This window comes from Salmo salar, chromosome 01, assembly GCF_965601325.2.
Source record: "Salmo salar chromosome 01, fSalSal1, whole genome shotgun sequence".
In the NCBI taxonomy this organism is placed as follows: domain Eukaryota; kingdom Metazoa; phylum Chordata; class Actinopteri; order Salmoniformes; family Salmonidae; genus Salmo; species Salmo salar.
In genome coordinates, this window is record NC_138291.1 from 122,177,971 (window position 1) to 122,322,149 (window position 144,179).

Sequence of the window (144,179 nt, forward strand, 5' to 3'; positions counted from 1 at the left end):
TCCTAATGACCATATTATAACAGGACACGTCACTATGTAAACAGTATTCCTAATGACCTTATTATTACAGGACACATCACTATGTCAACAGTATTCCTTATGACCATATTATTACAGTACACGTCACTATGTCAACAGTATTACTAATGACCATATTATTACAGATACATGACACGTCTCTATGTCAACAGTATTCCTAATGACCATATTATAACAGGACATGTCACTATGTCAACAGTATTCCTATTGCCCATATTATTACAGGACACGTCACTATGTCAACAGTATTCCTATTGACCATATTATTACAGGACACGTCACTATGTCAACAGTATTCCTAATGACCATTTTATTACAGTTACAGGACACATCAATATGTCAACAGTATTCCTAATGACCATATTATTACAGATAAAGGACACGTCTCTATGTCAACAGTATTCCTAATGACCATATTATTACAGATAAAGGACACATCTCTATGTCAACAGTATTCCTAATGACCATATTATTACAGATACAGGACTCGTCGCTATGTCAACAGTATTCCTAATGACCATATTATAACAGATACAGGACACGTCACTATGTCAACAGTATTCCTATTGACCATATTATTACAGATACAGGACACGTCACTATGTCAACAGTATTCCTAATGACCATATTATAACAGGACACGTCAGTATGTCAACAGTATTCCTAAGGACCATATTATAACAGGACACGTCACTATGTCAACAGTATTCCTAATGACCTTATTATTACAGGACACATCACTATGTCAACAGTATTCCTTATGACCATATTATTACAGTACACGTCACTATGTCAACAGTATTACTAATGACCATATTATTACAGATACATGACACGTCTCTATGTCAACAGTATTCCTAATGACCATATTATAACAGGACATGTCACTATGTCAACAGTATTGCTATTGACCATATTATTACAGGACACGTCTCTATGTCAACAGTATTCCTATTGACCATATTATTACAGGACATGTCACTATGTCAACAGTATTCCTAATGACCATTTTATTACAGGACACGTCACAATGTCAACAGTATTCCTAATGACCATATTATTACAGATACAGGACACGTCTCTATGTCAACAGTATTCCTAATTACCATATTATAACAGATACTGGACACGTCACTATGTCAGCAGTATTCCTATTGACCATATTATTACAGATACAGGACACGTCACTATGTCAACAGTATTCCCAATGACCATATTTTACAGGAGACGTCACTATGTCAACAGTATTCCTAATGACCATATTATTACAGGACACATCACTATGTCATCAGTAATCCTTATGACCATATTATTACAGGACACGTCACTATGTCAACAGTATTACTAATGACCATATTATTACAGATATAGGACACGTCACTATGTCAACAGTATTCCTAATGACCATATTATTACAGGACACATCACTATGTCAACAGTATTCCTAATGACCATATTATTACAGATACAGTTCACGTCTCTATGTCAACAGTATTTCTAATGACCATATTATAACAGATATAGGACAAGTCACTATGTCTACAGTATTCCTAATGAGCATATTATAACAGATACAGGACACGTCACTATGTCAACAGTATTCCTAATGACCATCTTATAACAGATACAGGACACGTCACTATGTCAACAGTATTCCTAATGAACATATTATTATAAATACAGGACACGTCACTATGTCAACAGTATTCCCAATGACCATATAATTACAGGACACATCACTATGTCAACAGTATTCCTAATTACCATATTATTACAGATACAGGACACGTCACTATGTCAACAGTATTCCTAATGACCATATTATTACAGATAACGGACACGTCTCTATGTCAACAGTATTCCTAATGACCATATTATTACAGATACAGGACACGTCACTATGTCAACAGTATTCCTAATGACCATATTATTACAGATACAGGACACGTCACTATGTCAACAGTATTCCTAATGACCATATTTTTACAGGACACGTCACTATGTCAACAGTATTCCTAATGACCATATTATTACAGGACACGTCAGTATGTCAACAGTATTCCTAATGACCATATTATTACAGGACACGTCACTATGTCAACAGTATTCCTAATGACCATATTATTACAGATACAGGACACGTCACTATGTCAACAGTATTCCTAATGACCATATTATTACAGATACAGGACACGTCACTATGTCAACAGTATTCCTAATGACCATATTATAACAGGACACGTAACTATGTCAACAGTATTCCTAATGACCATATTATTACAGGACACGTCACTATGTCAACAGTATTCCTAACGACCATATTATTACAGATACAGGACACGTCTCTATGTCAACAGTATTCCTAATGACCATATTATAACAGGACACGTCTCTATGTCAACAGTATTCCTAATGACCATATTATAACAGGACACGTCACTATGTAAACAGTATTCCTAATGACCTTATTATTACAGGACACATCACTATGTCAACATTATTCCTTATGACCATATTATTACAGTACACGTCACTATGTCAACAGTATTTCTAATGACCATATTATTACAGATACATGACACGTCTCTATGTCAACAGTATTCCTAATGACCATATTATAACAGGACATGTCACTATGTCAACAGTATTCCTATTGCCCATATTATTACAGGACACGTCACTATGTCAACAGTATTCCTATTGACCATATTATTACAGGACACGTCACTATGTCAACAGTATTCCTAATGACCATTTTATTACAGTTACAGGACACATCAATATGTCAACAGTATTCCTAATGACCATATTATTACAGATAAAGGACACGTCTCTATGTCAACAGTATTCCTAATGACCATATTATTACAGATACAGGACACGTCTCTATGTCAACAGTATTCCTAATTACCATATTATTACAGGACATGTCACTATGTCAACAGTATTCCTAATGACCATATTATAACAGATACAGGACACGTCTCTATGTCAACAGTATTCCTAATTACCATATTATTACAGGACATGTCACTATGTCAACAGTATTCCTAATGACCATATTATAACAGATACAGGACACGTCTCTATGTCAACAGTATTCCTAATGACCATATTATAACAGATACAGGACACGTCTCTATGTCAACAGTATTCCTAATTACCATATTATAACAGATACTGGACACGTCACTATGTCAGCAGTATTCCAATTGACCATATTATTACAGATACAGGACACGTCACTATGTCAACAGTATTCCCAATGACCATATATTACAGGACACATCACTATGTCAACAGTATTCCTAATTACCATATTATTACAGATACAGGACACGTCACTATGTCAACAGTATTCCTAATGACCATATTATTACAGATAACGGACACGTCTCTATGTCAACAGTATTCCTAATGACCATATTATTACAGATACAGGACACGTCACTATGTCAACAGTATTCCTAATGACCATATTATTACAGGACATGTCACTATGTCAACAGTATTTCTAATGACCATACTATTACAGATACAGGACACGTCACTATGTCAACAGTATTCCTAATGACCATATTATTACAGATAACGGACACATCACTATGTCAACAGTATTTCTAATGACCATATTATTACAGATACAGGACACGTCTCTATGTCAACAGTATTTCTAATGACCATATTATTACAGATACAGGACACGTCACTAACTCAACAGTATTCCTAATGACCATATTATTACAGGACACGTCACTATGTCAACAGTATTCCTAATGACCATATTATTACAGATACAGGACACGTCACTATGTCAACTGTATTCCTAATTACCATATTATAACAGGACACGTCACTATGTCAACAGTATTCCTAATGACTTTATTATTACAGGACACATCACTATGTCAACAGTATTCCTTATGACCATATTATTACAGGACACGTCACTATGTCAACAGTATTACTAATGACCATATTATTACAGATACAGGACACGTCTCTATGTCAACAGTATTCCTAATGACCATATTATTACAGGACAAGTCACTATGTCAACAGTATTCCTAATGACCTTATTATAACAGATACAGGACACGTCACTATGTCAACAGTAATCCTAATGACCATATTATTACAGGACACGTCACTATGTCAACAGTATTCCTAATGACCATATTATTACAGGACACGTCACAATGTCAACAGTATTCCTAATGACCATATTATTACAGATACAGGACACGTCACTATGTCAACAGTATTCCTAATGACCATATTATAATAGATATCGGACACGTCACTATGTCAACAGTATTCCTTTTGACGATATTATTACAGGACACGTCACTATGTCAACAGTATTCCTAATGACCATATTATTACAGATACAGTACACGTCACTAAGTCAACAGTATTCCTAATGACCATATTATTACAGGACATGTCACTATGTCAACAGTATTCCTAATGACCATATTATAACAGATACAGGACACGTCTCTATGTCAACAGTATTCCTAATGACCATATTATAACAGATACAGTACACGTCACTAAGTCAACAGTATTCCTAATGACCATATTATTACAGGACATGTCACTATGTCAACAGTATTCCTAATGACCATATTATAACAGATACAGGACACGTCTCTATGTCAACAGTATTCCTAATGACCATATTATAACAGATACAGGACACGTCTCTATGTCAACAGTATTCCTAATTACCATATTATAACAGAAACTGGACACGTCACTATGTCAGCAGTATTCCTATTGACCATATTATTACAGATACAGGACACATCACTATGTCAACAGTATTCCTATTGACCATATTATTTCAGATACAGGACACGTCACTATGTCAACAGTATTCCCAATGACCATATTTTACAGGAGACGTCACTATGTCAACAGTATTCCTAATGACCATATTATTACAGGACACATCACTATGTCATCAGTATTCCTTATGACCATATTATTACAGGACACGTCACTATGTCAACAGTATTACTAATGACCATATTATTACAGATATAGGACACGTCACTATGTCAACAGTATTCCTAATGACCATATTTTTACAGGACACATCACTATGTCAACAGTATTGCTAATGACCATATTATTACAGATACAGTTCACGTCTCTATGTCAACAGTATTTCTAATGACCATATTATAACAGATATAGGACAAGTCACTATGTCTACAGTATTCCTAATGAGCATATTATTACAGATACAGGACACGTCACTATGTCAACAGTATTCCTAATGAACATATTATAACAGGACACGTCAGTATGTAAACAGTATTCCTAAGGACCATATTATTACAGATACAGGACACGTCACTATGTCAACAGTATTCCTAATGACCATATTATTACAGATAACGGACACGTCTCTATGTCAACAGTATTCCTAATGACCATCTTATAACAGATACAGGACACGTCACTATGTCAACAGTATTCCTAATGAACATATTATTATAAATACAGGACACGTCACTATGTCAACAGTATTCCCAATGACCATATAATTACAGGACACATCACTATGTGAACAGTATTCCTAATTACCATATTATTACAGATACAGGACACGTCACTATGTCAACAGTATTCCTAATGACCATATTATTACAGATAACGGACACGTCTCTATGTCAACAGTATTCCTAATGACCATATTATTACAGATACAGGACACGTCACTATGTCAACAGTATTCCTAATGACCATATTATTACAGGAGACGTCTCTATGTCAACAGTATTCCTAATGACCATATAAATACAGGACACGTCACTATGTCAACAGTATTCCTAATGACCATATTATTACAGGACACGTCACTAACTCAACAGTATTCCTAATGACCATATTATTACAGGACACGTCACTATGTCAACAGTATTCCTAGTGACCATATTATTACAGGACACATAACTATGTCAACAATATTCCTAATTACCATTTTATTACAGGACACGGCACTATGTCAACAGTATTCCTATTGACCATACTATTACAGATACAGGACACGTCTCTATGTAAACAGTATTTCTCATGACCATATTATAACAGATACAGGACACGTCACTATGTCAACAGTATTCCTAATGACCATATTATTACAGATACAGGACACGTCACTATGTCAACTCTATTCCTAATTACCATATTATAACAGGACACGTCACTATGTCAACAGTATTCCTAATGGCCATATTATAACAGGACACGTCACTATGTCAACAGTATTCCTAATGACCATATTATTACAGGACACGTCACTATGTCAACATTATTCCTAATGACCATATTATTACAGATACAGGACACGTCTCTATGTCAACAGTATTCCTAATGACCATATTATAACAGGACACGTCACTTTGTCAACAGTATTCGTAATGACCATATTATAACAGGACACGTCACTATGTAAACAGTATTCCTAATGACTTTATTATTACAGGACACATCACTATGTCAACAGTATTCCTTATGACCATATTATTACAGGACACGTCACTATGTCAACAGTATTACTAATGACCATATTATTACAGATACAGGACACGTCTCTATGTCAACAGTATTCCTAATGACAATATTATTACAGGACACGTCACTATGTCAACAGTATTCCTAATGACCATATTATTACAGATACATGACACGTCTCTATGTCAACAGTATTCCTAATGACCATATTATTACAGATACAGGACACGTCACTATGTCAACAGTATTCCTAATGACCATATTATAACAGGACACGTCACTATGTCAACAGTATTCCTATTGACCATATTATTACAGGACACGTCACTATGTCAACAGAATTCCTAATGACCATTTTATTACAGTTACAGGACACATCAATATGTCAACAGTATTCCTAATGACCATATTATTACAGATATAGGACACGTCACTATGTCAACAGTATTCCTAATGACCATATTTTTACAGATACAGGACACGTCACTATGTCAACAGTATTCCTAATGACCATATTATTACAGATACAGTACACGTCACTAAGTCAACAGTATTCCTAATGACCATATTATTACAGGACATGTCACTATGTCAACAGTATTCCTAATGACCATATTATAACAGATACAGGACACGTCTCTATGTCAACAGTATTCCTAATGACCATATTATAACAGATACAGTACACGTCACTAAGTCAACAGTATTCCTAATGACCATATTATTACAGGACATGTCACTATGTCAACAGTATTCCTAATGACCATATTATAACAGATACAGGACACGTCTCTATGTCAACAGTATTCCTAATGACCATATTATAACAGATACAGGACACGTCTCTATGTCAACAGTATTCCTAATTACCATATTATAACAGAAACTGGACACGTCACTATGTCAGCAGTATTCCTATTGACCATATTATTACAGATACAGGACACATCACTATGTCAACAGTATTCCTATTGACCATATTATTTCAGATACAGGACACGTCACTATGTCAACAGTATTCCCAATGACCATATTTTACAGGAGACGTCACTATGTCAACAGTATTCCTAATGACCATATTATTACAGGACACATCACTATGTCATCAGTATTCCTTATGACCATATTATTACAGGACACGTCACTATGTCAACAGTATTACTAATGACCATATTATTACAGATATAGGACACGTCACTATGTCAACAGTATTCCTAATGACCATATTTTTACAGGACACATCACTATGTCAACAGTATTCCTAATGACCATATTATTACAGATACAGTTCACGTCTCTATGTCAACAGTATTTCTAATGACCATATTATAACAGATATAGGACAAGTCACTATGTCTACAGTATTCCTAATGAGCATATTATTACAGATACAGGACACGTCACTATGTCAACAGTATTCCTAATGAACATATTATAACAGGACACGTCAGTATGTAAACAGTATTCCTAAGGACCATATTATTACAGATACAGGACACGTCACTATGTCAACAGTATTCCTAATGACCATATTATTACAGATAACGGACACGTCTCTATGTCAACAGTATTCCTAATGACCATCTTATAACAGATACAGGACACGTCACTATGTCAACAGTATTCCTAATGAACATATTATTATAAATACAGGACACGTCACTATGTCAACAGTATTCCCAATGACCATATAATTACAGGACACATCACTATGTGAACAGTATTCCTAATTACCATATTATTACAGATACAGGACACGTCACTATGTCAACAGTATTCCTAATGACCATATTATTACAGATAACGGACACGTCTCTATGTCAACAGTATTCCTAATGACCATATTATTACAGATACAGGACACGTCACTATGTCAACAGTATTCCTAATGACCATATTATTACAGGAGACGTCTCTATGTCAACAGTATTCCTAATGACCATATAAATACAGGACACGTCACTATGTCAACAGTATTCCTAATGACCATATTATTACAGGACACGTCACTAACTCAACAGTATTCCTAATGACCATATTATTACAGGACACGTCACTATGTCAACAGTATTCCTAGTGACCATATTATTACAGGACACATAACTATGTCAACAATATTCCTAATTACCATTTTATTACAGGACACGTCACTATGTCAACAGTATTCCTATTGACCATACTATTACAGATACAGGACACGTCTCTATGTAAACAGTATTTCTCATGACCATATTATAACAGATACAGGACACGTCACTATGTCAACAGTATTCCTAATGACCATATTATTACAGATACAGGACACGTCACTATGTCAACTCTATTCCTAATTACCATATTATAACAGGACACGTCACTATGTCAACAGTATTCCTAATGGCCATATTATAACAGGACACGTCACTATGTCAACAGTATTCCTAATGACCATATTATTACAGGACACGTCACTATGTCAACATTATTCCTAATGACCATATTATTACAGATACAGGACACGTCTCTATGTCAACAGTATTCCTAATGACCATATTATAACAGGACACGTCACTTTGTCAACAGTATTCGTAATGACCATATTATAACAGGACACGTCACTATGTAAACAGTATTCCTAATGACTTTATTATTACAGGACACATCACTATGTCAACAGTATTCCTTATGACCATATTATTACAGGACACGTCACTATGTCAACAGTATTACTAATGACCATATTATTACAGATACAGGACACGTCTCTATGTCAACAGTATTCCTAATGACAATATTATTACAGGACACGTCACTATGTCAACAGTATTCCTAATGACCATATTATTACAGATACATGACACGTCTCTATGTCAACAGTATTCCTAATGACCATATTATTACAGATACAGGACACGTCACTATGTCAACAGTATTCCTAATGACCATATTATAACAGGACACGTCACTATGTCAACAGTATTCCTATTGACCATATTATTACAGGACACGTCACTATGTCAACAGAATTCCTAATGACCATTTTATTACAGTTACAGGACACATCAATATGTCAACAGTATTCCTAATGACCATATTATTACAGATATAGGACACGTCACTATGTCAACAGTATTCCTAATGACCATATTTTTACAGATACAGGACACGTCACTATGTCAACAGTATTCCTAATGACCATATTATTACAGATACAGTACACGTCACTAAGTCAACAGTATTCCTAATGACCATATTATTACAGGACATGTCACTATGTCAACAGTATTCCTAATGACCATATTATAACAGATACAGGACACGTCTCTATGTCAACAGTATTCCTAATGACCATATTATAACAGATACAGTACACGTCACTAAGTCAACAGTATTCCTAATGACCATATTATTACAGGACATGTCACTATGTCAACAGTATTCCTAATGACCATATTATAACAGATACAGGACACGTCTCTATGTCAACAGTATTCCTAATGACCATATTATAACAGATACAGGACACGTCTCTATGTCAACAGTATTCCTAATTACCATATTATAACAGAAACTGGACACGTCACTATGTCAGCAGTATTCCTATTGACCATATTATTACAGATACAGGACACGTCACTATGTCAACAGTATTTCCAATGACCATATTATTACAGATACAGGACACGTCACTATGTTAACAGTATTCCTAATGACCATATAATTACAGATACAGGACACATCACTATGTCAACAGTATTCCTATTGACCATATTATTTCAGATACAGGACACGTCACTATGTCAACAGTATTCCTAATGACCATATTTTTACAGGACACATCACTATGTCAACAGTATTCCTAATGACCATATTATTACAGATACAGTTCACGTCTCTATGTCAACAGTATTTCTAATGACCATATTATAACAGATATAGGACAAGTCACTATGTCTACAGTATTCCTAATGAGCATATTATTACAGATACAGTTCACGTCTCTATGTCAACAGTATTTCTAATGACCATATTATTACAGATACATGACACGTCTCTATGTCAACAGTATTCCTAATGACCATATTATAACAGGACATGTCACTATGTCAACAGTATTCCTATTGCCCATATTATTACAGGACACGTCACTATGTCAACAGTATTCCTATTGACCATATTATTACAGGACACGTCACTATGTCAACAGTATTCCTAATGACCATTTTATTACAGTTACAGGACACATCAATATGTCAACAGTATTCCTAATGACCATATTATTACAGATAAAGGACACGTCTCTATGTCAACAGTATTCCTAATGACCATATTATTACAGATACAGGACACGTCTCTATGTCAACAGTATTCCTAATTACCATATTATTACAGGACATGTCACTATGTCAACAGTATTCCTAATGACCATATTATAACAGATACAGGACACGTCTCTATGTCAACAGTATTCCTAATTACCATATTATTACAGGACATGTCACTATGTCAACAGTATTCCTAATGACCATATTATAACAGATACAGGACACGTCTCTATGTCAACAGTATTCCTAATGACCATATTATAACAGATACAGGACACGTCTCTATGTCAACAGTATTCCTAATTACCATATTATAACAGATACTGGACACGTCACTATGTCAGCAGTATTCCAATTGACCATATTATTACAGATACAGGACACGTCACTATGTCAACAGTATTCCCAATGACCATGTATTACAGGACACATCACTATGTCAACAGTATTCCTAATTACCATATTATTACAGATACAGGACACGTCACTATGTCAACAGTATTCCTAATGACCATATTATTACAGATAACGGACACGTCTCTATGTCAACAGTATTCCTAATGACCATATTATTACAGATACAGGACACGTCACTATGTCAACAGTATTCCTAATGACCATATTATTACAGGACATGTCACTATGTCAACAGTATTTCTAATGACCATACTATTACAGATACAGGACACGTCACTATGTCAACAGTATTCCTAATGACCATATTATTACAGATAACGGACACATCACTATGTCAACAGTATTTCTAATGACCATATTATTACAGATACAGGACACGTCTCTATGTCAACAGTATTTCTAATGACCATATTATTACAGATACAGGACACGTCACTAACTCAACAGTATTCCTAATGACCATATTATTACAGGACACGTCACTATGTCAACAGTATTCCTAATGACCATATTATTACAGATACAGGACACGTCACTATGTCAACTGTATTCCTAATTACCATATTATAACAGGACACGTCACTATGTCAACAGTATTCCTAATGACTTTATTATTACAGGACACATCACTATGTCAACAGTATTCCTTATGACCATATTATTACAGGACACGTCACTATGTCAACAGTATTACTAATGACCATATTATTACAGATACAGGACACGTCTCTATGTCAACAGTATTCCTAATGACCATATTATTACAGGACAAGTCACTATGTCAACAGTATTCCTAATGACCTTATTATAACAGATACAGGACACGTCACTATGTCAACAGTAATCCTAATGACCATATTATTACAGGACACGTCACTATGTCAACAGTATTCCTAATGACCATATTATTACAGGACACGTCACAATGTCAACAGTATTCCTAATGACCATATTATTACAGATACAGGACACGTCACTATGTCAACAGTATTCCTAATGACCATATTATAATAGATATCGGACACGTCACTATGTCAACAGTATTCCTTTTGACGATATTATTACAGGACACGTCACTATGTCAACAGTATTCCTAATGACCATATTATTACAGATACAGTACACGTCACTAAGTCAACAGTATTCCTAATGACCATATTATTACAGGACATGTCACTATGTCAACAGTATTCCTAATGACCATATTATAACAGATACAGGACACGTCTCTATGTCAACAGTATTCCTAATGACCATATTATAACAGATACAGTACACGTCACTAAGTCAACAGTATTCCTAATGACCATATTATTACAGGACATGTCACTATGTCAACAGTATTCCTAATGACCATATTATAACAGATACAGGACACGTCTCTATGTCAACAGTATTCCTAATGACCATATTATAACAGATACAGGACACGTCTCTATGTCAACAGTATTCCTAATTACCATATTATAACAGAAACTGGACACGTCACTATGTCAGCAGTATTCCTATTGACCATATTATTACAGATACAGGACACATCACTATGTCAACAGTATTCCTATTGACCATATTATTTCAGATACAGGACACGTCACTATGTCAACAGTATTCCCAATGACCATATTTTACAGGAGACGTCACTATGTCAACAGTATTCCTAATGACCATATTATTACAGGACACATCACTATGTCATCAGTATTCCTTATGACCATATTATTACAGGACACGTCACTATGTCAACAGTATTACTAATGACCATATTATTACAGATATAGGACACGTCACTATGTCAACAGTATTCCTAATGACCATATTTTTACAGGACACATCACTATGTCAACAGTATTCCTAATGACCATATTATTACAGATACAGTTCACGTCTCTATGTCAACAGTATTTCTAATGACCATATTATAACAGATATAGGACAAGTCACTATGTCTACAGTATTCCTAATGAGCATATTATTACAGATACAGGACACGTCACTATGTCAACAGTATTCCTAATGAACATATTATAACAGGACACGTCAGTATGTAAACAGTATTCCTAAGGACCATATTATTACAGATACAGGACACGTCACTATGTCAACAGTATTCCTAATGACCATATTATTACAGATAACGGACACGTCTCTATGTCAACAGTATTCCTAATGACCATCTTATAACAGATACAGGACACGTCACTATGTCAACAGTATTCCTAATGAACATATTATTATAAATACAGGACACGTCACTATGTCAACAGTATTCCCAATGACCATATAATTACAGGACACATCACTATGTGAACAGTATTCCTAATTACCATATTATTACAGATACAGGACACGTCACTATGTCAACAGTATTCCTAATGACCATATTATTACAGATAACGGACACGTCTCTATGTCAACAGTATTCCTAATGACCATATTATTACAGATACAGGACACGTCACTATGTCAACAGTATTCCTAATGACCATATTATTACAGGAGACGTCTCTATGTCAACAGTATTCCTAATGACCATATAAATACAGGACACGTCACTATGTCAACAGTATTCCTAATGACCATATTATTACAGGACACGTCACTAACTCAACAGTATTCCTAATGACCATATTATTACAGGACACGTCACTATGTCAACAGTATTCCTAGTGACCATATTATTACAGGACACATAACTATGTCAACAATATTCCTAATTACCATTTTATTACAGGACACGTCACTATGTCAACAGTATTCCTATTGACCATACTATTACAGATACAGGACACGTCTCTATGTAAACAGTATTTCTCATGACCATATTATAACAGATACAGGACACGTCACTATGTCAACAGTATTCCTAATGACCATATTATTACAGATACAGGACACGTCACTATGTCAACTCTATTCCTAATTACCATATTATAACAGGACACGTCACTATGTCAACAGTATTCCTAATGGCCATATTATAACAGGACACGTCACTATGTCAACAGTATTCCTAATGACCATATTATTACAGGACACGTCACTATGTCAACATTATTCCTAATGACCATATTATTACAGATACAGGACACGTCTCTATGTCAACAGTATTCCTAATGACCATATTATAACAGGACACGTCACTTTGTCAACAGTATTCGTAATGACCATATTATAACAGGACACGTCACTATGTAAACAGTATTCCTAATGACTTTATTATTACAGGACACATCACTATGTCAACAGTATTCCTTATGACCATATTATTACAGGACACGTCACTATGTCAACAGTATTACTAATGACCATATTATTACAGATACAGGACACGTCTCTATGTCAACAGTATTCCTAATGACAATATTATTACAGGACACGTCACTATGTCAACAGTATTCCTAATGACCATATTATTACAGATACATGACACGTCTCTATGTCAACAGTATTCCTAATGACCATATTATTACAGATACAGGACACGTCACTATGTCAACAGTATTCCTAATGACCATATTATAACAGGACACGTCACTATGTCAACAGTATTCCTATTGACCATATTATTACAGGACACGTCACTATGTCAACAGAATTCCTAATGACCATTTTATTACAGTTACAGGACACATCAATATGTCAACAGTATTCCTAATGACCATATTATTACAGATATAGGACACGTCACTATGTCAACAGTATTCCTAATGACCATATTTTTACAGATACAGGACACGTCACTATGTCAACAGTATTCCTAATGACCATATTATAATAGATATCGGACACGTCACTATGTCAACAGTATTCCTTTTGACGATATTATTACAGGACACGTCACTATGTCAACAGTATTCCTAATGACCATATTATTACAGATACAGTACACGTCACTAAGTCAACAGTATTCCTAATGACCATATTATTACAGGACATGTCACTATGTCAACAGTATTCCTAATGACCATATTATAACAGATACAGGACACGTCTCTATGTCAACAGTATTCCTAATGACCATATTATAACAGATACAGTACACGTCACTAAGTCAACAGTATTCCTAATGACCATATTATTACAGGACATGTCACTATGTCAACAGTATTCCTAATGACCATATTATAACAGATACAGGACACGTCTCTATGTCAACAGTATTCCTAATGACCATATTATAACAGATACAGGACACGTCTCTATGTCAACAGTATTCCTAATTACCATATTATAACAGAAACTGGACACGTCACTATGTCAGCAGTATTCCTATTGACCATATTATTACAGATACAGGACACGTCACTATGTCAACAGTATTTCCAATGACCATATTATTACAGATACAGGACACGTCACTATGTTAACAGTATTCCTAATGACCATATAATTACAGATACAGGACACATCACTATGTCAACAGTATTCCTATTGACCATATTATTTCAGATACAGGACACGTCACTATGTCAACAGTATTCCTAATGACCATATTTTTACAGGACACATCACTATGTCAACAGTATTCCTAATGACCATATTATTACAGATACAGTTCACGTCTCTATGTCAACAGTATTTCTAATGACCATATTATAACAGATATAGGACAAGTCACTATGTCTACAGTATTCCTAATGAGCATATTATTACAGATACAGGACACGTCACTATGTCAACAGTATTCCTAATGAACATATTATAACAGGACACGTCAGTATGTAAACAGTATTCCTAAGGACCATATTATTACAGATACAGGACACGTCACTATGTCAACAGTATTCCTAATGACCATATTATTACAGATAACGGACACGTCTCTATGTCAACAGTATTCCTAATGACCATCTTATAACAGATACAGGACACGTCACTATGTCAACAGTATTCCTAATGAACATATTATTATAAATACAGGACACGTCACTATGTCAACAGTATTCCCAATGACCATATAATTACAGGACACATCACTATGTGAACAGTATTCCTAATTACCATATTATTACAGATACAGGACACGTCACTATGTCAACAGTATTCCTAATGACCATATTATTACAGATAACGGACACGTCTCTATGTCAACAGTATTCCTAATGACCATATTATTACAGATACAGGACACGTCACTATGTCAACAGTATTCCTAATGACCATATTATTACAGGAGACGTCTCTATGTCAACAGTATTCCTAATGACCATATAAATACAGGACACGTCACTATGTCAACAGTATTCCTAATGACCATATTATTACAGGACACGTCACTAACTCAACAGTATTCCTAATGACCATATTATTACAGGACACGTCACTATGTCAACAGTATTCCTAGTGACCATATTATTACAGGACACATAACTATGTCAACAATATTCCTAATTACCATTTTATTACAGGACACGTCACTATGTCAACAGTATTCCTATTGACCATACTATTACAGATACAGGACACGTCTCTATGTAAACAGTATTTCTCATGACCATATTATAACAGATACAGGACACGTCACTATGTCAACAGTATTCCTAATGACCATATTATTACAGATACAGGACACGTCACTATGTCAACTCTATTCCTAATTACCATATTATAACAGGACACGTCACTATGTCAACAGTATTCCTAATGGCCATATTATAACAGGACACGTCACTATGTCAACAGTATTCCTAATGACCATATTATTACAGGACACGTCACTATGTCAACATTATTCCTAATGACCATATTATTACAGATACAGGACACGTCTCTATGTCAACAGTATTCCTAATGACCATATTATAACAGGACACGTCACTTTGTCAACAGTATTCGTAATGACCATATTATAACAGGACACGTCACTATGTAAACAGTATTCCTAATGACTTTATTATTACAGGACACATCACTATGTCAACAGTATTCCTTATGACCATATTATTACAGGACACGTCACTATGTCAACAGTATTACTAATGACCATATTATTACAGATACAGGACACGTCTCTATGTCAACAGTATTCCTAATGACAATATTATTACAGGACACGTCACTATGTCAACAGTATTCCTAATGACCATATTATTACAGATACATGACACGTCTCTATGTCAACAGTATTCCTAATGACCATATTATTACAGATACAGGACACGTCACTATGTCAACAGTATTCCTAATGACCATATTATAACAGGACACGTCACTATGTCAACAGTATTCCTATTGACCATATTATTACAGGACACGTCACTATGTCAACAGAATTCCTAATGACCATTTTATTACAGTTACAGGACACATCAATATGTCAACAGTATTCCTAATGACCATATTATTACAGATATAGGACACGTCACTATGTCAACAGTATTCCTAATGACCATATTTTTACAGATACAGGACACGTCACTATGTCAACAGTATTCCTAATGACCATATTATAATAGATATCGGACACGTCACTATGTCAACAGTATTCCTTTTGACGATATTATTACAGGACACGTCACTATGTCAACAGTATTCCTAATGACCATATTATTACAGATACAGTACACGTCACTAAGTCAACAGTATTCCTAATGACCATATTATTACAGGACATGTCACTATGTCAACAGTATTCCTAATGACCATATTATAACAGATACAGGACACGTCTCTATGTCAACAGTATTCCTAATGACCATATTATAACAGATACAGTACACGTCACTAAGTCAACAGTATTCCTAATGACCATATTATTACAGGACATGTCACTATGTCAACAGTATTCCTAATGACCATATTATAACAGATACAGGACACGTCTCTATGTCAACAGTATTCCTAATGACCATATTATAACAGATACAGGACACGTCTCTATGTCAACAGTATTCCTAATTACCATATTATAACAGAAACTGGACACGTCACTATGTCAGCAGTATTCCTATTGACCATATTATTACAGATACAGGACACGTCACTATGTCAACAGTATTTCCAATGACCATATTATTACAGATACAGGACACGTCACTATGTTAACAGTATTCCTAATGACCATATAATTACAGATACAGGACACATCACTATGTCAACAGTATTCCTATTGACCATATTATTTCAGATACAGGACACGTCACTATGTCAACAGTATTCCTAATGACCATATTTTTACAGGACACATCACTATGTCAACAGTATTCCTAATGACCATATTATTACAGATACAGTTCACGTCTCTATGTCAACAGTATTTCTAATGACCATATTATAACAGATATAGGACAAGTCACTATGTCTACAGTATTCCTAATGAGCATATTATTACAGATACAGGACACGTCACTATGTCAACAGTATTCCTAATGAACATATTATAACAGGACACGTCAGTATGTAAACAGTATTCCTAAGGACCATATTATTACAGATACAGGACACGTCACTATGTCAACAGTATTCCTAATGACCATATTATTACAGATAACGGACACGTCTCTATGTCAACAGTATTCCTAATGACCATCTTATAACAGATACAGGACACGTCACTATGTCAACAGTATTCCTAATGAACATATTATTATAAATACAGGACACGTCACTATGTCAACAGTATTCCCAATGACCATATAATTACAGGACACATCACTATGTGAACAGTATTCCTAATTACCATATTATTACAGATACAGGACACGTCACTATGTCAACAGTATTCCTAATGACCATATTATTACAGATAACGGACACGTCTCTATGTCAACAGTATTCCTAATGACCATATTATTACAGATACAGGACACGTCACTATGTCAACAGTATTCCTAATGACCATATTATTACAGGAGACGTCTCTATGTCAACAGTATTCCTAATGACCATATAAATACAGGACACGTCACTATGTCAACAGTATTCCTAATGACCATATTATTACAGGACACGTCACTAACTCAACAGTATTCCTAATGACCATATTATTACAGGACACGTCACTATGTCAACAGTATTCCTAGTGACCATATTATTACAGGACACATAACTATGTCAACAATATTCCTAATTACCATTTTATTACAGGACACGTCACTATGTCAACAGTATTCCTATTGACCATACTATTACAGATACAGGACACGTCTCTATGTAAACAGTATTTCTCATGACCATATTATAACAGATACAGGACACGTCACTATGTCAACAGTATTCCTAATGACCATATTATTACAGATACAGGACACGTCACTATGTCAACTCTATTCCTAATTACCATATTATAACAGGACACGTCACTATGTCAACAGTATTCCTAATGGCCATATTATAACAGGACACGTCACTATGTCAACAGTATTCCTAATGACCATATTATTACAGGACACGTCACTATGTCAACATTATTCCTAATGACCATATTATTACAGATACAGGACACGTCTCTATGTCAACAGTATTCCTAATGACCATATTATAACAGGACACGTCACTTTGTCAACAGTATTCGTAATGACCATATTATAACAGGACACGTCACTATGTAAACAGTATTCCTAATGACTTTATTATTACAGGACACATCACTATGTCAACAGTATTCCTTATGACCATATTATTACAGGACACGTCACTATGTCAACAGTATTACTAATGACCATATTATTACAGATACAGGACACGTCTCTATGTCAACAGTATTCCTAATGACAATATTATTACAGGACACGTCACTATGTCAACAGTATTCCTAATGACCATATTATTACAGATACATGACACGTCTCTATGTCAACAGTATTCCTAATGACCATATTATTACAGATACAGGACACGTCACTATGTCAACAGTATTCCTAATGACCATATTATAACAGGACACGTCACTATGTCAACAGTATTCCTATTGACCATATTATTACAGGACACGTCACTATGTCAACAGAATTCCTAATGACCATTTTATTACAGTTACAGGACACATCAATATGTCAACAGTATTCCTAATGACCATATTATTACAGATATAGGACACGTCACTATGTCAACAGTATTCCTAATGACCATATTTTTACAGGACACGTCACTATGTCAACAGTATTCCTAATGACCATATTATTACAGGACACGTCACTATGTCAACAGTATTCCTAATGACCATATTATTACAGGACACGTCACTATGTCAACAGTATTCCTAATGACCATATTATTACAGATACAGGACACGTCACTATGTCAACAGTATTCCTAATGACCATATTATTACAGATACAGGACACGTCACTATGTCAACAGTATTCCTAATGACCATATTATAACAGGACACGTCACTATGTCAACAGTATTCCTAATGACCATATTATTACAGGACACGTCACTATGTCAACAGTATTCCTAACGACCATATTATTACAGATACAGGACACGTCTCTATGTCAACAGTATTCCTAATGACCATATTATAACAGGACACGTCACTATGTCAACAGTATTCCTAATGACCATATTATAACAGGACACGTCACTATGTAAACAGTATTCCTAATGACCTTATTATTACAGGACACATCACTATGTCAACAGTATTACTTATGACCATATTATTACAGTACACGTCACTATGTCAACAGTATTACTAATGACCATATTATTACAGATACATGACACGTCTCTATGTCAACAGTATTCCTAATGACCATATTATAACAGGACATGTCACTATGTCAACAGTATTCCTATTGACCATATTATTACAGGACACGTCACTATGTCAACAGTATTCCTATTGACCATATTATAACAGATACAGGACACGTCACTATGTCAACAGTATTCCTAATGAACATATTATTATAAATACAGGACACGTCACTATGTCAACAGTATTCCCAATGACCATATAATTACAGGACACATCACTATGTCAACAGTATTCCTAATTACCATATTATTACAGATACAGGACACGTCACTATGTCAACAGTATTCCTAATGACCATATTATTACAGATAACGGACATGTCTCTATGTCAACAGTATTCCTAATGACCATATTATTACAGATACAGGACACGTCACTATGTCAACAGTATTCCTAATGACCATATTATTACAGGACATGTCACTATGTCAACAGTATTTCTAATGACTATACTATTACAGATACAGGACACGTCACTATGTCAACAGTATTCCTAATGACCATATTATTACAGATAACGGACACGTCACTATGTCAACAGTATTTCTAATGACCATATTATTACAGATACAGGACTCGTCACTATATTAACAGTATTCCTAATGACCATATTATTACAGGAGACGTCTCTATGTCAACAGTATTCCTAATGACCATATAATTACAGGACACGTCACTATGTCAACAGTATTCCTAATGACCATATTATTACAGGACACGTCACTAACTCAACAGTATTCCAAATGACAATATTATTACAGGAAACTTCGCTATGTCAACATGACTCCTAGTGACCATATTATTACAGAACACATAACTATGTCTAAAAATATTCCTAATTACCATTTTATTACAGGACACGTCACTATGTCAACAGTATTCCTATTGACCATACTATTACAGATACAGGACACGTCTCTATGTAAACAGTATTCCTCATGACCATATTATAACAGATACAGGACACGTCACTATGTCAACAGTATTCCTAATGACCATATTATTACAGATACAGGACACGTCCCTATGTCAACTGTATTCCTAATTACCATATTATAACAGCACACATCACTATGTCAACAGTATTCCTAATGACCATATTATTACAGATACAGGACACGTCACTATGTCAACTGTATTCCTAATTACCATATTACAACAGGACACGTCACTATGTCAACAGTATTCCTAATGGCCATATTATAACAGGATACGTCACTAAGTCAACAGTATTCCTAATGACCATATTATTACAGGACACGTCACTATGTCAACAGTATTCCTAATGACCATATTATTACAGATACAGGACACGTCACTATGTCAACAGTATTCCTAATGACCATATTATTACAGATACAGGACACGTCACTATGTCAACAGTATTCCTAATGACCATATTATAACAGGACACGTCACTATGTCAACAGTATTCCTAATGACCATATTATTACAGGACACGTCACTATGTCAACAGTATTCCTAACGACCATATTATTACAGATACAGGACACGTCTCTATGTCAACAGTATTCCTAATGACCATATTATAACAGGACACGTCACTATGTCAACAGTATTCCTAATGACCATATTATAACAGGACACGTCACTATGTAAACAGTATTCCTAATGACTTTATTATTACAGGACACATCACTATGTCAACAGTATTACTTATGACCATATTATTACAGTACACGTCACTATGTCAACAGTATTACTAATGACCATATTATTACAGATACATGACACGTCTCTATGTCAACAGTATTCCTAATGACCATATTATAACAGGACATGTCACTATGTCAACAGTATTCCTAATGACCATATTATAACAGATACAGGACACGTCTCTATGTCAACAGTATTCCTAATTACCATATTATAACAGAAACTGGACACGTCACTATGTCAGCAGTATTCCTATTGACCATATTATTACAGATACAGGACACGTCACTATGTCAACAGTATTTCCAATGGCCATATTATTACAGATACAGGACACGTCACTATGTTAACAGTATTCCTAATGACCATATAATTACAGATACAGGACACATCACTATGTCAACAGTATTCCTATTGACCATATTATTTCAGATACAGGACACGTCACTATGTCAACAGTATTCCCAATGACCATATTTTACAGGAGACGTCACTATGTCAACAGTATTCCTAATGACCATATTATTACAGGACACATCACTATGTCATCAGTATTCCTTATGACCATATTATTACAGGACACGTCACTATGTCAACAGTATTACTAATGACCATATTATTACAGATATAGGACACGTCACTATGTCAACAGTATTCCTAATGACCATATTTTTACAGGACACATCACTATGTCAACAGTATTCCTAATGACCATATTATTACAGATACAGTTCACATCTCTATGTCAACAGTATTTCTAATGACTCTATTATAACAGATATAGGACAAGTCACTATGTCTACAGTATTCCTAATGAGCATATTATTACAGATACAGGACACGTCACTATGTCAACAGTATTCCTAATGAACATATTATAACAGGACACGTCAGTATGTAAACAGTATTCCTAAGGACCATATTATTACAGATACAGGACACGTCACTATGTCAACAGTATTCCTAATGACCATATTATTACAGATAACGGACACGTCTCTATGTCAACAGTATTCCTAATGACCATCTTATAACAGATACAGGACACGTCACTATGTCAACAGTATTCCTAATGAACATATTATTATAAATACAGGACACGTCACTATGTCAACAGTATTCCCAATGACCATATAATTACAGGACACATCACTATGTGAACAGTATTCCTAATTACCATATTATTACAGATACAGGACACGTCACTATGTCAACAGTATTCCTAATGACCATATTATTACAGATAAAGGACACGTCTCTATGTCAACAGTATTCCTAATGACCATATTATTACAGATACAGGACACGTCACTATGTCAACAGTATTCCTAATGACCATATTATTACAGGAGACGTCTCTATGTCAACAGTATTCCTAATGACCATATAAATACAGGACACGTCACTATGTCAACAGTATTCCTAATGACCATATTATTACAGGACACGTCACTAACTCAACAGTATTCCTAATGACCATATTATTACAGGACACGTCACTATGTCAACAGTATTCCTAGTGACCATATTATTACAGGACACATAACTATGTCAACAATATTCCTAATTACCATTTTATTACAGGACACGTCACTATGTCAACAGTATTCCTATTGACCATACTATTACAGATACAGGACACGTCTCTATGTAAACAGTATTTCTCATGACCATATTATAACAGATACAGGACACGTCACTATGTCAACAGTATTCCTAATGACCATATTATTACAGATACAGGACACGTCACTATGTCAACTCTATTCCTAATTACCATATTATAACAGGACACGTCACTATGTCAACAGTATTCCTAATGGCCATATTATAACAGGACACGTCACTATGTCAACAGTATTCCTAATGACCATATTATTACAGGACACGTCACTATGTCAACATTATTCCTAATGACCATATTATTACAGATACAGGACACGTCTCTATGTCAACAGTATTCCTAATGACCATATTATAACAGGACACGTCACTTTGTCAACAGTATTCGTAATGACCATATTATAACAGGACACGTCACTATGTAAACAGTATTCCTAATGACTTTATTATTACAGGACACATCACTATGTCAACAGTATTCCTTATGACCATATTATTACAGGACACGTCACTATGTCAACAGTATTACTAATGACCATATTATTACAGATACAGGACACGTCTCTATGTCAACAGTATTCCTAATGACAATATTATTACAGGACACGTCACTATGTCAACAGTATTCCTAATGACCATATTATTACAGATACATGACACGTCTCTATGTCAACAGTATTCCTAATGACCATATTATTACAGATACAGGACACGTCACTATGTCAACAGTATTCCTAATACCATATTATAACAGGACACGTCACTATGTCAACAGTATTCCTATTGACCATATTATTACAGGACACGTCACTATGTCAACAGAATTCCTAATGACCATTTTATTACAGTTACAGGACACATCAATATGTCAACAGTATTCCTAATGACCATATTATTACAGATATAGGACACGTCACTATGTCAACAGTATTCCTAATGACCATATTTTTACAGGACACGTCACTATGTCAACAGTATTCCTAATGACCATATTATTACAGGACACGTCACTATGTCAACAGTATTCCTAATGACCATATTATTACAGGACACGTCACTATGTCAACAGTATTCCTAATGACCATATTATTACAGATACAGGACACGTCACTATGTAAACAGTATTCCTAATGACCTTATTATTACAGGACACATCACTATGTCAACAGTATTACTTATGACCATATTATTACAGTACACGTCACAATGTCAACAGTATTACTAATGACCATATTATTACAGATACATGACACGTCTCTATGTCAACAGTATTCCTAATGACCATATTATAACAGGACATGTCACTATGTCAACAGTATTCCTATTGACCATATTATTACAGGACACGTCACTATGTCAACAGTATTCCTATTGACCATATTATAACAGATACAGGACACGTCACTATGTCAACAGTATTCCTAATGAACATATTATTACAGATACAGGACACGTCACTATGTCAACAGTTTTCCTAATGACCATATTATAACAGGACACGTCACTATGTAAACAGTATTCCTAATGACTTTATTATTACAGGACACATCACTATGTCAACAGTATTCCTTATGACCATATTATTACAGGACACGTCACTATGTCAACAGTATTACTAATGACCAAATTATTTCAGATACAGGACACGTCTCTATGTCAACAGTATTCCTAATGACCATATTATTACAGGACACGTCACTATGTCAACAGTATTCCTAATGACCATATTATTACAGATACATGACACGTCTCTATGTCAACAGTATTCCTAATGACCATATTATTACAGATACAGGACACGTCACTATGTTAACAGTATTCCTAATGACCATATTATAACAGGACACGTCACTATGTCAACAGTATTCCTATTGACCATATTATTACAGGACACGTCACTATGTCAACAGTATTCCTAATGACCATATTATAACAGGACACGTCACTTTGTCAACAGTATTCCTAATGACCATATTATTACAGGACACGTCACTATGTCAACAGTATTCCTAATGACCATATTATTACAGGACACGTCACTATGTCAACAGTATTCCTAATGACCATATTATTACAGATACAGGACACGTCACTATGTCAACAGTATTCCTAATGACCATATTATTACAGATACAGGACACGTCACTATGTCAACAGTATTCCTAATGACCATATTATAACAGGACAGGTCACTATGTCAACAGTATTCCTAATGACCATATTATTACAGGACAAGTCACTATGTCAACAGTATTCCTAACGACCATATTATTACAGATACAGGACACGTCTCTATGTCAACAGTATTCCTAATGACCATATTATAACATTGACACGTCACTATGTCAACAGTTTTCCTAATGACCATATTATAACAGGACACGTCACTATGTAAACAGTATTCCTAATGACCTTATTATTACAGGACACATCACTATGTCAACAGTATTCCTTATGACCATATTATTACAGTACACGTCACTATGTCAACAGTATTACTAATGACCATATTATTACAGATACATGACACGTCTCTATGTCAACAGTATTCCTAATGACCATATTATAACAGGACATGTCACTATGTCAACAGTATTCCTATTGACCATATTATTACAGGACACGTCACTATGTCAACAGTATTCCTATTGACCATATTATTACAGTTACAGGACACATCAATATGTCAACAGTATTCCTAATGACCATATTATTACAGATAAAGGACACGTCTCTATGTCAACAGTATTCCTAATGACCATATTATTACAGATAAAGGACACATCTCTATGTCAACAGTATTTCTAATGACCATATTATTACAGATACAGGACTCGTCGCTATGTCAACAGTATTCCTAATGACCATATTATAACAGATACAGGACACGTCACTATGTCAACAGTATTCCTATTGACCATATTATTACAGATACAGGACACGTCACTATGTCAACAGTATTCCTAAAGACCATATTATAACAGGACACGTCAGTATGTCAACAGTATTCCTAAGGACCATATTATAACAGGACACGTCACTATGTCAACAGTATTCCTAACGACCATATTATTACAGATACAGGACACGTCTCTATGTCAACAGTATTCCTAATGACCATATTATAACAGGACACGTCACTATGTCAACAGTATTCCTAATGACCATATTATAACAGGACACGTCACTATGTAAACAGTATTCCTAATGACCTTATTATTACAGGACACATCACTATGTCAACAGTATTCCTAATGACCATATTATTACAGATACATGACACGTCTCTATGACAACAGTATTCCTAATGACCATATTATTACAGATACAGGACACGTCACTATGTCAACAGTATTCCTAATGACCATATTATTACAGATACAGGACACGTCACTATGTCAACAGTATTCCTAATGACCATATTATAACAGGACACGTCACTATGTCAACAGTATTCCTAATGACCATATTATTACAGATACATGACACGTCTCTATGACAACAGTATTCCTAATGACCATATTATTACAGATACAGGACACGTCACTATGTCAACAGTATTCCTAATGACCATATTATAACAGGACACGTCACTATGTCAACAGTATTCCTATTGACCATATTATTACAGGACACGTCACTATGTCAACAGTATTCCTAATGACCATATTATAACAGGACACATCACTTTGTCAACAGTATTCCTAATGACCATATTATTACAGGACACGTCACTATGTCAACAGTATTCCTAATTACCATATTATTACAGATACAGGACACGTCACTATGTCAACAGTATTCCTAATGACCATATTATTACAGATACAGGACACGTCACTATGTCAACAGTATTCCTAATGACCATATTATAATAGATATCGGACACGTCACTATGTCAACAGTATTCCTTTTGACGATATTATTACAGGACACGTCACTATGTCGACAGTATTCCTAATGACCATATTATTACAGGACACATCACTATGTCAACAGTATTGCTAATGACCATATTATTACAGATACAGTTCACGTCTCTATGTCAACAGTATTTCTAATGACCATATTATAACAGATATAGGACAAGTCACTATGTCTACAGTATTCCCAATGAGCATATTATAACAGATACAGGACACGTCACTATGTCAACAGTATTCCTAATGAACATATTATAACAGGACACGTCAGTATGTAAACAGTATTCCTAAGGACCATATTATTACAGATACAGGACACGTCACTATGTCAACAGTATTCCTAATGACCATATTATTACAGATAACGGACAAGTCTCTATGTCAACAGTATTCCTAATGACCATCTTATAACAGATACAGGACACGTCACTATGTCAACAGTATTCCTAATGAACATATTATTATAAATACAGGACACGTCACTATGTCAACAGTATTCCCAATGACCATATAATTACAGGACACATCACTATGTCAACAGTATTCCTAATTACCATATTATTACAGATACAGGACACGTCACTATGTCAACAGTATTCCTAATGACCATATTATTACAGATAACGGACATGTCTCTATGTCAACAGTATTCCTAATGACCATATTATTACAGATACAGGACACGTCACTATGTCAACAGTATTCCTAATTACCATATTATAACAGATACTGGACACGTCACTATGTCAACAGTATTCCTAATGACCATATTATTACAGATAACGGACACGTCACTATGTCAACAGTATTTCTAATGACCATATTATTACAGATACAGGACTCGTCACTATATTAACAGTATTCCTAATGACCATATTATTACAGGACACGTCACTATGTCAACCGTATTCCTAGTGACCATATTATTACAGGACACATAACTATGTCAACAATATTCCTAATTACCATTTTATTACAGGACACGTCACTATGTCAACAGTATTCCTAATGACCATATTATTACAGGACACGTCACTAACTCAACAGTATTCCAAATGACAATATTATTACAGGAAACTTCACTATGTCAACATGACTCCTAGTGACCATATTATTACAGAACACATAACTATGTCTAAAAATATTCCTAATTACCATTTTATTACAGGACACGTCACTATGTCAACAGTATTCCTATTGACCATACTATTACAGATACAGGACACGTCTCTATGTAAACAGTATTCCTCATGACCATATTATAACAGATACAGGACACGTCACTATGTCAACAGTATTCCTAATGACCATATTATAACAGATACAGGACACGTCACTATGTCAACAGTATTCCTAATGACCATATTATTACAGATAAAGGACACATCTCTATGTCAACAGTATTTCTAATGACCATATTATTACAGATACAGGACTCGTCGCTATGTCAACAGTATTCCTAATGACCATATTATAACAGATACAGGACACGTCACTATGTCAACAGTATTCCTATTGACCATATTATTACAGATACAGGACACGTCACTATGTCAACAGTATTCCTAATGACCATATTATAACAGGACACGTCAGTATGTCAACAGTATTCCTAAGGACCATATTATAACAGGACACGTCACTATGTCAACAGTATTCCTAACGACCATATTATTACAGATACAGGACACGTCTCTATGTCAACAGTATTCCTAATGACCATATTATAACAGGACACGTCAGTATGTCAACAGTATTCCTAAGGACCATATTATAACAGGACACGTCACTATGTCAACAGTATTCCTAACGACCATATTATTACAGATACAGGACACGTCTCTATGTCAACAGTATTCCTAATGACCATATTATTACAGGACACATCACTATGTCAACAGTATTCCTTATGACCATATTATTACAGTACACGTCACCATGTCAACAGTATTACTAATGACCATATTATTACAGATACATGACACGTCTCTATGTCAACAGTATTCCTAATGACCATATTATTACAGGACACGTCACTATGTCAACAGTATTCCTAATGACCATATTATTACAGATACAGGACACGTCACTATGTCAACTGTATTCCTAATTACCATATTATAACAGGACACGTCACTATGTCAACAGTATTCCTAATGACCATATTATTACAGATACAGGACACGTCACTATGTCAACTGTATTCCTAATTACCATATTATAACAGGACACGTCACTATGTCAACAGTATTCCTAATGGCCATATTATAACAGAATACGTCACTAAGTCAACAGTATTCCTAATGACCATATTATTACAGGACACGTCACTATGTCAACAGTATTCCTAATGACCATATTATTACAGATACAGGACACGTCACTATGTCAACAGTTTTCCTAATGACCATATTATAACAGGACACGTCACTATGTAAACAGTATTCCTAATGACTTTATTATTACAGGACACATCACTATGTCAACAGTATTCCTTATGACCATATTATTACAGGACACGTCACTATGTCAACAGTATTACTAATGACCAAATTATTTCAGATACAGGACACGTCTCTATGTCAACAGTATTCCTAATGACCATATTATTACAGGACACGTCACTATGTCAACAGTATTCCTAATGACCATATTATTACAGATACATGACACGTCTCTATGTCAACAGTATTCCTAATGACCATATTATTACAGATACAGGACACGTCACTATGTCAACAGTATTCCTAATGACCATATTATAACAGGACACGTCACTATGTCAACAGTATTCCTATTGACCATATTATTACAGGACACGTCACTATGTCAACAGTATTCCTAATGACCATATTATAACAGGACACGTCACTTTGTCAACAGTATTCCTAATGACCATATTATTACAGGACACGTCACTATGTCAACAGTATTCCTAATGACCATATTATTACAGGACACGTCACTATGTCAACAGTATTCCTATTGACCATATTATTACAGGACACGTCACTATGTCAACAGTATTCCTAATGACCATATTATAACAGGACACGTCACTATGTCAACAGTATTCCTATTGACCATATTATTACAGGACACGTCACTATGTCAACAGTATTCCTAATGACCATATTATAACAGGACACGTCACTTTGTCAACAGTATTCCTAATGACCATATTATTACAGGACACGTCACTATGTCAACAGTATTCCTAATGACCATATTATTACAGATACAGGACACGTCACTATGTCAACAGTATTCCTAATGACCATATTATTACAGATACAGGACACGTCACTATGTCAACAGTATTCCTAATGACCATATTATAACAGGACACGTCACTATGTCAACAGTATTCCTAATGACCATATTATTACAGGACAAGTCACTATGTCAACAGTATTCCTAACGACCATATTATTACAGATACAGGACACGTCTCTATGTCAACAGTATTCCTAATGACCATATTATAACATTGACACGTCACTATGTCAACAGTTTTCCTAATGACCATATTATAACAGGACACGTCACTATGTAAACAGTATTCCTAATGACCTTATTATTACAGGACACATCACTATGTCAACAGTATTCCTTATGACCATATTATTACAGTACACGTCACTATGTCAACAGTATTCCTAATGACCATATTATTACAGATACAGGACACGTCACTATGTCAACTGTATTCCTAATTACCATATTATAACAGGACACGTCACTATGTCAACAGTATTCCTAATGGCCATATTATAACAGAATACGTCACTAAGTCAACAGTATTCCTAATGACCATATTATTACAGGACACGTCACTATGTCAACAGTATTCCTAATGACCATATTATTACAGATACAGGACACGTCACTATGTCAACAGTTTTCCTAATGACCATATTATAACAGGACACGTCACTATGTAAACAGTATTCCTATTGACCATATTATTACAGGACACGTCACTATGTCAACAGTATTCCTAATGACCATATTATAACAGGACACGTCACTATGTCAACAGTATTCCTATTGACCATATTATTACAGGACACGTCACTATGTCAACAGTATTCCTAATGACCATATTATAACAGGACACGTCACTTTGTCAACAGTATTCCTAATGACCATATTATTACAGGACACGTCACTATGTCAACAGTATTCCTAATGACCATATTATTACAGATACAGGACACGTCACTATGTCAACAGTATTCCTAATGACCATATTATTACAGATACAGGACACGTCACTATGTCAACAGTATTCCTAATGACCATATTATAACAGGACACGTCACTATGTCAACAGTATTCCTAATGACCATATTATTACAGGACAAGTCACTATGTCAACAGTATTCCTAACGACCATATTATTACAGATACAGGACACGTCTCTATGTCAACAGTATTCCTAATGACCATATTATAACATTGACACGTCACTATGTCAACAGTTTTCCTAATGACCATATTATAACAGGACACGTCACTATGTAAACAGTATTCCTAATGACCTTATTATTACAGGACACATCACTATGTCAACAGTATTCCTTATGACCATATTATTACAGTACACGTCACTATGTCAACAGTATTCCTAATGACCATATTATTACAGATACAGGACACGTCACTATGTCAACTGTATTCCTAATTACCATATTATAACAGGACACGTCACTATGTCAACAGTATTCCTAATGGCCATATTATAACAGAATACGTCACTAAGTCAACAGTATTCCTAATGACCATATTATTACAGGACACGTCACTATGTCAACAGTATTCCTAATGACCATATTATTACAGATACAGGACACGTCACTATGTCAACAGTTTTCCTAATGACCATATTATAACAGGACACGTCACTATGTAAACAGTATTCCTAATGACTTTATTATTACAGGACACATCACTATGTCAACAGTATTCCTTATGACCATATTATTACAGGACACGTCACTATGTCAACAGTATTACTAATGACCAAATTATTTCAGATACAGGACACGTCTCTATGTCAACAGTATTCCTAATGACCATATTATTACAGGACACGTCACTATGTCAACAGTATTCCTAATGACCATATTATTACAGATACATGACACGTCTCTATGTCAACAGTATTCCTAATGACCATATTATTACAGATACAGGACACGTCACTATGTCAACAGTATTCCTAATGACCATATTATAACAGGACACGTCACTATGTCAACAGTATTCCTATTGACCATATTATTACAGGACACGTCACTATGTCAACAGTATTCCTAATGACCATATTATAACAGGACACGTCACTTTGTCAACAGTATTCCTAATGACCATATTATTACAGGACACGTCACTATGTCAACAGTATTCCTAATGACCATATTATTACAGGACACGTCACTATGTCAACAGTATTCCTATTGACCATATTATTACAGGACACGTCACTATGTCAACAGTATTCCTAATGACCATATTATAACAGGACACGTCACTATGTCAACAGTATTCCTATTGACCATATTATTACAGGACACGTCACTATGTCAACAGTATTCCTAATGACCATATTATAACAGGACACGTCACTTTGTCAACAGTATTCCTAATGACCATATTATTACAGGACACGTCACTATGTCAACAGTATTCCTAATGACCATATTATTACAGATACAGGACACGTCACTATGTCAACAGTATTCCTAATGACCATATTATTACAGATACAGGACACGTCACTATGTCAACAGTATTCCTAATGACCATATTATAACAGGACACGTCACTATGTCAACAGTATTCCTAATGACCATATTATTACAGGACAAGTCACTATGTCAACAGTATTCCTAACGACCATATTATTACAGATACAGGACACGTCTCTATGTCAACAGTATTCCTAATGACCATATTATAACATTGACACGTCACTATGTCAACAGTTTTCCTAATGACCATATTATAACAGGACACGTCACTATGTAAACAGTATTCCTAATGACCTTATTATTACAGGACACATCACTATGTCAACAGTATTCCTTATGACCATATTATTACAGTACACGTCACTATGTCAACAGTATTACTAATGACCATATTATTACAGATACATGACACGTCTCTATGTCAACAGTATTCCTAATGACCATATTATAACAGGACATGTCACTATGTCAACAGTATTCCTATTGACCATATTATTACAGGACACGTCACTATGTCAACAGTATTCCTATTGACCATATTATTACAGTTACAGGACACATCAATATGTCAACAGTATTCCTAATGACCATATTATTACAGATAAAGGACACGTCTCTATGTCAACAGTATTCCTAATGACCATATTATTACAGATAAAGGACACATCTCTATGTCAACAGTATTTCTAATGACCATATTATTACAGATACAGGACTCGTCGCTATGTCAACAGTATTCCTAATGACCATATTATAACAGATACAGGACACGTCACTATGTCAACAGTATTCCTATTGACCATATTATTACAGATACAGGACACGTCACTATGTCAACAGTATTCCTAATGACCATATTATAACAGGACACGTCAGTATGTCAACAGTATTCTTAAGGACCATATTATAACAGGACACGTCACTATGTCAACAGTATTCCTAACGACCATATTATTACAGATACAGGACACGTCTCTATGTCAACAGTATTCCTAATGACCATATTATAACAGGACACGTCACTATGTCAACAGTATTCCTAATGACCATATTATAACAGGACACGTCACTATGTAAACAGTATTCCTAATGACCTTATTATTACAGGACACATCACTATGTCAACAGTATTCCTTATGACCATATTATTACAGTACACGTCACCATGTCAACAGTATTACTAATGACCATATTATTACAGATACATGACACGTCTCTATGTCAACAGTATTCCTAATGACCATATTATTACAGGACACGTCACTATGTCAACAGTATTCCTAATGACCATATTATTACAGATACATGACACGTCTCTATGACAACAGTATTCCTAATGACCATATTATTACAGATACAGGACACGTCACTATGTCAACAGTATTCCTAATGACCATATTATAACAGGACACGTCACTATGTCAACAGTATTCCTATTGACCATATTATTACAGGACACGTCACTATGTCAACAGTATTCCTAATGACCATATTATAACAGGACACGTCACTTTGTCAACAGTATTCCTAATGACCATATTATTACAGGACACGTCACTATGTCAACAGTATTCCTAATGACCATATTATTACAGGACACGTCACTATGTCAACAGTATTCCTAATGACCATATTATTACAGATACAGGACACGTCACTATGTCAACAGTATTCCTAATGACCATATTATTACAGATACAGGACACGTCACTATGTCAACAGTATTCCCAATGACCATATTATAATAGATATCGGACACGTCACTATGTCAACAGTATTCCTTTTGACGATATTATTACAGGACACGTCACTATGTCGACAGTATTCCTAATGACCATATTATTACAGGACACATCACTATGTCAACAGTATTGCTAATGACCATATTATTACAGATACAGTTCACGACTCTATGTCAACAGTATTTCTAATGACCATATTATAACAGATATAGGACAAGTCACTATGTCTACAGTATTCCCAATGAGCATATTATAACAGATACAGGACACGTCACTATGTCAACAGTATTCCTAATGAACATATTATAACAGGACACGTCAGTATGTAAACAGTATTCCTAAGGACCATATTATTACAGATACAGGACACGTCACTATGTCAACAGTATTCCTAATGACCATATTATTACAGATAACGGACACGTCTCTATGTCAACAGTATTCCTAATGACCATCTTATAACAGATACAGGACACGTCACTATGTCAACAGTATTCCTAATGAACATATTATTATAAATACAGGACACGTCACTATGTCAACAGTATTCCCAATGACCATATAATTACAGGACACATCACTATGTCAACAGTATCCCTAATTACCATATTATTACAGATACAGGACACGTCACTATGTCAACAGTATTCCTAATGACCATATTATTACAGATAACGGACATGTCTCTATGTCAACAGTATTCCTAATGACCATATTATTACAGATACAGGACACGTCACTATGTCAACAGTATTCCTAATTACCATATTATAACAGATACTGGACACGTCACTATGTCAACAGTATTCCTAATGACCATATTATTACAGATAACGGACACGTCACTATGTCAACAGTATTTCTAATGACCATATTATTACAGATACAGGACTCGTCACTATATTAACAGTATTCCTAATGACCATATTATTACAGGAGACGTCTCTATGTCAACAGTATTCCTAATGACCATATAATTACAGGACACGTCACTATGTCAACAGTATTCCTAATGACCATATTATTACAGGACACGTCACTAACTCAACAGTATTCCTAATGACCATATTATTACAGGACACGTCACTATGTCAACCGTATTCCTAGTGACCATATTATTACAGGACACATAACTATGTCAACAATATTCCTAATTACCATTTTATTACAGGACACGTCACTATGTCAACAGTATTCCTAATGACCATATTATTACAGGACACGTCACTAACTCAACAGTATTCCAAATGACAATATTATTACAGGAAACTTCACTATGTCAACATGACTCCTAGTGACCATATTATTACAGAACACATAACTATGTCTAAAAATATTCCTAATTACCATTTTATTACAGGACACGTCACTATGTCAACAGTATTCCTATTGACCATACTATTACAGATACAGGACACGTCTCTATGTAAACAGTATTCCTCATGACCATATTATAACAGATACAGGACACGTCACTATGTCAACAGTATTCCTAATGACCATATTATAACAGATACAGGACACGTCACTATGTCAACAGTATTCCTAATGACCATATTATTACAGATAAAGGACACATCTCTATGTCAACAGTATTTCTAATGACCATATTATTACAGATACAGGACTCGTCGCTATGTCAACAGTATTCCTAATGACCATATTATAACAGATACAGGACACGTCACTATGTCAACAGTATTCCTATTGACCATATTATTACAGATACAGGACACGTCACTATGTCAACAGTATTCCTAATGACCATATTATAACAGGACACGTCAGTATGTCAACAGTATTCCTAAGGACCATATTATAACAGGACACGTCACTATGTCAACAGTATTCCTAACGACCATATTATTACAGATACAGGACACGTCTCTATGTCAACAGTATTCCTAATGACCATATTATAACAGGACACGTCACTATGTCAACAGTATTCCTAATGACCATATTATAACAGGACACGTCACTATGTAAACAGTATTCCTAATGACCTTATTATTACAGGACACATCACTATGTCAACAGTATTCCTTATGACCATATTATTACAGTACACGTCACCATGTCAACAGTATTACTAATGACCATATTATTACAGATACATGACACGTCTCTATGTCAACAGTATTCCTAATGACCATATTATTACAGGACACGTCACTATGTCAACAGTATTCCTAATGACCATATTATTACAGATACATGACACGTCTCTATGACAACAGTATTCCTAATGACCATATTATTACAGATACAGGACACGTCACTATGTCAACAGTATTCCTAATGACCATATTATAACAGGACACGTCACTATGTCAACAGTATTCCTATTGACCATATTATTACAGGACACGTCACTATGTCAACAGTATTCCTAATGACCATATTATAACAGGACACGTCACTTTGTCAACAGTATTCCTAATGACCATATTATTACAGGACACGTCACTATGTCAACAGTATTCCTAATGACCATATTATTACAGGACACGTCACTATGTCAACAGTATTCCTAATGACCATATTATTACAGATACAGGACACGTCACTATGTCAACAGTATTCCTAATGACCATATTATTACAGATACAGGACACGTCACTATGTCAACAGTATTCCTAATGACCATATTATAATAGATATCGGACACGTCACTATGTCAACAGTATTCCTTTTGACGATATTATTACAGGACACGTCACTATGTCGACAGTATTCCTAATGACCATATTATTACAGGACACATCACTATGTCAACAGTATTGCTAATGACCATATTATTACAGATACAGTTCACGTCTCTATGTCAACAGTATTTCTAATGACCATATTATAACAGATATAGGACAAGTCACTATGTCTACAGTATTCCCAATGAGCATATTATAACAGATACAGGACACGTCACTATGTCAACAGTATTCCTAATGAACATATTATAACAGGACACGTCAGTATGTAAACAGTATTCCTAAGGACCATATTATTACAGATACAGGACACGTCACTATGTCAACAGTATTCCTAATGACCATATTATTACAGATAACGGACACGTCTCTATGTCAACAGTATTCCTAATGACCATCTTATAACAGATACAGGACACGTCACTATGTCAACAGTATTCCTAATGAACATATTATTATAAATACAGGACACGTCACTATGTCAACAGTATTCCCAATGACCATATAATTACAGGACACATCACTATGTCAACAGTATTCCTAATTACCATATTATTACAGATACAGGACACGTCACTATGTCAACAGTATTCCTAATGACCATATTATTACAGATAACGGACATGTCTCTATGTCAACAGTATTCCTAATGACCATATTATTACAGATACAGGACACGTCACTATGTCAACAGTATTCCTAATTACCATATTATAACAGATACTGGACACGTCACTATGTCAACAGTATTCCTAATGACCATATTATTACAGATAACGGACACGTCACTATGTCAACAGTATTTCTAATGACCATATTATTACAGATACAGGACTCGTCACTATATTAACAGTATTCCTAATGACCATATTATTACAGGAGACGTCTCTATGTCAACAGTATTCCTAATGACCATATAATTACAGGACACGTCACTATGTCAACAGTATTCCTAATGACCATATTATTACAGGACACGTCACTAACTCAACAGTATTCCTAATGACCATATTATTACAGGACACGTCACTATGTCAACCGTATTCCTAGTGACCATATTATTACAGGACACATAACTATGTCAACAATATTCCTAATTACCATTTTATTACAGGACACGTCACTATGTCAACAGTATTCCTTATGACCATATTATTACAGGACACGTCACTAACTCAACAGTATTCCAAATGACAATATTATTACAGGAAACTTCACTATGTCAACATGACTCCTAGTGACCATATTATTACAGAACACATAACTATGTCTAAAAATATTCCTAATTACCATTTTATTACAGGACACGTCACTATGTCAACAGTATTCCTATTGACCATACTATTACAGATACAGGACACGTCTCTATGTAAACAGTATTCCTCATGACCATATTATAACAGATACAGGACACGTCACTATGTCAACAGTATTCCTAATGACCATATTATAACAGATACAGGACACGTCACTATGTCAACAGTATTCCTAATGACCATATTATTACAGATAAAGGACACATCTCTATGTCAACAGTATTTCTAATGACCATATTATTACAGATACAGGACTCGTCGCTATGTCAACAGTATTCCTAATGACCATATTATAACAGATACAGGACACGTCACTATGTCAACAGTATTCCTATTGACCATATTATTACAGATACAGGACACGTCACTATGTCAACAGTATTCCTAATGACCATATTATAACAGGACACGTCAGTATGTCAACAGTATTCCTAAGGACCATATTATAACAGGACACGTCACTATGTCAACAGTATTCCTAACGACCATATTATTACAGATACAGGACACGTCTCTATGTCAACAGTATTCCTAATGACCATATTATAACAGGACACGTCACTATGTCAACAGTATTCCTAATGACCATATTATAACAGGACACGTCACTATGTAAACAGTATTCCTAATGACTTTATTATTACAGGACACATCACTATGTCAACAGTATTCCTTATGACCATATTATTACAGTACACGTCACCATGTCAACAGTATTACTAATGACCATATTATTACAGATACATGACACGTCTCTATGTCAACAGTATTCCTAATGACCATATTATTACAGGACACGTCACTATGTCAACAGTATTCCTAATGACCATATTATTACAGATACATGACACGTCTCTATGACAACAGTATTCCTAATGACCATATTATTACAGATACAGGACACGTCACTATGTCAACAGTATTCCTAATGACCATATTATAACAGGACACGTCACTATGTCAACAGTATTCCTATTGACCATATTATTACAGGACACGTCACTATGTCAACAGTATTCCTAATGACCATATTATAACAGGACACGTCACTTTGTCAACAGTATTCCTAATGACCATATTATTACAGGACACGTCACTATGTCAACAGTATTCCTAATGACCATATTATTACAGGACACGTCACTATGTCAACAGTATTCCTAATGACCATATTATTACAGATACAGGACACGTCACTATGTCAACAGTATTCCTAATGACCATATTATTACAGATACAGGACACGTCACTATGTCAACAGTATTCCTAATGACCATATTATAATAGATATCGGACACGTCACTATGTCAACAGTATTCCTTTTGACGATATTATTACAGGACACGTCACTATGTCGACAGTATTCCTAATGACCATATTATTACAGGACACATCACTATGTCAACAGTATTGCTAATGACCATATTATTACAGATACAGTTCACGTCTCTATGTCAACAGTATTTCTAATGACCATATTATAACAGATATAGGACAAGTCACTATGTCTACAGTATTCCCAATGAGCATATTATAACAGATACAGGACACGTCACTATGTCAACAGTATTCCTAATGAACATATTATAACAGGACACGTCAGTATGTAAACAGTATTCCTAAGGAACATATTATTACAGATACAGGACACGTCACTATGTCAACAGTATTCCTAATGACCATATTATTACAGATAACGGACACGTCTCTATGTCAACAGTATTCCTAATGACCATCTTATAACAGATACAGGACACGTCACTATGTCAACAGTATTCCTAATGAACATATTATTATAAATACAGGACACGTCACTATGTCAACAGTATTCCCAATGACCATATAATTACAGGACACATCACTATGTCAACAGTATTCCTAATTACCATATTATTACAGATACAGGACACGTCACTATGTCAACAGTATTCCTAATGACCATATTATTACAGATAACGGACATGTCTCTATGTCAACAGTATTCCTAATGACCATATTATTACAGATACAGGACACGTCACTATGTCAACAGTATTCCTAATTACCATATTATAACAGATACTGGACACGTCACTATGTCAACAGTATTCCTAATGACCATATTATTACAGATAACGGACACGTCACTATGTCAACAGTATTTCTAATGACCATATTATTACAGATACAGGACTCGTCACTATATTAACAGTATTCCTAATGACCATATTATTACAGGAGACGTCTCTATGTCAACAGTATTCCTAATGACCATATAATTACAGGACACGTCACTATGTCAACAGTATTCCTAATGACCATATTATTACAGGACACGTCACTAACTCAACAGTATTCCTAATGACCATATTATTACAGGACACGTCACTATGTCAACCGTATTCCTAGTGACCATATTATTACAGGACACATAACTATGTCAACAATATTCCTAATTACCATTTTATTACAGGACACGTCACTATGTCAACAGTATTCCTAATGACCATATTATTACAGGACACGTCACTAACTCAACAGTATTCCAAATGACAATATTATTACAGGAAACTTCACTATGTCAACATGACTCCTAGTGACCATATTATTACAGAACACATAACTATGTCTAAAAATATTCCTAATTACCATTTTATTACAGGACACGTCACTATGTCAACAGTATTCCTATTGACCATACTATTACAGATACAGGACACGTCTCTATGTAAACAGTATTCCTCATGACCATATTATAACAGATACAGGACACGTCACTATGTCAACAGTATTCCTAATGACCATATTATTACAGATACAGGACACGTCACTATGTCAACTGTATTCCTAATTACCATATTATAACAGGACACGTCACTATGTCAACAGTATTCCTAATGACCATATTATTACAGATACAGGACACGTCACTATGTCAACTGTATTCCTAATTACCATATTATAACAGGACACGTCACTATGTCAACAGTATTCCTAATGGCCATATTATTACAGGACACATCACTATGTCAACAGTATTCCTTATGACCATATTATTACAGGACACGTCACTATGTCAACAGTATTACTAATGACCAAATTATTTCAGATACAGGACACGTCTCTATGTCAACAGTATTCCTAATGACCATATTATTACAGGACACGTCACTATGTCAACAGTATTCCTAATGACCATATTATTACAGATACATGACACGTCTCTATGTCAACAGTATTCCTAATGACCATATTATTACAGATACAGGACACGTCACTATGTCAACAGTATTCCTAATGACCATATTATAACAGGACACGTCACTATGTCAACAGTATTCCTATTGACCATATTATTACAGGACACGTCACTATGTCAACAGTATTCCTAATGACCATATTATAACAGGACACGTCACTTTGTCAACAGTATTCCTAATGACCATATTATTACAGGACACGTCACTATGTCAACAGTATTCCTAATGACCATATTATTACAGGACACGTCACTATGTCAACAGTATTCCTAATGACCATATTATTACAGATACAGGACACGTCACTATGTCAACAGTATTCCTAATGACCATATTATTACAGATACAGGACACGTCACTATGTCAACAGTATTCCTAATGACCATATTATAACAGGACACGTCACTATGTCAACAGTATTCCTAATGACCATATTATTACAGGACAAGTCACTATGTCAACAGTATTCCTAACGACCATATTATTACAGATACAGGACACGTCTCTATGTCAACAGTATTCCTAATGACCATATTATAACATTGACACGTCACTATGTCAACAGTATTCCTAATGACCATATTATAACAGGACACGTCACTATGTAAACAGTATTCCTAATGACCTTATTATTACAGGACACATCACTATGTCAACAGTTTTCCTTATGACCATATTATTACAGTACACGTCACTATGTCAACAGTATTACTAATGACCATATTATTACAGATACATGACACGTCTCTATGTCAACAGTATTCCTAATGACCATATTATAACAGGACATGTCACTATGTCAACAGTATTCCTATTGACCATATTATTACAGGACACGTCACTATGTCAACAGTATTCCTATTGACCATATTATTACAGTTACAGGACACATCAATATGTCAACAGTATTCCTAATGACCATATTATTACAGATAAAGGACACGTCTCTATGTCAACAGTATTCCTAATGACCATATTATTACAGATAAAGGACACATCTCTATGTCAACAGTATTTCTAATGACCATATTATTACAGATACAGGACTCGTCGCTATGTCAACAGTATTCCTAATGACCATATTATAACAGATACAGGACACGTCACTATGTCAACAGTATTCCTATTGACCATATTATTACAGATACAGGACACGTCACTATGTCAACAGTATTCCTAATGACCATATTATAACAGGACACGTCAGTATGTCAACAGTATTCCTAAGGACCATATTATAACAGGACACGTCACTATGTCAACAGTATTCCTAACGACCATATTATTACAGATACAGGACACGTCACTATGTCAACAGTATTCCTAATGACCATATTATTACAGATAACGGACACGTCTCTATGTCAACAGTATTCCTAATGACCATCTTATAACAGATACAGGACACGTCACTATGTCAACAGTATTCCTAATGAACATATTATTATAAATACAGGACACGTCACTATGTCAACAGTATTCCCAATGACCATATAATTACAGGACACATCACTATGTCAACAGTATTCCTAATTACCATATTATTACAGATACAGGACACGTCACTATGTCAACAGTATTCCTAATGACCATATTATTACAGATAACGGACATGTCTCTATGTCAACAATATTCCTAATGACCATATTATTACAGATACAGGACACGTCACTATGTCAACAGTATTCCTAATTACCATATTATAACAGATACTGGACACGTCACTATGTCAACAGTATTCCTAATGACCATATTATTACAGATAACGGACACGTCACTATGTCAACAGTATTTCTAATGACCATATTATTACAGATACAGGACTCGTCACTATATTAACAGTATTCCTAATGACCATATTATTACAGGAGACGTCTCTATGTCAACAGTATTCCTAATGACCATATAATTACAGGACACGTCACTATGTCAACAGTATTCCTAATGACCATATTATTACAGGACACGTCACTAACTCAACAGTATTCCTAATGACCATATTATTACAGGACACGTCACTATGTCAACCGTATTCCTAGTGACCATATTATTACAGGACACATAACTATGTCAACAATATTCCTAATTACCATTTTATTACAGGACACGTCACTATGTCAACAGTATTCCTAATGACCATATTATTACAGGACACGTCACTAACTCAACAGTATTCCAAATGACAATATTATTACAGGAAACTTCACTATGTCAACATGACTCCTAGTGACCATATTATTACAGAACACATAACTATGTCTAAAAATATTCCTAATTACCATTTTATTACAGGACACGTCACTATGTCAACAGTATTCCTATTGACCATACTATTACAGATACAGGACACGTCTCTATGTAAACAGTATTCCTCATGACCATATTATAACAGATACAGGACACGTCACTATGTCAACAGTATTCCTAATGACCATATTATTACAGATACAGGACACGTCACTATGTCAACTGTATTCCTAATTACCATATTATAACAGGACACGTCACTATGTCAACAGTATTCCTAATGACCATATTATTACAGATACAGGACACGTCACTATGTCAACTGTATTCCTAATTACCATATTATAACAGGACACGTCACTATGTCAACAGTATTCCTAATGGCCATATTATAACAGGATACGTCACTAAGTCAACAGTATTCCTAATGACCATATTATTACAGGACACGTCACTATGTCAACAGTATTCCTAATGACCATATTATTACAGATACAGGACACGTCACTATGTCAACAGTTTTCCTAATGACCATATTATAACAGGACACGTCACTATGTAAACAGTATTCCTAATGACTTTATTATTACAGGACACATCACTATGTCAACAGTATTCCTTATGACCATATTATTACAGGACACGTCACTATGTCAACAGTATTACTAATGACCAAATTATTTCAGATACAGGACACGTCTCTATGTCAACAGTATTCCTAATGACCATATTATTACAGGACACGTCACTATGTCAACAGTATTCCTAATGACCATATTATTACAGATACATGACACGTCTCTATGTCAACAGTATTCCTAATGACCATATTATTACAGATACAGGACACGTCACTATGTCAACAGTATTCCTAATGACCATATTATAACAGGACACGTCACTATGTCAACAGTATTCCTATTGACCATATTATTACAGGACACGTCACTATGTCAACAGTATTCCTAATGACCATATTATAACAGGACACGTCACTTTGTCAACAGTATTCCTAATGACCATATTATTACAGGACACGTCACTATGTCAACAGTATTCCTAATGACCATATAATTACAGGACACGTCACTATGTCAACAGTATTCCTAATGACCATATTATTACAGGACACGTCACTAACTCAACAGTATTCCTAATGACCATATTATTACAGGACATGTCACTATGTCAACCGTATTCCTAGTGACCATATTATTACAGGACACATAACTATGTCAACAATATTCCTAATTACCATTTTATTACAGGACACGTCACTATGTCAACAGTATTCCTAATGACCATATTATTACAGGACACGTCACTAACTCAACAGTATTCCAAATGACAATATTATTACAGGAAACTTCACTATGTCAACATGACTCCTAGTGACCATATTATTACAGAACACATAACTATGTCTAAAAATATTCCTAATTACCATTTTATTACAGGACACGTCACTATGTCAACAGTATTCCTATTGACCATACTATTACAGATACAGGACACGTCTCTATGTAAACAGTATTCCTCATGACCATATTATAACAGATACAGGACACGTCACTATGTCAACAGTATTCCTAATGACCATATTATTACAGATACAGGACACGTCACTATGTCAACTGTATTCCTAATTACCATATTATAACAGGACACGTCACTATGTCAACAGTATTCCTAATGACCATATTATTACAGATACAGGACACGTCACTATGTCAACTGTATTCCTAATTACCATATTATAACAGGACACGTCACTATGTCAACAGTATTCCTAATGGCCATATTATAACAGGATACGTCACTAAGTCAACAGTATTCCTAATGACCATATTATTACAGGACACGTCACTATGTCAACAGTATTCCTAATGACCATATTATTACAGATACAGGACACGTCACTATGTCAACAGTTTTCCTAATGACCATATTATAACAGGACACGTCACTATGTAAACAGTATTCCTAATGACTTTATTATTACAGGACACATCACTATGTCAACAGTATTCCTTATGACCATATTATTACAGGACACGTCACTATGTCAACAGTATTACTAATGACCAAATTATTTCAGATACAGGACACGTCTCTATGTCAACAGTATTCCTAATGACCATATTATTACAGGACACGTCACTATGTCAACAGTATTCCTAATGACCATATTATTACAGATACATGACACGTCTCTATGTCAACAGTATTCCTAATGACCATATTATTACAGATACAGGACACGTCACTATGTCAACAGTATTCCTAATGACCATATTATAACAGGACACGTCACTATGTCAACAGTATTCCTATTGACCATATTATTACAGGACACGTCACTATGTCAACAGTATTCCTAATGACCATATTATAACAGGACACGTCACTTTGTCAACAGTATTCCTAATGACCATATTATTACAGGACACGTCACTATGTCAACAGTATTCCTAATGACCATATTATTACAGGACACGTCACTATGTCAACAGTATTCCTAATGACCATATTATTACAGATACAGGACACGTCACTATGTCAACAGTATTCCTAATGACCATATTATTACAGATACAGGACACGTCACTATGTCAACAGTATTCCTAATGACCATATTATAACAGGACACGTCACTATGTCAACAGTATTCCTAATGACCATATTATTACAGGACAAGTCACTATGTCAACAGTATTCCTAACGACCATATTATTACAGATACAGGACACGTCTCTATGTCAACAGTATTCCTAATGACCATATTATAACATTGACACGTCACTATGTCAACAGTATTCCTAATGACCATATTATAACAGGACACGTCACTATGTAAACAGTATTCCTAATGACCTTATTATTACAGGACACATCACTATGTCAACAGTATTCCTTATGACCATATTATTACAGTACACGTCACTATGTCAACAGTATTACTAATGACCATATTATTACAGATACATGACACGTCTCTATGTCAACAGTATTCCTAATGACCATATTATAACAGGACATGTCACTATGTCAACAGTATTCCTATTGACCATATTATTACAGGACACGTCACTATGTCAACAGTATTCCTAATGACCATATTATTACAGATAAAGGACACGTCTCTATGTCAACAGTATTCCTAATGACCATATTATTACAGATAAAGGACACATCTCTATGTCAACAGTATTTCTAATGACCATATTATTACAGATACAGGACTCGTCGCTATGTCAACAGTATTCCTAATGACCATATTATAACAGATACAGGACACGTCACTATGTCAACAGTATTCCTATTGACCATATTATTACAGATACAGGACACGTCACTATGTCAACAGTATTCCTAATGACCATATTATAACAGGACACGTCAGTATGTCAACAGTATTCCTAAGGACCATATTATAACAGGACACGTCACTATGTCAACAGTATTCCTAACGACCATATTATTACAGATACAGGACACGTCTCTATGTCAACAGTATTCCTAATGACCATATTATAACAGGACACGTCACTATGTCAACAGTATTCCTAATGACCATATTATTACAGATACAGGACACGTCACTATGTAAACAGTATTCCTAATGACCTTATTATTACAGGACACATCACTATGTCAACAGTATTCCTTATGACCATATTATTACAGTACACGTCACCATGTCAACAGTATTACTAATGACCATATTATTACAGATACATGACACGTCTCTATGTCAACAGTATTCCTAATGACCATATTATTACAGGACACGTCACTATGTCAACAGTATTCCTAATGACCATATTATTACAGATACATGACACGTCTCTATGACAACAGTATTCCTAATGACCATATTATTACAGATACAGGACACGTCACTATGTCAACAGTATTCCTAATGACCATATTATAACAGGACACGTCACTATGTCAACAGTATTCCTATTGACCATATTATTACAGGACACGTCACTATGTCAACAGTATTCCTAATGACCATATTATAACAGGACACGTCACTTTGTCAACAGTATTCCTAATGACCATATTATTACAGGACACGTCACTATGTCAACAGTATTCCTAATGACCATATTATTACAGGACACGTCACTATGTCAACAGTATTCCTAATGACCATATTATTACAGATACAGGACACGTCACTATGTCAACAGTATTCCTAATGACCATATTATTACAGATACAGGACACGTCACTATGTCAACAGTATTCCTAATGACCATATTATAACAGGACACGTCACTATGTCAACAGTATTCCTAATGACCATATTATTACAGGACAAGTCACTATGTCACCAGTATTCCTAACGACCATATTATTACAGATACAGGACACGTCTCTATGTCAACAGTATTCCTAATGACCATATTATAACAGGACACGTCACTATGTCAACAGTATTCCTAATGACCATATTATAACAGGACACGTCACTATGTAAACAGTATTCCTAATGACCTTATTATTACAGGACACATCACTATGTCAACAGTATTCCTATTGACCATATTATTACAGGACACGTCACTATGTCAACAGTATTCCTATTGACCATATTATTACAGTTACAGGACACATCAATATGTCAACAGTATTCCTAATGACCATATTATTACAGATAAAGGACACGTCTCTATGTCAACAGTATTCCTAATGACCATATTATTACAGATAAAGGACACATCTCTATGTCAACAGTATTTCTAATGACCATATTATTACAGATACAGGACTCGTCGCTATGTCAACAGTATTCCTAATGACCATATTATAACAGATACAGGACACGTCACTATGTCAACAGTATTCCTATTGACCATATTATTACAGATACAGGACACGTCACTATGTCAACAGTATTCCTAATGACCATATTATAACAGGACACGTCAGTATGTCAACAGTATTCCTAAGGACCATATTATAACAGGACACGTCACTATGTCAACAGTATTCCTAACGACCATATTATTACAGATACAGGACACGTCTCTATGTCAACAGTATTCCTAATGACCATATTATAACAGGACACGTCACTATGTCAACAGTATTCCTAATGACCATATTATAACAGGACACGTCACTATGTAAACAGTATTCCTAATGACCTTATTATTACAGGACACATCACTATGTCAACAGTATTCCTTATGACCATATTATTACAGTACACGTCACCATGTCAACAGTATTACTAATGACCATATTATTACAGATACATGACACGTCTCTATGTCAACAGTATTCCTAATGACCATATTATTACAGGACACGTCACTATGTCAACAGTATTCCTAATGACCATATTATTACAGATACATGACACGTCTCTATGACAACAGTATTCCTAATGACCATATTATTACAGATACAGGACACGTCACTATGTCAACAGTATTCCTAATGACCATATTATAACAGGACACGTCACTATGTCAACAGTATTCCTATTGACCATATTATTACAGGACACGTCACTATGTCAACAGTATTCCTAATGACCATATTATAACAGGACACGTCACTTTGTCAACAGTATTCCTAATGACCATATTATTACAGGACACGTCACTATGTCAACAGTATTCCTAATGACCATATTATTACAGGACACGTCACTATGTCAACAGTATTCCTAATGACCATATTATTACAGATACAGGACACGTCACTATGTCAACAGTATTCCTAATGACCATATTATTACAGATACAGGACACGTCACTATGTCAACAGTATTCCTAATGACCATATTATAACAGGACACGTCACTATGTCAACAGTATTCCTAATGACCATATTATTACAGGACAAGTCACTATGTCACCAGTATTCCTAACGACCATATTATTACAGATACAGGACACGTCTCTATGTCAACAGTATTCCTAATGACCATATTATAACAGGACACGTCACTATGTCAACAGTATTCCTAATGACCATATTATAACAGGACACGTCACTATGTAAACAGTATTCCTAATGACCTTATTATTACAGGACACATCACTATGTCAACAGTATTCCTTATGACCATATTATTACAGTACACGTCACTATGTCAACAGTATTACTAATGACCATATTATTACAGATACATGACACGTCTCTATGTCAACAGTATTCCTAATGACCATATTATAACAGGACATGTCACTATGTCAACAGTATTCCTATTGACCATATTATTACAGGACACGTCACTATGTCAACAGTATTCCTATTGACCATATTATTACAGTTACAGGACACATCAATATGTCAACAGTATTCCTAATGACCATATTATTACAGATACAGGACACGTCACTATGTCAACTGTATTCCTAATTACCATATTATAACAGGACACGTCACTATGTCAACAGTATTCCTAATGGCCATATTATAACAGGATACGTCACTAAGTCAACAGTATTCCTAATGACCATATTATTACAGGACACGTCACTATGTCAACAGTATTCCTAATGACCATATTATTACAGATACAGGACACGTCACTATGTCAACAGTTTTCCTAATGACCATATTATAACAGGACACGTCACTATGTAAACAGTATTCCTAATGACTTTATTATTACAGGACACATCACTATGTCAACAGTATTCCTTATGACCATATTATTACAGGACACGTCACTATGTCAACAGTATTACTAATGACCAAATTATTTCAGATACAGGACACGTCTCTATGTCAACAGTATTCCTAATGACCATATTATTACAGGACACGTCACTATGTCAACAGTATTCCTAATGACCATATTATTACAGATACATGACACGTCTCTATGTCAACAGTATTCCTAATGACCATATTATTACAGATACAGGACACGTCACTATGTCAACAGTATTCCTAATGACCATATTATAACAGGACACGTCACTATGTCAACAGTATTCCTATTGACCATATTATTACAGGACACGTCACTATGTCAACAGTATTCCTAATGACCATATTATAACAGGACACGTCACTTTGTCAACAGTATTCCTAATGACCATATTATTACAGGACACGTCACTATGTCAACAGTATTCCTAATGACCATATTATTACAGGACACGTCACTATGTCAACAGTATTCCTAATGACCATATTATTACAGATACAGGACACGTCACTATGTCAACAGTATTCCTAATGACCATATTATTACAGATACAGGACACGTCACTATGTCAACAGTATTCCTAATGACCATATTATAACAGGACACGTCACTATGTCAACAGTATTCCTAATGACCATATTATTACAGGACAAGTCACTATGTCACCAGTATTCCTAACGACCATATTATTACAGATACAGGACACGTCTCTATGTCAACAGTATTCCTAATGACCATATTATAACAGGACACGTCACTATGTCAACAGTATTCCTAATGACCATATTATAACAGGACACGTCACTATGTAAACAGTATTCCTAATGACCTTATTATTACAGGACACATCACTATGTCAACAGTATTCCTATTGACCATATTATTACAGGACACGTCACTATGTCAACAGTATTCCTATTGACCATATTATTACAGTTACAGGACACATCAATATGTCAACAGTATTCCTAATGACCATATTATTACAGATAAAGGACACGTCTCTATGTCAACAGTATTCCTAATGACCATATTATTACAGATAAAGGACACATCTCTATGTCAACAGTATTTCTAATGACCATATTATTACAGATACAGGACTCGTCGCTATGTCAACAGTATTCCTAATGACCATATTATAACAGATACAGGACACGTCACTATGTCAACAGTATTCCTATTGACCATATTATTACAGATACAGGACACGTCACTATGTCAACAGTATTCCTAATGACCATATTATAACAGGACACGTCAGTATGTCAACAGTATTCCTAAGGACCATATTATAACAGGACACGTCACTATGTCAACAGTATTCCTAACGACCATATTATTACAGATACAGGACACGTCTCTATGTCAACAGTATTCCTAATGACCATATTATAACAGGACACGTCACTATGTCAACAGTATTCCTAATGACCATATTATAACAGGACACGTCACTATGTAAACAGTATTCCTAATGACCTTATTATTACAGGACACATCACTATGTCAACAGTATTCCTTATGACCATATTATTACAGTACACGTCACCATGTCAACAGTATTACTAATGACCATATTATTACAGATACATGACACGTCTCTATGTCAACAGTATTCCTAATGACCATATTATTACAGGACACGTCACTATGTCAACAGTATTCCTAATGACCATATTATTACAGATACATGACACGTCTCTATGACAACAGTATTCCTAATGACCATATTATTACAGATACAGGACACGTCACTATGTCAACAGTATTCCTAATGACCATATTATAACAGGACACGTCACTATGTCAACAGTATTCCTATTGACCATATTATTACAGGACACGTCACTATGTCAACAGTATTCCTAATGACCATATTATAACAGGACACGTCACTTTGTCAACAGTATTCCTAATGACCATATTATTACAGGACACGTCACTATGTCAACAGTATTCCTAATGACCATATTATTACAGGACACGTCACTATGTCAACAGTATTCCTAATGACCATATTATTACAGATACAGGACACGTCACTATGTCAACAGTATTCCTAATGACCATATTATTACAGATACAGGACACGTCACTATGTCAACAGTATTCCTAATGACCATATTATAACAGGACACGTCACTATGTCAACAGTATTCCTAATGACCATATTATTACAGGACAAGTCACTATGTCACCAGTATTCCTAACGACCATATTATTACAGATACAGGACACGTCTCTATGTCAACAGTATTCCTAATGACCATATTATAACAGGACACGTCACTATGTCAACAGTATTCCTAATGACCATATTATAACAGGACACGTCACTATGTAAACAGTATTCCTAATGACCTTATTATTACAGGACACATCACTATGTCAACAGTATTCCTTATGACCATATTATTACAGTACACGTCACTATGTCAACAGTATTACTAATGACCATATTATTACAGATACATGACACGTCTCTATGTCAACAGTATTCCTAATGACCATATTATAACAGGACATGTCACTATGTCAACAGTATTCCTATTGACCATATTATTACAGGACACGTCACTATGTCAACAGTATTCCTATTGACCATATTATTACAGTTACAGGACACATCAATATGTCAACAGTATTCCTAATGACCATATTATTACAGATACAGGACACGTCACTATGTCAACTGTATTCCTAATTACCATATTATAACAGGACACGTCACTATGTCAACAGTATTCCTAATGGCCATATTATAACAGGATACGTCACTAAGTCAACAGTATTCCTAATGACCATATTATTACAGGACACGTCACTATGTCAACAGTATTCCTAATGACCATATTATTACAGATACAGGACACGTCACTATGTCAACAGTTTTCCTAATGACCATATTATAACAGGACACGTCACTATGTAAACAGTATTCCTAATGACTTTATTATTACAGGACACATCACTATGTCAACAGTATTCCTTATGACCATATTATTACAGGACACGTCACTATGTCAACAGTATTACTAATGACCAAATTATTTCAGATACAGGACACGTCTCTATGTCAACAGTATTCCTAATGACCATATTATTACAGGACACGTCACTATGTCAACAGTATTCCTAATGACCATATTATTACAGATACATGACACGTCTCTATGTCAACAGTATTCCTAATGACCATATTATTACAGATACAGGACACGTCACTATGTCAACAGTATTCCTAATGACCATATTATAACAGGACACGTCACTATGTCAACAGTATTCCTATTGACCATATTATTACAGGACACGTCACTATGTCAACAGTATTCCTAATGACCATATTATAACAGGACACGTCACTTTGTCAACAGTATTCCTAATGACCATATTATTACAGGACACGTCACTATGTCAACAGTATTCCTAATGACCATATTATTACAGGACACGTCACTATGTCAACAGTATTCCTAATGACCATATTATTACAGATACAGGACACGTCACTATGTCAACAGTATTCCTAATGACCATATTATTACAGATACAGGACACGTCACTATGTCAACAGTATTCCTAATGACCATATTATAACAGGACACGTCACTATGTCAACAGTATTCCTAATGACCATATTATTACAGGACAAGTCACTATGTCAACAGTATTCCTAACGACCATATTATTACAGATACAGGACACGTCTCTATGTCAACAGTATTCCTAATGACCATATTATAACATTGACACGTCACTATGTCAACAGTATTCCTAATGACCATATTATAACAGGACACGTCACTATGTAAACAGTATTCCTAATGACCTTATTATTACAGGACACATCACTATGTCAACAGTATTCCTTATGACCATATTATTACAGTACACGTCACTATGTCAACAGTATTACTAATGACCATATTATTACAGATACATGACACGTCTCTATGTCAACAGTATTCCTAATGACCATATTATAACAGGACATGTCACTATGTCAACAGTATTCCTATTGACCATATTATTACAGGACACGTCACTATGTCAACAGTATTCCTATTGACCATATTATTACAGTTACAGGACACATCAATATGTCAACAGTATTCCTAATGACCATATTATTACAGATAAAGGACACGTCTCTATGTCAACAGTATTCCTAATGACCATATTATTACAGATAAAGGACACATCTCTATGTCAACAGTATTTCTAATGACCATATTATTACAGATACAGGACTCGTCGCTATGTCAACAGTATTCCTAATGACCATATTATAACAGATACAGGACACGTCACTATGTCAACAGTATTCCTATTGACCATATTATTACAGATACAGGACACGTCACTATGTCAACAGTATTCCTAATGACCATATTATAACAGGACACGTCAGTATGTCAACAGTATTCCTAAGGACCATATTATAACAGGACACGTCACTATGTCAACAGTATTCCTAACGACCATATTATTACAGATACAGGACACGTCTCTATGTCAACAGTATTCCTAATGACCATATTATAACAGGACACGTCACTATGTCAACAGTATTCCTAATGACCATATTATAACAGGACACGTCACTATGTAAACAGTATTCCTAATGACCTTATTATTACAGGACACATCACTATGTCAACAGTATTCCTTATGACCATATTATTACAGTACACGTCACCATGTCAACAGTATTACTAATGACCATATTATTACAGATACATGACACGTCTCTATGTCAACAGTATTCCTAATGACCATATTATTACAGGACACGTCACTATGTCAACAGTATTCCTAATGACCATATTATTACAGATACATGACACGTCTCTATGACAACAGTATTCCTAATGACCATATTATTACAGATACAGGACACGTCACTATGTCAACAGTATTCCTAATGACCATATTATAACAGGACACGTCACTATGTCAACAGTATTCCTATTGACCATATTATTACAGGACACGTCACTATGTCAACAGTATTCCTAATGACCATATTATAACAGGACACGTCACTTTGTCAACAGTATTCCTAATGACCATATTATTACAGGACACGTCACTATGTCAACAGTATTCCTAATGACCATATTATTACAGGACACGTCACTATGTCAACAGTATTCCTAATGACCATATTATTACAGATACAGGACACGTCACTATGTCAACAGTATTCCTAATGACCATATTATTACAGATACAGGACACGTCACTATGTCAACAGTATTCCTAATGACCATATTATAACAGGACACGTCACTATGTCAACAGTATTCCTAATGACCATATTATTACAGGACAAGTCACTATGTCACCAGTATTCCTAACGACCATATTATTACAGATACAGGACACGTCTCTATGTCAACAGTATTCCTAATGACCATATTATAACAGGACACGTCACTATGTCAACAGTATTCCTAATGACCATATTATAACAGGACACGTCACTATGTAAACAGTATTCCTAATGACCTTATTATTACAGGACACATCACTATGTCAACAGTATTCCTTATGACCATATTATTACAGTACACGTCACTATGTCAACAGTATTACTAATGACCATATTATTACAGATACATGACACGTCTCTATGTCAACAGTATTCCTAATGACCATATTATAACAGGACATGTCACTATGTCAACAGTATTCCTATTGACCATATTATTACAGGACACGTCACTATGTCAACAGTATTCCTATTGACCATATTATTACAGTTACAGGACACATCAATATGTCAACAGTATTCCTAATGACCATATTATTACAGATAAAGGATACGTCTCTATGTCAACAGTATTTCTAATGACCATATTATTACAGATACAGGACTCGTCGCTATGTCAACAGTATTCCTAATGACCATATTATAACAGATACAGGACACGTCACTATGTCAACAGTATTCCTATTGACCATATTATTACAGATACAGGACACGTCACTATGTCAACAGTATTCCTAATGACCATATTATAACAGGACACGTCAGTATGTCAACAGTATTCCTAAGGACCATATTATAACATGACACGTCACTATGTCAACAGTATTCCTAACGACCATATTATTACAGATACAGGACACGTCTCTATGTCAACAGTATTCCTAATGACCATATTATAACAGGACACGTCACTATGTCAACAGTATTCCTAATGACCATATTATAACAGGACACGTCACTATGTAAACAGTATTCCTAATGACCTTATTATTACAGGACACATCACTATGTCAACAGTATTCCTTATGACCCTATTATTACAGTACACGTCACCATGTCAACAGTATTACTAATGACCATATTATTACAGATACATGACACGTCTCTATGTCAACAGTATTCCTAATGACCATATTATAACAGGACATGTCACTATGTCAACAGTATTCCTATTGACCATATTATTACAGGACATGTCACTATGTCAACAGTATTCCTAATGACCATTTTATTACAGGACACGTCACAATGTCAACAGTATTCCTAATGACCATATTATTACAGATACAGGACACATCACTATGTCAACAGTATTCCTAATGACCATATTATAATAGATATCGGACACGTCACTATGTCAACAGTATTCCTTTTGACGATATTATTACAGGACACGTCACTATGTCGACAGTATTCCTAATGACCATATTATTACAGGACACATCACTATGTCAACAGTATTCCTAATGACCATATTATTACAGATACAGTTCACGTCTCTATGTCAACAGTATTTCTAATGACCATATTATAACAGATATAGGACAAGTCACTATGTCTACAGTATTCCCAATGAGCATATTATAACAGATACAGGACACGTCACTATGTCAACAGTATTCCTAATGAACATATTATAACAGGACACGTCAGTATGTAAACAGTATTCCTAAGGACCATATTATTACAGATACAGGACACGTCACTATGTCAACAGTATTCCTAATGACCATATTATTACAGATAACGGACACGTCTCTATGTCAACAGTATTCCTAATGACCATCTTATAACAGATACAGGACACGTCACTATGTCAACAGTATTCCTAATGAACATATTATTATAAATACAGGACACGTCACTATGTCAACAGTATTCCCAATGACCATATAATTACAGGACACATCACTATGTCAACAGTATTCCTAATTACCATATTATTACAGATACAGGACACGTCACTATGTCAACAGTATTCCTAATGACCATATTATTACAGATAACGGACATGTCTCTATGTCAACAGTATTCCTAATGACCATATTATTACAGATACAGGACACTTCACTATGTCAACAGTATTCCTAATTACCATATTATAACAGATACTGGACACGTCACTATGTCAACAGTATTCCTAATGACCATATTATTACAGATAACGGACACGTCACTATGTCAACAGTATTTCTAATGACCATATTATTACAGATACAGGACTCGTCACTATATTAACAGTATTCCTAATGACCATATTATTACAGGAGACGTCTCTATGTCAACAGTATTCCTAATGACCATATAATTACAGGACACGTCACTATGTCAACAGTATTCCTAATGACCATATTATTACAGGACACGTCACTAACTCAACAGTATTCCTAATGACCATATTATTACAGGACACGTCACTATGTCAACCGTATTCCTAGTGACCATATTATTACAGGACACATAACTATGTCAACAATATTCCTAATTACCATTTTATTACAGGACACGTCACTATGTCAACAGTATTCCTATTGACCATACTATTACAGATACAGGACACGTCACTATGTCAACTGTATTCCTAATTACCATATTATAACAGGACACGTCACTATGTCAACAGTATTCCTAATGACCATATTATTACAGATACAGGACACGTCACTATGTCAACTGTATTCCTAATTACCATATTATAACAGGACACGTCACTATGTCAACAGTATTCCTAATGGCCATATTATAACAGGACACGTCACTATGTCAACAGTATTCCTAATGACCATATTATTACAGGACACGTCACTATGTCAACAGTATTCCTAATGACCATATTATTACAGATACAGGACACGTCACTATGTCAACAGTATTCCTAATGGCCATATTATAACAGGACACGTCACTAAGTCAACAGTATTCCTAATGACCATATTATTACAGGACACGTCACTATGTCAACAGTATTCCTAATGACCATATTATTACAGATACAGGACACGTCACTATGTCAACAGTTTTCCTAATGACCATATTATAACAGGACACGTCACTATGTAAACAGTATTCCTAATGACTTTATTATTACAGGACACATCACTATGTCAACAGTATTCCTTATGACCATATTATTACAGGACACGTCACTATGTCAACAGTATTACTAATGACCAAATTATTTCAGATACAGGACACGTCTCTATGTCAACAGTATTCCTAATGACCATATTATTACAGGACACGTCACTATGTCAACAGTATTCCTAATGACCATATTATTACAGATACATGACACGTCTCTATGTCAACAGTATTCCTAATGACCATATTATTACAGATACAGGACACGTCACTATGTCAACAGTATTCCTAATGACCATATTATTACAGGACACGTCACTATGTCAACAGTATTCCTAATGACCATATTATTACAGGACACGTCACTATGTCAACAGTATTCCTAATGACCATATTATTACAGGACAAGTCACTATGTCAACAGTATTCCTAACGACCATATTATTACAGATACAGGACACGTCTCTATGTCAACAGTATTCCTAATGACCATATTATAACAGGACACGTCACTATGTCAACAGTATTCCTAATGACCATATTATAACAGGACACGTCACTATGTAAACAGTATTCCTAATGACCTTATTATTACAGGACACATCACTATGTCAACAGTATTCCTTATGACCATATTATTACAGTACACGTCACTATGTCAACAGTATTACTAATGACCATATTATTACAGATACATGACACGTCTCTATGTCAACAGTATTCCTAATGACCATATTATAACAGGACATGTCACTATGTCAACAGTATTCCTATTGACCATATTATTACAGGACACGTCACTATGTCAACAGTATTCCTATTGACCATATTATTACAGTTACAGGACACATCAATATGTCAACAGTATTCCTAATGACCATATTATTACAGATAAAGGACACGTCTCTATGTCAACAGTATTCCTAATGACCATATTATTACAGATAAAGGACACATCTCTATGTCAACAGTATTCCTAATGACCATATTATTACAGATACAGGACTCGTCGCTATGTCAACAGTATTCCTAATGACCATATTATAACAGATACAGGACACGTCACTATGTCAACAGTATTCCTATTGACCATATTATTACAGATACAGGACACGTCACTATGTCAACAGTATTCCTAATGACCATATTATAACAGGACACGTCAGTATGTCAACAGTATTCCTAAGGACCATATTATAACAGGACACGTCACTATGTCAACAGTATTCCTAACGACCATATTATTACAGATACGGGACACGTCTCTATGTCAACAGTATTCCTAATGACCATATTATAACAGGACACGTCACTATGTCAACAGTATTCCTAATGACCATATTATAACAGGACAAGTCACTATGTAAACAGTATTCCTAATGACCTTATTATTACAGGACACATCACTATGTCAACAGTATTCCTTATGACCATATTATTACAGTACACGTCACCATGTCAACAGTATTACTAATGACCATATTATTACAGATACATGACACGTGTCTATGTCAACAGTATTCCTAATGACCATATTATAACAGGACATGTCACTATGTCAACAGTATTCCTATTGACCATATTATTACAGGACACGTCACTATGTCAACAGTATTCCTATTGACCATATTATTACAGGACATGTCACTATGTCAACAGTATTCCTAATGACCATTTTATTACAGGACACGTCACAATGTCAACAGTATTCCTAATGACCATATTATTACAGATAAAGGACACGTCTCTATGTCAACAGTATTCCTAATGACCATATTATTACAGATAAAGGACACATCTCTATGTCAACAGTATTCCTAATGACCATATTATTACAGATACAGGACTCGTCGCTATGTCAACAGTATTCCTAATGACCATATTATAACAGATACAGGACACGTCACTATGTCAACAGTATTCCTATTGACCATATTATTACAGATACAGGACACGTCACTATGTCAACAGTATTCCTAATGAACATATTATTATAAATACAGGACACGTCACTATGTCAACAGTATTCCCAATGACCATATAATTACAGGACACATCACTATGTCAACAGTATTCCTAATTACCATATTATTACAGATACAGGACACGTCACTATGTCAACAGTATTCCTAATGACCATATTATTACAGATAACGGACATGTCTCTATGTCAACAGTATTCCTAATGACCATATTATTACAGATACAGGACACGTCACTATGTCAACAGTATTCCTAATTACCATATTATAACAGATACTGGACACGTCACTATGTCAACAGTATTCCTAATGACCATATTATTACAGATAACGGACACGTCACTATGTCAACAGTATTTCTAATGACCATATTATTACAGATACAGGACTCGTCACTATATTAACAGTATTCCTAATGACCATATTATTACAGGAGACGTCTCTATGTCAACAGTATTCCTAATGACCATATAATTACAGGACACGTCACTATGTCAACAGTATTCCTAATGACCATATTATTACAGGACACGTCACTAACTCAACAGTATTCCTAATGACCATATTATTACAGGACACGTCACTATGTCAACCGTATTCCTAGTGACCATATTATTACAGGACACATAACTATGTCAACAATATTCCTAATTACCATTTTATTACAGGACACGTCACTATGTCAACAGTATTCCTATTGACCATACTATTACAGATACAGGACACGTCACTATGTCAACTGTATTCCTAATTACCATATTATAACAGGACACGTCACTATGTCAACAGTATTCCTAATGACCATATTATTACAGATACAGGACACGTCACTATGTCAACTGTATTCCTAATTACCATATTATAACAGGACACGTCACTATGTCAACAGTATTCCTAATGGCCATATTATTACAGGACACGTCACTATGTCAACAGTATTCCTAATGACCATATTATTACAGATACAGGACACGTCACTATGTCAACAGTATTCCTAATGGCCATATTATAACAGGACACTTCACTAAGTCAACAGTATTCCTAATGACCATATTATTACAGGACACGTCACTATGTCAACAGTATTCCTAATGACCATATTATTACAGATACAGGACACGTCACTATGTCAACAGTTTTCCTAATGACCATATTATAACAGGACACGTCACTATGTAAACAGTATTCCTAATGACTTTATTATTACAGGACACATCACTATGTCAACAGTATTCCTTATGACCATATTATTACAGGACACGTCACTATGTCAACAGTATTACTAATGACCAAATTATTTCAGATACAGGACACGTCTCTATGTCAACAGTATTCCTAATGACCATATTATTACAGGACACGTCACTATGTCAACAGTATTCCTAATGACCATATTATTACAGATACATGACACGTCTCTATGTCAACAGTATTCCTAATGACCATATTATTACAGATACAGGACACGTCACTATGTCAACAGTATTCCTAATGACCATATTATTACAGGACACGTCACTATGTCAACAGTATTCCTAATGACCATATTATTACAGGACACGTCACTATGTCAACAGTATTCCTAATGACCATATTATTACAGGACAAGTCACTATGTCAACAGTATTCCTAACGACCATATTATTACAGATACAGGACACGTCTCTATGTCAACAGTATTCCTAATGACCATATTATTACAGATACAGGACACGTCTCTATGTAAACAGTATTCCTAATGACCTTATTATTACAGGACACATCACTATGTCAACAGTATTCCTTATGACCATATTATTACAGTACACGTCACTATGTCAACAGTATTACTAATGACCATATTATTACAGATACATGACACATCTCTATGTCAACAGTATTCCTAATGACCATATTATAACAGGACATGTCACTATGTCAACAGTATTCCTATTGACCATATTATTACAGGACACGTCACTATGTCAACAGTATTCCTATTGACCATATTATTACAGGACATGTCACTATGTCAACAGTATTCCTAATGACCATTTTATTACAGGACACGTCACAATGTCAACAGTATTCCTAATGACCATATTATTACAGATACAGGACACGTCACTATGTCAACAGTATTCCTAATGACCATATTATAATAGATATCGGACACGTCACTATGTCAACAGTATTCCTTTTGACGATATTATTACAGGACACGTCACTATGTCGACAGTATTCTTAATGACCATATTATTACAGGACACATCACTATGTCAACAGTATTCCTAATGACCATATTATTACAGATACAGTTCACGTCTCTATGTCAACAGTATTTCTAATGACCATATTATAACAGATATAGGACAAGTCACTATGTCTACAGTATTCCTAATGAACATATTATAACAGGACACGTCAGTATGTAAACAGTATTCCTAAGGACCATATTATTACAGATACAGGACACGTCACTATGTCAACAGTATTCCTAATGACCATATTATTACAGATAACGGACACGTCTCTATGTCAACAGTATTCCTAATGACCATCTTATAACAGATACAGGACACGTCACTATGTCAACAGTATTCCTAATGAACATATTATTATAAATACAGGACACGTCACTATGTCAACAGTATTCCCAATGACCATATAATTACAGGACACATCACTATGTCAACAGTATTCCTAATTACCATATTATTACAGATACAGGACACGTCACTATGTCAACAGTATTCCTAATGACCATATTATTACAGATAACGGACATGTCTCTATGTCAACAGTATTCCTAATGACCATATTATTACAGATACAGGACTCGTCACTATATTAACAGTATTCCTAATGACCATATTATTACAGGAGACGTCTCTATGTCAACAGTATTCCTAATGACCATATAATTACAGGACACGTCACTATGTCAACAGTATTCCTAATGACCATATTATTACAGGACACGTCACTAACTCAACAGTATTCCTAATGACCATATTATTACAGGACACGTCACTATGTCAACCGTATTCCTAGTGACCATATTATTACAGGACACATAACTATGTCAACAATATTCCTAATTACCATTTTATTACAGGACACGTCACTATGTCAACAGTATTCCTATTGACCATACTATTACAGATACAGGACACGTCACTATGTCAACTGTATTCCTAATTACCATATTATAACAGGACACGTCACTATGTCAACAGTATTCCTAATGACCATATTATTACAGATACAGGACACGTCACTATGTCAACTGTATTCCTAATTACCATATTATAACAGGACACGTCACTATGTCAACAGTATTCCTAATGGCCATATTATAACAGGACACGTCACTATGTCAACAGTATTCCTAATGACCATATTATTACAGGACATGTCACTATGTCAACAGTATTCCTAATGACCATATTATTACAGATACAGGACACGTCACTATGTCAACAGTATTCCTAATGGCCATATTATAACAGGACACGTCACTAAGTCAACAGTATTCCTAATGACCATATTATTACAGGACACGTCACTATGTCAACAGTATTCCTAATGACCATATTATTACAGATACAGGACACGTCACTATGTCAACAGTTTTCCTAATGACCATATTATAACAGGACACGTCACTATGTAAACAGTATTCCTAATGACTTTATTATTACAGGACACATCACTATGTCAACAGTATTCCTTATGACCATATTATTACAGGACACGTCACTATGTCAACAGTATTACTAATGACCAAATTATTTCAGATACAGGACACGTCTCTATGTCAACAGTATTCCTAATGACCATATTATTACAGGACACGTCACTATGTCAACAGTATTCCTAATGACCATATTATTACAGATACATGACACGTCTCTATGTCAACAGTATTCCTAATGACCATATTATTACAGATACAGGACACGTCACTATGTCAACAGTATTCCTAATGACCATATTATTACAGGACACGTCACTATGTCAACAGTATTCCTAATGACCATATTATTACAGGACACGTCACTATGTCAACAGTATTCCTAATGACCATATTATTACAGGACAAGTCACTATGTCAACAGTATTCCTAACGACCATATTATTACAGATACAGGACACGTCTCTATGTCAACAGTATTCCTAATGACCATATTATAACAGGACACGTCACTATGTCAACAGTATTCCTAATGACCATATTATAACAGGACACGTCACTATGTAAACAGTATTCCTAATGACCTTATTATTACAGGACACATCACTATGTCAACAGTATTCCTTATGACCATATTGTTACAGTACACGTCACTATGTCAACAGTATTACTAATGACCATATTATTACAGATACATGACACGTCTCTATGTCAACAGTATTCCTAATGACCATATTATAACAGGACATGTCACTATGTCAACAGTATTCCTATTGACCATATTATTACAGGACACGTCACTATGTCAACAGTATTCCTATTGACCATATTATTACAGTTACAGGACACATCAATATGTCAACAGTATTCCTAATGACCATATTATTACAGATAAAGGACACGTCTCTATGTCAACAGTATTCCTAATGACCATATTATTACAGATAAAGGACACATCTCTATGTCAACAGTATTCCTAATGACCATATTATTACAGATACAGGACTCGTCGCTATGTCAACAGTATTCCTAATGACCATATTATAACAGATACAGGACACGTCACTATGTCAACAGTATTCCTATTGACCATATTATTACAGATACAGGACACGTCACTATGTCAACAGTATTCCTAATGACCATATTATAACAGGACACGTCAGTATGTCAACAGTATTCCTAAGGACCATATTATAACAGGACACGTCACTATGTCAACAGTATTCCTAACGACCATATTATTACAGATACGGGACACGTCTCTATGTCAACAGTATTCCTAATGACCATATTATAACAGGACATGTCACTATGTCAACAGTATTCCTAATGACCATATTATAACAGGACAAGTCACTATGTAAACAGTATTCCTAATGACCTTATTATTACAGGACACATCACTATGTCAACAGTATTCCTTATGACCATATTATTACAGTACACGTCACCATGTCAACAGTATTACTAATGACCATATTATTACAGATACATGACACGTGTCTATGTCAACAGTATTCCTAATGACCATATTATAACAGGACATGTCACTATGTCAACAGTATTCCTATTGACCATATTATTACAGGACACGTCACTATGTCAACAGTATTCCTATTGACCATATTATTACAGGACATGTCACTATGTCAACAGTATTCCTAATGACCATTTTATTACAGGACACGTCACAATGTCAACAGTATTCCTAATGACCATATTATTACAGATACAGGACACGTCACTATGTCAACAGTATTCCTAATGACCATATTATAATAGATATCGGACACGTCACTATGTCAACAGTATTCCTTTTGACGATATTATTACAGGACACGTCACTATGTCAACAGTATTCCTATTGACCATATTATTACAGGACATGTCACTATGTCAACAGTATTCCTAATGACCATTTTATTACAGGACACGTCACAATGTCAACAGTATTCCTAATGACCATATTATTACAGATACAGGACACGTCACTATGTCAACAGTATTCCTAATGACCATATTATAATAGATATCGGACACGTCACTATGTCAACAGTATTCCTTTTGACGATATTATTACAGGACACGTCACTATGTCGACAGTATTCTTAATGACCATATTATTACAGGACACATCACTATGTCAACAGTATTCCTAATGACCATATTATTACAGATACAGTTCACGTCTCTATGTCAACAGTATTTCTAATGACCATATTATAACAGATATAGGACAAGTCACTATGTCTACAGTATTCCTAATGAACATATTATAACAGGACACGTCAGTATGTAAACAGTATTCCTAAGGACCATATTATTACAGATACAGGACACGTCACTATGTCAACAGTATTCCTAATGACCATATTATTACAGATAACGGACACGTCTCTATGTCAACAGTATTCCTAATGACCATCTTATAACAGATACAGGACACGTCACTATGTCAACAGTATTCCTAATGAACATATTATTATAAATACAGGACACGTCACTATGTCAACAGTATTCCCAATGACCATATAATTACAGGACACATCACTATGTCAACAGTATTCCTAATTACCATATTATTACAGATACAGGACACGTCACTATGTCAACAGTATTCCTAATGACCATATTATTACAGATAACGGACATGTCTCTATGTCAACAGTATTCCTAATGACCATATTATTACAGATACAGGACTCGTCACTATATTAACAGTATTCCTAATGACCATATTATTACAGGAGACGTCTCTATGTCAACAGTATTCCTAATGACCATATAATTACAGGACACGTCACTATGTCAACAGTATTCCTAATGACCATATTATTACAGGACACGTCACTAACTCAACAGTATTCCTAATGACCATATTATTACAGGACACGTCACTATGTCAACCGTATTCCTAGTGACCATATTATTACAGGACACATAACTATGTCAACAATATTCCTAATTACCATTTTATTACAGGACACGTCACTATGTCAACAGTATTCCTATTGACCATACTATTACAGATACAGGACACGTCACTATGTCAACTGTATTCCTAATTACCATATTATAACAGGACACGTCACTATGTCAACAGTATTCCTAATGACCATATTATTACAGATACAGGACACGTCACTATGTCAACTGTATTCCTAATTACCATATTATAACAGGACACGTCACTATGTCAACAGTATTCCTAATGGCCATATTATAACAGGACACGTCACTATGTCAACAGTATTCCTAATGACCATATTATTACAGGACATGTCACTATGTCAACAGTATTCCTAATGACCATATTATTACAGATACAGGACACGTCACTATGTCAACAGTATTCCTAATGGCCATATTATAACAGGACACGTCACTAAGTCAACAGTATTCCTAATGACCATATTATTACAGGACACGTCACTATGTCAACAGTATTCCTAATGACCATATTATTACAGATACAGGACACGTCACTATGTCAACAGTTTTCCTAATGACCATATTATAACAGGACACGTCACTATGTAAACAGTATTCCTAATGACTTTATTATTACAGGACACATCACTATGTCAACAGTATTCCTTATGACCATATTATTACAGGACACGTCACTATGTCAACAGTATTACTAATGACCAAATTATTTCAGATACAGGACACGTCTCTATGTCAACAGTATTCCTAATGACCATATTATTACAGGACACGTCACTATGTCAACAGTATTCCTAATGACCATATTATTACAGATACATGACACGTCTCTATGTCAACAGTATTCCTAATGACCATATTATTACAGATACAGGACACGTCACTATGTCAACAGTATTCCTAATGACCATATTATTACAGGACACGTCACTATGTCAACAGTATTCCTAATGACCATATTATTACAGGACACGTCACTATGTCAACAGTATTCCTAATGACCATATTATTACAGGACAAGTCACTATGTCAACAGTATTCCTAACGACCATATTATTACAGATACAGGACACGTCTCTATGTCAACAGTATTCCTAATGACCATATTATAACAGGACACGTCACTATGTCAACAGTATTCCTAATGACCATATTATAACAGGACACGTCACTATGTAAACAGTATTCCTAATGACCTTATTATTACAGGACACATCACTATGTCAACAGTATTCCTTATGACCATATTATTACAGTACACGTCACTATGTCAACAGTATTACTAATGACCATATTATTACAGATACATGACACGTCTCTATGTCAACAGTATTCCTAATGACCATATTATAACAGGACATGTCACTATGTCAACAGTATTCCTATTGACCATATTATTACAGGACACGTCACTATGTCAACAGTATTCCTATTGACCATATTATTACAGTTACAGGACACATCAATATGTCAACAGTATTCCTAATGACCATATTATTACAGATAAAGGACACGTCTCTATGTCAACAGTATTCCTAATGACCATATTATTACAGATAAAGGACACATCTCTATGTCAACAGTATTCCTAATGACCATATTATTACAGATACAGGACTCGTCGCTATGTCAACAGTATTCCTAATGACCATATTATAACAGATACAGGACACGTCACTATGTCAACAGTATTCCTATTGACCATATTATTACAGATACAGGACACGTCACTATGTCAACAGTATTCCTAATGACCATATTATAACAGGACACGTCAGTATGTCAACAGTATTCCTAAGGACCATATTATAACAGGACACGTCACTATGTCAACAGTATTCCTAACGACCATATTATTACAGATACGGGACACGTCTCTATGTCAACAGTATTCCTAATGACCATATTATAACAGGACATGTCACTATGTCAACAGTATTCCTAATGACCATATTATAACAGGACAAGTCACTATGTAAACAGTATTCCTAATGACCTTATTATTACAGGACACATCACTATGTCAACAGTATTCCTTATGACCATATTATTACAGTACACGTCACCATGTCAACAGTATTACTAATGACCATATTATTACAGATACATGACACGTGTCTATGTCAACAGTATTCCTAATGACCATATTATAACAGGACATGTCACTATGTCAACAGTATTCCTATTGACCATATTATTACAGGACACGTCACTATGTCAACAGTATTCCTATTGACCATATTATTACAGGACATGTCACTATGTCAACAGTATTCCTAATGACCATTTTATTACAGGACACGTCACAATGTCAACAGTATTCCTAATGACCATATTATTACAGATACAGGACACGTCACTATGTCAACAGTATTCCTAATGACCATATTATAATAGATATCGGACACGTCACTATGTCAACAGTATTCCTTTTGACGATATTATTACAGGACACGTCACTATGTCAACAGTATTCCTATTGACCATATTATTACAGGACATGTCACTATGTCGACAGTATTCTTAATGACCATATTATTACAGGACACATCACTATGTCAACAGTATTCCTAATGACCATATTATTACAGATACAGTTCACGTCTCTATGTCAACAGTATTTCTAATGACCATATTATAACAGATATAGGACAAGTCACTATGTCTACAGTATTCCTAATGAACATATTATAACAGGACACGTCAGTATGTAAACAATATTCCTAAGGACCATATTATTACAGATACAGGACACGTCACTATGTCAACAGTATTCCTAATGACCATATTATTACAGATAACGGACACGTCTCTATGTCAACAGTATTCCTAATGACCATCTTATAACAGATACAGGACACGTCACTATGTCAACAGTATTCCTAATGAACATATTATTATAAATACAGGACACGTCACTATGTCAACAGTATTCCCAATGACCATATAATTACAGGACACATCACTATGTCAACAGTATTCCTAATTACCATATTATTACAGATACAGGACACGTCACTATGTCAACAGTATTCCTAATGACCATATTATTACAGATAACGGACATGTCTCTATGTCAACAGTATTCCTAATGACCATATTATTACAGATACAGGACACGTCACTATGTCAACAGTATTCCTAATTACCATATTATAACAGATACTGGACACGTCACTATGTCAACAGTATTCCTAATGACCATATTATTACAGATAACGGACACGTCACTATGTCAACAGTATTTCTAATGACCATATTATTACAGATACAGGACTCGTCACTATATTAACAGTATTCCTAATGACCATATTATTACAGGAGACGTCTCTATGTCAACAGTATTCCTAATGACCATATAATTACAGGACACGTCACTATGTCAACAGTATTCCTAATGACCATATTATTACAGGACACGTCACTAACTCAACAGTATTCCTAATGACCATATTATTACAGGACACGTCACTATGTCAACCGTATTCCTAGTGACCATATTATTACAGGACACATAACTATGTCAACAATATTCCTAATTACCATTTTATTACAGGACACGTCACTATGTCAACAGTATTCCTATTGACCATACTATTACAGATACAGGACACGTCACTATGTCAACTGTATTCCTAATTACCATATTATAACAGGACACGTCACTATGTCAACAGTATTCCTAATGACCATATTATTACAGATACAGGACACGTCACTATGTCAACTGTATTCCTAATTACCATATTATAACAGGACACGTCACTATGTCAACAGTATTCCTAATGGCCATATTATAACAGGACACGTCACTATGTCAACAGTATTCCTAATGACCATATTATTACAGGACACGTCACTATGTCAACAGTATTCCTAATGACCATATTATTACAGATACAGGACACGTCACTATGTCAACAGTATTCCTAATGGCCATATTATAACAGGACACGTCACTAAGTCAACAGTATTCCTAATGACCATATTATTACAGGACACGTCACTATGTCAACAGTATTCCTAATGACCATATTATTACAGATACAGGACACGTCACTATGTCAACAGTTTTCCTAATGACCATATTATAACAGGACACGTCACTATGTAAACAGTATTCCTAATGACTTTATTATTACAGGACACATCACTATGTCAACAGTATTCCTTATGACCATATTATTACAGGACACGTCACTATGTCAACAGTATTACTAATGACCAAATTATTTCAGATACAGGACACGTCTCTATGTCAACAGTATTCCTAATGACCATATTATTACAGGACACGTCACTATGTCAACAGTATTCCTAATGACCATATTATTACAGATACATGACACGTCTCTATGTCAACAGTATTCCTAATGACCATATTATTACAGATACAGGACACGTCACTATGTCAACAGTATTCCTAATGACCATATTATTACAGGACACGTCACTATGTCAACAGTATTCCTAATGACCATATTATTACAGGACACGTCACTATGTCAACAGTATTCCTAATGACCATATTATTACAGGACAAGTCACTATGTCAACAGTATTCCTAACGACCATATTATTACAGATACAGGACACGTCTCTATGTCAACAGTATTCCTAATGACCATATTATAACAGGACACGTCACTATGTCAACAGTATTCCTAATGACCATATTATAACAGGACACGTCACTATGTAAACAGTATTCCTAATGACCTTATTATTACAGGACACATCACTATGTCAACAGTATTCCTTATGACCATATTATTACAGTACACGTCACTATGTCAACAGTATTACTAATGACCATATTATTAAAGATACATGACACGTCTCTATGTCAACAGTATTCCTAATGACCATATTATAACAGGACATGTCACTATGTCAACAGTATTCCTATTGACCATATTATTAGAGGACACGTCACTATGTCAACAGTATTCCTATTGACCATATTATTACAGTTACAGGACACATCAATATGTCAACAGTATTCCTAATGACCATATTATTACAGATAAAGGACACGTCTCTATGTCAACAGTATTCCTAATGACCATATTATTACAGATAAAGGACACATCTCTATGTCAACAGTATTCCTAATGACCATATTATTACAGATACAGGACTCGTCGCTATGTCAACAGTATTCCTAATGACCATATTATAACAGATACAGGACACGTCACTATGTCAACAGTATTCCTATTGACCATATTATTACAGATACAGGACACGTCACTATGTCAACAGTATTCCTAATGACCATATTATAACAGGACACGTCAGTATGTCAACAGTATTCCTAAGGACCATATTATAACAGGACACGTCACTATGTCAACAGTATTCCTAACGACCATATTATTACAGATACGGGACACGTCTCTATGTCAACAGTATTCCTAATGACCATATTATAACAGGACATGTCACTATGTCAACAGTATTCCTAATGACCATATTATAACAGGACAAGTCACTATGTAAACAGTATTCCTAATGACCTTATTATTACAGGACACATCACTATGTCAACAGTATTCCTTATGACCATATTATTACAGTACACGTCACCATGTCAACAGTATTACTAATGACCATATTATTACAGATACATGACACGTGTCTATGTCAACAGTATTCCTAATGACCATATTATAACAGGACATGTCACTATGTCAACAGTATTCCTATTGACCATATTATTACAGGACACGTCACTATGTCAACAGTATTCCTATTGACCATATTATTACAGGACATGTCACTATGTCAACAGTATTCCTAATGACCATTTTATTACAGGACACGTCACTATGTCAACAGTATTCCTAATGACCATATTATTACAGATACAGGACACGTCACTATGTCAACAGTTTTCCTAATGACCATATTATAACAGGACACGTCACTATGTAAACAGTATTCCTAATGACTTTATTATTACAGGACACATCACTATGTCAACAGTATTCCTTATGACCATATTATTACAGGACACGTCACTATGTCAACAGTATTACTAATGACCAAATTATTTCAGATACAGGACACGTCTCTATGTCAACAGTATTCCTAATGACCATATTATTACAGGACACGTCACTATGTCAACAGTATTCCTAATGACCATATTATTACAGATACATGACACGTCTCTATGTCAACAGTATTCCTAATGACCATATTATTACAGATACAGGACACGTCACTATGTCAACAGTATTCCTAATGACCATATTATTACAGGACACGTCACTATGTCAACAGTATTCCTAATGACCATATTATTACAGGACACGTCACTATGTCAACAGTATTCCTAATGACCATATTATTACAGGACAAGTCACTATGTCAACAGTATTCCTAACGACCATATTATTACAGATACAGGACACGTCTCTATGTCAACAGTATTCCTAATGACCATATTATAACAGTACACGTCACCATGTCAACAGTATTACTAATGACCATATTATTACAGATACATGACACGTGTCTATGTCAACAGTATTCCTAATGACCATATTATAACAGGACATGTCACTATGTCAACAGTATTCCTATTGACCATATTATTACAGGACACGTCACTATGTCAACAGTATTCCTATTGACCATATTATTACAGGACATGTCACTATGTCAACAGTATTCCTAATGACCATTTTATTACAGGACACGTCACTATGTCAACAGTATTCCTAATGACCATATTATTACAGATACAGGACACGTCACTATGTCAACAGTTTTCCTAATGACCATATTATAACAGGACACGTCACTATGTAAACAGTATTCCTAATGACTTTATTATTACAGGACACATCACTATGTCAACAGTATTCCTTATGACCATATTATTACAGGACACGTCACTATGTCAACAGTATTACTAATGACCAAATTATTTCAGATACAGGACACGTCTCTATGTCAACAGTATTCCTAATGACCATATTATTACAGGACACGTCACTATGTCAACAGTATTCCTAATGACCATATTATTACAGATACATGACACGTCTCTATGTCAACAGTATTCCTAATGACCATATTATTACAGATACAGGACACGTCACTATGTCAACAGTATTCCTAATGACCATATTATTACAGGACACGTCACTATGTCAACAGTATTCCTAATGACCATATTATTACAGGACACGTCACTATGTCAACAGTATTCCTAATGACCATATTATTACAGGACAAGTCACTATGTCAACAGTATTCCTAACGACCATATTATTACAGATACAGGACACGTCTCTATGTCAACAGTATTCCTAATGACCATATTATAACAGGACACGTCACTATGTCAACAGTATTCCTAATGACCATATTATAACAGGACACGTCACTATGTAAACAGTATTCCTAATGACCTTATTATTACAGGACACATCACTATGTCAACAGTATTCCTTATGACCATATTATTACAGTACACGTCACTATGTCAACAGTATTACTAATGACCATATTATTAAAGATACATGACACGTCTCTATGTCAACAGTATTCCTAATGACCATATTATAACAGGACATGTCACTATGTCAACAGTATTCCTATTGACCATATTATTAGAGGACACGTCACTATGTCAACAGTATTCCTATTGACCATATTATTACAGTTACAGGACACATCAATATGTCAACAGTATTCCTAATGACCATATTATTACAGATAAAGGACACGTCTCTATGTCAACAGTATTCCTAATGACCATATTATTACAGATAAAGGACACATCTCTATGTCAACAGTATTCCTAATGACCATATTATTACAGATACAGGACTCGTCGCTATGTCAACAGTATTCCTAATGACCATATTATAACAGATACAGGACACGTCACTATGTCAACAGTATTCCTATTGACCATATTATTACAGATACAGGACACGTCACTATGTCAACAGTATTCCTAATGACCATATTATAACAGGACACGTCAGTATGTCAACAGTATTCCTAAGGACCATATTATAACAGGACACGTCACTATGTCAACAGTATTCCTAACGACCATATTATTACAGATACGGGACACGTCTCTATGTCAACAGTATTCCTAATGACCATATTATAACAGGACATGTCACTATGTCAACAGTATTCCTAATGACCATATTATAACAGGACAAGTCACTATGTAAACAGTATTCCTAATGACCTTATTATTACAGGACACATCACTATGTCAACAGTATTCCTTATGACCATATTATTACAGTACACGTCACCATGTCAACAGTATTACTAATGACCATATTATTACAGATACATGACACGTGTCTATGTCAACAGTATTCCTAATGACCATATTATAACAGGACATGTCACTATGTCAACAGTATTCCTATTGACCATATTATTACAGGACACGTCACTATGTCAACAGTATTCCTATTGACCATATTATTACAGGACATGTCACTATGTCAACAGTATTCCTAATGACCATTTTATTACAGGACACGTCACAATGTCAACAGTATTCCTAATGACCATATTATTACAGATACAGGACACGTCACTATGTCAACAGTATTCCTAATGACCATATTATAATAGATATCGGACACGTCACTATGTCAACAGTATTCCTTTTGACGATATTATTACAGGACACGTCACTATGTCGACAGTATTCTTAATGACCATATTATTACAGGACACATCACTATGTCAACAGTATTCCTAATGACCATATTATTACAGATACAGTTCACGTCTCTATGTCAACAGTATTTCTAATGACCATATTATAACAGATATAGGACAAGTCACTATGTCTACAGTATTCCTAATGAGCATATTATAACAGATACAGGACACGTCATTATGTCAACAGTATTCCTAATGAACATATTATAACAGGACACGTCAGTATGTAAACAGTATTCCTAAGGACCATATTATTACAGATACAGGACACGTCACTATGTCAACAGTATTCCTAATGACCATATTATTACAGATAACGGACATGTCTCTATGTCAACAGTATTCCTAATGACCATATTATTACAGATACAGGACACGTCACTATGTCAACAGTATTCCTAATTACCATATTATAACAGATACTGGACACGTCACTATGTCAACAGTATTCCTAATGACCATATTATTACAGATAACGGACACGTCACTATGTCAACAGTATTTCTAATGACCATATTATTACAGATACAGGACTCGTCACTATATTAACAGTATTCCTAACGACCATATTATTACAGGAGACGTCTCGATGTCAACAGTATTCCTAATGACCATATAATTACAGGACACGTCACTATGTCAACAGTATTCCTAATGACCATATTATTACAGGACACGTCACTAACTCAACAGTATTCCTAATGACCATATTATTACAGGACACGTCACTATGTCAACCGTATTCCTAGTGACCATATTATTACAGGACACATAACTATGTCAACAATATTCCTAATTACCATTTTTTTACAGGACACGTCACTATGTCAACAGTATTCCTATTGACCATACTATTACAGATACAGGACACGTCACTATGTCAACTGTATTCCTAATTACCATATTATAACAGGACACGTCACTATGTCAACAGTATTCCTAATGACCATATTATTACAGATACAGGACACGTCACTATGTCAACTGTATTCCTAATTACCATATTATAACAGGACACGTCACTATGTCAACAGTATTCCTAATGGCCATATTATAACAGGACACGTCACTATGTCAACAGTATTCCTAATGACCATATTATTACAGGACACGTCACTATGTCAACAGTATTCCTAATGACCATATTATTACAGATACAGGACACGTCACTATGTCAACAGTATTCCTAATGACCATATTATAACAGGACACGTCACTATGTAATCAGTATTCCTAATGACTTTATTATTACAGGACACATCACTATGTCAACAGTATTCCTTATGACCATATTATTACAGGACACGTCACTATGTCAACAGTATTACTAATGACCAAATTATTACAGATACAGGACACGTCTCTATGTCAACAGTATTCCTAATGACCATATTATTACAGGACACGTCACTATGTCAACAGTATTCCTAATTACCATATTATTACAGATACATGACACGTCTCTATGTCAACAGTATTCCTAATGACCATATTATTACAGATACAGGACACGTCACTATGTCAACAGTATTCCTAATGACCATATTATAACAGGACACGTCACTATGTCAACAGTATTCCTATTGACCATATTATTACAGGACACGTCACTATGTCAACAGTATTCCTAATGACCATATTATAACAGGACACGTCACTATGTCAACAGTATTCCTAATGACCATATTATAACAGGACACGTCACTATGTAAACAGTATTCCTAATGACCTTATTATTACAGGACACATCACTATGTCAACAGTATTCCTTATGACCATATTATTACAGTACACGTCACAATGTCAACAGTATTACTAATGACCATATTATTACAGATACATGACACGTCTCTATGTCAACAGTATTCCTAATGACCATATTATAACAGGACATGTCACTATGTCAACAGTATTCCTATTGACCATATTATTACAGGACACGTCACTATGTCAACAGTATTCCTATTGACCATATTATTACAGTTACAGGACACATCAATATGTCAACAGTATTCCTAATGACCATATTATTACAGATAAAGGACACGTCTCTATGTCAACAGTATTCCTAATGACCATATTATTACAGATAAAGGACACATCTCTATGTCAACAGTATTCCTAATGACCATATTATTACAGATAAAGGACACGTCTCTATGTCAACAGTATTCCTAATGACCATATAATTACAGATACAGGACACATCACTATGTCAACAGTATTCCTATTGACCATATTATTACAGATACAGGACACGTCACTATGTCAACAGTATTCCCAATGACCATATTTTACAGGAGACGTCACTATGTCAACAGTATTCCTAATGACCATATTATTACAGGACACATCACTATGTCATCAGTATTCCTTATGACCATATTATTACAGGACACGTCACTATGTCAACAGTATTACTAATGACCATATTATTACAGATATAGGATACGTCACTATGTCAACAGTATTCCTAATGACCATATTATTACAGGACACATCACTATGTCAACAGTATTCCTAATGACCATATTATTACAGATACATGACACGTCTCTATGTCAACAGTATTCCTAATGACCATATTATAACAGGACACGTCACTATGTCAACAGTATTCCTATTGACCATATTATTACAGGACACGTCACTATGTCAACAGAATTCCTAATGACCATTTTATTACAGTTACAGGACACATCAATATGTCAACAGTATTCCTAATGACCATATTATTACAGATACAGGACACGTCACTATGTCAACAGTATTCCTAATGACCATATTATTACAGGACACGTCACTATGTCAACAGTATTCCTAATGACCATATTATTACAGATACAGGACACGTCACTATGTCAACAGTATTCCTAATGACCATATTATAACAGGACACGTCACTATGTCAACAGTATTCCTAATGACCATATTATTACTGGACACGTCACTATGTCAACAGTATTCCTAACGACCATATTATTACAGATACAGGACACGTCTCTATGTCAACAGTATTCCTAATGACCATATTATAACAGGACACGTCACTATGTCAACAGTATTCCTAATGACCATATTATAACAGGACACGTCACTATGTAAACAGTATTCCTAATGACCTTATTATTACAGGACACATCACTATGTCAACAGTATTCCTTATGACCATATTATTACAGTACACGTCACTATGTCAACAGTATTACTAATGACCATATTATTACAGATACATGACACGTCTCTATGTCAACAGTATTCCTAATGACCATATTATAACAGGACATGTCACTATGTCAACAGTATTCCTATTGACCATATTATTACAGGACACGTCACTATGTCAACAGTATTCCTATTGACCATATTATTACAGGACACGTTACTATGTCAACAGTATTCCTAATGACCATTTTATTACAGTTACAGGACACATCAATATGTCAACAGTATTCCTAATGACCATATTATTACAGATAAAGGACACGTCTCTATGTCAACAGTATTCCTAATGACCATATTATTACAGATAAAGGACACGTCTCTATGTCAACAGTATTCCTAATGACCATATAATTACAGATACAGGACACATCACTATGTCAACAGTATTCCTATTGACCATATTATTACAGATACAGGACACGTCACTATGTCAACAGTATTCCCAATGACCATATTTTACAGGAGACGTCACTATGTCAACAGTATTCCTAATGACCATATTATTACAGCACACGTCACTATGTCAACAGTATTACTAATGACCATATTATTACAGATATAGGACACGTCACTATGTCAACAGTATTCCTAATGACCATATTATTACAGGACACATCACTATGTCAACAGTATTCCTAATGACCATATTATTACAGATACATGACACGTCTCTATGTCAACAGTATTCCTAATGACCATATTATTACAGATACAGGACACGTCACTATGTCAACAGTATTCCTAATGACCATATTATAACAGGACACGTCACTATGTCAACAGTATTCCTATTGACCATATTATTACAGGACACATCAATATGTCAACAGTATTCCTAATGACCATATTATTACAGATACAGGACACGTCACTATGTCAACAGTATTCCTAATGACCATATGTTTACAGGACACGTCACTATGTCAACAGTATTCCTAATGACCATATTATTACAGGACACGTCACTATGTCAACATTATTCCTAATGACCATATTATTACAGAACACGTCACTATGTCAACAGTATTCCTAATGACCATATTATTACAGATACAGGACACGTCACTATGTCAACAGTATTCCTAATGACCATATTATTACAGATACAGGACACGTCACTATGTCAACAGTATTCCTAATGACCATATTATAACAGGACACGTCACTATGTCAACAGTATTCCTAATGACCATATTATTACTGGACACGTCACTATGTCAACAGTATTCCTAACGACCATATTATTACAGATACAGGACACGTCTCTATGTCAACAGTATTCCTAATGACCATATTATAACAGGACACGTCACTATGTCAACAGTATTCCTAATGACCATATTATAACAGGACAAGTCACTATGTAAACAGTATTCCTAATGACCTTATTATTACAGGACACATCACTATGTCAACAGTATTCCTTATGACCATATTATTACAGTACACGTCACTATGTCAACAGTATTACTAATGACCATATTATTACAGATACATGACACGTCTCTATGTCAACAGTATTACTAATGACCATATTATAACAGGACATGTCACTATGTCAACAGTATTCCTATTGACCATATTATTACAGGACACGTCACTATGTCAACAGTATTCCTATTGACCATATTATTACAGGACACGTTACTATGTCAACAGTATTCCTAATGACCATTTTATTACAGTTACAGGACACATCAATATGTCAACAGTATTCCTAATGACCATATTATTACAGATAAAGGACACGTCTCTATGTCAACAGTATTCCTAATGACCATATTATTACAGATAAAGGACACATCTCTATGTCAACAGTATTCCTAATGACCATATTATTACAGATACAGGACTCGTCGCTATGTCAACAGTATTCCTAATGACCATATTATAACAGATACAGGACACGTCACTATGTCAACAGTATTCCTATTGACCATATTATTACAGATACAGGACACGTCACTATGTCAACAGTATTCCTAATGACCATATTATAACAGGACACGTCAGTATGTCAACAGTATTCCTAAGGACCATATTATAACAGGACACGTCACTATGTCAACAGTATTCCTAACGACCATATTATTACAGATACGGGACACGTCTCTATGTCAACAGTATTCCTAATGACCATATTATAACAGGACATGTCACTATGTCAACAGTATTCCTAATGACCATATTATAACAGGACAAGTCACTATGTAAACAGTATTCCTAATGACCTTATTATTACAGGACACATCACTATGTCAACAGTATTCCTTATGACCATATTATTACAGTACACGTCACCATGTGAACAGTATTACTAATGACCATATTATTACAGATACATGACACGTGTCTATGTCAACAGTATTCCTAATGACCATATTATAACAGGACATGTCACTATGTCAACAGTATTCCTATTGACCATATTATTACAGGACACGTCACTATGTCAACAGTATTCCTATTGACCATATTATTACAGGACATGTCACTATGTCAACAGTATTCCTAATGACCATTTTATTACAGGACACGTCACAATGTCAACAGTATTCCTAATGACCATATTATTACAGATACAGTTCACGTCTCTATGTCAACAGTATTTCTAATGACCATATTATAACAGATATAGGACAAGTCACTATGTCTACAGTATTCCTAATGAGCATATTATAACAGATACAGGACACGTCATTATGTCAACAGTATTCCTAATGAACATATTATAACAGGACACGTCAGTATGTAAACAGTATTCCTAAGGACCATATTATTACAGATACAGGACACGTCACTATGTCAACAGTATTCCTAATGACCATATTATTACAGATAACGGACATGTCTCTATGTCAACAGTATTCCTAATGACCATATTATTACAGATACAGGACACGTCACTATGTCAACAGTATTCCTAATTACCATATTATAACAGATACTGGACACGTCACTATGTCAACAGTATTCCTAATGACCATATTATTACAGATAACGGACACGTCACTATGTCAACAGTATTTCTAATGACCATATTATTACAGATACAGGACTCGTCACTATATTAACAGTATTCCTAACGACCATATTATTACAGGAGACGTCTCGATGTCAACAGTATTCCTAATGACCATATAATTACAGGACACGTCACTATGTCAACAGTATTCCTAATGACCATATTATTACAGGACACGTCACTAACTCAACAGTATTCCTAATGACCATATTATTAGAGGACACGTCACTATGTCAACCGTATTCCTAGTGACCATATTATTACAGGACACATAACTATGTCAACAATATTCCTAATTACCATTTTTTTACAGGACACGTCACTATGTCAACAGTATTCCTATTGACCATACTATTACAGATACAGGACACGTCACTATGTCAACTGTATTCCTAATTACCATATTATAACAGGACACGTCACTATGTCAACAGTATTCCTAATGACCATATTATTACAGATACATGACACGTCACTATGTCAACTGTATTCCTAATTACCATATTATAACAGGACACGTCACTATGTCAACAGTATTCCTAATGGCCATATTATAACAGGACACGTCACTATGTCAACAGTATTCCTAATGACCATATTATTACAGGACACGTCACTATGTCAACAGTATTCCTAATGACCATATTATTACAGATACAGGACACGTCACTATGTCAACAGTATTCCTAATGACCATATTATAACAGGACACGTCACTATGTAATCAGTATTCCTAATGACTTTATTATTACAGGACACATCACTATGTCAACAGTATTCCTTATGACCATATTATTACAGGACACGTCACTATGTCAACAGTATTACTAATGACCAAATTATTACAGATACAGGACACGTCTCTATGTCAACAGTATTCCTAATGACCATATTATTACAGGACACGTCACTATGTCAACAGTATTCCTAATTACCATATTATTACAGATACATGACACGTCTCTATGTCAACAGTATTCCTAATGACCATATTATTACAGATACAGGACACGTCACTATGTCAACAGTATTCCTAATGACCATATTATAACAGGACACGTCACTATGTCAACAGTATTCCTATTGACCATATTATTACAGGACACGTCACTATGTCAACAGTATTCCTAATGACCATATTATAACAGGACACGTCACTATGTCAACAGTATTCCTAATGACCATATTATTACAGGACAAGTCACTATGTCAACAGTATTCCTAACGACCATATTATTACAGATACAGGACACGTCTCTATGTCAACAGTATTCCTAATGACCATATTATAACAGGACACGTCACTATGTCAACAGTATTCCTAATGACCATATTATAACAGGACACGTCACTATGTAAACAGTATTCCTAATGACCTTATTATTACAGGACACATCACTATGTCAACAGTATTCCTTATGACCATATTATTACAGTACACGTCACAATGTCAACAGTATTACTAATGACCATATTATTACAGATACATGACACGTCTCTATGTCAACAGTATTCCTAATGACCATATTATAACAGGACATGTCACTATGTCAACAGTATTCCTATTGACCATATTATTACAGGACACGTCACTATGTCAACAGTATTCCTATTGACCATATTATTACAGTTACAGGACACATCAATATGTCAACAGTATTCCTAATGACCATATTATTACAGATAAAGGACACGTCTCTATGTCAACAGTATTCCTAATGACCATATTATTACAGATAAAGGACACATCTCTATGTCAACAGTATTCCTAATGACCATATTATTACAGATAAAGGACACGTCTCTATGTCAACAGTATTCCTAATGACCATATAATTACAGATACAGGACACATCACTATGTCAACAGTATTCCTATTGACCATATTATTACAGATACAGGACACGTCACTATGTCAACAGTATTCCCAATGACCATATTTTACAGGAGACGTCACTATGTCAACAGTATTCCTAATGACCATATTATTACAGGACACATCACTATGTCATCAGTATTCCTTATGACCATATTATTACAGGACACGTCACTATGTCAACAGTATTACTAATGACCATATTATTACAGATATAGGACACGTCACTATGTCAACAGTATTCCTAATGACCATATTATTACAGGACACATCACTATGTCAACAGTATTCCTAATGACCATATTATTACAGATACATGACACGTCTCTATGTCAACAGTATTCCTAATGACCATATTATAACAGGACACGTCACTATGTCAACAGTATTCCTATTGACCATATTATTACAGGACACGTCACTATGTCAACAGAATTCCTAATGACCATTTTATTACAGTTACAGGACACATCAATATGTCAACAGTATTCCTAATGACCATATTATTACAGATACAGGACACGTCACTATGTCAACAGTATTCCTAATGACCATATTATTACAGGACACGTCACTATGTCAACAGTATTCCTAATGACCATATTATTACAGATACAGGACACGTCACTATGTCAACAGTATTCCTAATGACCATATTATTACAGATACAGGACACGTCACTATGTCAACAGTATTCCTAATGACCATATTATAACAGGACACGTCACTATGTCAACAGTATTCCTAATGACCATATTATTACTGGACACGTCACTATGTCAACAGTATTCCTAACGACCATATTATTACAGATACAGGACACGTCTCTATGTCAACAGTATTCCTAATGACCATATTATAACAGGACACGTCACTATGTCAACAGTATTCCTAATGACCATATTATAACAGGACACGTCACTATGTAAACAGTATTCCTAATGACCTTATTATTACAGGACACATCACTATGTCAACAGTATTCCTTATGACCATATTATTACAGTACACGTCACTATGTCAACAGTATTACTAATGACCATATTATTACAGATACATGACACGTCTCTATGTCAACAGTATTCCTAATGACCATATTATAACAGGACATGTCACTATGTCAACAGTATTCCTATTGACCATATTATTACAGGACACGTCACTATGTCAACAGTATTCCTATTGACCATATTATTACAGGACACGTTACTATGTCAACAGTATTCCTAATGACCATTTTATTACAGTTACAGGACACATCAATATGTCAACAGTATTCCTAATGACCATATTATTACAGATAAAGGACACGTCTCTATGTCAACAGTATTCCTAATGACCATATTATTACAGATAAAGGACACGTCTCTATGTCAACAGTATTCCTAATGACCATATAATTACAGATACAGGACACATCACTATGTCAACAGTATTCCTATTGACCATATTATTACAGATACAGGACACGTCACTATGTCAACAGTATTCCCAATGACCATATTTTACAGGAGACGTCACTATGTCAACAGTATTCCTAATGACCATATTATTACAGGACACGTCACTATGTCAACAGTATTACTAATGACCATATTATTACAGATATAGGACACGTCACTATGTCAACAGTATTCCTAATGACCATATTATTACAGGACACATCACTATGTCAACAGTATTCCTAATGACCATATTATTACAGATACATGACACGTCTCTATGTCAACAGTATTCCTAATGACCATATTATTACAGATACAGGACACGTCACTATGTCAACAGTATTCCTAATGACCATATTATAACAGGACACGTCACTATGTCAACAGTATTCCTATTGACCATATTATTACAGGACACGTCACTATGTCAACAGAATTCCTAATGACCATTTTATTACAGTTACAGGACACATCAATATGTCAACAGTATTCCTAATGACCATATTATTACAGATACAGGACACGTCACTATGTCAACAGTATTCCTAATGACCATATGTTTACAGGACACGTCACTATGTCAACAGTATTCCTAATGACCATATTATTACAGGACACGTCACTATGTCAACATTATTCCTAATGACCATATTATTACAGAACACGTCACTATGTCAATAGTATTCCTAATGACCATATTATTACAGATACAGGACACGTCACTATGTCAACAGTATTCCTAATGACCATATTATTACAGATACAGGACACGTCACTATGTCAACAGTATTCCTAATGACCATATTATAACAGGACACGTCACTATGTCAACAGTATTCCTAATGACCATATTATTACTGGACACGTCACTATGTCAACAGTATTCCTAACGACCATATTATTACAGATACAGGACACGTCTCTATGTCAACAGTATTCCTAATGACCATATTATAACAGGACACGTCACTATGTCAACAGTATTCCTAATGACCATATTATAACAGGACAAGTCACTATGTAAACAGTATTCCTAATGACCTTATTATTACAGGACACATCACTATGTCAACAGTATTCCTTATGACCATATTATTACAGTACACGTCACTATGTCAACAGTATTACTAATGACCATATTATTACAGATACATGACACGTCTCTATGTCAACAGTATTACTAATGACCATATTATAACAGGACATGTCACTATGTCAACAGTATTCCTATTGACCATATTATTACAGGACACGTCACTATGTCAACAGTATTCCTATTGACCATATTATTACAGGACACGTTACTATGTCAACAGTATTCCTAATGACCATTTTATTACAGTTACAGGACACATCAATATGTCAACAGTATTCCTAATGACCATATTATTACAGATAAAGGACACGTCTCTATGTCAACAGTATTCCTAATGACCATATTATTACAGATAAAGGACACATCTCTATGTCAACAGTATTCCTAATGACCATATTATTACAGATACAGGACTCGTCGCTATGTCAACAGTATTCCTAATGACCATATTATAACAGATACAGGACGCGTCACTATGTCAACAGTATTCCTATTGACCATATTATTACAGATACAGGACACGTCACTATGTCAACAGTATTCCTAATGACCATATTCTAACAGGACACGTCAGTATGTCAACAGTATTCCTAAGGACCATATTATAACAGGACACGTCACTATGTCAACAGTATTCCTAATGACCATATTATAACAGGACACGTCACTATGTCAACAGTATTCCTAATGACCATATTATTACAGATATAGGACACGTCACTATGTCAACAGTATTCCTAATGACCATATTATTACAGGACACATCACTATGTCAACAGTATTCCTAATGACCATATTATTACAGATACATGACACGTCTCTATGTCAACAGTATTCCTAATGACCATATTATTACAGATACAGGACACGTCACTATGTCAACAGTATTCCTAATGACCATATTATAACAGGACACGTCACTATGTCAACAGTATTCCTAATGACCATATTATAACAGGACACGTCACTATGTCAACAGTATTACTAATGACCATATTATTACAGATATAGGACACGTCACTATGTCAACAGTATTCCTAATGACCATATCATTACAGGACACATCACTATGTCAACAGTATTCCTAATGACCATATTATTACAGATACATGACACGTCTCTATGTCAACAGTATTCCTAATGACCATATTATTACAGATACAGGACACGTCACTATGTCAACAGTATTCCTAATGACCATATTATAACAGGACACGTCACTATGTCAACAGTATTCCTATTGACCATATTATTACAGGACACGTCACTATGTCAACAGAATTCCTAATGACCATTTTATTACAGTTACAGGACACATCAATATGTCAACAGTATTCCTAATGACCATATTATTACAGATACAGGACACGTCACTATGTCAACAGTATTCCTAATGACCATATGTTTACAGGACACGTCACTATGTCAACAGTATTCCTAATGACCATATTATTACAGGACACGTCACTATGTCAACATTATTCCTAATGACCATATTATTACAGAACACGTCACTATGTCAACAGTATTCCTAATGACCATATTATTACAGATACAGGACACGTCACTATGTCAACAGTATTCCTAATGACCATATTATTACAGATACAGGACACGTCACTATGTCAACAGTATTCCTAATGACCATATTATAACAGGACACGTCACTATGTCAACAGTATTCCTAATGACCATATTATTACTGGACACGTCACTATGTCAACAGTATTCCTAACGACCATATTATTACAGATACAGGACACGTCTCTATGTCAACAGTATTCCTAATGACCATATTATAACAGGACACGTCACTATGTCAACAGTATTCCTAATGACCATATTATAACAGGACAAGTCACTATGTAAACAGTATTCCTAATGACCTTATTATTACAGGACACATCACTATGTCAACAGTATTCCTTATGACCATATTATTACAGTACACGTCACTATGTCAACAGTATTACTAATGACCATATTATTACAGATACATGACACGTCTCTATGTCAACAGTATTACTAATGACCATATTATAACAGGACATGTCACTATGTCAACAGTATTCCTATTGACCATATTATTACAGGACACGTCACTATGTCAACAGTATTCCTATTGACCATATTATTACAGGACACGTTACTATGTCAACAGTATTCCTAATGACCATTTTATTACAGTTACAGGACACATCAATATGTCAACAGTATTCCTAATGACCATATTATTACAGATAAAGGACACGTCTCTATGTCAACAGTATTCCTAATGACCATATTATTACAGATAAAGGACACATCTCTATGTCAACAGTATTCCTAATGACCATATTATTACAGATACAGGACTCGTCGCTATGTCAACAGTATTCCTAATGACCATATTATAACAGATACAGGACGCGTCACTATGTCAACAGTATTCCTATTGACCATATTATTACAGATACAGGACACGTCACTATGTCAACAGTATTCCTAATGACCATATTCTAACAGGACACGTCGCTATGTCAACAGTATTCCTAATGACCATATTATAACAGACACAGGACACGTCACTATGTCAACAGTATTCCTATTGACCATATTATTACAGATACAGGACACGTCACTATGTCAACAATATTCCTAATGACCATATTATAACAGGACACGTCAGTATGTCAACAGTATTCCTAAGGACCATATTATAACAGGACACGTCACTATGTCAACAGTATTCCTAACGACCATATTATTACAGATACAGGACAAGTCTCTATGTCAACAGTATTCCTAATGACCATATTATAACAGGACACGTCACTATGTCAACAGTATTCCTAATGACCATATTATAACAGGACACGTCACTATGTAAACAGTATTCCTAATGACCATATTATAACAGGACACGTCAGTATGTCAACAGTATTCCTAAGGACCATATTATAACAGGACACGTCACTATGTCAACAGTATTCCTAACGACCATATTATTACAGATACAGGACACGTCTCTATGTCAACAGTATTCCTAATGACCATATTATAACAGGACGCGTCACTATGTCAACAGTATTCCTAATGACCATATTATAACAGGACACGTCACTATGTAAACAGTATTCCTAATGACCTTATTATTACAGGACACATCACTATGTCAACAGTATTCCTTATGACCATATTATTACAGTACACGTCACTATGTCAACAGTATTACTAATGATCATATTATTACAGATACATGACACGTCTCTATGTCAACAGTATTCCTAATGACCATATTATAACAGGACATGTCACTATGTCAACAGTATTCCTATTGACCATATTATTACAGGACACGTCACTATGTCAACAGTATTCCTATTGACCATATTATTACAGGACATGTCACTATGTCAACAGTATTCCTAATGACCATTTTATTACAGTTACAGGACACATCAATATGTCAACAGTATTCCTAATGACCATATTATTACAGATAAAGGACACGTCTCTATGTCAACAGTATTCCTAATGACCATATTATTACAGATAAAGGACACATCTCTATGTCAACAGTATTCCTAATGACCATTTTGTTACAGATACAGGACTCGTCGCTATGTCAACAGTATTCTTAATGACCATATTATAACAGATACAGGACACGTCACTATGTCAACAGTATTCCTATTTTCCATATTATTACAGATACAGGACACGTCACTATGTCAACAGTATTCCTAATGACCATATTATAACAGGACACGTCAGTATGTCAACAGTATTCCTAAGGACCATATTATTACAGGACACGTCACTATGTCAACAGTATTCCTAATGACTTTATTATTACAGGACACATCACTATGTCAACAGTATTCCTTATGACCATATTATTACAGGACACGTCACTATGTCAACAGTATTACTAATGACCATATTATTACAGATACAGGACACGTCTCTATGTCAACAGTATTCCTAATGACCATATTATTACAGGACACGTCACTATGTCAACAGTATTCCTAATGACCATATTATTACAGATACAGGACAAGTCTCTATGTCAACAGTATTCCTAATGACCATATTATAACAGGACACGTCACTATGTCAACAGTATTCCTAATGACCATATTATAACAGGACACATCACTATGTAAACAGTATTCCTAATGACCATATTATAACAGGACACGTCAGTATGTCAACAGTATTCCTAAGGACCATATTATAACAGGACACGTCACTATGTCAACAGTATTCCTAACGACCATATTATTACAGATACAGGACACGTCTCTATGTCAACAGTATTCCTAATGACCATATTATAACAGGACGCGTCACTATGTCAACAGTATTCCTAATGACCATATTATAACAGGACACGTCACTATGTAAACAGTATTCCTAATGACCTTATTATTACAGGACACATCACTATGTCAAAAGTATTCCTTATGACCATATTATTACAGTACATGTCACTATGTCAACAGTATTACTAATGATCATATTATTACAGATACATGACACGTCTCTATGTCAACAGTATTCCTAATGACCATATTATAACAGGACATGTCACTATGTCAACAGTATTCCTATTGACCATATTAATACAGGACACGTCACTATGTCAACAGTATTCCTATTGACCATATTATTACAGGACATGTCACTATGTCAACAGTATTCCTAATGACCATTTTATTACAGTTACAGGACACATCAATATGTCAACAGTATTCCTAATGACCATATTATTACAGATAAAGGACACGTCTCTATGTCAACAGTATTCCTAATGACCATATTATTACAGATAAAGGACACATCTCTATGTCAACAGTATTCCTAATGACCATATTGTTACAGATACAGGACTCGTCGCTATGTCAACAGTATTCCTAATGACCATATTATAACAGATACAGGACACGTCACTATGTCAACAGTATTCCTATTTTCCATATTATTACAGATACAGGACACGTCACTATGTCAACAGTATTCCTAATGACCATATTATAACAGGACACGTCAGTATGTCAACAGTATTCCTAAGGACCATATTATTACAGGACACGTCACTATGTCAACAGTATTCCTAATGACTTTATTATTACAGGACACATCACTATGTCAACAGTATTCCTTATGACCATATTATTACAGGACACGTCACTATGTCAACAGTATTACTAATGACCATATTATTACAGATACAGGACACGTCTCTATGTCAACAGTATTCCTAATGACCATATTATTATAGGACACGTCACTATGTCAACAGTATTCCTAATGACCATATTATTACAGATACATGACACGTCTCTATGTCAACAGTATTCCTAATGACCATATTATTACAGATACAGGACACGTCACTATGTCAACAGTATTCCTAATGACCATATTATAACAGGACACGTCACTATGTCAACAGTATTCCTATTGACCATATTATTACAGGACACGTCACTATGTCAACAGTATTCCTATTGACCATATTATTACAGGACATGTCACTATGTCAACAGTATTCCTAATGACCATTTTATTACAGTTACAGGACACATCAATATGTCAACAGTATTCCTAATGACCATATTATTACAGATAAAGGACACGTCTCTATGTCAACAGTATTCCTAATGACCATATTATTACAGATAAAGGACACATCTCTATGTCAACAGTATTCCTAATGACCATATTGTTACAGATACAGGACTCGTCGCTATGTCAACAGTATTCCTAATGACCATATTATAACAGATACAGGACACGTCACTATGTCAACAGTATTCCTATTTTCCATATTATTACAGATACAGGACACGTCACTATGTCAACAGTATTCCTAATGACCATATTATAACAGGACACGTCAGTATGTCAACAGTATTCCTAAGGACCATATTATTACAGGACACGTCACTATGTCAACAGTATTCCTAATGACTTTATTATTACAGGACACATCACTATGTCAACAGTATTCCTTATGACCATATTATTACAGGACACGTCACTATGTCAACAGTATTACTAATGACCATATTATTACAGATACAGGACACGTCTCTATGTCAACAGTATTCCTAATGACCATATTATTACAGGACACGTCACTATGTCAACAGTATTCCTAATGACCATATTATTACAGATACATGACACGTCTCTATGTCAACAGTATTCCTAATGACCATATTATTACAGATACAGGACACGTCACTATGTCAACAGTATTCCTAATGACCATATTATAACAGGACACGTCACTATGTCAACAGTATTCCTATTGACCATATTATTACAGGACACGTCACTATGTCAACAGTATTCCTAATGACCATATTATAACAGGACACGTCACTATGTCAACAGTATTCCTATTGACCATATTATTACAGGACACGTCACTATGTCCACAGAATTCATAATGACCATTTTATTACAGTTACAGGACACATCAATATGTCAACAGTATTCCTAATGACCATATTATTACAGATACAGGACACGTCACTATGTCAACAGTGTTCCTAATGACCATATTTTTACAGGACACGTCACTATGTCAACAGTATTCCTAATGACCATATTATTACAGGACACGTCACTATGTCAACAGTATTCCTAATGACCATATTATTACAGGACACGTCACTATGTCAACAGTATTCCGAATGACCATATTATTACAGATACAGGACACGTCACGATGTCAACAGTATTCCTAATGACCATATTATTACAGATAAAGGACACATCTCTATGTCAACAGTATTCCTAATGACCATATTGTTACAGATACAGGACTCGTCGCTATGTCAACAGTATTCATAATGACCATATTATAACAGATACAGGACACGTCACTATGTCAACAGTATTCCTATTTTCCATATTATTACAGATACAGGACACGTCACTATGTCAACAGTATTCCTAATGACCATATTATAACAGGACACGTCAGTATGTCAACAGTATTCCTAAGGACCATATTATTACAGGACACGTCACTATGTCAACAGTATTCCTAATGACTTTATTATTACAGGACACATCACTATGTCAACAGTATTCCTTATGACCATATTATTACAGGACACGTCACTATGTCAAAAGTATTACTAATGACCATATTATTACAGATACAGGACACGTCTCTATGTCAACAGTATTCCTAATGACCATATTATTACAGGACACGTCACTATGTCAACAGTATTCCTAATGACCATATTATTACAGATACATGACACGTCTCTATGTCAACAGTATTCCTAATGACCATATTATTACAGATACAGGACACATCACTATGTCAACAGTATTCCTAATGACCATATTATAACAGGACACGTCACTATGTCAACAGTATTCCTATTGACCATATTATTACAGGACACGTCACTATGTCAACAGTATTCCTAATGACCATATTATAACAGGACACGTCACTATGTCAACAGTATTCCTATTGACCATATTATTACAGGACACGTCACTATGTCAACAGAATTCCTAATGACCATTTTATTACAGTTACAGGACACATCAATATGTCAACAGTATTCCTAATGACCATATTATTACAGATACAGGACAATTCACTATGTCAACAGTGTTCCTAATGACCATATTTTTACAGGACACGTCACTATGTCAACAGTATTCCTAATGACCATATTATTACAGGACACGTCACTATGTCAACAGTATTCCTAATGACCATATTATTACAGGACACGTCACTATGTCAACAGTATTCCGAATGACCATATTATTACAGATACAGGACACGTCACTATGTCAACAGTATTCCTAATGACCATATTATTACAGATACAGGAAACGTCACTATGTCAACAGTATTCCTAATGAACATATTTTTACAGGACACGTCAGTATGTAAACAGTATTCCTAAGGACCATATTATTACAGATACAGGACTCGTCGCTATGTCAACAGTATTCCTAATGACCATATTATAACAGATACAGGACACAACACTATGTCAACAGTATTCCTATTGCCCATATTATTACAGATACAGGACACGTCACTATGTCAACAGTATTCCTAATGACCATATTATAACAGGACACGTCCGTATGTCAACAGTATTCCTAAGGACCATATTATAACAGGACACGTCACTATGTCAACAGTATTCCTAACGACCATATTATTACAGATACTGGACACGTCTCTATGTCAACAGTATTCCTAATGACCATATTATAACAGGACACGTCTCTATGTCAACAGTATTCCTAATGACCATATTATTACAGGACACGTCACTATGTCAACAGTATTCCGAATGACCATATTATTACAGATACAGGACACGTCACTATGTCAACAGTATTCCTAATGACCATATTATTACAGATACAGGAAACGTCACTATGTCAACAGTATTCCTAATGAACATATTTTTACAGGACACGTCAGTATGTAAACAGTATTCCTAAGGACCATATTATTACAGATACAGGACTCGTCGCTATGTCAACAGTATTCCTAATGACCATATTATAACAGATACAGGACACAACACTATGTCAACAGTATTCCTATTGCCCATATTATTACAGATACAGGACACGTCACTATGTCAACAGTATTCCTAATGACCATATTATAACAGGACACGTCCGTATGTCAACAGTATTCCTAAGGACCATATTATAACAGGACACGTCACTATGTCAACAGTATTCCTAACGACCATATTATTACAGATACTGGACACGTCTCTATGTCAACAGTATTCCTAATGACCATATTATAACAGGACACGTCTCTATGTCAACAGTATTCCTAATGACCATATTATAACAGGACACGTCACTATGTCAACAGTATTCCTAATGACCATATTATAACAGGACACGTCACTATGTAAACAGTATTCCTAATGACCTTATTATTACAGGACACATCACTATGTCAACAGTATTCCTATTGACCATATTATTACAGGACATGTCACTATGTCAACAGTATTCCTAATGACCATTTTATTACAGTTACAGGACACATCAATATGTCAACAGTACTCCTAATGACCATATTATTACAGATAAAGGACACGTCTCTATGTCAACAGTATTCCTAATGACCATATTATTACAGATAAAGGACACATCTCTATGTCAACAGTATTCCTAATGACCATATTATTACAGATACAGGACTCGTCGCTATGTCAACAGTATTCCTAATGACCATATTATAACAGATACAGGACACGTCACTATGTCAACAGTATTCCTATTGACCATATTATTACAGATACAGGACACGTCACTATTTCAACAGTATTCCTAATGACCATATTATAACAGGACATGTCACTATGTCAACAGTATTCCTATTGACCATATTATTACAGGACAAGTCACTATGTCAACAGTATTCCTATTGACCATATTATTACAGGACATGTCACTATGTCAACAGTATTCCTAATGACCATTTTATTACAGTTACAGGACACATCAATATGTCAACAGTATTCCTAATGACCATATTATTACAGATAAAGGACACGTCTCTATGTCAACAGTATTCCTAATGACCATATTATTACAGATAAAGGACACATCTCTATGTCAACAGTATTCCTAATGACCATATTGTTACAGATACAGGACTCGTCGCTATGTCAACAGTATTCCTAATGACCATATTATAACAGATACAGGACACGTCACTATGTCAACAGTATTCCTATTTTCCATATTATTACAGATACAGGACACGTCACTATGTCAACAGTATTCCTAATGACCATATTATAACAGGACACGTCAGTATGTCAACAGTATTCCTAAGGACCATATTATTACAGGACACGTCACTATGTCAACAGTATTCCTAATGACTTTATTATTACAGGACACATCACTATGTCAACAGTATTCCTTATGACCATATTATTACAGGACACGTCACTATGTCAACAGTATTACTAATGACCATATTATTACAGATACAGGACACGTCTCTATGTCAACAGTATTCCTAATGACCATATTATTACAGGACACGTCACTATGTCAACAGTATTCCTAATGACCATATTATTACAGATACATGACACGTCTCTATGTCAACAGTATTCCTAATGACCATATTATTACAGATACAGGACACGTCACTATGTCAACAGTATTCCTAATGACCATATTATAACAGGACACGTCACTATGTCAACAGTATTCCTATTGACCATATTATTACAGGACACGTCACTATGTCAACAGTATTCCTAATGACCATATTATAACAGGACACGTCACTATGTCAACAGTATTCCTATTGACCATATTATTACAGGACACGTCACTATGTCAACAGAATTCCTAATGACCATTTTATTACAGTTACAGGACACATCAATATGTCAACAGTATTCCTAATGACCATATTATTACAGATACAGGACACGTCACTATGTCAACAGTGTTCCTAATGACCATATTTTTACAGGACACGTCACTATGTCAACAGTATTCCTAATGACCATATTATTACAGGACACGTCACTATGTCAACAGTATTCCTAATGACCATATTATTACAGGACACGTCACTATGTCAACAGTATTCCGAATGACCATATTATTACAGATACAGGACACGTCACTATGTCAACAGTATTCCTAATGACCATATTATTACAGATAAAGGACACATCTCTATGTCAACAGTATTCCTAATGACCCTATTGTTACAGATACAGGACTCGTCGCTATGTCAACAGTATTCCTAATGACCATATTATAACAGATACAGGACACGTCACTATGTCAACAGTATTCCTATTTTCCATATTATTACAGATACAGGACACGTCACTATGTCAACAGTATTCCTAATGACCATATTATAACAGGACACGTCAGTATGTCAACAGTATTCCTAAGGACCATATTATTACAGGACACGTCACTATGTCAACAGTATTCCTAATGACTTTATTATTACAGGACACATCACTATGTCAACAGTATTCCTTATGACCATATTATTACAGGACACGTCACTATGTCAACAGTATTACTAATGACCATATTATTACAGATACAGGACACGTCTCTATGTCAACAGTATTCCTAATGACCATATTATTACAGGACACGTCACTATGTCAACAGTATTCCTAATGACCATATTATTACAGATACATGACACGTCTCTATGTCAACAGTATTCCTAATGACCATATTATTACAGATACAGGACACGTCACTATGTCAACAGTATTCCTAATGACCATATTATAACAGGACACGTCACTATGTCAACAGTATTCCTATTGACCATATTATTACAGGACACGTCACTATGTCAACAGTATTCCTAATGACCATATTATAACAGGACACGTCACTATGTCAACAGTATTCCTATTGACCATATTATTACAGGACACGTCACTATGTCAACAGAATTCCTAATGACCATTTTATTACAGTTACAGGACACATCAATATGTCAACAGTATTCCTAATGACCATATTATTACAGATACAGGACACGTCACTATGTCAACAGTGTTCCTAATGACCATATTTTTACAGGACACGTCACTATGTCAACAGTATTCCTAATGACCATATTATTACAGGACACGTCACTATGTCAACAGTATTCCTAATGACCATATTATTACAGGACACGTCACTATGTCAACAGTATTCCGAATGACCATATTATTACAGATACAGGACACGTCACTATGTCAACAGTATTCCTAATGACCATATTATTACAGATACAGGAAACGTCACTATGTCAACAGTATTCCTAATGAACATATTTTTACAGGACACGTCAGTATGTAAACAGTATTCCTAAGGACCATATTATTACAGATACAGGACTCGTCGCTATGTCAACAGTATTCCTAATGACCATATTATAACAGATACAGGACACGTCACTATGTCAACAGTATTCCTATTGACCATATTATTACAGATACAGGACACGTCACTATGTCAACAGTATTCCTAATGACCATATTATAACAGGACATGTCCGTATGTCAACAGTATTCCTAAGGACCATATTATAACAGGACACGTCACTATGTCAACAGTATTCCTAACGACCATATTATTACAGATACTGGACACGTCTCTATGTCAACAGTATTCCTAATGACCATATTATAACAGGACACGTCTCTATGTCAACAGTATTCCTAATGACCATATTATAACAGGACACGTCACTATGTCAACAGTATTCCTAATGACCATATTATAACAGGACACGTCACTATGTAAACAGTATTCCTAATGACCTTATTATTACAGGACACATCACTATGTCAACAGTATTCCTATTGACCATATTATTACAGGACATGTCACTATGTCAACAGTATTCCTAATGACCATTTTATTACAGTTACAGGACACATCAATATGTCAACAGTATTCCTATTGACCATATTATTACAGGACATGTCACTATGTCAACAGTATTCCTAATGACCATTTTATTACAGTTACAGGACACATCAATATGTCAACAGTATTCCTAATGACCATATTATTACAGATAAAGGACACGTCTCTATGTCAACAGTATTCCTAATGACCATATTATTACAGATAAAGGACACATCTCTATGTCAACAGTATTCCTAATGACCATATTGTTACAGATACAGGACTCGTCGCTATGTCAACAGTATTCCTAATGACCATATTATAACAGATACAGGACACGTCACTATGTCAACAGTATTCCTATTTTCCATATTATTACAGATACAGGACACGTCACTATGTCAACAGTATTCCTAATGACCATATTATAACAGGACACGTCAGTATGTCAACAGTATTCCTAAGGACCATATTATTACAGGACACGTCACTATGTCAACAGTATTCCTAATGACTTTATTATTACAGGACACATCACTATGTCAACAGTATTCCTTATGACCATATTATTACAGGACACGTCACTATGTCAACAGTATTACTAATGACCATATTATTACAGATACAGGACACGTCTCTATGTCAACAGTATTCCTAATGACCATATTATTACAGGACACGTCACTATGTCAACAGTATTCCTAATGACCATATTATTACAGATACATGACACGTCTCTATGTCAACAGTATTCCTAATGACCATATTATTACAGATACAGGACACGTCACTATGTCAACAGTATTCCTAATGACCATATTATAACAGGACACGTCACTATGTCAACAGTATTCCTATTGACCATATTATTACAGGACACGTCACTATGTCAACAGTATTCCTAATGACCATATTATAACAGGACACGTCACTATGTCAACAGTATTCCTATTGACCATATTATTACAGGACACGTCACTATGTCCACAGAATTCATAATGACCATTTTATTACAGTTACAGGACACATCAATATGTCAACAGTATTCCTAATGACCATATTATTACAGATACAGGACACGTCACTATGTCAACAGTGTTCCTAATGACCATATTTTTACAGGACACGTCACTATGTCAACAGTATTCCTAATGACCATATTATTACAGGACACGTCACTATGTCAACAGTATTCCTAATGACCATATTATTACAGGACACGTCACTATGTCAACAGTATTCCGAATGACCATATTATTACAGATACAGGACACGTCACGATGTCAACAGTATTCCTAATGACCATATTATTACAGATAAAGGACACATCTCTATGTCAACAGTATTCCTAATGACCATATTGTTACAGATACAGGACTCGTCGCTATGTCAACAGTATTCATAATGACCATATTATAACAGATACAGGACACGTCACTATGTCAACAGTATTCCTATTTTCCATATTATTACAGATACAGGACACGTCACTATGTCAACAGTATTCCTAATGACCATATTATAACAGGACACGTCAGTATGTCAACAGTATTCCTAAGGACCATATTATTACAGGACACGTCACTATGTCAACAGTATTCCTAATGACTTTATTATTACAGGACACATCACTATGTCAACAGTATTCCTTATGACCATATTATTACAGGACACGTCACTATGTCAAAAGTATTACTAATGACCATATTATTACAGATACAGGACACGTCTCTATGTCAACAGTATTCCTAATGACCATATTATTACAGGACACGTCACTATGTCAACAGTATTCCTAATGACCATATTATTACAGATACATGACACGTCTCTATGTCAACAGTATTCCTAATGACCATATTATTACAGATACAGGACACATCACTATGTCAACAGTATTCCTAATGACCATATTATAACAGGACACGTCACTATGTCAACAGTATTCCTATTGACCATATTATTACAGGACACGTCACTATGTCAACAGTATTCCTAATGACCATATTATAACAGGACACGTCACTATGTCAACAGTATTCCTATTGACCATATTATTACAGGACACGTCACTATGTCAACAGAATTCCTAATGACCATTTTATTACAGTTACAGGACACATCAATATGTCAACAGTATTCCTAATGACCATATTATTACAGATACAGGACAATTCACTATGTCAACAGTGTTCCTAATGACCATATTTTTACAGGACACGTCACTATGTCAACAGTATTCCTAATGACCATATTATTACAGGACACGTCACTATGTCAACAGTATTCCTAATGACCATATTATTACAGGACACGTCACTATGTCAACAGTATTCCGAATGACCATATTATTACAGATACAGGACACGTCACTATGTCAACAGTATTCCTAATGACCATATTATTACAGATACAGGAAACGTCACTATGTCAACAGTATTCCTAATGAACATATTTTTACAGGACACGTCAGTATGTAAACAGTATTCCTAAGGACCATATTATTACAGATACAGGACTCGTCGCTATGTCAACAGTATTCCTAATGACCATATTATAACAGATACAGGACACAACACTATGTCAACAGTATTCCTATTGCCCATATTATTACAGATACAGGACACGTCACTATGTCAACAGTATTCCTAATGACCATATTATAACAGGACACGTCCGTATGTCAACAGTATTCCTAAGGACCATATTATAACAGGACACGTCACTATGTCAACAGTATTCCTAACGACCATATTATTACAGATACTGGACACGTCTCTATGTCAACAGTATTCCTAATGACCATATTATAACAGGACACGTCTCTATGTCAACAGTATTCCTAATGACCATATTATTACAGGACACGTCACTATGTCAACAGTATTCCGAATGACCATATTATTACAGATACAGGACACGTCACTATGTCAACAGTATTCCTAATGACCATATTATTACAGATACAGGAAACGTCACTATGTCAACAGTATTCCTAATGAACATATTTTTACAGGACACGTCAGTATGTAAACAGTATTCCTAAGGACCATATTATTACAGATACAGGACTCGTCGCTATGTCAACAGTATTCCTAATGACCATATTATAACAGATACAGGACACAACACTATGTCAACAGTATTCCTATTGCCCATATTATTACAGATACAGGACACGTCACTATGTCAACAGTATTCCTAATGACCATATTATAACAGGACACGTCCGTATGTCAACAGTATTCCTAAGGACCATATTATAACAGGACACGTCACTATGTCAACAGTATTCCTAACGACCATATTATTACAGATACTGGACACGTCTCTATGTCAACAGTATTCCTAATGACCATATTATAACAGGACACGTCTCTATGTCAACAGTATTCCTAATGACCATATTATAACAGGACACGTCACTATGTCAACAGTATTCCTAATGACCATATTATAACAGGACACGTCACTATGTAAACAGTATTCCTAATGACCTTATTATTACAGGACACATCACTATGTCAACAGTATTCCTATTGACCATATTATTACAGGACATGTCACTATGTCAACAGTATTCCTAATGACCATTTTATTACAGTTACAGGACACATCAATATGTCAACAGTACTCCTAATGACCATATTATTACAGATAAAGGACACGTCTCTATGTCAACAGTATTCCTAATGACCATATTATTACAGATAAAGGACACATCTCTATGTCAACAGTATTCCTAATGACCATATTATTACAGATACAGGACTCGTCGCTATGTCAACAGTATTCCTAATGACCATATTATAACAGATACAGGACACGTCACTATGTCAACAGTATTCCTATTGACCATATTATTACAGATACAGGACACGTCACTATTTCAACAGTATTCCTAATGACCATATTATAACAGGACATGTCACTATGTCAACAGTATTCCTATTGACCATATTATTACAGGACAAGTCACTATGTCAACAGTATTCCTATTGACCATATTATTACAGGACATGTCACTATGTCAACAGTATTCCTAATGACCATTTTATTACAGTTACAGGACACATCAATATGTCAACAGTATTCCTAATGACCATATTATTACAGATAAAGGACACGTCTCTATGTCAACAGTATTCCTAATGACCATATTATTACAGATAAAGGACACATCTCTATGTCAACAGTATTCCTAATGACCATATTGTTACAGATACAGGACTCGTCGCTATGTCAACAGTATTCCTAATGACCATATTATAACAGATACAGGACACGTCACTATGTCAACAGTATTCCTATTTTCCATATTATTACAGATACAGGACACGTCACTATGTCAACAGTATTCCTAATGACCATATTATAACAGGACACGTCAGTATGTCAACAGTATTCCTAAGGACCATATTATTACAGGACACGTCACTATGTCAACAGTATTCCTAATGACTTTATTATTACAGGACACATCACTATGTCAACAGTATTCCTTATGACCATATTATTACAGGACACGTCACTATGTCAACAGTATTACTAATGACCATATTATTACAGATACAGGACACGTCTCTATGTCAACAGTATTCCTAATGACCATATTATTACAGGACACGTCACTATGTCAACAGTATTCCTAATGACCATATTATTACAGATACATGACACGTCTCTATGTCAACAGTATTCCTAATGACCATATTATTACAGATACAGGACACGTCACTATGTCAACAGTATTCCTAATGACCATATTATAACAGGACACGTCACTATGTCAACAGTATTCCTATTGACCATATTATTACAGGACACGTCACTATGTCAACAGTATTCCTAATGACCATATTATAACAGGACACGTCACTATGTCAACAGTATTCCTATTGACCATATTATTACAGGACACGTCACTATGTCAACAGAATTCCTAATGACCATTTTATTACAGTTACAGGACACATCAATATGTCAACAGTATTCCTAATGACCATATTATTACAGATACAGGACACGTCACTATGTCAACAGTGTTCCTAATGACCATATTTTTACAGGACACGTCACTATGTCAACAGTATTCCTAATGACCATATTATTACAGGACACGTCACTATGTCAACAGTATTCCTAATGACCATATTATTACAGGACACGTCACTATGTCAACAGTATTCCGAATGACCATATTATTACAGATACAGGACACGTCACTATGTCAACAGTATTCCTAATGACCATATTATTACAGATAAAGGACACATCTCTATGTCAACAGTATTCCTAATGACCCTATTGTTACAGATACAGGACTCGTCGCTATGTCAACAGTATTCCTAATGACCATATTATAACAGATACAGGACACGTCACTATGTCAACAGTATTCCTATTTTCCATATTATTACAGATACAGGACACGTCACTATGTCAACAGTATTCCTAATGACCATATTATAACAGGACACGTCAGTATGTCAACAGTATTCCTAAGGACCATATTATTACAGGACACGTCACTATGTCAACAGTATTCCTAATGACTTTATTATTACAGGACACATCACTATGTCAACAGTATTCCTTATGACCATATTATTACAGGACACGTCACTATGTCAACAGTATTACTAATGACCATATTATTACAGATACAGGACACGTCTCTATGTCAACAGTATTCCTAATGACCATATTATTACAGGACACGTCACTATGTCAACAGTATTCCTAATGACCATATTATTACAGATACATGACACGTCTCTATGTCAACAGTATTCCTAATGACCATATTATTACAGATACAGGACACGTCACTATGTCAACAGTATTCCTAATGACCATATTATAACAGGACACGTCACTATGTCAACAGTATTCCTATTGACCATATTATTACAGGACACGTCACTATGTCAACAGTATTCCTAATGACCATATTATAACAGGACACGTCACTATGTCAACAGTATTCCTATTGACCATATTATTACAGGACACGTCACTATGTCAACAGAATTCCTAATGACCATTTTATTACAGTTACAGGACACATCAATATGTCAACAGTATTCCTAATGACCATATTATTACAGATACAGGACACGTCACTATGTCAACAGTGTTCCTAATGACCATATTTTTACAGGACACGTCACTATGTCAACAGTATTCCTAATGACCATATTATTACAGGACACGTCACTATGTCAACAGTATTCCTAATGACCATATTATTACAGGACACGTCACTATGTCAACAGTATTCCGAATGACCATATTATTACAGATACAGGACACGTCACTATGTCAACAGTATTCCTAATGACCATATTATTACAGATACAGGAAACGTCACTATGTCAACAGTATTCCTAATGAACATATTTTTACAGGACACGTCAGTATGTAAACAGTATTCCTAAGGACCATATTATTACAGATACAGGACTCGTCGCTATGTCAACAGTATTCCTAATGACCATATTATAACAGATACAGGACACGTCACTATGTCAACAGTATTCCTATTGACCATATTATTACAGATACAGGACACGTCACTATGTCAACAGTATTCCTAATGACCATATTATAACAGGACATGTCCGTATGTCAACAGTATTCCTAAGGACCATATTATAACAGGACACGTCACTATGTCAACAGTATTCCTAACGACCATATTATTACAGATACTGGACACGTCTCTATGTCAACAGTATTCCTAATGACCATATTATAACAGGACACGTCTCTATGTCAACAGTATTCCTAATGACCATATTATAACAGGACACGTCACTATGTCAACAGTATTCCTAATGACCATATTATAACAGGACACGTCACTATGTAAACAGTATTCCTAATGACCTTATTATTACAGGACACATCACTATGTCAACAGTATTCCTATTGACCATATTATTACAGGACATGTCACTATGTCAACAGTATTCCTAATGACCATTTTATTACAGTTACAGGACACATCAATATGTCAACAGTACTCCTAATGACCATATTATTACAGATAAAGGACACGTCTCTATGTCAACAGTATTCCTAATGACCATATTATTACAGATAAAGGACACATCTCTATGTCAACAGTATTCCTAATGACCATATTATTACAGATACAGGACTCGTCGCTATGTCAACAGTATTCCTAATGACCATATTATAACAGATACAGGACACGTCACTATGTCAACAGTATTCCTATTGACCATATTAGTACAGATACAGGACACGTCACTATTTCAACAGTATTCCTAATGACCATATTATAACAGGACACGTCAGTATGTCAACAGTATTCCTAAGGACCATATTATTACAGGACACGTCACTATGTCAACAGTATTCCTAATGACTTTATTATTACAGGACACATCACTATGTCAACAGTATTCCTTATGACCATATTATTACAGGACACGTCACTATGTCAACAGTATTACTAATGACCATATTATTACAGATACAGGACACGTCTCTATGTCAACAGTATTCCTAATGACCATATTATTACAGGACACGTCACTATGTCAACAGTATTCCTAATGACCATATTATTACAGATACATGACACGTCTCTATGTCAACAGTATTCCTAATGACCATATTATTACAGATACAGGACACGTCACTATGTCAACAGTATTCCTAATGACCATATTATAACAGGACACGTCACTATGTCAACAGTATTCCTATTGACCATATTATTACAGGACACGTCACTATGTCAACAGTATTCCTATTGACCATATTATTACAGGACATGTCACTATGTCAACAGTATTCCTAATGACCATTTTATTACAGTTACAGGACACATCAATATGTCAACAGTACTCCTAATGACCATATTATTACAGATAAAGGACACGTCTCTATGTCAACAGTATTCCTAATGACCATATTATTACAGATAAAGGACACATCTCTATGTCAACAGTATTCCTAATGACCATATTATTACAGATACAGGACTCGTCGCTATGTCAACAGTATTCCTAATGACCATATTATAACAGATACAGGACACGTCACTATGTCAACAGTATTCCTATTGACCATATTATTACAGATACAGGACACGTCACTATTTCAACAGTATTCCTAATGACCATATTATAACAGGACACGTCAGTATGTCAACAGTATTCCTAAGGACCATATTATTACAGGACACGTCACTATGTCAACAGTATTCCTAATGACTTTATTATTACAGGACACATCACTATGTCAACAGTATTCCTTATGACCATATTATTACAGGACACGTCACTATGTCAACAGTATTACTAATGACCATATTATTACAGATACAGGACACGTCTCTATGTCAACAGTATTCCTAATGACCATATTATTACAGGACACGTCACTATGTCAACAGTATTCCTAATGACCATATTATTACAGATACATGACACGTCTCTATGTCAACAGTATTCCTAATGACCATATTATTACAGATACAGGACACGTCACTATGTCAACAGTATTCCTAATGACCATATTATAACAGGACACGTCACTATGTCAACAGTATTCCTATTGACCATATTATTACAGGACACGTGACTATGTCAACAGTATTCCTAATGACGATATTATAACAGGACACGTCACTATGTCAACAGTATTCCTATTGACCATATTATTACAGGACACGTCACTATGTCAACAGAATTCCTAATGACCATTTTATTACAGTTACAGGACACATCAATATGTCAACAGTATTCCTAATGACCATATTATTACAGATACAGGACACGTCACTATGTCAACAGTGTTCCTAATGACCATATTTTTACAGGACACGTCACTATGTCAACAGTATTCCTAATGACCATATTATTACAGGACACGTCACTATGTCAACAGTATTCCTAATGACCATATTATTACAGGACACGTCACTATGTCAACAGTATTCCTAATGACCATATTATTACAGGACACGTCACTATGTCAACAGTATTCCGAATGACCATATTATTACAGATACAGGACACGTCACTATGTCAACAGTATTCCTAATGACCATATTATTACAGATACAGGACACGTCACTATGTCAACAGTATTCCTAATGAACATATTATAACAGGACACGTCAGTATGTAAACAGTATTCCTAAGGACCATATTATTACAGATACAGGACACGTCACTATGTCAACAGTATTCCTAATGACCATATTATTACAGATAACGGACACGTCTCTATGTCAACAGTATTCCTAATGACCATCTTATAACAGATACAGGACACGTCACTATTTCAACAGTATTCCTAATGAACATATTATTATAAATACAGGACACGTCACTATGTCAACAGTATTCACAATGACCATATAATTACAGGACACATCACTATGTCAACAGTATTCCTAATTACCATATTATTACAGATACAGGACACGTCACTATGTCAACAGTATTTCTAATGACCAAACTATTACAGATACAGGACACGTCACTATGTCAACAGTATTTCTAATGACCATATTATTACAGATACAGGACTCGTCACTATATTAACAGTATTCCTAATGACCATATTATTACAGGAGACGTCTCTATGTCAACAGTATTCCTAATGACCATATTATTACAGGACACGTCACTAACTCAACAGTATTCCTAATGACCATATTATTACAGGACACGTCACTATGTCAACAGTATTCCTAGTGACCATATTATTACAGGACACATCACTATGTCAACAATATTCCTAATTACCATTTTATTACAGGACACGTCACTATGTCAACAGTATTCCTATTGACCATACTATTACAGATACAGGACACGTCTCTATGTAAACAGTATTCCTCATGACCATATTATAACAGATACAGGACACGTCACTATGTCAACAGTATTCCTATTTACCATATTATTACAGATACAGGACACGTCACTATGTCAACTGTATTCCTAATTACCATATTATTACAGGACACGTCACTATGTCAACAGTATTCCTAATGACCATATTATTACAGGACACGTCACTATGTCAACAGTATTCCTAATGACCATATTATTACAGATACAGGACACATCACTATGTCAACAGTATTCCTAATGACCATATTGTTACAGATACAGGACTCGTCGCTATGTCAACAGTATTCCTAATGACCATATTATAACAGATACAGGACACGTCACTATGTCAACAGTATTCCTATTTTACATATTATTACAGATACAGGACACGTCACTATGTCAACAGTATTCCTAATGACCATATTATAACAGGACACGTCAGTATGTCAACAGTATTCCTAAGGACCATATTATTACAGGACACGTCACTATGTCAACAGTATTCCTAATGACTTTATTATTACAGGACACATCACTATGTCAACAGTATTCCATATGACCATATTATTACAGGACACGTCACTATGTCAACAGTATTACTAATGACCATATTATTACAGATACAGGACACGTCTCTATGTCAACAGTATTCCTAATGACCATATTATTACAGGACACGTCACTATGTCAACAGTATTCCTAATGACCATATTATTACAGATACATGACACGTCTCTATGTCAACAGTATTCCTAATGACCATATTATTACAGATACAGGACACGTCACTATGTCAACAGTATTCCTAATGACCATATTATAACAGGACACGTCACTATGTCAACAGTATTCCTATTGACCATATTATTACAGGACACGTCACTATGTCAACAGTATTCCTAATGACCATATTATAACAGGACACGTCACTATGTCAACAGTATTCCTATTGACCATATTATTACAGGACACGTCACTATGTCAACAGAATTCCTAATGACCATTTTATTACAGTTACAGGACACATCAATATGTCAACAGTATTCCTAATGACCATATTATTACAGATACAGGACACGTCACTATGTCAACAGTGTTCCTAATGACCATATTTTTACAGGACACGTCACTATGTCAACAGTATTCCTAATGACCATATTATTACAGGACACGTCACTATGTCAACAGTATTCCTAATGACCATATTATTACAGGACACGTCACTATGTCAACAGTATTCCGAATGACCATATTATTACAGATACAGGACACGTCACTATGTCAACAGTATTCCTAATGACCATATTATTACAGATACAGGACACGTCACTATGTCAACAGTATTCCTAATGAACATATTATAACAGGACACGTCAGTATGTAAATAGTATTCCTAAGGACCATATTATTACAGATACAGGACTCGTCGCTATGTCAACAGTATTCCTAATGACCATATTATAACAGATACAGGACACGTCACTATGTCAACAGTATTCCTATTGACCATATTATTACAGATACAGGACACGTCACTATGTCAACAGTATTCCTAATGACCATATTATAACAGGACACGTCAGTATGTCAACAGTATTCCTAAGGACCATATTATAACAGGACACGTCACTATGTCAACAGTATTCCTAATGACCATATTATTACAGATACATGACACGTCTCTATGTCAACAGTATTCCTAATGACCATATTATTACAGGACACGTCACTATGTCAACAGTATTCCTAATGACCATATTATTACAGGACACGTCACTATGTCAACAGTATTCCTAATGACCATATTATTACAGATACAGGACACGTCACTATGTCAACAGTATTCCTAATGACCATATTATTACAGATAAAGGACACATCTCTATGTCAACAGTATTCCTAATGACCATATTGTTACAGATACAGGACTCGTCGCTATGTCAACAGTATTCCTAATGACCATATTATAACAGATACAGGACACGTCACTATGTCAACAGTATTCCTATTTTCCATATTATTACAGATACAGGACACGTCACTATGTCAACAGTATTCCAAATGACCATATTATAACAGGACACGTAAGTATGTCAACAGTATTCCTAAGGACCATATTATTACAGGACACGTCACTATGTCAACAGTATTCCTAATGACTTTATTATTACAGGACACATCACTATGTCAACAGTATTCCATATGACCATATTATTACAGGACACGTCACTATGTCAACAGTATTACTAATGACCATATTATTACAGATACAGGACACGTCTCTATGTCAACAGTATTCCTAATGACCATATTATTACAGGACACGTCACTATGTCAACAGTATTCCTAATGACCATATTATTACAGATACATGACACGTCTCTATGTCAACAGTATTCCTAATGACCATATTATTACAGATACAGGACACGTCACTATGTCAACAGTATTCCTAATGACCATATTATAACAGGACACGTCACTATGTCAACAGTATTCCTATTGACAATATTATTACAGGACACGTCACTATGTCAACAGTATTCCTAATGACCATATTATAACAGGACACGTCACTATGTCAACAGTATTCCTATTGACCATATTATTACAGGACACGTCACTATGTCAACAGAATTCCTAATGACCATTTTATTACAGTTACAGGACACATCAATATGTCAACAGTATTCCTAATGACCATATTATTACAGATACAGGACACGTCACTATGTCAACAGTGTTCCTAATGACCATATTTTTACAGGACACGTCACTATGTCAACAGTATTCCTAATGACCATATTATTACAGGACACGTCACTATGTCAACAGTATTCCTAATGACCATATTATTACAGGACACGTCACTATGTCAACAGTATTCCGAATGACCATATTATTACAGATACAGGACACGTCACTATGTCAACAGTATTCCTAATGACCATATTATTACAGATACAGGACACGTCACTATGTCAACAGTATTCCTAATGAACATATTATAACAGGACACGTCAGTATGTAAATAGTATTCCTAAGGACCATATTATTACAGATACAGGACTCGTCGCTTTGTCAACAGTATTCCTAATGACCATATTATAACAGATACAGGACACGTCACTATGTCAACAGTATTCCTATTGACCATATTATTACAGATACAGGACACGTAACTATGTCAACAGTATTCCTAATGACCATATTATAACAGGACACGTCAGTATGTCAACAGTATTCCTAAGGACCATATTATAACAGGACACATCACTATGTCAACAGTATTCCTAACGACCATATTATTACAGATACTGGACACGTCTCTATGTCAACAGTATTCCTAATGACCATATTATAACAGGACACATCACTATGTCAACAGTATTCCTAATGACCATATTATTACAGGACACGTCACTATGTCAACAGTATTCCTAATGACCATATTATTACAGGACACGTCACTATGTCAACAGTATTCCGAATGACCATATTATTACAGATACAGGACACGTCACTATGTCAACAGTATTCCTAATGACCATATTATTACAGATACAGGACACGTCACTATGTCAACAGTATTCCTAATGAACATATTATAACAGGACACGTCAGTATGTAAATAGTATTCCTAAGGACCATATTATTACAGATACAGGACTCGTCGCTATGTCAACAGTATTCCTAATGACCATATTATAACAGATACAGGACACGTCACTATGTCAACAGTATTCCTAATGACCATATTATAACAGGACACGTCAGTATGTCAACAGTATTCCTAAGGACCATATTATAACAGGACACGTCACTATGTCAACAGTATTCCTAACGACCATATTATTACAGATACTGGACACGTCTCTATGTCAACAGTATTCCTAATGACCATATTATAACAGGACACGTCACTATGTCAACAGTATTCCTAATGACCATATTATAACAGGACACGTCACTATGTAAACAGTATTCCTAATGACCTTATTATTACAGGACACATCACTATGTCAACAGTATTCCTATTGACCATATTATTACAGGACATGTCACTATGTCAACAGTATTCCTAATGACCATTTTATTACAGTTACAGGACACATCAATATGTCAACAGTATTCCTAATGACCATATTATTACAGATAAAGGACACGTCTCTATGTCAACAGTATTCCTAATGACCATATTATTACAGATAAAGGACACATCTCTATGTCAACAGTATTCCTAATGACCATATTATTACAGATACACGACTCGTCGCTATGTCAACAGTATTCCTAATGACCATATTATAACAGATACAGGACACGTCACTATGTCAACAGTATTCCTATTGACCATATTATTACAGATACAGGACACGTCACTATTTCAACAGTATTCCTAATGACCATATTATAACAGGACACGTCAGTATGTCAACAGTATTCCTAAGGACCATATTATTACAGCACACGTCACTATGTCAACAGTATTCCTAATGACTTTATTATTACAGGACACATCACTATGTCAACAGTATTCCTTATGACCATATTATTACAGGACACGTCACTATGTCAACAGTATTACTAATGACCATATTATTACAGATACAGGACACGTCTCTATGTCAACAGTATTCCTAATGACCATATTATTACAGGACACGTCACTATGTCAACAGTATTCCTAATGACCATATTATTACAGATACATGACACGTCTCTATGTCAACAGTATTCCTAATGACCATATTATTACAGATACAGGACACGTCACTATGTCAACAGTATTCCTAATGACCATATTATAACAGGACACGTCACTATGTCAACAGTATTCCTATTGACCATATTATTACAGGACACGTCACTATGTCAATAGTATTCCTAATGACCATATTATAACAGGACACGTCACTATGTCAACAGTATTCCTATTGACCATATTATTACAGGACACGTCACTATGTCAACAGAATTCCTAATGACCATTTTATTACAGTTACAGGACACATCAATATGTCAACAGTATTCCTAATGACCATATTATTACAGATACAGGACACATCTCTATGTCAACAGTATTCCTAATGACCATATTATTACAGATACAGGACTCGTCGCTATGTCAACAGTATTCCTAATGACCATATTATAACAGATACAGGACACGTCACTATGTCAACAGTATTGCTATTGACCATATTATTACAGATACAGGACACGTCACTATTTCAACAGTATTCCTAATGACCATATTATAACAGGACACGTCAGTATGTCAACAGTATTCCTAAGGACCATATTATTACAGCACACGTCACTATGTCAACAGTATTCCTAATGACTTTATTATTACAGGACACATCACTATGTCAACAGTATTCCTTATGACCATATTATTACAGGACACGTCACTATGTCAACAGTATTACTAATGACCATATTATTACAGATACAGGACACGTCTCTATGTCAACAGTATTCCTAATGACCATATTATTACAGGACACGTCACTATGTCAACAGTATTCCTAATGACCATATTATTACAGATACATGACACGTCTCTATGTCAACAGTATTCCTAATGACCATATTATTACAGATACAGGACACGTCACTATGTCAACAGTATTCCTAATGACCATATTATAACAGGACACGTCACTATGTCAACAGTATTCCTATTGACCATATTATTACAGGACACGTCACTATGTCAATAGTATTCCTAATGACCATATTATAACAGGACACGTCACTATGTCAACAGTATTCCTATTGACCATATTATTACAGGACACGTCACTATGTCAACAGAATTCCTAATGACCATTTTATTACAGTTACAGGACACATCAATATGTCAACAGTATTCCTAATGACCATATTATTACAGATACAGGACACGTCACTATGTCAACAGTGTTCCTAATGACCATATTTTTACAGGACACGTCACTATGTCAACAGTATTCCTAATGACCATATTATTACAGGACACGTCACTATGTCAACAGTATTCCTAATGACCATATTATTACAGGACACGTCACTATGTCAACAGTATTCCGAATGACCATATTATTACAGATACAGGACACGTCACTATGTCAACAGTATTCCTAATGACCATATTATTACAGATACAGGACACGTCACTATGTCAACAGTATTCCTAATGAACATATTATAACAGGACACGTCAGTATGTAAACAGTATTCCTAAGGACCATATTATTACAGATACAGGACACGTCACTATGTCAACAGTATTCCTAATGACCATATTATTACAGATAACGGACACGTCTCTATGTCAACAGTATTCCTAATGACCATCTTATAACAGATACAGGACACGTCACTATGTCAACAGTATTCCTAATGAACATATTATTATAAATACAGGACACGTCACTATGTCAACAGTATTCCCAATGACCATATAATTACAGGACACATCACTATGTCAACAGTATTCCTAATTACCATATTATTACAGATACAGGACACGTCACTATGTCAACAGTATTCCTAATGACCATATTATTACAGATAACGGACACGTCTCTATGTCAACAGTATTCCTAATGACCATATTATTACAGATACAGGATACGTCACTATGTCAACAGTATTTCTAATGACCATACTATTACAGATACAGGACATGTCACTATGTCAACAGTATTTCTAATGACCATATTATTACAGATACAGGACTCGTCACTATATTAACAGTATTCCTAATGACCATATTATTACAGGAGACGTCTCTATGTCAACAGTATTCCTAATGACCATATAATTACAGGACACATCACTATGTCAACAGTATTCCTAATGACCATATTATTACAGATACAGGACACGTCACTATGTCAACAGTATTCCTAATGACCATATTATTACAGATACAGGACACGTCACTATGTCAACAGTATTCCTAATGAACATATTATAACAGGACACGTCAGTATGTAAACAGTATTCCTAAGGACCATATTATTACAGATACAGGACACGTCACTATGTCAACAGTATTCCTAATGACCATATTATTACAGATAACGGACACGTCTCTATGTCAACAGTATTCCTAATGACCATCTTATAACAGATACAGGACACGTCACTATGTCAACAGTATTCCTAATGAACATATTATTATAAATACAGGACACGTCACTATGTCAACAGTATTCCCAATGACCATATAATTACAGGACACATCACTATGTCAACAGTATTCCTAATTACCATATTATTACAGATACAGGACACGTCACTATGTCAACAGTATTCCTAATGACCATATTATTACAGATAACGGACACGTCTCTATGTCAACAGTATTCCTAATGACCATATTATAACAGGACACGTCAGTATGTAAACAGTATTCCTAAGGACCATATTATTACAGATACAGGACACGTCACTATGTCAACAGTATTCCTAATGACCATATTATTACAGATAACGGACACGTCTCTATGTCAACAGTATTCCTAATGACCATCTTATAACAGATACAGGACACGTCACTATGTCAACAGTATTCCTAATGAACATATTATTATAAATACAGGACACGTCACTATGTCAACAGTATTCCCAATGACCATATAATTACAGGACACATCACTATGTCAACAGTATTCCTAATTACCATATTATTACAGATACAGGACACGTCACTATGTCAACAGTATTCCTAATGACCATATTATTACAGATAACGGACACGTCTCTATGTCAACAGTATTCCTAATGACCATATTATTACAGATACAGGACACGTCACTATGTCAACAGTATTTCTAATGACCATACTATTACAGATACAGGACACGTCACTATGTCAACAGTATTTCTAATGACCATATTATTACAGATACAGGACGCGTCACTATATTAACAGTATTCCTAATGACCATATTATTACAGGAGACGTCTCTATGTCAACAGTATTCCTAATGACCATATAATTACAGGACACGTCACTATGTCAACAGTATTCCTAATGACCATATTATTACAGGACACGTCACTAACTCAACAGTATTCCTAATGACCATATTATTACAGGACACGTCACTATGTCAACAGTATTCCTAGTGACCATATTATTACAGGACACATCACTATGTCAACAATATTCCTAATTACCATTTTATTACAGGACACATCACTATGTCAACAGTATTCCTATTGACCATACTATTACAGATACAGGACACGTCTCTATGTAAACAGTATTCCTCATGACCATATTATAACAGATACAGGACACGTCACTATGTCAACAGTATTCCTAATGGCCATATTATAACAGGACACGTCACTATGTCAACAGTATTCCTAATGACCATATTATTACAGGACACGTCACTATGTCAACAGTATTCCTAATGACCATATTATTACAGATACAGGACACGTCTCTATGTCAACAGTATTCCTAATGACCATATTATAAAAGGACACGTCAATATGTCAACAGTATTCCTAATGACCATATTATAACAGGACACGTCACTATGTAAACAGTATTCCTAATGACTTTATTATTACAGGACACATCACTATGTCAACAGTATTCCTTATGACCATATTATTACAGGACACGTCACTATGTCAACAGTATTACTAATGACCATATTATTACAGATACAGGACACGTCTCTATGTCAACAGTATTCCTAATGACCATATTATTACATGACACGTCACTATGTCAACAGTATTCCTAATGACCATATTATTACAGATACATGACACGTCTCTATGTCAACAGTATTCCTAATGACCATATTATTACAGATACAGGACACGTCACTATGTCAACAGTATTCCTAATGACCATATTATAACAGGACACGTCACTATGTCAACAGTATTCCTATTGACCATATTATTACAGGACACGTCACTATGTCAACAGTATTCCTAATGACCATATTATAACAGGACACGTCACTATGTCAACAGTATTCCTATTGACCATATTATTATAGGACACGTCACTATGTCAACAGAATTCCTAATGACCATTTTATTACAGATACAGGACACATCAATATGTCAACAGTATTCCTAATGACCATATTATTACAGATACAGGACATGTCACTATGTCAACAGTATTCCTAATGACCATATTATTACAGGACACGTCACTATGTCAACAGTATTCCTAATGACCATATTATTACAGATACAGGACACGTCACTATGTCAACAGTATTCCTAATGACCATATTATTACAGATACAGGACACGTCACTATGTCAACAGTATTCCTAATGAACATATTATAACAGGACACGTCACTATGTCAACAGTATTCCTAATGACCATATTATTACAGGACACGTCACTATGTCAACAGTATTCCTAACGACCATATTATTACAGATACAGGACACGTCTCTATGTCAACAGTATTCCTAATGACCATATTATAACAGGACACGTCACTATGTCAACAGTATTCCTAATGACCATATTATAACAGGACACGTCACTATGTCAACAGTATTCCTTTTGACGATATTATTACAGGACACGTCACTATGTCAACAGTATTCCTAATGACCATATTATTACAGATACAGTACACGTCACTAAGTCAACAGTATTCCTAATGACCATATTATTACAGGACATGTCACTATGTCAACAGTATTCCTAATGACCATATTATAACAGATACAGGACACGTCTCTATGTCAACAGTATTCCTAATGACCATATTATAACAGATACAGTACACGTCACTAAGTCAACAGTATTCCTAATGACCATATTATTACAGGACATGTCACTATGTCAACAGTATTCCTAATGACCATATTATAACAGATACAGGACACGTCTCTATGTCAACAGTATTCCTAATGACCATATTATAACAGATACAGGACACGTCTCTATGTCAACAGTATTCCTAATTACCATATTATAACAGATACTGGACACGTCACTATGTCAGCAGTATTCCTATTGACCTTATTATTACAGATACAGGACACGTCACTATGTCAACAGTATTTCCAATGACCATATTATTACAGATACAGGACACGTCACTATGTTAACAGTATTCCTAATGACCATATAATTACAGATACAGGACACATCACTATGTCAACAGTATTCCTATTGACCATATTATTACAGATACAGGACACGTCACTATGTCAACAGTATTCCCAATGACCATATTTTACAGGAGACGTCACTATGTCAACAGTATTCCTAATGACCATATTATTACAGGACACATCACTATGTCATCAGTATTCCTTATGACCATATTATTACAGGACACGTCACTATGTCAACAGTTTTACTAATGACCATATTATTACAGATATAGGACACGTCACTATGTCAACAGTATTCCTAATGACCATATTATTACAGGACACATCACTATGTCAACAGTATTCCTAATGACCATATTATTACAGATACAGTTCAGAGTCTCTATGTCAACAGTATTTCTAATGACCATATTATAACAGATATAGGACAAGTCACTATGTCTACAGTATTCCTAATGAGCATATTATAACAGATACAGGACACGTCACTATGTCAACAGTATTCCTAATGAACATATTATAACAGGACACGTCAGTATGTAAACAGTATTCCTAAGGACCATATTATTACAGATACAGGACACGTCACTATGTCAACAGTATTCCTAATGACCATATTATTACAGATAACGGACACGTCTCTATGTCAACAGTATTCCTAATGACCATCTTATAACAGATACAGGACACGTCACTATGTCAACAGTATTCCTAATGAACATATTATTATAAATACAGGACACGTCACTATGTCAACAGTATTCCCAATGACCATATAATTACAGGACACATCACTATGTCAACAGTATTCCTAATGACCATATTATTACAGATACAGGACACGTCACTATGTCAACAGTATTCCTAATGACCATATTATTACATATAAAGGACACGTCTCTATGTCAACAGTATTCCTAATGACCATATTATTACAGATACAGGACACGTCACTATGTCAACAGTATTTCTAATGACCATATTATTACAGATACAGGACTCGTCACTATATTAACAGTATTCCTAATGACCATATTATTACAGGAGACGTCTCTATGTCAACAGTATTCCTAATGACCATATAATTACAGGACACGTCACTATGTCAACAGTATTCCTAATGACCATATTATTACAGGACACGTCACTAACTCAACAGTATTCCTAATGACCATATTATTACAAGACACGTCACTATGTCAACAGTATTCCTAGTGACCATATTATTACAGGATACATCACTATGTCAACAATATTCCTAATTACCATTTTATTACAGGACACGTCACTATGTCAACAGTATTCCTATTGACCATACTATTACAGATACAGGACACGTCTCTATGTAAACAGTATTCCTCATGACCATATTATGACAGATACAGGACACGTCACTATGTCAACAGTATTCCTAATGACCATATTATTACAGATACAGGACACGTCACTATGTCAACTGTATTCCTAATTACCATATTATAACAGGACACGTCACTATGTCAACAGTATTCCTAATGGCCATATTATAACAGGACACGTCACTATGTCAACAGTATTCCTAATGGCCATATTATTACAGGACACGTCACTATGTCAACAGTATTCCTAATGACCATATTATTACAGGACACGTCACTATGTCAACAGTATTCCTAATGACCATATCATTACAGATACAGGACACGTCACTATGTCAACAGTATTCCTAATGACCATATTATTACAGATACAGGACACGTCACTATGTCAACAGTATTCCTAATGACCATATTATAACAGGACACGTCACTATGTCAACAGTATTCCTAATGACCATATTATTACAGGACACGTCACTATGTCAACAGTATTCCTACCGACCATATTATTACAGATACAGGACACGTCTCTATGTCAACAGTATTCCTAATGACCATATTATAACAGGACACGTCAATATGTCAACAGTATTCCTAATGACCATATTATAACAGGACACGTCACTATGTAAACAGTATTCCTAATGACTTTATTATTACAGGACACATCACTATGTCAACAGTATTCCTTATGACCATATTATTACAGGACACGTCACTATGTCAACAGTATTACAAATGACCATATTATTACAGATACAGGACACGTCTCTATGTCAACAGTATTCCTAATGACCATATTATTACAGGACACGTCACTATGTCAACAGTATTCCTAATGACCATATTATTACAGATACATGACACGTCTCTATGTCAACAGTATTCCTAATGACCATATTATTACAGATACAGGACACGTCACTATGTCAACAGTATTCCTAATGACCATATTATAACAGGACACGTCACTATGTCAACAGTATTCCTATTGACCATATTATTACAGGACACGTCACTATGTCAACAGTATTCCTAATGACCATATTATAACAGGACACGTCACTATGTCAACAGTATTCCTAATGACCATATTATTACAGATACAGGACACGTCACTATGTCAACAGTATTCCTAATGGCCATATTTTTACAGGACACGTCACTATGTCAACAGTATTCCTAATGACCATATTATTACAGGACACGTCACTATGTCAACAGTATTCCTAATGACCATATTATTACAGGACACGTCACTATGTCAACAGTATTCCTAATGACCATATTATTACAGATACAGGACACGTCACTATGTCAACAGTATTCCTAATGAACATATTATTATAAATACAGGACACGTCACTATGTCAACAGTATTCCCAATGACCATATAATTACAGGACACATCACTATGTCAACAGTATTCCTAATGACCATATTATTACAGATACAGGACACGTCACTATGTCAACAGTATTCCTAATGACCATATTATTACAGATAAAGGACACGTCTCTATGTCAACAGTATTCCTAATGACCATATTATTACAGATACAGGACACGTCACTATGTCAACAGTATTTCTAATGACCATATTATTACAGATACAGGACTCGTCACTATATTAACAGTATTCCTAATGACCATATTATTACAGGAGACGTCTCTATGTCAACAGTATTCCTAATGACCATATAATTACAGGACACGTCACTATGTCAACAGTATTCCTAATGACCATATTATTACAGGACACGTCACTAACTCAACAGTATTCCTAATGACCATATTATTACAAGACACGTCACTATGTCAACAGTATTCCTAGTGACCATATTATTACAGGATACATCACTATGTCAACAATATTCCTAATTACCATTTTATTACAGGACACGTCACTATGTCAACAGTATTCCTATTGACCATACTATTACAGATACAGGACACGTCTCTATGTAAACAGTATTCCTCATGACCATATTATGACAGATACAGGACACGTCACTATGTCAACAGTATTCCTAATGACCATATTATTACAGATACAGGACACGTCACTATGTCAACTGTATTCCTAATTACCATATTATAACAGGACACGTCACTATGTCAACAGTATTCCTAATGGCCATATTATAACAGGACACGTCACTATGTCAACAGTATTCCTAATGGCCATATTATTACAGGACACGTCACTATGTCAACAGTATTCCTAATGACCATATTATTACAGGACACGTCACTATGTCAACAGTATTCCTAATGACCATATTATTACAGATACAGGACACATCACTATGTCAACAGTATTCCTAATGACCATATTATTACAGATACAGGACACGTCACTATGTCAACAGTATTCCTAATGACCATATTATAACAGGACACGTCACTATGTCAACAGTATTCCTAATGACCATATTATTACAGGACACGTCACTATGTCAACAGTATTCCTAACGACCATATTATTACAGATACAGGACACGTCTCTATGTCAACAGTATTCCTAATGACCATATTATAACAGGACACGTCAATATGTCAACAGTATTCCTAATGACCATATTATAACAGGACACGTCACTATGTAAACAATATTCCTAATGACTTTATTATTACAGGACACATCACTATGTCAACAGTATTCCTTATGACCATATTATTACAGGACACGTCACTATGTCAACAGTATTACAAATGACCATATTATTACAGATACAGGACACGTCTCTATGTCAACAGTATTCCTAATGACCATATTATTACAGGACACGTCACTATGTCAACAGTATTCCTAATGACCATATTATTACAGATACATGACACGTCTCTATGTCAACAGTATTCCTAATGACCATATTATTACAGATACAGGACACGTCACTATGTCAACAGTATTCCTAATGACCATATTATAACAGGACACGTCACTATGTCAACAGTATTCCTAATGGCCATATTATAACAGGACACGTCACTATGTCAACAGTATTCCTAATGGCCATATTATTACAGGACACGTCACTATGTCAACAGTATTCCTAATGACCATATTATTACAGGACACGTCACTATGTCAACAGTATTCCTAATGACCATATTATTACAGATACAGGACACGTCACTATGTCAACAGTATTCCTAATGACCATATTATTACAAATACAGGACACGTCACTATGTCAACAGTATTCCTAATGACCATATTATAACAGGACACGTCACTATGTCAACAGTATTCCTAATGACCATATTATTACAGGACACGTCACTATGTCAACAGTATTCCTAACGACCATATTATTACAGATACAGGACACGTCTCTATGTCAACAGTATTCCTAATGACCATATTATAACAGGACACGTCAATATGTCAACAGTATTCCTAATGACCATATTATAACAGGACACGTCACTATGTAAACAGTATTCCTAATGACTTTATTATTACAGGACACATCACTATGTCAACAGTATTCCTTATGAACATATTATTACAGGACACGTCACTATGTCAACAGTATTACAAATGACCATATTATTACAGATACAGGACACGTCTCTATGTCAACAGTATTCCTAATGACCATATTATTACAGGACACGTCACTATGTCAACAGTATTCCTAATGACCATATTATTACAGATACATGACACGTCTCTATGTCAACAGTATTCCTAATGACCATATAATTACAGATACAGGACACGTCACTATGTCAACAGTATTCCTAATGACCATATTATAACAGGACACGTCACTATGTCAACAGTATTCCTATTGACCATATTATTACAGGACACGTCACTATGTCAACAGTATTCCTAATGACCATATTATAACAGGACACGTCACTATGTCAACAGTATTCCTATTGACCATATTATTATAGGACACGTCACTATGTCAACAGAATTCCTAATGACCATTTTATTACAGATACAGGACACATCAATATGTCAACAGTATTCCTAATGACCATATTATTACAGATACAGGACATGTCACTATGTCAACAGTATTCCTAATGGCCATATTTTTACAGGACACGTCACTATGTCAACAGTATTCCTAATGACCATATTATTACAGGACACGTCACTATGTCAACAGTATTCCTAATGACCATATTATTACAGGACACGTCACTATGTCAACAGTATTCCTAATGACCATATTATTACAGATACAGGACACGTCACTATGTCAACAGTATTCCTAATGAACATATTATTATAAATACAGGACACGTCACTATGTCAACAGTATTCCCAATGACCATATAATTACAGGACACATCACTATGTCAACAGTATTCCTAATGACCATATTATTACAGATACAGGACACGTCACTATGTCAACAGTATTCCTAATGACCATATTATTACAGATAAAGGACACGTCTCTATGTCAACAGTATTCCTAATGACCATATTATTACAGATACAGGACACGTCACTATGTCAACAGTATTTCTAATGACCATATTATTACAGATACAGGACTCGTCACTATATTAACAGTATTCCTAATGACCATATTATTACAGGAGACGTCTCTATGTCAACAGTATTCCTAATGACCATATAATTACAGGACACGTCACTATGTCAACAGTATTCCTAATGACCATATTATTACAGGACACGTCACTAACTCAACAGTATTCCTAATGACCATATTATTACAAGACACGTCACTATGTCAACAGTATTCCTAGTGACCATATTATTACAGGATACATCACTATGTCAACAATATTCCTAATTACCATTTTATTACAGGACACGTCACTATGTCAACAGTATTCCTATTGACCATACTATTACAGATACAGGACACGTCTCTATGTAAACAGTATTCCTCATGACCATATTATGACAGATACAGGACACGTCACTATGTCAACAGTATTCCTAATGACCATATTATTACAGATACAGGACACGTCACTATGTCAACTGTATTCCTAATTACCATATTATAACAGGACACGTCACTATGTCAACAGTATTCCTAATGGCCATATTATAACAGGACACGTCACTATGTCAACAGTATTCCTAATGGCCATATTATTACAGGACACGTCACTATGTCAACAGTATTCCTAATGACCATATTATTACAGGACACGTCACTATGTCAACAGTATTCCTAATGACCATATTATTACAGATACAGGACACGTCACTATGTCAACAGTATTCCTAATGACCATATTATTACAGATACAGGACACGTCACTATGTCAACAGTATTCCTAATGACCATATTATAACAGGACACGTCACTATGTCAACAGTATTCCTAATGACCATATTATTACAGGACACGTCACTATGTCAACAGTATTCCTAACGACCATATTATTACAGATACAGGACACGTCTCTATGTCAACAGTATTCCTAATGACCATATTATAACAGGACACGTCAATATGTCAACAGTATTCCTAATGACCATATTATTACAGGACACGTCACTATGTCAACAGTATTCCTATTGACCATATTATTACAGGACACGTCACTATGTCAACAGAATTCCTAATGACCATTTTATTACAGATACAGGACACATCAATATGTCAACAGTATTCCTAATGACCATATTATTACAGATACAGGACATGTCACTATGTCAACAGTATTCCTAATGGCCATATTTTTACAGGACACGTCACTATGTCAACAGTATTCCTAATGACCATATTATTACAGGACACGTCACTATGTCAACAGTATTCCTAATGACCATATTATTACAGGACACGTCACTATGTCAACAGTATTCCTAATGACCATATTATTACAGATACAGGACACGTCACTATGTCAACAGTATTCCTAATGACCATATTATTACAGATACAGGACACGTCACTATGTCAACAGTATTCCTAATGAACATATTATAACAGGACACGTCACTATGTCAACAGTATTCCTAATGACCATATTATTACAGGACACGTCACTATGTCAACAGTATTCCTAACGACCATGTTATTACAGATACAGGACACGTCTCTATGTCAACAGTATTCCTAATGACCATATTATAACAGGACACGTCACTATGTCAACAGTATTCCTAATGACCATATTATAACAGGACACGTCACTATGTCAACAGTATTACTTTTGACGATATTATTACAGGACACGTCACTATGTCAACAGTATTCCTAATGACCATATTATTACAGATACAGTACACGTCACTAAGTCAACAGTATTCCTAATGACCATATTATTACAGGACATGTCACTATGTCAACAGTATTCCTAATGACCATATTATAACAGATACAGGACACGTCTCTATGTCAACAGTATTCCTAATGACCATATTATAACAGATACAGTACACGTCACTAAGTCAACAGTATTCCTAATGACCATATTATTACAGGACATGTCACTATGTCAACAGTATTCCTAATGACCATATTATAACAGATACAGGACACGTCTCTATGTCAACAGTATTCCTAATGACCATATTATAACAGATACAGGACACGTCTCTATGTCAACAGTATTCCTAATTACCATATTATAACAGATACTGGACACGTCACTATGTCAGCAGTATTCCTATTGACCATATTATTACAGATACAGGACACGTCACTATGTCAACAGTATTTCCAATGACCATATTATTACAGATACAGGACACGTCACTATGTTAACAGTATTCCTAATGACCATATAATTACAGATACAGGACACATCACTATGTCAACAGTATTCCTATTGACCATATTATTACAGATACAGGACACGTCACTATGTCAACAGTATTCCCAATGACCATATTTTACAGGAGACGTCACTATGTCAACAGTATTCCTAATGACCATATTATTACAGGACACATCACTATGTCATCAGTATTCCTTATGACCATATTATTACAGGACACGTCACTATGTCAACAGTTTTACTAATGACCATATTATTACAGATATAGGACACGTCACTATGTCAACAGTATTCCTAATGACCATATTATTACAGGACACATCACTATGTCAACAGTATTCCTAATGACCATATTATTACAGATACAGTTCACGTCTCTATGTCAACAGTATTTCTAATGACCATATTATAACAGATATAGGACAAGTCACTATGTCTACAGTATTCCTAATGAGCATATTATAACAGATACAGGACACGTCACTATGTCAACAGTATTCCTAATGAACATATTATAACAGGACACGTCAGTATGTAAACAGTATTCCTAAGGACCATATTATTACAGATACAGGACACGTCACTATGTCAACAGTATTCCTAATGACCATATTATTACAGATAACGGACACGTCTCTATGTCAACAGTATTCCTAATGACCATCTTATAACAGATACAGGACACGTCACTATGTCAACAGTATTCCTAATGAACATATTATTATAAATACAGGACACGTCACTATGTCAACAGTATTCCCAATGACCATATAATTACAGGACACATCACTATGTCAACAGTATTCCTAATTACCATATTATTACAGATACAGGACACGTCACTATGTCAACAGTATTCCTAATGACCATATCATTACAGATAAAGGACACGTCTCTATGTCAACAGTATTCCTAATGACCATATTATTACAGATACAGGACACGTCACTATGTCAACAGTATTTCTAATGACCATACTATTACAGACACAGGACACGTCACTATGTCAACAGTATTTCTAATGACCATATTATTACAGATACAGGACTCGTCACTATATTAACAGTATTCCTAATGACCATATTATTACAGGAGACGTCTCTATGTCAACAGTATTCCTAATGACCATATTATTACAGATACAGGACACGTCACTATGTCAACAGTATTCCTAATGACCATATTATAACAGATACAGGACACGTCACTATGTCAACAGTATTCCTATTGACCATATTATTACAGATACAGGACACGTCACTATGTCAACAGTATTCCTAATGACCATATTATAACAGGACACGTCAGTATGTCAACAGTATTCCTAAGGACCATATTATTACAGGACACGTCACTATGTCAACAGTATTCCTAATGACTTTATTATTACAGGACACATCACTATGTCAACAGTATTCCTTATGACCATATTATTACAGGACACGTCACTATGTCAACAGTATTACTAATGACCATTTTATTACAGATACAGGACATCTCTCTATGTCAACAGTATTCCTAATGACCATATTATTACAGGACACGTCACTATGTCAACAGTATTCCTAATGACCATATTATTACAGATACATGACACGTCTCTATGTCAACAGTATTCCTAATGACCATATTATAACAGGACACGTCACTATGTCAACAGTATTCCTATTGACCATATTATTACAGGACACGTCACTATGTCAACAGTATTCCTAATGACCATATTATAACAGGACACGTCACTATGTCAACAGTATTCCTATTGACCATATTATTACAGGACACGTCACTATGTCAACAGAATTCCTAATGACCATTTTATTACAGTTACAAGACACATCAATATGTCAACAGTATTCCGAATGACCATATTATTACAGATACAGGACACGTCACTATGTCAACAGTGTTCCTAATGACCATATTTTTACAGGACACGTCACTATGTCAACAGTATTCCTAATGACCATATTATTACAGGACACGACACTATGTCAACAGTATTCCTAATGACCATATTATTACAGGACACGTCACTATGTCAACAGTATTCCGAATGACCATATTATTACAGATACAGGACACGTCACTATGTCAACAGTATTCCTAATGACCATATTATTACAGATACAGGACACGTCACTATGTCAACAGTATTCCTAATGAACATATTATAACAGGACACGTCAGTATGTAAACAGTATTCCTAAGGACCATATTATTACAGATACAGGACACGTCACTATGTCAACAGTATTCCTAATGACCATATTATTACAGATACAGGACACGTCACTATGTCAACAGTATTCCTAATGAACATATTATTATAAATACAGGACACGTCACTATGTCAACAGTATTCCCAATGACCATATAATTACAGGACACATCACTATGTCAACAGTATTCCTAATTACCATATTATTACAGATACAGGACACGTCACTATGTCAACAGTATTCCTAATGACCATATTATTACAGATACAGGACACGTCAAATGTCAACAGTATTTCTAATGACCATACTATTACAGATACAGGACACGTCACTATGTCAAAAGTATTTCTAATGACCATAATATTACAGATACAGGACTCGTCACTATATTAACAGTATTCCTAATGACCATATTATTACAGATACAGGACACGTCACTATGTCAACAGTATTTCTAATGACCATACTATTACAGTCACAGGACACGTCACTATGTCAACAGTATTTCTAATGACCATATTATTACAGATACAGGACTCGTCACTATATTAACAGTATTCCTAATGACCATATTATTACAGGATACGTCTCTATGTCAACAGTATTCCTAATGACCATATAATTACAGGACACGTCACTATGTCAACAGTATTCCTAATGACCATATTATTACAGGACACGTCACTAACTCAACAGTATTCCTAATGACCATATTATTACAAGACACGTGACTATGTCAACAGTATTCCTAGTGACCATATTATTACAGGACACATCACTATGTCAACAATATTCCTAATTACCATTTTATTACAGGACACGTCACTATGTCAACAGTATTCCTATTGACCATACTATTACAGATACAGGACACGTCTCTATGTAAACAGTATTCCTCATGACCATATTATGACAGATACAGGACACGTCACTATGTCAACAGTATTCCTAATGACCATATTATTACAGATACAGGACACGTCACTATGTCAACTGTATTCCTAATTACCATATTATAACAGGACACGTCACTATGTCAACAGTATTCCTAATGGCCATATTATAACAGGACACGTCACTATGTCAACAGTATTCCTAATGGCCATATTATTACAGGACACGTCACTATGTCAACAGTATTCCTAATGACCATATTATTACAGGACACGTCACTATGTCAACAGTATTCCTAATGACCATATTATTACAGGACACGTCACTATGTCAACAGTATTCCTAATGACCATATTATTACAGATACATGACACGTCTCTATGTCAACAGTATTCCTAATGACCATATAATTACAGATACAGGACACGTCACTATGTCAACAGTATTCCTAATGACCATATTATAACAGGACACGTCACTATGTCAACAGTATTCCTATTGACCATATTATTACAGGACACGTCACTATGTCAACAGTATTCCTAATGACCATATTATAACAGGACACGTCACTATGTCAACAGTATTCCTATTGACCATATTATTATAGGACACGTCACTATGTCAACAGAATTCCTAATGACCATTTTATTACAGATACAGGACACATCAATATGTCAACAGTATTCCTAATGACCATATTATTACAGATACAGGACATGTCACTATGTCAACAGTATTCCTAATGGCCATATTTTTACAGGACACGTCACTATGTCAACAGTATTCCTAATGACCATATTATTACAGGACACGTCACTATGTCAACAGTATTCCTAATGACCATATTATTACAGGACACGTCACTATGTCAACAGTATTCCTAATGACCATATTATTACAGATACAGGACACGTCACTATGTCAACAGTATTCCTAATGAACATATTATTATAAATACAGGACACGTCACTATGTCAACAGTATTCCCAATGACCATATAATTACAGGACACATCACTATGTCAACAGTATTCCTAATGACCATATTATTACAGATACAGGACACGTCACTATGTCAACAGTATTCCTAATGACCATATTATTACAGATAAAGGACACGTCTCTATGTCAACAGTATTCCTAATGACCATATTATTACAGATACAGGACACGTCACTATGTCAACAGTATTTCTAATGACCATATTATTACAGATACAGGACTCGTCACTATATTAACAGTATTCCTAATGACCATATTATTACAGGAGACGTCTCTATGTCAACAGTATTCCTAATGACCATATAATTACAGGACACGTCACTATGTCAACAGTATTCCTAATGACCATATTATTACAGGACACGTCACTAACTCAACAGTATTCCTAATGACCATATTATTACAAGACACGTCACTATGTCAACAGTATTCCTAGTGACCATATTATTACAGGATACATCACTATGTCAACAATATTCCTAATTACCATTTTATTACAGGACACGTCACTATGTCAACAGTATTCCTATTGACCATACTATTACAGATACAGGACACGTCTCTATGTAAACAGTATTCCTCATGACCATATTATGACAGATACAGGACACGTCACTATGTCAACAGTATTCCTAATGACCATATTATTACAGATACAGGACACGTCACTATGTCAACTGTATTCCTAATTACCATATTATAACAGGACACGTCACTATGTCAACAGTATTCCTAATGGCCATATTATAACAGGACACGTCACTATATCAACAGTATTCCTAATGGCCATATTATTACAGGACACGTCACTATGTCAACAGTATTCCTAATGACCATATTATTACAGGACACGTCACTATGTCAACAGTATTCCTAATGACCATATTATTACAGATACAGGACACGTCACTATGTCAACAGTATTCCTAATGACCATATTATTACAGATACAGGACACGTCACTATGTCAACAGTATTCCTAATGACCATATTATAACAGGACACGTCACTATGTCAACAGTATTCCTAATGACCATATTATTACAGGACACGTCACTATGTCAACAGTATTCCTAACGACCATATTATTACAGATACAGGACACGTCTCTATGTCAACAGTATTCCTAATGACCATATTATAACAGGACACGTCAATATGTCAACAGTATTCCTAATGACCATATTATAACAGGACACGTCACTATGTAAACAGTATTCCTAATGACTTTATTATTACAGGACACATCACTATGTCAACAGTATTCCTTATGACCATATTATTACAGGACACGTCACTATGTCAACAGTATTACAAATGACCATATTATTACAGATACAGGACACGTCTCTATGTCAACAGTATTCCTAATGACCATATTATTACAGGACACGTCACTATGTCAACAGTATTCCTAATGACCATATTATTACAGATACATGACACGTCTCTATGTCAACAGTATTCCTAATGACCATATTATTACAGATACAGGACACGTCACTATGTCAACAGTATTCCTAATGACCATATTATAACAGGACACGTCACTATGTCAACAGTATTCCTATTGACCATATTATTACAGGACACGTCACTATGTCAACAGTATTCCTAATGACCATATTATAACAGGACACGTCACTATGTCAACAGTATTCCTATTGACCATATTATTATAGGACACGTCACTATGTCAACAGAATTCCTAATGACCATTTTATTACAGATACAGGACACATCAATATGTCAACAGTATTCCTAATGACCATATTATTACAGATACAGGACATGTCACTATGTCAACAGTATTCCTAATGGCCATATTTTTACAGGACACGTCACTATGTCAACAGTATTCCTAATGACCATATTATTACAGGACACGTCACTATGTCAACAGTATTCCTAATGACCATATTATTACAGGACACGTCACTATGTCAACAGTATTCCTAATGACCATATTATTACAGATACAGGACACGTCACTATGTCAACAGTATTCCTAATGACCATATTATTACAGATACAGGACACGTCACTATGTCAACAGTATTCCTAATGAACATATTATAACAGGACACGTCACTATGTCAACAGTATTCCTAATGACCATATTATTACAGGACACGTCACTATGTCAACAGTATTCCTAACGACCATGTTATTACAGATACAGGACACGTCTCTATGTCAACAGTATTCCTAATGACCATATTATAACAGGACACGTCACTATGTCAACAGTATTCCTAATGACCATATTATAACAGGACACGTCACTATGTCAACAGTATTACTTTTGACGATATTATTACAGGACACGTCACTATGTCAACAGTATTCCTAATGACCATATTATTACAGATACAGTACACGTCACTAAGTCAACAGTATTCCTAATGACCATATTATTACAGGACATGTCACTATGTCAACAGTATTCCTAATGACCATATTATAACAGATACAGGACACGTCTCTATGTCAACAGTATTCCTAATGACCATATTATAACAGATACAGTACACGTCACTAAGTCAACAGTATTCCTAATGACCATATTATTACAGGACATGTCACTATGTCAACAGTATTCCTAATGACCATATTATAACAGATACAGGACACGTCTCTATGTCAACAGTATTCCTAATGACCATATTATAACAGATACAGGACACGTCTCTATGTCAACAGTATTCCTAATTACCATATTATAACAGATACTGGACACGTCACTATGTCAGCAGTATTCCTATTGACCATATTATTACAGATACAGGACACGTCACTATGTCAACAGTATTTCCAATGACCATATTATTACAGATACAGGACACGTCACTATGTTAACAGTATTCCTAATGACCATATAATTACAGATACAGGACACATCACTATGTCAACAGTATTCCTATTGACCATATTATTACAGATACAGGACACGTCACTATGTCAACAGTATTCCCAATGACCATATTTTACAGGAGACGTCACTATGTCAACAGTATTCCTAATGACCATATTATTACAGGACACATCACTATGTCATCAGTATTCCTTATGACCATATTATTACAGGACACGTCACTATGTCAACAGTTTTACTAATGACCATATTATTACAGATATAGGACACGTCACTATGTCAACAGTATTCCTAATGACCATATTATTACAGGACACATCACTATGTCAACAGTATTCCTAATGACCATATTATTACAGATACAGTTCACGTCTCTATGTCAACAGTATTTCTAATGACCATATTATAACAGATATAGGACAAGTCACTATGTCTACAGTATTCCTAATGAGCATATTATAACAGATACAGGACACGTCACTATGTCAACAGTATTCCTAATGAACATATTATAACAGGACACGTCAGTATGTAAACAGTATTCCTAAGGACCATATTATTACAGATACAGGACACGTCACTATGTCAACAGTATTCCTAATGACCATATTATTACAGATAACGGACACGTCTCTATGTCAACAGTATTCCTAATGACCATCTTATAACAGATACAGGACACGTCACTATGTCAACAGTATTCCTAATGAACATATTATTATAAATACAGGACACGTCACTATGTCAACAGTATTCCCAATGACCATATAATTACAGGACACATCACTATGTCAACAGTATTCCTAATTACCATATTATTACAGATACAGGACACGTCACTATGTCAACAGTATTCCTAATGACCATATCATTACAGATAAAGGACACGTCTCTATGTCAACAGTATTCCTAATGACCATATTATTACAGATACAGGACACGTCACTATGTCAACAGTATTTCTAATGACCATACTATTACAGACACAGGACACGTCACTATGTCAACAGTATTTCTAATGACCATATTATTACAGATACAGGACTCGTCACTATATTAACAGTATTCCTAATGACCATATTATTACAGGAGACGTCTCTATGTCAACAGTATTCCTAATGACCATATTATTACAGATACAGGACACGTCACTATGTCAACAGTATTCCTAATGACCATATTATAACAGATACAGGACACGTCACTATGTCAACAGTATTCCTATTGACCATATTATTACAGATACAGGACACGTCACTATGTCAACAGTATTCCTAATGACCATATTATAACAGGACACGTCAGTATGTCAACAGTATTCCTAAGGACCATATTATTACAGGACACGTCACTATGTCAACAGTATTCCTAATGACTTTATTATTACAGGACACATCACTATGTCAACAGTATTCCTTATGACCATATTATTACAGGACACGTCACTATGTCAACAGTATTACTAATGACCATTTTATTACAGATACAGGACATCTCTCTATGTCAACAGTATTCCTAATGACCATATTATTACAGGACACGTCACTATGTCAACAGTATTCCTAATGACCATATTATTACAGATACATGACACGTCTCTATGTCAACAGTATTCCTAATGACCATATTATAACAGGACACGTCACTATGTCAACAGTATTCCTATTGACCATATTATTACAGGACACGTCACTATGTCAACAGTATTCCTAATGACCATATTATAACAGGACACGTCACTATGTCAACAGTATTCCTATTGACCATATTATTACAGGACACGTCACTATGTCAACAGAATTCCTAATGACCATTTTATTACAGTTACAAGACACATCAATATGTCAACAGTATTCCGAATGACCATATTATTACAGATACAGGACACGTCACTATGTCAACAGTGTTCCTAATGACCATATTTTTACAGGACACGTCACTATGTCAACAGTATTCCTAATGACCATATTATTACAGGACACGACACTATGTCAACAGTATTCCTAATGACCATATTATTACAGGACACGTCACTATGTCAACAGTATTCCGAATGACCATATTATTACAGATACAGGACACGTCACTATGTCAACAGTATTCCTAATGACCATATTATTACAGATACAGGACACGTCACTATGTCAACAGTATTCCTAATGAACATATTATAACAGGACACGTCAGTATGTAAACAGTATTCCTAAGGACCATATTATTACAGATACAGGACACGTCACTATGTCAACAGTATTCCTAATGACCATATTATTACAGATACAGGACACGTCACTATGTCAACAGTATTCCTAATGAACATATTATTATAAATACAGGACACGTCACTATGTCAACAGTATTCCCAATGACCATATAATTACAGGACACATCACTATGTCAACAGTATTCCTAATTACCATATTATTACAGATACAGGACACGTCACTATGTCAACAGTATTCCTAATGACCATATTATTACAGATACAGGACACGTCAAATGTCAACAGTATTTCTAATGACCATACTATTACAGATACAGGACACGTCACTATGTCAAAAGTATTTCTAATGACCATAATATTACAGATACAGGACTCGTCACTATATTAACAGTATTCCTAATGACCATATTATTACAGATACAGGACACGTCACTATGTCAACAGTATTTCTAATGACCATACTATTACAGTCACAGGACACGTCACTATGTCAACAGTATTTCTAATGACCATATTATTACAGATACAGGACTCGTCACTATATTAACAGTATTCCTAATGACCATATTATTACAGGAGACGTCTCTATGTCAACAGTATTCCTAATGACCATATAATTACAGGACACGTCACTATGTCAACAGTATTCCTAATGACCATATTATTACAGGACACGTCACTAACTCAACAGTATTCCTAATGACCATATTATTACAAGACACGTGACTATGTCAACAGTATTCCTAGTGACCATATTATTACAGGACACATCACTATGTCAACAATATTCCTAATTACCATTTTATTACAGGACACGTCACTATGTCAACAGTATTCCTATTGACCATACTATTACAGATACAGGACACGTCTCTATGTAAACAGTATTCCTCATGACCATATTATGACAGATACAGGACACGTCACTATGTCAACAGTATTCCTAATGACCATATTATTACAGATACAGGACACGTCACTATGTCAACTGTATTCCTAATTACCATATTATAACAGGACACGTCACTATGTCAACAGTATTCCTAATGGCCATATTATAACAGGACACGTCACTATGTCAACAGTATTCCTAATGGCCATATTATTACAGGACACGTCACTATGTCAACAGTATTCCTAATGACCATATTATTACAGGACACGTCACTATGTCAACAGTATTCCTAATGACCATATTATTACAGATACAGGACACGTCACTATGTCAACAGTATTCCTAATGACCATATTATTACAGATACAGGACACGTCACTATGTCAACAGTATTCCTAATGACCATATTATAACAGGACACGTCACTATGTCAACAGTATTCCTAATGACCATATTATTACAGGACACGTCACTATGTCAACAGTATTCCTAACGACCATATTATTACAGATACAGGACACGTCTCTATGTCAACAGTATTCCTAATGACCATATTATAACAGGACACGTCAATATGTCAACAGTATTCCTAATGACCATATTATAACAGGACACGTCACTATGTAAACAGTATTCCTAATGACTTTATTATTACAGGACACATCACTATGTCAACAGTATTCCTTATGACCATATTATTACAGGACACGTCACTATGTCAACAGTATTACAAATGACCATATTATTACAGATACAGGACACGTCACTATGTCAACAGTATTTCTAATTACCATACTATTACAGTCACAGGACACGTCACTATGTCAACAGTATTTCTAATGACCATATTATTACAGATACAGGACTCGTCACTATATTAACAGTATTCCTAATGACCATATTATTACAGGAGACGTCTCTATGTCAACAGTATTCCTAATGACCATATAATTACAGGACACGTCACTATGTCAACAGTATTCCTAATGACCATATTATTACAGGACACGTCACTAACTCAACAGTATTCCTAATGACCATATTATTACAAGACACGTCACTATGTCAACAGTATTCCTAGTGACCATATTATTACAGGACACATCACTATGTCAACAATATTCCTAATTACCATTTTATTACAGATACAGGACACGTCTCTATGTCAACAGTATTCCTAATGACCATATTATTACAGGACACGTCACTATGTCAACAGTATTCCTAATGACCATATTATTACAGATACATGACACGTCTCTATGTCAACAGTATTCCTAATGACCATATTATTACAGATACAGGACACGTCACTATGTCAACAGTATTCCTAATGACCATATTATAACAGGACACGTCACTATGTCAACAGTATTCCTATTGACCATATTATTACAGGACACGTCACTATGTCAACAGTATTCCTAATGACCATATTATAACAGGACACGTCACTATGTCAACAGTATTCCTATTGACCATATTATTATAGGACACGTCACTATGTCAACAGAATTCCTAATGACCATTTTATTACAGATACAGGACACATCAATATGTCAACAGTATTCCTAATGACCATATTATTACAGATACAGGACATGTCACTATGTCAACAGTATTCCTAATGACCATATTTTTACATGACACGTCACTATGTCAACAGTATTCCTAATGACCATATTATTACAGGACACGTCACTATGTCAACAGTATTCCTAATGACCATATTATTACAGGACACGTCACTATGTCAACAGTATTCCTAATGACCATATTATTACAGATACAGGACACGTCACTATGTCAACAGTATTCCTAATGACCATATTATTACAGATACAGGACACGTCACTATGTCAACAGTATTCCTAATGAACATATTATAACAGGACACGTCACTATGTCAACAGTATTCCTAATGACCATATTATTACAGGACACGTCACTATGTCAACAGTATTCCTAACGACCATATTATTACAGATACAGGACACGTCTCTATGTCAACAGTATTCCTAATGACCATATTATAACAGGACACGTCACTATGTCAACAGTATTCCTAATGACCATATTATAACAGGACACGTCACTATGTCAACAGTATTACTTTTGACGATATTATTACAGGACACGTCACTATGTCAACAGTATTCCTAATGACCATATTATTACAGATACAGTACACGTCACTAAGTCAACAGTATTCCTAATGACCATATTATTACAGGACATGTCACTATGTCAACAGTATTCCTAATGACCATATTATAACAGATACAGGACACGTCTCTATGTCAACAGTATTCCTAATGACCATATTATAACAGATACAGTACACGTCACTAATTCAACAGTATTCCTAATGACCATATTATTACAGGACATGTCACTATGTCAACAGTATTCCTAATGACCATATTATAACAGATACAGGACACGTCTCTATGTCAACAGTATTCCTAATGACCATATTATAACAGATACAGGACACGTCTCTATGTCAACAGTATTCCTAATTACCATATTATAACAGATACTGGACACGTCACTATGTCAGCAGTATTCCTATTGACCATATTATTACAGATACAGGACACGTCACTATGTCAACAGTATTTCCAATGACCATATTATTACAGATACAGGACACGTCACTATGTTAACAGTATTCCTAATGACCATATAATTACAGATACAGGACACATCACTATGTCAACAGTATTCCTATTGACCATATTATTACAGATACAGGACACGTCACTATGTCAACAGTATTACCAATGACCATATTTTACAGAAGACGTCACTATGTCAACAGTATTCCTAATGACCATATTATTACAGGACACATCACTATGTCATCAGTATTCCTTATGACCATATTATTACAGGACACGTCACTATGTCAACAGTTTTACTAATGACCATATTATTACAGATATAGGACACGTCACTATGTCAACAGTATTCCTAATGACCATATTATTACAGGACACATCACTATGTCAACAGTATTCCTAATGACCATATTATTACAGATACAGTTCACGTCTCTATGTCAACAGTATTTCTAATGACCATATTATAACAGATACAGGACACGTCTCTATGTCAACAGTATTCCTAATTACCATATTATAACAGATACTGGACACGTCACTATGTCAGCAGTATTCCTATTGACCATATTATTACAGATACAGGACACGTCACTATGTCAACAGTATTTCCAATGACCATATTATTACAGATACAGGACACGTCACTATGTTAACAGTATTCCTAATGACCATATAATTACAGATACAGGACACATCACTATGTCAACAGTATTCCTATTGACCATATTATTACAGATACAGGACACGTCACTATGTCAACAGTATTACCAATGACCATATTTTACAGGAGACGTCACTATGTCAACAGTATTCCTAATGACCATATTATTACAGGACACATCACTATGTCATCAGTATTCCTTATGACCATATTATTACAGGACACGTCACTATGTCAACAGTTTTACTAATGACCATATTATTACAGATATAGGACACGTCACTATGTCAACAGTATTCCTAATGACCATATTATTACAGGACACATCACTATGTCAACAGTATTCCTAATGACCATATTATTACAGATACAGTTCACGTCTCTATGTCAACAGTATTTCTAATGACCATATTATAACAGATATAGGACAAGTCACTATGTCTACAGTATTCCTAATGAGCATATTATAACAGATACAGGACACGTCACTATGTCAACAGTATTCCTAATGAACATATTATAACAGGACACGTCAGTATGTAAACAGTATTCCTAAGGACGATATTATTACAGATACAGGACACGTCACTATGTCAACAGTATTCCTAATGACCATATTATTACAGATAACGGACACGTCTCTATGTCAACAGTATTCCTAATGACCATCTTATAACAGATACAGGACACGTCACTATGTCAACAGTATTCCTAATGAACATATTATTATAAATACAGGACACGTCACTATGTCAACAGTATTCCCAATGACCATATAATTACAGGACACATCACTATGTCAACAGTATTCCTAATTACCATATTATTACAGATACAGGACACGTCACTATGTCAACAGTATTCCTATTGACCATATTATTACAGATACAGGACACGTCACTATGTCAACAGTATTACCAATGACCATATTTTACAGGAGACGTCACTATGTCAACAGTATTCCTAATGACCATATTATTACAGGACACATCACTATGTCATCAGTATTCCTTATGACCATATTATTACAGGACACGTCACTATGTCAACAGTTTTACTAATGACCATATTATTACAGATATAGGACACGTCACTATGTCAACAGTATTCCTAATGACCATATTATTACAGGACACATCACTATGTCAACAGTATTCCTAATGACCATATTATTACAGATAGAGTTCACGTCTCTATGTCAACAGTATTTCTAATGACCATATTATAACAGATATAGGACAAGTCACTATGTCTACAGTATTCCTAATGAGCATATTATAACAGATACAGGACACGTCACTATGTCAACAGTATTCCTAATGAACATATTATAACAGGACACGTCAGTATGTAAACAGTATTCCTAAGGACCATATTATTACAGATACAGGACACGTCACTATGTCAACAGTATTCCTAATGACCATATTATTACAGATAACGGACACGTCTCTATGTCAACAGTATTCCTAATGACCATCTTATAACAGATACAGGACACGTCACTATGTCAACAGTATTCCTAATGAACATATTATTATAAATACAGGACACGTCACTATGTCAACAGTATTCCCAATGACCATATAATTACAGGACACATCACTATGTCAACAGTATTCCTAATTACCATATTATTACAGATACAGGACACGTCACTATGTCAACAGTATTCCTAATGACCATATCATTACAGATAAAGGACACGTCTCTATGTCAACAGTATTCCTAATGACCATATTATTACAGATACAGGACACGTCACTATGTCAACAGTATTTCTAATGACCATACTATTACAGACACAGGACACGTCACTATGTCAACAGTATTTCTAATGACCATATTATTACAGATACAGGACTCGTCACTATATTAACAGTATTCCTAATGACCATATTATTACAGGAGACGTCTCTATGTCAACAGTATTCCTAATGACCATATTATTACAAGACACGTCACTATGTCAACAGTAT